At 42.5% G+C, this 101,698-nt stretch overlaps 1 protein-coding gene across 1 annotated transcript; it reads left to right on the forward strand.

Annotated features, from left to right (window-relative positions):
• Window positions 1-3,698: 3,698 nt before the first annotated feature.
• TAF4B (TATA-box binding protein associated factor 4b) lies at window positions 3,699-73,707 on the forward strand. Its single transcript, XM_054517527.1, has 15 exons — window positions 3,699-3,972; window positions 18,758-18,906; window positions 19,636-19,743; window positions 23,955-24,122; window positions 24,229-24,351; window positions 26,381-26,470; window positions 29,623-30,195; window positions 35,219-35,354; window positions 35,958-36,063; window positions 41,080-41,249; window positions 43,933-44,063; window positions 48,491-48,616; window positions 49,570-49,626; window positions 61,942-62,061; window positions 73,080-73,707. Exons 1-15 carry the CDS (start codon window positions 3,699-3,701, stop codon window positions 73,242-73,244), a joined length of 2,496 nt encoding a protein of 831 aa, XP_054373502.1. The 3' UTR covers window positions 73,245-73,707.
• Window positions 73,708-101,698: the final 27,991 nt, after the last annotated feature.

Here is a 101,698-nt window from a genome sequence, read left to right on the forward strand (position 1 = left end):
AGGCTGCCCAGGGAAATGGTATAATCCCTGGAGGTATTGAAATGATCTGTATGTGTGGTACTGAGGGACAAGGTTTAGTGATGGACTTGGCAGTGCAGGGTAATGGTTGGACTTGATGGTCTTGGTGGTCTTCTCCAACACATGTTTCTATGACTCTGTGATGTAGCTTGGGGTTCCACAAATCAGCTGGCACTGCAGGTGCACAGCCAGAGAGGAATTCCTCTGCTGGGACTTCACATGCCTCACTGTTAGCTCTTGCTATTAGTGACTCAGTATAGTCAACCAAGCTTTATGTTATGTAACAGTATAAAAGTATATGCCCAATTCTTTTATTATACCTTCCTGTTGTATTTTTAAATGTTTTATAAGGTTTTAAAGCTGCAGGGTATTGTACCTCATGGAACAAAGACTTTGACTTATGCAAATCTGTATATACATTGTGACCTGAATATCCAAAAGAAACACCTCCATAAAAAGATCATCAGTCAAGACAAAAAACAGGGCAGACTGTATCTCTGACTATAAACAAACAAACAAATCTAGTGAAATTGCAACCAAAATGCAGGTGTGTTTACTGCTGATATTAAATAGCTATCTGTGATTTCACTTTGTTTTCATTAGTAAATAGAAACATGTTTACATCTTTGATTCCCCTAACTTAGTATTTTTTGCTCATGTATTCTATTCCTGAATTTCTAACTAAGAGAATATAAAATTTTGTAAAAAGAATCATGGACAGATTAAAACTCTTGAAGCATACTAAATAGATTTTATAGGGTTATAGGAAGCTGAAACCATTGTTGTATGTGAAACTGGCTTAACACCTAAGGACCTAAAAATGTCGGTCTCTGGAAGAGTTAAGGCCGGCTGTGTGGACAGAAATTTTGGAGGGCGAGCAGCTTTATGGAGGGTGTTTTGTGTTTTAAATATGCTATTTGAAAGCCTCCAGAAACGTAGAACAGCACAGACTGATTCAATGTGCACTGTGAAGGTCTCAGCTGTTGGAAACAGGTCATGCAGAGCAAACTACGGGCAGTATCTATCTAACCTAATAGCTCCTGGAAAGGAAATTGGAGCTGCTGTTTGCTGTAATGCTTTCCTGTGCCTGGAAGGTAAAGAAGGGACTTCTATGAATGTCAGATGTGCCCATCATGGGTTATTGGAAGTAGCAGAGCAGGTCAGTTTGCCAAGGCTGGGTGTTCATGGAAGGAACAGTTCCATGCTTAGATGCATCTTTAGCTGACTTTGAAAAGCAATTACCATATTTAGCAGTATCCCTCAGACAAGGTCTTGGGGTAAAACAAGAGTGTAGATAAGAATGATGACTTAATTCAAAGTTTTTAACGTATGGGTTTTTGTTTGTTTTTTTTTGTTTGTTTGTTTTTGGTTTTTTTTGATGGTGGCACTTACCCAAGAGAATAGAGATTTTTAAACCCCAGAACTCCAGGTAATGACAAAAATAACTTCCTTACATGTGCTGTAACTTCTTCAGTTATGAAAATAGCTTTCAAGTTCCAGATTCTTTGTTCCCTTTTATTCTGAATAACTTTTGGTATTTGCCTTAACTTTGCTAATAAAGAGTGCATACTGGATCTATATGATAACATGTTTCCAGTGTGGGAAAAGGACTCTTCCTTTTATTTCCTGTGCAGTTTCATACAATGATGGGTGCCTCTGCTTCGTTTGGAGAAGATACTTATGGCACTTTAACTTTTAATTTATTTTAATATATGCATATTTCTACATCTTCTAGATATGGTGGGTTTTTTTCCTCTTGTTGTAATTGTGGTATGCCTTTTCTTGTAATGCATTTCATATTGCTTCCTTCACTCCTTGATTCATGTATTTCTTTCTCTCACTATGCTGTATTTTCTACTTCTCATTTCCACACACTGCTCTGCTTTGCAGCTTTGGTGCATACACTTCTGTTGTCTTTAGCTGTTTCTTTTTGCCTCTTTCAGATGCACTTTCACTCCTGAGCATCTGCATGGTGGTCTCAGAGATTGCCTCTGAAGTTCAACGGCTGCAAGAAGATAAAAACTTGGCTTTAAGCAAGAAGCCAACTCCATTCTTCCTGAAGTCCAAGAATAATAAACATGATGCCTTGCTTTGCATCCTCTTCCCTTCTGCCATCAGTCATTGCTGGTCTTTTTTGAAACTGAAGCATCCCTCTCTCCTGGTCTCTGTGCATCCTTTGACATGTAGGAGGTACTGTACCCTGGTTGTTACTTTATGTGTGTAACACAGCTTCATATGTGTAAGAAGTGATGTAATTTGGTCAGACTTGGCAGAGCTGTAAAAGGTACAGAGGATACCCTCTCTTGTGTTACCACCTCTTCTTTTTCACCGTCTTCTTAGCTTGCTCTGACACCTGGAAACTCTGACCATTGCTGCTGCCACCTCTTTGAGATTTTGGGCCGATTTGTTCTGGAATAGAGTAGGCATGGCAAGAGGTGAGCAATTTCTCTTCTCCGTTTCTGTTGCTGCTGACAGCAATATAAAGCACCAACGCTGTGGAACCAAGCAAAGTTGTTACTCAAAATGGCCAAAAAGAGGAGTGTTTCCTTTTCTTGTCTACATTTCTATCTGAAAAACATAGTTGCAAGGGAAGTTTAATACAAGAGTAATTATTTTTTTTTCTCCTAATATTTTTTGGACTTTGAGCTTTTTGTACCACTTTAATGAACCATACAATAGGCCCTGTATTTTGTAATTGCTTGTTGCTCTCACTTTAGGTAGTTATAAGCAATACCCCTTAAATTTTATGCATAAAATAAAGCATGGGCATCAACATGCTTCAGAATGAATTGGAATTTAATCTAGACTTATTTACGATACACAACAACCTCAAAGTAGAATTACTGAAGGTCATGCTGAGTTCCCTATCACACGTGCAAAAAATTTCCATTGTATTTTAAAATTTGTTTTTAGAGCTGTGTTGTGTGTATGCTGTCAGAATCACCCCCCTGCTTTACAAGGGTGACTGAGATCCACGTCCTCCCTCAGTGTTTCTTCAAGTCGAGCCCTGTGCATGAAGGTCAAACAGGACAGCATTGTCTCCTTCATCCGTACAGGTCCGTGCTCCTTTCGCCGTCTCGGCCTGTCAGCAGGCTCCCATCACGACAGGACGAACTCTCACACTTGCCGGAGCCGCTCTTGTTTTGAATGGAAGCCCAAGGACACCTGCAGCCCAGGTGCAGCCGGGGGAGGTCTGGCGCAGGTAGGCGGGCCAGAGGCTGGCACGGCGGGAGGAGCGGCTCCGCGGCTCTGCCGTGACCACCCACACCTCGCCCCCATCCCGGGGCTCCGGCCACGTCCCCTCCGGCCGCCCGGACTCTCTCCGCTGCCACCAACTTCAGCGCGGCACAGGCGCTGGAGTCCGCATGGCTCCATAAACACGGGCGGGCTCAAAGGGGCGGGGGGGGCCGGGCCGGGCGCCGCCGCAGTAGGACGCGCTGGCGGCATTGGACCGCCCTTCTTCCCTCCTCCCCTCCCTCCCGCCGCCGGCAGGGGAGGCCGGGCCGGCCGGGCCCACGTGCGCGGCGCCCGGGAGCCGGCGGAGCGGCGCTGCCATGTGTTTCCGCGGGCGAGCCGCCGGCCGGGGCACCGCCTGAGCGCCCCCCGCCCGCGATGCTGCGGGGCGCCGCGGGGCTCTGCGCGACGCGGCCGCCCCCCGTCCCCTCGCCGCCTCCTCCTCCATGAGCGCCTCGGCGGCCCCCGTCAGGCTCATGCCCGGCGGGCACCCGGAGCAGGCGGCCGCCTGCGCCCCAGCCGCGGGCTCGGCGCCCGAGCGAGGCAGCCCCGCCGCCGCTGTGCCCGCCGGCCCCGCCGCCGCCCCGGCCCGTCCCGCGGCCGCCCCCGCGGGCACCCCGGTGGTGCGGGGGGCCGCTCCCGGCGTCCCGCGGCCAGTGGCGCCCAAGGGGCCGCCCGCGGCCACCCTCCAGTTGCCGGCCAACTTGCAGCTGCCCCCAGGTGAGTGATCCCTCCCGGGCTGCCCCAGCTGCGGGCACGTCCCGTATCGCGACTTAGCCGGCTTGTCGCGGTTGTCGCTGGCGAGGGACCGGTGGGCAGGACGGAGCCCGGCGCGCTGCCCTTGCTGCTGGAGACGAGCCGTGGCGAAGGACGGGCAGGGCGGCGGGGGTGGCGGTGATGTAGTGGCCGTGTGTGTTTCGGGCTGCTTGTCTGCCCCAAACTCCTGGGAACCGGCGTGTGCGTCTACCTTGCGGGGCATGGGCAGTGTGCCTGGGCTCAGTCGGGTAGCAGCGCTGGGGATGCTTACAGCCTGTCTGCAGGATGGATCTGGAAGTCTCTGGATAAATGCAACTTCTTACTTTGCTGGATAGCACGAAGAGCAGGAGAAGTAACCAAAAATTCAGCGGCCAAGTTACTCTTATGTGTGACTTGGAAAAGACTGCTCGAGACTTTAGTGGAACTTGGATGAAGGAGTATCTCGGGGAGGGGGTGTGAGCGTGGGTTGGAGGCTGCAGAGCGGCTCCGTAAGTTACCGAGCGGGTCCGGCTGCCCGCACTCGCCTCCGACCGGGCGGTCCCGCGGGAATTCTTGTCACCGGCACAACCAGGCCGATGCGACTGCTCATGGAACAAAATACTGCCGTGCCTAAGGAGGACAGAGTTGAAAGTTCATTACGTGTTGCTCCTTGAAACCCTCTTTTTCTGTAAACCCTCTGTGGGAAACATAAGGGTTTGGAGAGATGTTGCTCTTACAGATGTATTTCCTATTGCAGCAGTGAAAATATTAGCGTAGGAGTTGCACAGTGCTGATATAGACATCTTAATACCTTGGATAGCAACAGAGGATTGCCAGGGCTTCCACCTGCACTTTCTCTTAAGGGGGAGAACGTGCTGTTGGTTCTGATCTTCTCATTTCTCCCTGTTGGGCTGTATCTAAGTGCTTTAAAAAAATAATAAAAAAAAAAAAGTTTCTTTGCTTCCACTGGTTTTGGTCTTGCTCTGCTGAGACCCCAAGATATGTAATGACTTCATTGCTATTTGATGCTATAATTATTTCCTGCCAGGACAGTTCTGTTGTTGGAGCATCTGTTGCAATTACTTTCAGGTTGCATATTGCTGAAAAGGATGACTGGCCTTACAGTAATTCCTGTGCTGGTAGTGCATATTTGCTTTTTCTTTCCTCTCCTCATTTTTTTAAATCCTAATGTCTTTATCAAAGACATGCACTTCCCAAAGAGATATATAATGCTAATTAAAAAAAATTAGTCTTTAGTCAGTCAGTTTCACTGTAGATTTCCCAGCACTCATGATGCTGTAATGTCTGGGTAGTCAGCAGTCAAGGATGAGTTTAAATCCTTGCCAACTTTCCTCTGAAATGAACCATAATGGAAATATATTAACTTCTTGTAGCAGGGCTTCCCAGGTTTACAAGTTTTGTATCTAATACTTTTGCTTTCTGGAATGTATTGACATTCACTTAAGCGCACCTTTGTGAAGGGGAAGATCATGTTGAGTTGCCTGTGGTTTGGGAACTACATGTTATTAAAACTTACAGGTTTTTTGTAGTGGCTTAAGTTCAACTGCATCCAGGTATACTGTTGAATGTCATCTGACTTGTGTTGTGGTAGGAAGCAGATGTCACGAAAGTGGTATTACCCCTCAGTTGCATCAGCTTGTTTTCCTTACTCCTGGGACAATGCAGTCTTTGTATCAGAAGTTCAGAGGTGCTGGTACTCTGTAGCATTGTAAATAAAAATAACTCTATGGACTTCAGTGCTTCAGAAGAAACTAGACGTTGTCAGATTTCAAATGGATCAATGTTTCAGGGGAACTTGTCTATGTAATTGTTGCAAGGTTATATAAAAATGCATTCTGTCTTGAAAAAGTCTTAGTATTTTACCTCTGTCTTCTAGGTGGATTCAATTTTTAATTAATAATAAAAAATGCAAGATGGATAGCATTAAAGCTACAAGAGTTAGCAGCATTAAGAAAAAGAAATGGAATAAACCACCAAATTCCTAGGCTTGAAAAGTTTTTATTTCAAATAAACTGCCAAATCTAGGCATACAGGATAAAATACAGAAGGGAGGATGCCCTTAGGTTTAAAATTATGGCATTCACCTTTTTGTGGCACCTGTTAAGAAAAATGCATACAGAAAACATCCTTCCCTTGAGTTTCAGAGGGAAGTATTTGAGTGGCTTGTTCTGGACAGCACTGCCCTGACTGGTCATGCTGAGTTTCTGATGAACTGCTTGTGACCCAGAGTGGGCATTGCTTCCACAGCACTGCAGTCTGGGGAAGGAAGGGCACCAGTGGAGCTGTGTTTGCCTCTGTGACCTGGAGGGCAGTGGAGGTTCATGGAAATCAGGGATTTATGCTGCTCCTTCTCTTCCATCTCTACCTCCCCCTTCCTCTTGCTCAGAATAAAGTCAGGAGGGAAAAGCAGATGACTAGCTAATGACTGACTCCTCATGCCCCTGAGCAGAGATTGCCCATATGCCAAGTGCCTCTTTTCATCTGATTGCCTAGGAAAGACCACTTGAGCTTTACAAGTTATCTTGGTCCTGAAGGACTCAGGCCTGCTGATGAGTAACAAGGGTTTTTCATCATCTTCCTATGATTTCCTCTACAAAGTGCTGGTTTTCAGTAGAGCAGCCAGCTGTCAGAGCAGTGCTGCAGATACCCAAGGCCATCCCTGGTTGACCACCACTGGAGGCTTTAGCACACAACAGGACTCCAGCTGGTCTGACTTCAGGGGTGGCTTTGGTCTTCTTATCATGCATACTATCAGCTCTTAGATTCAGTGGCTGGGCTATGTCCTCCCAAATAAAGGGAATTTGATCTACCAAAGGGACCTTTCCTCAGTTGCCCTCTTTGCTGACAAGAGCAGCAAGGCTAGCAGCATTTCAGAAGGCTTTGCACGTCGCAGTCTGGGTCTGCAGAGAACAGAGCGGCGTGGTGAGCGCAGTGCTGCCTCAGTCCTGAGCTACATGTGGCCTGTGCTGATGCTACAAACCTGCAAAAGTCTCATGTCATGGACCATCTGCTTAACAAGAAATTGTGTCCTTGGTTAACCTGAGCTTAATGAGGGGGAGAAATGGATAGGCTGTGCTATTAGACAGGAGGAAATAATTGGGAAGGGGAAGGAGAGACAAGGGCTGTGACAAATGTCTATAGTTCACCGTAGTGTCTTTGGGCCTCACACTGCTTTGGAGAAGTGGAGGGTAGAAAAACAACAAAAAGAATGTCGTTTCTCAGTTTTGTTTACTTTTCTTGATTTAGGTTTTTGTCACTTTTGTGTCTGTACTTTCAGTCTATCCCTGGACCTAGAATGCTCATTACAAGCAGGTGTTCAAAGGACAATTAGTAGATAAATCTGCTTTTCTGCTGATGCCATGAAAAAGGACAGAACTGAACCAGATGCCAGGATCCTCCATTGTTACCTTCAGTTTGCTTAGAGCAGGAAAATTCTTTGAAAACCTAGCCTCATGCCACACAGGGCTGTGGCAGCAGCTGCCATCACTTCCCACTGTAGCATTGGCTGCCTCTGGTGTGTGCATTTCTGTTTTATGCTTTCCATTTTACTGCTAACACCAGTGGGCCTGAGCAAGCACGATGTCAGCAAAGAAAAGGTGCCCTGAGTGTGCTGTAATTTCACTAGCAGTGTGGTGCAAGGCATGGTCTCCGTGTAAGGTTTCCTTTGCACCTGACTTAGAGAGGAACAGCAGCAAGTTCAGCTTCTTGGTTTCTGTTTGCAGCTCAGTTGTCTTTGCTTGGATGTTTTGCCTCATCTGTTGCAGGTTTTCCACTGCCTGCAGCTTATCTAGGCTGATAGTGGGTAACTTCAGAAAGCACAGCCACTGTTGTGTCAGGTGGCTGGGCTGCGTGGCGTGGAGCAGGCAGGCAGCGTGTGCACTCCTGTGGGTGGGAAGGAGACCCAGCGTGGGTATTCCAAAACTGCAGTGGGGTGGTATGGAGCCTGGTCTTGTTGAGTTTCTCTTAATTGTCTGAAGAGCCTAAGGTAGGTAACCTGAAGAGGTGTAAGGGCTGATAAACATCGGGATGCTGCTGCCTTCTGCTTTCTCCCTCGTCATGTTCTAGTTGTTGTTTTTTTTCAGTGGTAAAACCACGAGGAATTAGATTATATGAATATTTGGTGATATTTGTATCTGGTCCCTTGCTTTAGAATAGGGGAAATTACTGATTTTAAAATACTTCTTGATTTATATTATGTTTGAGTAGGTGTAGGCTACCTAAAGATTTCTTGTTTCAACAGGCAGAAAACCGTAGAAATTCCTTTAAAGTATGCAGTTCCTGGATGTTGGTAATCCCATGAAGTCTGAGCATACTACTTGTGCTTAGACCAGCAGGGGCTAAATAATCCATGCTTGTAACTTTTTGTATGCCAATAACATCTTCTGTTTAGCAGGCCTCTGGGGATGGATTCTCTTCAGACTTCTCTCTTCACGTTAGGTGACATTGATCAACTTTCTTTTTCCTGAGGAAGGGTGAGCAAAGCTTTGATGGGTTTGAAGAACTAAGTCAAACTTAGATAATAGCAAGGAAATGTGCTGTAACTAGTTGAAATTTCAGCTGCACTGTAGGACTTCATTTTGCTTTCAGGACTGAGTATGTCTAGCAAAATAATGCCTTCATATGATTAAATGCACAGCCATGTGGGAATTAAGATTTAAATCCTGGCAGAAAATGCAAAGCTAATGTCTAGATTTATGGTTTTCCAACACGCAGAAAAAAAATAGATGCAATCTGAATACTGAAGCATGGAAATATGACGCTCAGTAAAATTAATGTTTAATGCTGTTCAGATTTTACCATTGATTAGAGTGTATTGTAAAGAATTACAGCTACAGTTTAGTGAACAGTAAACTTTTTTTTAAATCCTTAGAAGAGAGAGAACATGAGCATGACTTGTGTTACTTTTGCAGTATTTAAAGGACCTTTCAGCTTGTAGCAGTAAAAATGGCATCACTCACACAGGTGACAGCTGGAGGAAAGACTAATTATGTTTCAGTATTCTTTTTCCCAAATATGCTGATAAAATTTAGGTAAGCTCATGTGTTGTTATTTTGAGTAGCAACCGTACCAGGTTTTTTAAGTCATTTTAGAGAATCAGGTATTTGTTATGCCATTTGACTGGAGTCTGTGCTGTGCCTAGTGGGTAGGATTGTAATTACAGATATATGTGTATGCAAGTTTTGATGTAAATTGCAACACTTTTGATAACTATCAAAGATAAATAATTAGTACTGCCTTAACCATTTAGACAAAAGCAAAAGGCAAATACATTTTTGAGAATTCTCTTGGCATTTTCTGAAAATTTATGATGTCAGAAGAAAACGAAGTGTAATTTACAAAATGGAAAAAATCACCATAGATGTTTTTAAGTGCCTTGCTATTCAGATTGTCAGGATTAAGGTCTGCTCTGCCATCTGGATCACCTTTAGAACAAAGTCCACTAACAGATCTTTTCCACCGGTGTCTTGAGGAAATAGTCTCTGATTGCAACTGAAGTGTGGTAAAAATAGCGATAGATGGAAGATCCTTGTTGCCAGTGAGGAAATCTAGGGTCTGTTAAGGCTGGAAAGCTGCTGAAGCTCAGTGATCTTACTGTGCTGTAAGAACAGTCCGATGATATGGTAACACTTAATTTTCACAGCTCATGTTTGCAGGCTTCTTCCAGAGCGTGCTTCCAGTTTGGTGGAGGCAGAGGTATGCTTTCATTAGTTCTGGCTGCTCCTAGGAGTTGCCTGAGAAATCAGAGTTCCTTGGGTGGATGTCCAGGCTAGAATAACAACTGGGTGAAACAGCATGCCCTGGTTGGCACAGCACCTGAAGACTTTCCCTGGCAGCTTTCCCAGTGGCAGTTGCCACCTGTTCCCAGTGGAGCCCTGGAAGCCCGGTCCAGTGAATGGTGGGTGGTGCATTACCAGGCAGTCTCAGTGGGGCAGCCAGTGTTCTCTGTTGAAGGGGGTGACTGCACTCAGAACACCTTTATACATAGCTGCCATACTAGGCACTTGACAAATATCACACAGTTGTGGTGACAGTTTCCACAATATCTGTGTAGACAGAAGTTAATGCTTCCCATGAAGGTTTTGCTGTCTTCTGCAATAACTTTTGTTTGCTCCATCACACTTAGAGCAAGGTGGTGATCAGTGTTAAAATTCAGTGTTGATCTCTTATTTGCAAGTGAAAAACCATCCAGCTGAGGAGTGAATTTGCACTTTCAGAAGTGGAATTCAACTTTCTTCTGGTCCCCAAGTGAGCAATGAGGAAACAAATATCCCATTGTAAAATTAATCTGAATTAACTGACCTCTTACTTAAAGGAGACAGAGATTTAAAGGGGACTGATCTTGTCCTTTGTTAAAACACTACCAAGATACTGATGATGTTTTCAGCAACTCTTGGTTTAAAGTTAAGATTTGTGGTTCAACATTTCAGCTTCAGATTTCTCAGTATCAGCTCAGTGGCTGTTCCAGAAATGGTAAGTGCAGGGTGTTGGCATACCTTCTGGTCCTTAGAAGGCTGTCTGCTGTATATGTATGGCTGCAGTGTGCCAAGCACATAACTTGCTATTTGAAGAATTTCACTCCAGTGAATACTAGGAGTACACAAGAGAATGTGGTGCAGAGACTCAATGCTTCTTTCAGTGCAGTAGGAGTTGTCTTGAGAGTAAGGAAGTGTCCCTTTGGTCCTTTGAGGTACTATTTCACTGCCATCAGCTGAGTTGCCAGCAAATATTTGAAGCTTCTGTATGAGGTAATTTGGGTCCCAGAGAATGCTCAAGTCAGATCATCTTAGCTGTAGACAGTCCTAGAACTGTCTGATTACTCAGATAGGAAAGGAACCAAGCCTCAAGGTACAAAGTTGCAAGCCACAAAGATGCGATGGGGAAATGCTGATGGGAGATGATCCCAGTTGCTGAAAGGCGTGGCCCAAGGACATGAGCGAAATGCTATCACAATATCAAATAAGGCTCTGCCTTATTTGCACAATGCACAGTGTTGGCTGAGAATCCCTGATGCCTATACACAATAAAAACAATACTTCTTGGGATTCAAGTGTAATAAATACGCTCTGAATCCAAATAGAAATGGTATTGCAATCTTGTAACTATGCCCAGAAAACCTATTGGTTGTTTGTTGTTGGTCGTACAGTTACACTTCTGCTTAAGAGTTCTACTATAACTGTAAAATTCTGTGGCTATAAATGTATTCTCAAGGAAAGAAGCTCAGCTGTATGTGCTGTCGAGGAGAACTCTTTTCATGCTGAAATGTGGGCCTGTATTCTGTGAAAAGGCATCAGAAAATGTGAAAACTAAGGGGATCCAGTTGCTAGATTGTTAAACAGATATCCATCTGGGCAGCAAAATACATTGATGAGCAGCTAGTCTTCAACAGCTTGGATAAGACTTGCTGGTGGAGCAGTGTGTGAAACTTGGCTTCAGATTTTTGCAGTTTTAGCACTTTGTGTCTAGTTCCTGGAGAAAGGGAGGGAGAGGGGACTTTGTTTACACTTTTGAGAAAGATGTGTGGTGTCCATTATTCCAGAATGTTTCAAACAATAGGATACCAGAGTCTGCTCCATCCTGCCTAGAAGAGATAGCATCATTCCTTTCCTGGTTTTCTATGCTTGGAAAGCCTGTGTCTGCACTGGCTATCTCAGGAGTTGGTGCCTACTGTTAGCACAGAAAGATGCTTAGCCAAGTTGGAGTTACTGGAGGCAGCAGCCTTTGCTGGGACTGTAAACCTCCCCAGCTGTTAGTGTGTACATGGTGGTTGTTTAAAACACTGCTCACAGCAGCCCAGACAGTCTGAGAAACGTTAATGCTGGTGGAACTGTGCTGTCAGCTGGACAGTGGTGTCTGCAATGAAAGCTGGTCACTGGCTTTGAAAAGGTGAGATGTCAGACATCAGCCTTGAAAGCTGTACTCCAGAGTCCATATGAGTCTGCAGTGCAGTTTGTGCAGTTGGCAGAGATGCCACCAACATCTTTAAAGAACTTACACGTATAACATTGTGTATAGACTGTGTTCTGTTGTAGCATGAAAGAATATGGGGATTATGCCCTTTGAATTTTTCTCCTAACATGGAAATTAATGATTTCCATATCCATGGGTAAAACAAGGTGTCTTTCATTGGCATTCAAAATGACATTTCATTGTGACTCTGCAATATCTACATGCTAGTCACTGATCCTAAGCCATTGCTATGAAGACCCATTAGTTTAGAAGCTTCTCTGGAACTAAGGGAAAGAGCACAGAGGGTAATTTCTGAGATATGTAATTACTTAGTTTTTGAAACAAAATGTGAATGGAATGAATTGTTTGAGGGCCTGGATGTGTGGTGAGTGATTCTGGTTGCTGCAATAGCAGTACTTGATTGTGGGTTGGACATTTCTGAATCCTTATATCAGCTAGAATTGACTTCCAAAGGTTGGAATGATTTGTTGTATGGAGTAAAATGTTTTGTGGGTGTAGTGTAGTTGCTGAACAACTTATCTTGACCCCATATAGTGTAGATGAGCCCTCTCCCCTGCTTATCTGGGAAACATGAGAACAAGCACAGGTGTTTTTCCCAAGAAAAGCCTGAATCAGACATTCTTTGTGGTTTCACAAAAGATCTGCTGTCTGAAGTCAATTGCAATGAAAAATAGAAGTTAGAGACCATTATTTGGAGCCTGTGATGAGGTAACTTGGTGTAGCCTCCAGATCACTGTTGTGGCTTCATTCCTAAAACAGTGAAGAGCACAGCTGGGTGTTTCCTCCAAATTGGGCTGTTGTCCTTGTTTCTTCATCTCCACTACAGAAATTTGCAGTAGATATCTAGGAAAACTTGAGTACTGAGTGAGGTTCATAGGGGGTAAGTAGTTCTCCTGCATGCACTACAGACCATACTTCATCTGAAAACATTACAGCCCCTTCATATTAGAAGGATTATGTCAATCATGTAGAAGTTAATTACTGTCTTTCCCAGTATTTCATTAACACTTTGTGCCTCTTTTGCACTCTTTTTCAGCTAACCTACTGACATAATGCACCTTGATACAATCACTGCTGGCACAGTCTGCATCTCTAATAATGCTTTTCTGGTCTGTCTTATTCACTCCTGTAATGTATTTCTTAAAATTTTTAGGTGACCTAGTCTGTGGGGCTCAATAAATGGAATTGAAGAGGAAAAAACAGGCTTTTATTTCCTAAGGGATGTCTTTAGAGAGAAAAACTGTATTCAAACCTGTTGCATGGATTAGTAGTGTCTGGTATCTTATTTTCCAATTTTTGAATGATTCTAAATAGTCAAAGAAACTTAAAACCACTATTCCTTTTTAATTGCCACTTAGTTACCTATGAAAACATCACCTCTAAAGCTTGGTTTTAGCTTGAAATAACTTCCTTAAAAGCTATTGCTTTGTTTTGAGTAGCTCAGTGAAAGAATGGGATTTGTTTAGGAACAGAGAGCTCTGACACATTACTGTTGTTTTAAAACATTTTTGTTGTTTAGCTTCTGATTTGAGGCCTGGAAGTCCCCATTTAGCCTTGTTTTTATAATTGGGTTTAAGTGTACTTTACTAAGATTGGCAGCATACCTGATGGAGGCACTCCTTCTTTTGAAATAAGCTAAATTTACCCTTCTTTGAATGCAGCTTTTGTGACTTATGTTCTCTTAAATGAGGTTGGTCTCATTGCGGTTGGTTCTTGCTTGTATTTTATTTTAGGAGCAAAAGACTGCTCTTCATTTCCTCACATTATTCCCTAAGCAGCAGTTCCCAAGAGCTGTTTGGTTGAGCAGTTGGGTTAGAAACCTTGTAATCAAAGTGGTGGCTTAACGTGACAACTTCAGCTTTACCTGTAATAACAGCATAAGGTGTATCTCCACTGGAGCACAAATGCCAGCTGGTTCATCTTGGGAAATTCCTGAGGGAAGTTCCCCATCAGAAATGTCTCAGGCTTGTCTTACGTGGTGGAAGTTGCCTGCCCTTGTGGTGGGATGCTTTTAGCATTCATTGGTGCTCAGTGCTGCTGGATGAAGCCCAGAGCTTCAGTTGGCAGCACAGGTTTGTGTTAACAGCATTGTGGTTTCCTTAACACTATTCCCTGAAATACAGTGAAGCCCATGCAGGTGGCATTATGTAGAGTGGCATAAACAGATCTCTGCCGTTATCCCACAGCTACTTGCCATAGTTCCAGTGAGGTTTTGGTGCTTTCTAGTTAAAATGCAGAGATATCTGGAAGCTTCCAGCCTGTGTTTCTTGGTTCCTGGGCTGGGTGCTAACCAAGTTCAGAATAAGCTGGGTTTCCTTCATCAGTGGTGTTGGGACAGTGAAAATTTGTAGCAGATGAATCTCAAGTTTGTGAAAGGAAATGAAATGAAATTTCATTAGAAGGCCTCTGATTTTCCATTGCTCACAGTGCTGGCATGTCTCAGTAGAGGCTGATCTGGGTAGTGGCTGCCAGAGCTTTGCAGGACTGTTGCCAGGAACCATACCTGCAGCCCTGGTTCCAGGAGAAGGCAGGGCACTGGGTGTAGATCTCAATGAGACCTCTTCAAGGTAAGCAGGTATAGCATGGCTCCTTCTGTGTAGCTTTGGAGGAAACTAAGGTGGCTTTTGGTTGTCAGGTACTTCCCCTCCAGCTCCCTTCACAGGGTTACAGATGAAGAAGGGTGTGCAGAGAACAAATGGCTGAAAGAGCTGATTGTGTTTTAACTGCCTTTTCAGCCACTGTAGGAAAACCAAATAACTTTCCAAAGTATGTTTTTGGCAGGACAGGCAGAATATCTGAGGACAGAAGTCTCAATTCATTGCAAAATGGCTTGTTTTTTGTTGTTTTTTTTTTAATCTGCTGGAGACACTTGAGTCCTTCAGTGAGGCATGTAAGAAATAATCTCTAATGGTAACTGGTCACTTTGGTATGAAAATAGGAACAGCTTTGTAGCCCTAAAGGGATTGTGCCTTGCTCTTCCTAGCAAAGTGCGTGAATAATGAGGAAGTCGTTCCCGTTCTCTGAAACAACTCCAGTAAAACTATCAAACAATGTTCTTGGAAGTGCAGCCCAGAAGAGGGCATCTCTAGTGTTATGAGGATGCTTCATTGCTCTTCATTTACTACCATTGATGCTGATACTTTGCCCAGGTTGCCAATACCTTTTCTGTTTTTAAATGCAGTGCTGAGAGGTGTTAGATGAAACTTAATGCTTCAGCTGTTCAGAGATCCTGTGTTGTTTCATGTATTCTCTTTCTTCCTCCCATTTTCTTGTAGAGTTGCAGTGACTGCAAGACATGAGAGGTGTTAGATGAAACTTCATGCTTCAGCTGTTCAGAGATCCTGTGTTGTTTCATGTATTCTCTTTCTTCCTCCCATTTTCTTGTGGAGTTGCAGTGACTGCAAGACATGATGTTTTTTCGCATTTATTTTGTTAGTGTTTGCTTTCTAGTGAATGTGAAAACAGCTCTTGATAAGAAGTACTGTCTTCCCCCCCTGCTAAGTGAAGAATGTGGATTCTTGCACTTACCTTCATGTCTGATAGTAGCGTCCTGGTAGCTGCACGAGTCTGTTTATGCGACCTTTTTATTGAGAACCTCAAGGTTACCATCACCTGCTGTTCCCTCATTTCACACTTGTGCAGCTGTATAAAGTGTATGAGAGTTCAGGCATTGGTTTTGAGAGCCATGGAACCTCTTCTTCTGGCATAAGAGACCTCCTGTGCTGCCTCTTGGAGTCTGTGCTATTGGCTGCAGTATGGGGTTATTGCTTTTGTTTCCAGGCAGAAGGGGAGTATCAAAGTTGTGAAAAACTGTAATTAAATTGTGGCGAGAGGTAAAAAATAAGTGCTGTTCTCAACAGCTTTCAAAGAGTTTCAGCCAATTCATGTGTCAGTTTACTGTCCCTTTGTGACATCAGGTTGTTGCTGCCCAGAACTGTCTCTCGTGCTTGGACAAGATGTGCCTCTTCAGTGTGTGGAGCTGTAGCTCTGACAGCTGTTTCAAATTTGCCTTCAGCTTTATCTGTGCATCAGGCATCAATAGCAATAAGCCTGCAGAAGCAGTAGTTAGTAGATTACCATAATACTGGCTTGGAGTTATAATTTTGCCAGTGTCACAAAGATCTGCTGCCATGAAAAGGTTATCAGGCTTAATTAAAAATTCTGCCAAATGGAACAAAGTTAGGGAAATGATTGTTTGTTACTCTAACTTATAGTCAAGTTACAGGCATTATCATAGTTGAATGTTCCAATCAAGACTATGATCAGTGGATTAGCCTTAGGTAACTTCTTCTGTGGATGCTTTCACCAAGTTATTTTAATTCAGTATGGATGTCCTTGTGTTGCCTTATCCTGTTGCAAGGGCTGGAAACCTGCTTTATGTTTTGGGTTACATCCTTTTCAGGATCACTGCTATCCTGCTCAAATGTAAAGGGGTTACTTGTTTACCTTTTCTTTTTTGGAGATGTTAATGAATTTACATATGAACTGTATTGTATTTGCATAAACTTTCTAGCTCACTCTTGAGGTAATTTCCTGTCAAGCAAGTAGATTGTGCTGGAAACTCACCCCATTCAGGTAACTGGAGGATGGGATACTTTTCCAGCAGGGTCTCCATCTCTGTTGAATGCCAATTGAAAATGCAGAACAGTAGTGCAAAACCAGTCCCAGCCCTGTAATCAAGTTGACTGGTATCAATGTCGTTTCTCAAATGCAGAAGTAGAAAATGCACTTCTGATGATTTGACTTAACAGACAAATGTAATGAGTAGTGACAAAATATCCAAGTACATTAAAACTTACTCTTAATGCATTCCAAACCTCTAAATGAATGAAATTATAAGTTTATATGTGGCTTCTCAAAGTAGTATAGCTGTCAGTGATGTTTTAAACCAGGCTTATAAAAGAAAAGCCTAAAATCTCCAGTAGCAACACTTTTGCCATTCTGAATGTAGACTTAGAGCGAAATGCTCTTGCTAGTAAATGTGGTCAGCTTTCTCTCTTTCAGTGAAATCTGCATAAGCATGTGGTCTGAACAAGGGAAACAATGCTCTTTTCCTGGCTGATGATAAATTGTTTGCCATGAATCACTGTCTAAATGAGATGGTGTGAAAAGAAAATGAGAAATCTAATATGTTTTCTATAATTCCGGTTATTCATTGATTAAATTAAATGATCCATCTGTACCTAAATATAATTATAGTCAAGTCATCAGTGGAGGAGGAGAAAGCTGAGCTGTCAGATGGAGTTAACAGTGTTTTTCTGAATATGCAACTTGCCTTGTGCATCTGGCCCATGTAGTAAAAGCTGCTTGAGGAAAGAGGGGATCATGTAGATGCTGCTCTTGCAGTTCTCAGCTTGTGTCTGCTATGTAAATGGCAATATGTTGATGCTACAGAATTTTATACCAGGTTTTGTGTCGTCTTGCAATATCCTCTTATGCTTTTAGATGTGGAGGATGAAAAGCTGTTTCTAAGCATGTGGTTATAGCTTGATTGTTAAAAAAAAAACCCAAAACATACTCAGCAAAACCCAACTCGTGGAGCTTGTGGCTTTTTCTGTTGTATGCATTTAAACTCAGACAGAAGCAGTGTTTTAGACTGTATTGTGTGGTCATATTTTGTCAGCTTTCAGACTAACCAAGTCATAAAAAGACTTTCATTACAGTCTTGTTTTACACTAGGAAAGATTATAAGTGTGCATAGAAGATCTGGGTTTCAGATATTGGATAACTTGCAAGAAAGTTTAATGCACTCCTCCAGAAACATTGAGGTAGTCCTACTTACTGGATTCTCCTGTACCTCCTCCTTCCTTTTATTTGAAAGATCAGTGTTAAGTGAGGTTGTTTGAGGATGGTGTTTTCAGTGTTGGACTTTGCAGCAGCTGCTGCCGGAGACAAAGGAGATGAGACACCACAAAGGTAGGGTCCTCTGTAGCTCCCTTGAAGGATCTGACATGGTACAGACCAAGCATCCAGCTGGGATTTTGTATTTGTGATTGTTTTGAATCCTCTGATTTTTTCAGAGATGAGCCATTAGGAGAGGAGGCTTTAGTAGCTGAATGGTTTTTGTTTTTTTTTTTTTTTTCACTTTCTTTTTTAATTCTTTCCCACTCGAATCTCCCTATTTGGCTTCAAACTGCTCCAATAAAACCCTGGGTTTTAATGGTTTTGGGCATGCCCTTGACAGAGGGAGAGCTTCAAATATCTCAGTGACTTTGATTTTCATGGGAGACCACTCCCTCTTGACTGGGGAGGATGATCTTGATACAGGTAGGTGAGCTGATACTAATCAGGCTTCAGTTCTCACTACAGTTTTCTCTAAGCTGTGTTTTCACCTCTAAGTATGTGCCTAAGTGTTCAGAAACTGAAGAGGCAGCCAAGTGTGATAGCGGTGATGATTTTTGCAGATGAAGAACTGCTTAAAATTAGTGCTAAAGTAATCCCAGAGTGTGTGTATATTTTGTGTGTCTGTCTTTTTAATGTTCAGAATATCTTTTTGACTCAAATGGTGAGCTGCTTTGCAATTTGCATCTTGTATGCACACCATGTTTCAGCGTGGCCAGTGGTTAAGTTTTTCTCTTGAATGTAGGAATTATTTTCTGTCATGAGATGCATAGTAAAGCTGACGTGTACTTTATTCTTATATTTCTTGGCAGCTGCTCCTTGGAGTAAAATTTGTAAATATTACATTATCTAGTGTGGTCTAGTTATTTCTTCCACAGAAATACAGGAAAGCTGTAATATAACTTAATTTCACAGCCTGAATGTGGTTTTTTTTCAACAGGAACTGTTCTTATCAGAAGCAGTAATGGGCACCTAATGCTGGTATCTCAACAGTCAATAGGACAAGCACAGAACCAGTCACAAAACAACACAAGTGTGAGACCGTCTGTGCCAACCAGCACACCTGCAATCAGAATATGTGCTGTGCAGGTAACTTCTCTCATAACTTTAGTTTGGCATAGCTGTATGTTATGTAGGTAGAACAGGGTTTGCAAATAAGTTGTGGAGGGTTAAATAAACGTTTGAACCCTTTCTGTGTGGGGTGATGGTGTTTGTTTTGCATCAATAAACATCACTATGTGCTTCGCTTTCTTGCTTGGGTAAAAACTTGTGAGCTGTTACATATGGTAAAGATCAAATTAGTGAACTCCTCTCTGATGATGGTGATGATGTAAACCATTTTAAGAAAAAAAATGCCAGCCAAAATTGCCTAAATGGTTACTGCTACTATCAAAAACCTTGTGATCCTCTGTTGGGATATTTCTCCAAAGCTGAGGACCTTTCCCATGTCCCTAGGATATTCCTCCTTCCCTGATCTCTGCTGGCTTTTTGCTTCCATCTCTTAGTGTGGTCAGCACGCAAGAGTAAGGAGCTACATAAAAGTAACAATTTATGTATTTCTTTAACTATTTTATTCTGATTATGCATTATCTATAAATGTCTTTGACTCTGTTATTGAATATTAAAGTGGTAGACAAAGAGCTTTGTTGAGCAGTGTTTAAATGATATGGACTGTGTGAATGATGCCTGTGTTGTTACTGTTAAGAGGATGTGCCTCAGTTTTTATCTGACCCCAACTGCAATGTCTGTTTTGTCATTGCTTATCTGACAACTGTTCTCTGCCCATGTGTAATTATTTTTAAATTTTTTTTTTCAAAGAATTCTGGCACACAGTTAGTAAAGAAAATAGCAGCTGCTCCTGTGAAAACATTATCTCAAACAACAAATGCTGTGGTTTCTACTGTTCAGACACCTGCTGTAATACAGGTACTTTGCAAGCTTTATAGTATGGTGGAATTAGTGACAGAAAGAACTGGAGAAAATATGGATGCATTCTTGTTATTTCTAACTGTAATCTGGTTTTCAGTAAGCTTAGTAACCTTTGTCCTCATAACAAATTATTTCTCAAATCTGTTTTTTTAAATGCATAATTTAATTAGGCTTCTGTCAGCGTGTGTCAGATAATCTTATCTCACTACAGTAGAAAGCACGTGAACAATGAATACAATAAATAGTTCAGAGAGCCATTTCCAGTGCTTTTGTATGCTGTGACAGAGCTCCTTCATTCTCTTGCTATATCTTTTCTGGGAGATGTGCTCCTGTTTGGGTTCCCTGATTCCTCAGTGCAGAAAAAGGTATACCTGAGATGATGTTGAGGGGAAAATGAGCTGCCTGCACCAATCAAGCTGTTTTTCATGTATATGATGTTTTTCCCCCTCATTATAAACTGAAGGAAGGTCATAGCTGAAGACCTGTTCTCTAATTGAGTGTGGCAGATGGGTTCCACAGGTACAGCTGTAAATAGGCAGTGGTTGAAAATGCCTCATTATTTTCAGGTAGTATTTTTGTCTTATTTCCTAGGTCTTATATGTTTTTTTCTGGAGAAAAAATGTTGTAGACCTCTTCTGAAGAGGGTTTTATCACCTGCAGAGTATGAGATTTTTCCTACGTATGGTTCATCTTCTGTTCTTGGGGACCAGGCTTCTGGATAAGCATGTGGAACGAAAAGAAACCTACATTTTTCTGCAGATAGTATGTTCGTTCATAATCTGGAGGAGAAATCATGAAGAAGTCTGGCTTGTACTTGTGTTTTGTGACAAGACTTCAAAGGAAACTTGAGCTGTAGCAGTTGACAAAACACTCCGTAAATGAGCAAGATCAGTCATTTAAAAAAACATGCTTGGATGTATGTTCTTGACCCTGAGGGTGTTTGAAGGGTTGGGGGATGTGTGTGCTGACAGTGGTAACAGTCTGACTAGCAAGTTCATCCTTCTGCTGTTCTTCTGCATCAGCAGCTGAACACTACTCACACTCTGTGCTTTTTTTTTCAGTTCCCTCTCACTACAGATGGATAATGTTGGGGCTAAAGTGGAAAACCCAGAGGCCTCTCTTAATTCAGTTCCGATTTTGCTCAGAATGGAAGCACTGTATGCTTTGTGTCTAAGTATAGTAATGGATATTCCTCATTTTTGTTTTGGAATACTAGCTTGCAAACCCTGTGTTTATGATCTCTGCATAGAGGTCTTTAGGAAATAAAAACAATAGTCATCTACTATACTACCCTTGCACTGGGGAAAAGAGATGAAGGTCATCCATCATCTGATGGATGAAGTTGCATGCATCCTCACACTCTCATGTGGGTAAACACTGAGATTCATCATGCTATTAACTTCTCTTTTTAAAACTTTTATCTGCCTTTGGCTTGGTTTTTCTGTACTTTAATTCCGTTTTGATATAGTCTGTTGAACTTGTGTTCTTCTAAAATATTTTAAGACATAGACTTGGAGTGTTTTTTGTAAGCTCTTTTTTTTTCCCCCCACTGTAGAAAGTGGAACACTTGGAATGAGCTGTAGGGCTAGATTTAGACAGCAGGAATGATGACTCTAGGAAAAATTAACAGAGCTGTTTTGTTTGGAGTGGCTTCCTTGAAGCCCCTCTGTTTTACAGAGGATTGCAAAGCCCTCTGTACGAGCTCCTTGTACAGTGAAGAGTAAACAGATGCAATGTGGATACATCTTGCCATCATGTGGGCACGTTGCTCCTCACCCTGGGGTGGACAAGAGAAGGGTGCTGCAAAGGGACCCAGTGCAAAAAGTTGATGGAACCATCTGGGGAAAGGATGGCAGAGTCCCTGAGTCTGATTTCCTTGGCAGCAATTCATTCATCAGTCTTAAAATACCTTCCTGATCTTAGTCTTGATAATTTTTGGAGGTCACAGGAGAGCAGTGTTGGTCTGGAAGTATGATGTCACCACAGAAAGTGGTGGAGAGTGGAGAGGAAATAATACTTGGCTTGGTTCTGCATCTTCAGTCTTGTGTGAAATCCAACTTGGAACACTCCCTGCTAAACTCTGTAGGTACTGACTGCAGGATTATTCTCCTCATCAACGAAAATATTTCCCTTTTCTGACATTCCTGAATGTTTAAGCTCTGAGGTTAGACAAAATTACCTGCACATTCTTATTTTTTACCTGTTTCCCAGATGGCATAACAAAGCTGCAAAGTGTCTAATTAGCATCATGCTGGGGCACTTTCATTTAGATGCAGAGCACTTCTTCTCTTGAAATGACTTCAAAATATGCAGGATTAATGCCATTTTTTGTGGTGACCGTTTCTCTGTTGCTCAAAGTGAGAATGAGAATTGTCAGTAGTGAAAAAGGTTGACGGGAGATGACAGAAATTAATTCCCATATATTCATTTTCCTGGGAAAAGGGTCCAGCAGACTTCCTGTTGTTTCCTCCCTCAGCTGATAAAATGCTGTTCTAGTCTTGATGTGTAAGCATGCTGGAATTTGCAAGAGATCAGCTCCTGTTTTCGACTTTTAAAGGCCCAGGGCATTGCAACTTGGCAGATCTGCGCTGTGTCCCCTTCCGTCTTCCTCCTGCCCATCTGTTTGTGGGATTCTTGTGCCCAGTTTGCCTCCCCGTGGTCTCAGAGCTGTTGAGCCTCATCCTTGGAAGAGGCAGTGGTGGTGGCAAAGATCCTGCAGAGAGCTATTAAAGTGTTACCAACAGTGGGAGCCTGAGCTAGAAAGCTTTCTGGTAGCTGCCTGCTGCTTTCATGTCAAGCTGGCAGCAGCTTGGGGAGGAGAGGACACCCACCCAGAAAAGAAAAAATTGTAAATGTATGACAAAAGCGTTATGATTTTGCTTTAGCTTTAAATGTTTGTTCATTAATTTCCCTTTCCTGAAAGACTGCTGTTCTGTGTGATGTCTGTCCCACTTTTGATTAGTTTTTGTTTTATCCATGGTAGGGTAAGTTAGCTTCCTCTCTAACTCTCTTATGATTCATGCAATTAGCCAGTATTAGTTGTGCCTGTTCAACTAAGCTGGGGTGCTTAAATGTGTTAGGAGTCAGTGAAAGCCACTACATTGTGCAGATCTGAACCTAAAATTTGAACTACGAAACCAGACTTTCCCTTCCTCTTCACAGGCTTGGAGGAAAGATGACAGCCAACTTTAGGTTTCAAATGTTAACCTGGAACTCTGCCTGCGGGTTCCCTCTGGCTTTTCAGATTTTAAGTTGAGAAATCAAAAGTTGTGGTTTTTTGCCTGGGCAGATTGTTTTAATTGTATTGTATTCTGTTGTATCAAATGAACTGTGTTGGTGTTTTGGGTATGGTTTGTTTGTTTGTTCTCTTTAATATCTGAAGTAGCAATACTTCGGTTTAGCGGGTTTTAGATTTAGCCTAGTTTGCAAAGAAGTGAGGTACTTTTCCTAAACCTTAATTACTCTCCTGTTGCTGGAGCTTCTGAATCTATTGGTAAATTATAATGAGCTTTTAAAAGGAGGTCTCAAAATAACTGGATTTTGTGAGAGTTTCTGTCAGGGCAGAGGAGAAGGAGATCCAAATTGCTGCCCACAAGGAAAAAGCAGGAAGAACTTGTTAGGTCCATTTGCTGAGCTGGCTGCTTCTGCTGGCACTTGCATCCTTCCAAAGTTGACATGATGTCTTTTTGTGTGATAGGAAAAGCAAGGGGTGTTGCAATTGGGAGAGGAGCTTCAGGGCAAGACTGGAAGATAAATAATGACTTACTATTCTGAAGACAAACAGAATCCTATCACCTGGCTTAGCATTGTCCAAAATCCATTAGTCTTAGACTGTAGGAGCCTGGCCAAGTTAATATATTGGTTTCTTCAAGACAAATTTTACCTTCCTCTCTTCCTTCAAAGTTGCAGGTAGTGCTTTGGTCTGGATATGTCTCTGTAATTTCTTCCCCCCCACCCTTGATTTATAAATAGAATTATGGCTGTGGCTGTCACTTACTATATTAAATAGAGCCTCCCAAAACAAATTAATCTAAACTCTAAAAACAAGGAGAAGAATTGTTTCTTTGTGCTTCAGATAGCAGTGTGGAGGGAAGCTGCTACCTTATATGCTAGCAGAATCCAGGGAAGTTGCTGCTTTGTATGCTAGCAGAATCCAGTATGTTTGTCACGTTGTTCCTTGGTTAAAAAGTGTTAATTTTTCTCTTCAGCCAGCAGCTGCAACAGCTAGTGTTACTACAGTTACTGCTGTAAAGCCTTTGAGTACTGGAACACCTGTAAAACTTCCAGTTACAGGACCACCTGCACAAGCTATCTCCCAAAAGGCAGTCTCTGTGAAAGCAGAGGGCACAACAGTAGCACAGACCAGCGCTTCTGCAGTAAGGAAAAAAAAAGTTTTTAATTAAAAATTAACATTCTGTATGTTCATCAGAGGTTGAAGAGACAGTGCAACATCTAACAGTCTTCTCTTTATTTCCACACTAGGAGATGCTAGAGAATGTGAAGAAATGCAAGAATTTTCTTGCTACACTAGTAAAATTGGCATCTAGTGGACCTCAAGCCCCTGAGATGGGGCAGAATGTGAAGAATCTGGTGCAAAACCTACTGGTGAGACTTTTTTCCAAACAAAGTCTGCGTCATTTGTCTATGAATTTTTGAAATTTACTTTATCATAGTTTTGTTCCTGTTATTTTGTAACTTTTTTTTTAACAGATCAGGAGTTGGATTTGTGGCAGAATGCATCTGACCCTTGTTAAGTCTTACGTTATAAATCTTACTTTTTTAAACTGAATCCCATGCTGTGTTATTTCCCCCCTCACATTTCTGTTTCACTTTATGCACACAGGTAACTGACAGCAGGAGGAGCTGGTAGTGTTAACACAGCTTCTGGGTATATTTTTTTTCATGTTAGTGTAGTTTTGAGTCCTCAGTAGCAACAATCTGGAGTTGCAGTGCAGCACTAAGTCCATACTACTGCTTTACTCCAAGACAGAACTGAGCAGAGGAACAGGAATGACATTATCAATAGTTTAAAACAGTAGGATGGAGCAAACAGTGTGGTGGCTGCCAAACTCTCTCTCTTTGCAGGTGGCTTCCGTATGGTGCTTCGTGCTGTATCCCAGCACAGCTGGGTTTTCCTGGTAACGATTTCTCCTGCCACTTCTTGTCATGGCATTTGACCGCTGCTGCTGTGTTGTTGTTCCACCCTAGCAGAAGGCTGTGTGCTGGTGGAGGGGGGTGGCTTTGCCAGTGGTACCAAAGGGCTTTTCAGTCTGGGAAGGTGTGATGTAGACAGGTGTAATTTCAGAGAGCAGATTGTTTGAAGAATGCAACCTTGCAAAAATTTGATTCCTTACCCTCTGTCCTGCGGGACTGTACACCTTCCTTCTGTGGGAAAAATTGAGTTGTTCTTTCTTGTGCTTACAGTACTTGTTGTTTTGTGGTTTTGTTTCTTTTTAAAGAGCAGTTATTAAGAGATGTTAATACATTGTTAACTGCACAGTTGTTTGCTTTTTGTAGTAGTTTGAAATTCTGCTATTCGGTATGTGTATGATTTAAATGCAAAATAAAGTTTTGTGTGTATGAGAGAAATGAGTAAATTGCAGCTGGGCAGCAGAATGATGCTTAAGGCAGCGTTTCATGAAGTGGGTGTCAAGCACCCTGTATGCACTGAGCCTTAGTGTGCCAAACCACTTGCATCTGTATCAGTGAGACCTCGGTGACCCATGTTTGCATCTCAGTGAGATCTAACAGGCAACAGATCAAGTGGCTAAATGGGAGAGCTGCTGGAAGCTCTGTTTGTCTGCAAAAACACAGTCTCTAAAATCCCTGTCCTATTTATCTAGCAACCTGGAACAGTTTCTCCAGAGGTGAATGTGGGTGAGAGGAGTAATTTCTCAGCAGAAATGGAGATTGGTGTTCCCTTTGTGTGTTTATACCTTTTTGGAGGAGGTAATGTTCTTGATGAGTCTGGGGCTTAACCCTGTGTGCAAGTGAGGGGTCTCAGAAGTTTACTCCAGCTTCCTAACCCTCCCAAGCCCTTGAGTCAGGTGTTTGTGTTGGGACAGGCTGGAAAGCATTAAGAAATGAAACAGTACTCTGCAATTCAGAGGACTGTTACCGTGGGGGTATGCAGAAATGTTTCGATCATTTTGGAAAGACTGTGTTAAATGTTCTAATATGCTGTGTAATGCAATAGTTTGGAATTGTCTTACCAAAACTGCTAAGTTGTCATAAGTCTTTGATGCCTCTAAGTTTATTTTTATGCAGATAAACTACCTTTACTGAAAGAAGTACTAGTAGTTGATTTAACAGTGAGATACTCAAAAAGATCAGTGCTGCTTATAAACTTTTTTCTGTCCCTTCACTTCAGTGACTGGGTGTGAACACCTATCCCTAAGTGTGTTAACTGCCTGTAGCTGAAGAAAGCATAAACAACTTGGGTAATACTATATGAACATTACAACATTATTCTATCCTGACTCCCCTTTTTTTTTCTTTTTAAATAAAGCAGGAAAAAAGCATTTGAGTACTGAAATTGAACAATGCCACGATAATATAAGTTTCCATGACCTTTTGGTACGTCTTGAGGTGAATTCACTTATAACTTAAAATTATAATTTTATTTTCCTCTTAGGAAGCAAAAATTGAACCAGAAGAATTTACAAAAAAGTTGTACACAGAGCTTAAGTCATCTCCACAACCATATTTAGTTCCTTTCCTCAAGGTAAGTGTCTGATTACGGATATGTAGTATTTAATGATGGAAGGGAGGAGGACCAGAAGAGAAGAGAGTTGGGGCATTCAAATTTGTTCAGGTCACTTGAAGAATGGTGCTTAGGATACCTCTGTGACTGTTGTGCTTGGAAAGACAATTCTTAAGGAGAGGAGGAGTTTTTGAGGAGTATTTTATGCTGTGTTCCTAATGTTGTAGAGTAATTGCCCTCTAGGTGTTAGGGGAGACTGGTGTGTTGGAAGCTGTGCATCTAGTCTACAGTAGAGCAGCTGTGGTAAGATAACCTCCTACTTTCTCATCAAAACTGTAGCAATTCTGAGTTCTAACTCAAAGGCTGACAGCAGTGGTGATGCACAAGCTTATGCCATGTTAAAGATCAAACAATCTGCATAAAGCTATTCATCTTCTGCTGGTTTATGTTTAGCTAGAGACAGGAAAAATCTCTGCCCCTTGCTCCAGAAAGGGTCTGATAAGACTACTGTAGCTTAGGAAAAGAATCCCAGGGACTCTACTTCTGTTCAAGCAAATAATCATATAAAGGAAAAAATGCTTCCTTGAGACTTTTAATCATATTATAGAATGGTATTAACAAAATAAAAAATAATTATACAGCAAGCATTAAATCTCAGTGAAAACATGGAAAACTATGTTAAGTTTACTAAATTCCAGTGTGCACCATACTCTTAGGTTTGTTGGACCTGTACGTTCATTATAGGCGTGATGGTGAATAAAGGAAGAATAGTTAAGTGGTAAAGCTGGGACAGAGTTTTTCTGGAGTTTGCCCTTTTCCTTGGTATTTGATGGGCCATATAACAATGCATGTGATAATGTTCATATTGCTCTAGATGGCTGATGCTCCTCTACTGAAATCTGGGATAAAAATTTTCCTTACAGTGGCAACTTTTAAATGCCTTGCTAGCAAGTTTGCCATGAATCTGAAAGAGTGCAGTCATCTCTGCAGCACCTTAAGCTGAGAGATTCAGATTTGATATTAGGAAAAAAAATTGTCACTTTTAGGATGGTCAGGCATTGGAATGGGTTGCCCAGGGTGGGGGTGGTGCAGTCACCATCCCTTAGGTGTTTAATAGGATCTGGATCTGGTGCTGGGTGGTGAGATTTAGTGGTTTAGGGGATACAGTAGTAGTGCTGGGCTGACAGTTGGACTTGATGATCTTAAAGGTATAAGGTCTCTTCCAACCTTGATGATTCTATGATACATAAAATTTTATGATTTATTAAACAGGTCATTTATTACCTGTTTAATTTCCTGGAGGCTTCTTAAATGGCCATGCAAAAGCCAGAAAAATAAACAGCTCTGAGAATGGGTTTTCTGCATGCAGTGTGGCTCTGGCTGCAGAAGGACCAGGCTGTGAGTACTTGGTCAGTGTGACTGGCACTCACAGAAGTGCTCAGCTCTTCCAAGAAGCCATCCAACGATGTGAAGAGCTGCTACACTTGATGCAGAGAACTCAAGGCATTTCTGCAGGGGTTAAGTTGGGTTCATCAGTGTGGGTCAGACCCTGACCTGTCACAGCAGAGCCCTTGTGTGTTTCTCCTGCAGTGCACTGCCAGGTACTGGCATCATCTAGGCTTCTCTGATTTGAGCAGTCTCCATACCACATAATCCTTGGCATGGTGCTCTCCCTGTTGTGTGCTACATTAACAAAGATATACTGTGACTTCAGAAGTGTTGTTCAGACATGGTCAGAGTTAGCTGACTTTGCAGTGTTGCCAATCCTTTAAAGCATCTTGCACCCAGATTGCCTTTTCCTGAAACACTGTAAGGATGTGTGGCTGATACACACAATTAGGTTGATCTGTAACTCTGAGCAGCTGTGACAGGACTGAGTGCCAAATGGAGGATGACTTCAGGAGCACTTCTCGAAGGTGCTAAGAGGATCAATGCTGGCCTTGTTTGTGGGGGAAATGTTTGCAGCTTCAGTCTGGAAAGAAATGTGATACGGCATTTTGCCAATCCACTTTTAGCTAGTGAAGTGGAATTTTAGGGAGGTCTCTCTGGAGCCAGCTCTTATCTTTGAGCTGCAGGTTTTTGATGAAGTTGTGCATGTGTTTCGTTTTGTCTGTTCCAATAGGTGGAAAAAGTACAGTGGCTTTGGCTGTGAAGCCTGCTTGATTTTCAAGTCTGCTGGATGCTTTTGGTACAAAAATTGCATCAGGAGCTAAGCAGCTTTTTAAAAGAAAAAGAAGTGAATGTTAAAAAACAGATGGGCTGCAAAAGGTCCAGTTGTGCAAACAATATGATTACTTGGTACGCTAGCATGTGAGACATGCACCTTTTGCATGAAGTCCAAAGTGGCAGCACTGTGTTAGGAGCTCTTAGAAACTTTAGCAACTATTAAGAGAGGAGGAAAAAATACAAGGGTTTTCAAGAATATACAGGTAGCTGCAGAACTGATTTCCCCTGGTTCAGAGCTATAGCAGATTATAAACAGTGAAGGAGAAAAATCTGTAGAGAGTTTGAAGATTATTCTGTCCATTAACCTTCTCAAACACAGCTGTAGTAAAAATGAGATGTTGCCAGATTCCTTTACTTTTGTTCTCCTTTTGCAGAGAAGTAGCTGGCTGAAGTTGTGTTGCTGCAGCTCTACAGACATTATTAAAGTGGTATCCCCCCCTAGTGTAGATACAGCTGTATTGGTATAGAAGTGTTCTTGTCTTCAGAGCTTGTTCCTGACTTTATTGGATAATTCGTAGCTCCCTGTCAGGCTCCATGAAATAAACACAGCTGTTCCAATATAGCAGGGGGTTTTGGCAAGACAAAATTCTTTGAGGTAATAAAGCAGTTAAAATCATCTTACTCTGAAACATAAATTCCAAATTGAAAAATCTAAACAGAAGAACAAAGTAATATGTGAGTTTCCCTATAGATGGGATTACTGTGTGTAGTGTAGCTGTGGTGATGGTTGACCTTTGCTCAGCTGGTGTTGGTGTTTCTTGTCATCTTCACTGAACAGGATTGTCCTCAATTAAAGCATGCCTGAAATTTAGCAAAACTTGTTTGCCATTTATTGTCTCATGAAAAATTTAATTGGGAAATTAGGGAGAGGATTCAGTTAAAAATATATTATTATTGTGGAAAACTCTGCTGCTACTACATCCAGTGTTTTTTCATTTTTCTTTTAGAAAAGTGTGCTTGCCTTACGGCAACTAATGCCTGATCCTCAGAGCTTTATCCAGCAGTGTATGGAGCAGCCAGCTCCAACCCAAGAAGAGGTTTCCATTTGTCCCTCTGCAGCATCAGCTCCTTCGACAGGAGCGGCGACCTCGGCTGTAGCAACAACTGCTCTTCCAGCTGTAAAACCCTCATCTGCAGCGGTCACAGCCCCTGTAGTTGTCACACCAGTCCTTGCCAGCACATCAGTAGCAGCTCCTCTGCAGGCTGTGAAGGCTGTTCCTTCCCCTGCCACAGGGACAGTGGCGCTGGGGCCCGCATCTTCCGTCCTCACCGCAGCCGTGGCATCGTCTGGGCTGACCGCTGTCCAGCCTGGCAAGCCAGTCCTCACCTCTGCGGTGCCAGCGCCCTCTCTGCAGGCTGCAAAGCCAGTGCTGGTCTCTACAGTGGCATCTTCAGCAACAACCCCTCTCCAGCCTCTGAAACCAGTCATTGGAACCCCAGTTGGCATTAAAATCTCGCAGCCCAGCTCCATCGTGGCACGGTCAACGGGTGCTCCGCAGGTGGTTAAAGTGAAGCAGCTGGTAAGATGGATTCTCTGCTTCTCTGTAATAACCCAGCTCCTTTACTTTGACTCTTGCCATTTAATAAAGAGGATAACAGTTTGGACCTCTGGTTCTTCTTTTGTTTTTTCTTTTAATGTATGAAGCTAGTCTGTCTTGAGTCCAGCAGTTATGTTTGTGATAGTTTAGAAATGCTGAGCCCTTGCTGGAAAGGTGAATCTAAAGCCAATCTGTCAGCTTGGTCTCTTGTAAGACACGTTGACCACCATTTCACCAGACTGAACACCCATTTTGAGAGGCGGAGAGATACAAGGTCTAGCCCCCACTACGCACACAGCCAGGCTAGGTTGGCACCTGGAAGAAAAGTTAGGAAATGCAAGTGTCAGAAACAGAAACTGCTCATGAGATACTTACACTGATTGCTCTTGGATGTCCTGTTAGGGCTGTGCCTCAGCTAGCCACCAGGGATGCCAGTCTCTCTCCCCTGGTAGTTCCTGCCCTGGCTACTTGACAGGCACAGGTGGCTTGATATTGTTCAGTGATATGTTATCTGAAATGCATGAACTACCTCAAAGAGCTTTTCTGAGCTGAGTTCTGACCTCCACATTTACTAAGACATGTTAATTATGAAGTCATCCAAAAGTGAGTTTTTTCTATCAGGCCTCATTAGCTAACAAATTCCAGGAGGAATAACTGTCTTATTAAAACAATACCCTCAAAAGCAATGTGTTAACGTTTTTTATTCTTGGCACAGGTTAACTTCTTGCTAATATTAATATTAAATACCAAGAAACTGTGGGTCACAGGTATACCCAAAAGAACAACTTTGTGAAATAAATTAGGTTTGGCTTATAGGTGTTTAAGATACCAAGTAGCATGGTGTCCAGCTGGTCTACATGTAAGTAATGCTTTCAAGTATTTTAGAGAATTAGTCTCCCTTTGGCAGATAAAGAACTCAATTCTTGCAAAGGAATTCCTTGTAAAAAAATTTTTCTTTAAAAAGTGGGAAAACCTTTAGACTTCCTGTGAAACTAGATTTACTTTTCACAGGTATGGTAGGACATCTGCTGTGTGAGTTTTCTTTTTAGCTTGGATATTGTGTATACTTGATTTAACAGTGTTCAGACCCCTAAAATGTTTTGTCTTTTTAGTTCCTTTCCTTTCAGAGGAATTAAGGTAGATATAATACAAGAATCCTGCCTTCTAAATAAAGAGTTCATGCTATGGTAGCATAAGCATGAGCTTTTCACCTTTCCAGACTTGCTTAAAACTGTATGGGGTGGATGGAGAGTCCTTTTTCTGAGTGGAGTGGTTAAAAAAAAAAAAAGAGGCAAAATATCCTCAACCCCAAAACTCCAAAGAAGAGTTATTAAGCATATGCACTGACATCTTGGCTAGTAGTAGCTAAAGTCAAATTGGAAAAGGAGTTGGTACTCATATTGTCTTCGAGGACTAAGTTTGAAATTCCAGCCAGAAGAAAAGGAGAATTTCTTAGGTAGTACAAGGGCAGGAGAGCAGTTTGTTGGCTACACAGCAAGCCTTGTAATCCAGGGGAAAGGTTGACCATCTGTACAAATAGGCAAGGAAGCTTAGCTCCACACAGGGGAGTCAAAACACTTCTTGAATTTGATATTGGGGAGCTCAAGAAATGGCTTCTACCTCTACACTGCTGCACTGTGGCAGTCTGCTGCAATTGCCTTTCTTTGCTGTGCCTTACATATATTGAATTGCATACAAAACATGGTTTCATCCTCATTTTGGGCAGACACAGTGACTAAAATGCTTTTCTCAGATACAGTTGAAGGACTGAGTTGATTGCTTCACAGTTTAGCCATATCAGGAGCTTGGTGTTTGTTCAGACAACTTACTAGCACAAAGGGCAAGTCAGTAGAAGTGGCTGTGTCTCCTATGGCCATCCTGGTGCCTTCTCTTGAAAGGGCAGAGGGTCTGTTTTCTCCCATAAGAAAACAAATCTGGACCTGCCTTCCCTAAACAGAAGGGTCCTACTGCCAGCTGAAAAAGGAAGCACACTGCCAGCTGTGCAAATCTGTCCATACAATGCTGCCAGCAATTCTTTCCCTTTTCAGCCCACAGGGATGTCTGATGCCATACACTCCCTCTGTATGACCCTTTCTAATTTTGGCCTCTTGTGCTTGAGAGGATTTGAACTTTCACGTGCCAGCTCCATTATAATATTGGTGGTGCTCAAGAGTGCAGCACTGCTGTAATTTAATATCAAATTTGTGACTGGAGTGATGCAACACAAAACTTTTCATTTCTGCAGCATTATTATCAAAACTCTGTGTGGACACTGAGGGGCCTGTTCTTCAGGAGTACTGTTGGGATTGATTGCATTCCTGTGCTGTGGCTGTTGCATATTTTGAAGGATTTTCTCAACACCATCTCATTTAAGGTTGTTGGCTTATAAAGACTTTTCATCTTGGAAATAACGTTTGTGTTGCTTTAGTATTGCTTTGTCTCTTGTTAAAGCACAATAAATGAAAATTTACAGTACCAGATGCTGGCATCCATTGGTGAGAAAGCTGCTGTGAGATCACAGCTTCATGTCAGGCATAACCAGCTAGGGGTTTATGGTGAGTCCCCACAGTTACCAGTGAGACACACTGCCTGGAGATTATTAATGATTGAACCAAGGAGTGAAGTGTTTATGCTGTTGCAACTGCTTGTTCTTAGTCAGTTATTAGTGTCGTGGCCCCTTGGAGCTGAGCTTTCGTAAACCACCTTCTCCATTATTTTTTTTTTGTCCTGGTTATTGCTCTTGCATTCAATTAATGAGGCTTCCTTCATGAAGCAATACTGCTTGTGTGTGATGATACTTCGGCATTCCTCTGCTGATCTCCAAACTTTGTTTTATGAATGTTAAACAGGTTCAGTGAGACTAATCAAAGTCTCTTTCAGGCAGCTGTCTCTTCATTGTCTGCTGAATGTTGTGTTGCATTTTTTTTTAATCTAAGAACATCAATAATTTTATTCTGATGTCTGTGTCAGCCTGCTTAACAGGGCACAAAGGAACAGTCCCTTTTCTTTATTATTTCTTACTGCTAACCTGAAGAAAGGATATTCTCACAGATATTACTGATGTTGGTAATGCTTCATTCTCACGTTGGATCCATATTGAAATTTCCAGTATTGTTGTTCTCTCCCATTGCAACTCTCAAGGACTTCCAGCTTTTGTTAGTCTAGAGCTAGAATGGCAAATAGAAAATGAGCTCTACTGCCAGCACATCCTCTCTGTTTCTTGGCAATGTAGGCTCCTTGGTTACTTGATTTACATCCCAGTCTTCACTTAGACTGTTGTTGTAACATTGCTATCTCTGTTCTTTTGTCTGCTGTACCTCAGTCTGGAATGCTTATGTTTCCTCCTGTGCTGCTCCAGTGTTTTGCATGCTGAAGATGAAGCACCATTCTTCCTGGTGGTAAGGAGGGTCTCTAGGTGTGTGTTAGTGCTAGTGGAGCCTGTGAGTAGTGTGTCCAAGCTGCTTGGCTCCTCATTAGTTACCTGAACTCACAAAAGATGCTGCTAACATTATTCACAACTTGCAGTTTTGCAAGCTGGATCTTTCTGAGAGATCAAACTGAGCTTTGGGAAAAACACATAGAAGTAAACCTTAGCATCCATTCTGCTCCATGAGGAAGTGCTGCACATGTGAGCCTCATCTCTGTCCACAGTCTGTCCCTATATTCCTGTAGTTCTTTCCTCCTCTAGATCTTAATGTTAGCTGTCTGTCAGGTTTTCAGATACCACTTTCAGATCAGTTATTCTATTACTGCTGCTATACCAAGCCTTAGTGCTACCAATTCAGAGATGGTTGAGGTTATCTTGACTCTGATACACAAAGTATCTTTTTGTGAATGTATGGTGCTTATGTTGATGATATTTATTAATAGCAGAGAAGTTAGGTGACCAGAGAGAGCCTAATTTCTGAAGTATTGTAAATGTCAATTCTTTAATTACACTTGTGCAAGCACTCTCTAGACTTTCTGAAGTAATGAAAGATGCAGAGGAGAAAAATGGTTTCTTGACCCTGACATTTTCTTTGTTAGTTTTCTGCTGCTGAAAAAATAGGATTCAGTCTGAAGATGTTGATTTTATGCTTTGGTGAATTAACATCTTTCTACTGCCTGTAATCAAGAACTTTTTTTAAGCATATATCAAAGCTCCAGCCCACATTCTGCTAGTTAGGAGGCTTAGAAGTGAGATTTTTAGGGATGCTGCAATTTTATTACTTTCTTGCATTTTAATAGTTGCCCCTGAAGAGGAAGGATTAGTATTTATGGGCTGTGCCTGTAGGTCTGTGTTGTGGTGACATCCTGCTGTCTGGTTTTGTTTCTTTGAAGAGTCTCTTTAAACAAAACTATGAACTGCCTTCCTTTTTACCCTTCAGCTGTGTACTGATGTCTTTGTGTAGAGGCTCTACTTGCTATAGGTGTTGCTATTTAGTACTTCATGTTCCTGGCAACTGTTTAGTGTATTTTAGTTAAACACCTTGAAACTCAGCGTCACAATTTACAATTGATGTTGCAATTCCAAAAACATATTGGTAATTTTATAGAGCATGTACTCTTTAATTCTTAGCAGGTACAGTATTTCGTGCAAGCCTTCAGTTGTTTTGGTGTTCTTCCTTTTTGACTAGGTGTTTGTGATACCTACCCTTTTGAAGTTACTGGCAGAGTCACTCTTTAATAGTTAGCCTGCTGAGTGAGGTAGAGGAAAGCCTCTCAGTGTAATGGCTTGTGTGATAATTAGTGACACTTGTCAAATAGAGTCATCAGTAAAGAACAGGAGTGAAGTGTCTGTTAGAGCTCACTGAATGAGCTTAAAGCTCACTACCACTTGTTAAGATTTCTTGACATGAAGTTTAAAAAAAAAAGGTCTTTTCTGAGCATGCTGTTTGCTTTAAACTGAAAACTAGACAAGCATACCTGCCCAGTGGCACTTCTGGCTAAATGGAAACATTGATGCTGTTTACTTCTCTGTATTTTTAGCTCTTCTCACTGTTGATGTTGGATATTCCACTTCCAGGTAGTCCAGCAACCATCAGGAGCCATTGTCAAGCAAGTATCCACGCTCCCACAGCCCTCAGTGCTCACCCTACAGACATCTGCTGAGAAGAAAATGCCACTGAATACCCTTGTTCAAACCAGCCAGTTTCCTGCAGGTAAAGTGCAGGAACCTCTTTCATGGAGAAGGGGGAGGACTGCTGAGGTATAGAAATAACTGCAGGCTGTTGGTAGATTGTAGGCGTGCAAGAAGGTGGCTGTCTGTCGGGAGCAAGCAGCTCTGTGCATTAAGTTGAACATCTTTGCTGTCTGGAGCTCTGATGAGAAAATCAATGTCACATCTACTTCTGGCACTTGTTAAGAGCACGTCAATCAAATATTTGTACTTGTTAAAATACCGTGACTGAGCTCCTTGCAGTGAACTTCCTCTAAGCTGATGATTTTGAGAGTTACTTCATGAGGCCTTGCTTTTTCCTTCAACAGGTTCAGGTTGATGCACAGTAAGAGTTTGTCTCAGCCAGTGAGTTTTCACTGAAACATTTCCCTGGTCAGCACAGAAGGGAGGGTGTTTGCTGGGAGTGTGTGAGGCTTTGGGCCATACAGAACTTGCAGAATGTAAGATTCTAGAGTGTCTGGTTTTTTCAGATGGACCCAATTAGTTGTTACTGAGTCTGAGTAACCTTACCTAGAATAATGAACTAACTAAACGGTTGTTTTAGCATTTTTCTTTGTACTACAGCATGTTCTTTGTTTTGTTTTAGGTTCCATTCTGAAGCAAATTACCTTGCCAAGAAATAAAATTCTGTCGCTTCAAGCATCTCCTGTTCAAAAAGTGAAAATGAAAGAGAATGGAGCAACATCCTTCAGGTAAAAATGAACAATATCAGAAGTTAAGTATAAAAAGGAACAAAAGGAAGAAGCAAGTATAGAGATGGGAATGGAGCCCAAATAATAGCAACTTTCTTCAGAAGCTTTTTTTCTGCTACATGTTTTTCACGTCACAATACTCATGGGCAATGGGTAACCTTAAAACTTCTATGCAGATGTTAATTATTCTTACTGTAAGAAAACTGTCCTGGTGAGGTTGGGTTTTGTGTCAGCTTTTCACTAACATGTTTTCCATCCTGTGAGTACAATTACTAATCTAGTTATCTTGTAGTAAAGTCTCTCAACAGGATTAAAGCAGACAGAACCTCTGGTTTTTGCATATAATCTGATAGCACTGAGCTGTTACTTGGACTGGCTTGTAACCTGTCTAAAGCTCTGTGCCGCATTTCAGAATCTTTAATTAGCTCCTTGTTTCTGTGTGTATGGTGAATGAAAGTCTTTGACTACATGATTTCTAACATGTTCTCTAGGCCTTTAGATTGCAAGAGTACTTAAAGCTTTTAGTTCTGGCAACTGATTAACTTTTCAAAGGCAGAAATTATTTTTGCAGCTATGAAGTGTGATGTTGGAATAGAGGTACAGACTGCCATAAGCATTATTAGTCGTACCACTTTAGGGCAAGTTTGGCATTGCTCTTCCAAGGGAAAAAAGCAGACATGATGACACCCCTATATTGTTGACCAGTTGACTTATCATCTGTTGAAAGCTGCAGCTTTGAATGCACGGGTCTAGACAGAAAGCTGCTGCTGTTTACAGTAGCATACAGTATACAATGAACACTTAAAAAGAGTGGTTGCCAGAAGCTGGAATGAAAAGCTCATATTGAAGCAACAGCTCTGTTCATCTGCCTCAAGGTCTTATGAAATATACTTTAGAATGTAATGTGGGATGTAATTTTGGGTGGTGATGTTTAAAAAAAACCACCCCTTCATAAATATAGTAATAAAAAAGAGCAACAATGAACAAACCCATACCCAAAAAAGAAAAAAAAAATTCTGTGATCTTCCAAATCGAATATATTAGCTGTCTTACATGAGAAATTTGAATTCTTGTAAGTTGTTCCCTGAATTGTTAAATTCATACTGTAGGGAAAAAACCTGCTTTTACAGTGTAATTCAGTAGAGATTTCTCTTGCTTTTGAATTGTGATCTTCAAAGTAGCATAAGTCCATGAGAATTTAGATAGGAAATCTCTAACTCACCCTAAATTTTCTTTGTAGAGTCTCTTGTCTCTGAAGAATTTGTCTTTGAATACACCCTTGGTGTTTCTTCTATTCACTGCTATAATCAAACTTTCTCACCTATGATCAATCAACTGCTGATCGTGTGTGAGGCAGAGAGAGGCACCATGGCCTGTTTTCAGATTTTGTGATGAAATTTGTTAAATGCAGAGAGTGTGTCTTGTAATTGATGTGATTATACATGTGGCACTAATGAGAGTGCCCTTACTGTGCCCTCTCACTGCAGTGTGTCATGGAGCCTGACTCCTCTGCCATTCTGTGACTAGGCTAGGTTAGGATTTGAGGACATTCTACTCACTGAGCTGTACTTAATTAGCTGCAGTTTGACCTTGTCTGTCTGCTCCTAAACACGCTGCTTTAGGTTGCCCGAGATAAGCAGTAGAAAGAGTGGTGATTTCCTGCCCCCCAAGCAAACAAACAGAAAAAAACCCAACAAAACATAAAGCATTCCAACCTTCTAGATGTTGTTTCAGCTAAGCATGGACATTGCCCCATGGCCTGTCAAGAAATAGCCTGGTTTTGAAAAATCAAGATTTTTGTAAACAGATCTACACGTTTCTGTAAAGTATATGCTAGAGCACTCTGGAAAAAAAGTAAATCACATATTTCATCTTCAAACATTGTTTTGAATTTATTCTGTTTAATAGAGTTGTTGTCCAAAGCACAGGCAACTTTCTGGCTTGGCTGCAATTGTTCTGGCCTGGGTAGTTGTCAGGGAGGGTGCACAGAGGTTTGGGCTCAGTGTGTCTTTCTAGTTTTCCCTTTGACTCTTGGATAAAATGGAGTAAATTAGGGGATTCAGGAGACAAGTGCGGTCGTCAGACACCAGAGGGTGCCACAGACTCACTTTTCAGGCAGCAGGCAAATTCATAGATGTGAGGTGCATCTGCATTGCCTGGGCTGCTTTTGCAGTGAATATCCAGTAGAAATGTCAAACCTGACTTTGTGTGGTGTATCTCTCAGAACTCATGAGTTCTGCTTTCCCCCTTATCCTAGTAAACTTAAATCACTGGAGGCTTTTAACAGCTGGATGAGTTTTTCCTGCTCATTCCTGAGTGTGACATGATCAAATGTAAAGAGCATTGAAGGAAGTGGTGCAGGAAAGGGGCTTTATGGAGGGATTTAAAAGTGAAAGCAAGTCAATATCCATCAGAAACACCTTCGTGTACACTCTACAATATTTTAAATTTATCACCTTAGTAGAATTATTTCTACAGCTTACTCAGAGTACATGATACCTTGCTTAAAATGATTGAAGTTTGTTTGAACAAAGAAAAAAGAGTAGTAAAAAGTATGAATTTACCATGGCTTCTGAAACTTCCATTAATCTTTAGTGAGCACTTTCCTAGGGAATATAGTGGTAATTTCTTTGGGGTAAGTGAAATAAGTGCAACAGTGTTTTCATATATTTCATCAAAGCTTGACTTAATGCAAACTTAGGTGTCACAGTGAAAAAGTTAGAATTGGTACTAACAGTACTAATTCTAACTAAAAGAACAGTACAGGTAGAGATGTCTGCTTGCATTTAAGTCTTGTATGCTTGTACCCACTGGAGAGACTGTGTGCATGGAAATAATCAAGAAAGTAGTACCTAGTAAAGGCAGGTTATAAAGAAATTAAACTTCTCTATGTAGAAAAATGGAAGATAGAAGTTTATCTGTTCTTTGCTTGAGTGTTTTGAGCATGTGGCCAGATTAAAAGTAAAAATTATTTCCTGAAACTGCATGCTATGCAGTTGTACCTGGGGTGTAAGCATCCTTCCTGGCATTCCATAAACAGTTCCACTGGAATAGTGTCAGATTCCAGCACTGGTAGCTTGTGATGTGTGTTCCTGGTGCTGGTTGTGCTGATTTTGTCAGCAGATATGTAGCAGTCGCTGTGCTTCAGTGGGATTCTTGTCTCTGCCATCAGCAAAGACTTCTCTGTAGTGGTCACTAAGAAGAGGAAACTGGAATGTACTTTCGAAGATCAGTTAGCACTCAATTATCATCCCATGAAGCTTCATTGACACGCTTGTTGGAAGTTCAGGGTCTCTGTTAGGCTGATAGAGCCTGAGTATACACTTGGAGCTGCTCATCTGCTGGTTGAGAAGGGGTGGGAGGAGGGAAGCTGTTCTGGCACTGTTGGCTTCAGCTTTAAATCCTAGCTGTGGACATCTAACTGTTCTGACAGTCCTGGGATATAACACTTTTTTTAGCATGATGGATTTGGGGCACAGGCCTGGTTGGAAAGCTATTGTGTCTAGTTAGACAAAGAACTGGAGCTGGTTTGAGAATCTGTTGGGTCTCCTTTTCCCTAAACACACTCACACATAGGAACTGCTAGCAGTGAGGGCACACGAATGGAAGGAGGGATAGAAGGTGGCTGGACTCAAGACTGGACTCCTTTTCTGTCTGGGTCTCTCACTGGAAGTTTGCAGAAGAATTGTGCCATAGAAATATACTGAAACCCAAAGGAGAAAATGCATCTGTAGTTTTAAGAAAAATATCCTAACATTTTCTTGTGTCTTTTGAGTATTGCTTAACCTCAACCCTAACTCATGTTCTAATAACTTTAGCTTCTGCCTCTAGTCAGTCAAAGGATAGCCTCCAAGAAATGTCATTTCACCTTAGAATGACAAATTCCTGGCTAACCCTTGTTCAAGAGTTATTGAGGCCACACAGTGTTTTCTGAAGGTGAACTTTATCAAACCTTGCCAGAGAATACTCTTCAAGAGGGGTGTGTGTGTGTTGGTTTTGTTTTCTGTGCTTTCCAAATAAAAAGATGTTCAGATTGAGTGATTTTACTTACCTGTCCTAATACTATGGATGTCTGTTTTGGATTGGTCCTAAATCCCTGAAGCCACTGTTAGGGCCTTTGTCACATTGTGAAGTAAAAATGCTTTCTCTTGGGTCTGAACTCATTTGATAAAAACTTGGATTGTTTCACTGCCAAAGTAGTGCAAGAACTTTTCCCTATAAAATTCATTCAGTATTTTAACTTAAATGATCTCTTAAAAAAAACATTAGGCTGAAGCACACAGGCTATTAAAGCTAGTCTCAGTTCACCCTAACTGAGTTTTTATTATTAACATATAGTCCAAAGCTGCTACATGAGAATCCAGCTAATGGTGTTACCAGCTAGAGCTCTGGCACGGTGCTTCAGAAGCAGTGGCATCTTCCCTGCTGTGTATACAAGTATGGTAGGACTGATCAAAAGTACCAGCTGGATTGGTTTTAGTAAGTAATCATGGAGCATTTGTGTCCTGTGTTTTAAGGGAACTTGCTAAAGAAAACTGAAGATCATGTCTGTGCTAATAAGCCTGTGCTTTAAGCCTCAGTTTGCAAGATATGCATCTTGGTTAGAAAATGGGCTTGTTTATAGTCCAGTGAGTCAGCATTCAACTTCATTCCATGCTTGGTTCTACCTGGTGAATTAGTTTTAGGACAAATTTCAGGCTGCAAGAGTGGTGGTGCAGGGTTAGGGGTTGTGGGAACTTTTAATCTGGGTTTAACTCAGTCCTAGGTTTCCAAGCTGGCTCAAAATTTCAGTTTCATATAGAGGATTTGCATGCCTAGCAACTGAGGCATTAGCCAAATTAGTGTTTCAGAGGCACCTTGCAGAAGTGTGGGAGCTTTTAGGAGCTCCCTGTCCACACCCACGCTGAACATCTGTTGTATACAGGGAATGTGAATGTGGCTGCTTGTTGATAGTTGAGACTTTTTCTTTGTGTCTGTTCTAAACAAAGCATAAAATGTTGGTCTCCTCTTTTGCAGAGATGAAGATGACCTAAATGATGTGACTTCTATGGCTGGGGTTAATCTCAGTGAGGAGAATGCCTGCATTTTGGCAGCAAACTCTGAGCTCATTGGCACAGTGATTCACTCTTGTGCAGATGAACCGTTTCTGTCTCTGGAAGCTCTTCAGAGTAAGATCTTGAACATAGGTGAGAACACAGCACACACAGCAGATATGTATGGATGTAGTGTTTCCTTGCCTCTTTCATCAGCCTGCCTCCAATCTTTGAAGCAGGACCTGGAACTATTATGATCTACCATCTCATATGTTTCTACCAAACAATACTGAGTTTTCACTTCCCCTTCTAGGAAACAGCTATCCTTTAAGGTTTTCTTTACCTGGAAACAGTATGAAGCACAACCAGAAAAAAGAAACTGATGCCACTTTAACATGTGAGAAGTGAGCACCTTTCTTACTCTTAAACCTAGTGCAACACTTAACAACCATAAAGGTGCTAGCATCAAAACACTTAAATGTGCTTTTTTGTCTCAGCAGCTTCTAACTTGCTGCATTACACTGACTTCCCTAACAGCTTTTGCATTTCTTTTCCTTCCTTCCTAACATTAGGAAGAAGTTTCAAACTTCCAGTACACACAGAGCAGAGCTTTGTTTATGACTCCCTTCATGGAAAAAACTTTTGTTAATTTTATATAAAAAGAGATGTTTAAGCTGTTTGTCTGTATAATGAGTAATACTGTGGAATATATGTTGAATGCCTGTGTTACAGGAAGTTTCTAATGCAGATATAATTTCTTTTGAGCAAAAATAATAAGTGTTGCTTAGTAATGTTGTGTTATGTCAGAGCAGGGAGCATGCAGTTGTGTTGCAGCGCACTGGCTGGTCCCAGTTTGCTGTTTGTCAGCAGCAAACTTTGTGCTCGTTGCTCAGCTCCTTGCTTGTGCCCTCTGCCCAGTACTTGCTGTACTGGAACACTGAGTTTTACAGCTGAGCATCCAGGAAAGCCTGAATGTACAGTCACAATTCTGTCACAGTGGCTTAACCACATGTTCACAAAGTCTTTCTGTTTCCACACACAACTGGTTCTTAGTCCAGAGTGAGCAGCCAGCCTGTGACAAGCACATAACCTGCAAATGCTACTTGTGACCTTGGTGCTCCTGCCCCAGTCGGCCAGATGTGTCATCTCGAGCTGTATGGGGCATAGCAAATGCTGTGTTACCAGTGGCAAAGGGAAAGTGCACATCAGACCTGGTGCCCAGAAGATGTTCTCAGAGTTCAGTAGAAGATGAATCAGTCATTTGTGGGAAGTGGATATTAGGAAAAATAAAGAGCTCTGCAAAAACAGACAGAGTATTTCTAGAATAATTTGCTGGTTGTGGGTGTAAAGACACTGTTGAAAGATGGAAAATAAAAGCCTGGCTGTTTCATAGCTAGAATGGTAGTTGTTCCAAATTAATAATGATAATAATAGCAATATCAATAATTCATGTTATAAATGATAAGTGCTTGTTTGCAAGGAAAGGAATGCTGCCAGAGAGTAGAGCAATTCAGAAAGTTAACATGTCTGCTTTTGAACCGAGCCATCTTTGGATTAAGAAATGTGTGTATAGGGAGGTCTTGAGGTTTGGGGGGATTTTATTTTGTCTTTAAGTTGGTGTTTGAGTAATCTGATAGTCTAGTGAGAGCTGCAGTATTTAAAGGTGCTTGAGCAAAAAAAGCTTTGCACTCAGTTAAGTTACAGGCCAGTGCTTACTGATCAAAAAGGGGAGTGCTTTGATTGTATCTGGGAAAACATTCTAGGTTCTCCCTGCCTTGTGAGATTGTCATTCATTTTCAGTTACAGCAGCAAAAGCAAATGAAATAGGTGATTAGTTTTTTTACAGCGCGCTGTTTATCCATTCTTAACACTTCACTTGGCAGTAAATACTGAAATGGGTTTTGAAGGCTTGCTGTATATTGCATCATAAAGTATTACAGCTGCTGTAAATGCAGTGCAGGGCAAGGGAAAGTGCTTCTGACAGGTACAGCGTATGAGGCATGTGGAACTGCTGCCTGCCGTGCCCACCAGGGAAAAGCCGCAGCCGCCCAGGTGTCTCGATGGCGCCGCGCTGAGTGATGGATAGTGTCAGCCGTGGGAAGGCTTCTCCTTGGCAGCCTGCAGCCGCGGGAAGGTCACAGAGGTGATGCCCAGCTCTGGGTGCAGGGCCAGCACAGCCTTGCCTGGAGCTGGCACCAGCCTCGGTCGCAGCTGCTGAGACGCGGAGATTCAGCAGCAGCCCGGGAGGAAAGGTTGAAGGTGGTGGCAGGAGGAGCCCGGCTGGACTGGAATGCGCGCTGTCCCAGCAGCTGCTGTGGCTCGGTTGGGTCTGGCTGCCCCTGTCGGTCGGCCAAGGCACTTTGGAGGGTCTCGTGTGCCTGGAGTGCGCTGCAAAACCCGTTCCTGCTCGTCAAATAAATGTCATGAGTTGTTAACAAGCACGGTGTCAAGCAGGGCAAAATGTAATTCTGTATTTTTTTAATTACTGGAATTAACAGAATATGGCACTAATTTCTACAGCTACCGCTTCTCCCCCTCCCTGAACATGAAGCTTGATTTGTGTTCTTATTAACTTTGTCCTATAAATGACCTTGCAAGGAGAGTGGTTCTGGAGGCTAAGTGAAACAATGTCTATATTTTCTGAAGCTCCAGGCTAAGTTTTATTAATGTAATGTCTAAGATCTTTGAAGTTGTGACTTTACCAGGAAAATCATAATCTCCAAACCTTTATTCATAATGGGTATGACTTCCAGGGGGAACAGAATACCTGCTGTGCTAATTATTTCAATTATCAGCTACTACTAAAACACGTAATGGATTTTCTCTGCTTCCACAGGTAAAAGGCATGACATTATGGAACTTAACTCTGATGTTGTGAACTTGATCTCCCACGCTACACAGGAAAGATTACGAGGGCTCCTGGAAAAACTAACTGTAATTGCTCGGCACAGAGTATCAACCCACAAGGTAAAGGAAATCATTAGCAAGTTTTGCTCAAAGTTTTCCTGCTTTGCAGCCTTGAAGGTAAACCTCTTCCAAGTGTGGGCACATCACAGGCAACATTTGCCTTCTCAGTATCTACCAAAGGCTGATTTTAGTTGTGTCTAGCCCAGCATATAACTGTTCCTTTTGATTTGTTGGGCAGGTGCTCTTAAAACCCAGCATAAGACTGAATGCATATTTTTCTTCTCTTCCATAGCAATGGTGGCTGTTGTACAAAGTCTCTTACATGGTACATGGAAAGCTGACTTTGAATGCTCTTGATGGTGGGTTGATTTAGGGACTTCTGTTTTCCTTATGCATTTACTGTTGTTGGAATTGCAGTCAGTATTGGCTCAGTAAAAAGCCTTGGGAAACTGAATTGATTATTTTACTTTTGGAAAGTGCTCCATGAAGGCAGAGGCCCTTTTCATCTTAAGATTTTTTTCATTTTAAGTCTTTTCTTAGCTTCATTCAATATAAAGTATATTGTGTCCCAGTGAGCTAGTATCCCTTAAGATGCTTGTATGGTGCAAATGGGAAGTGATAATTTACTGGCCAAACTAGCTTTCTTTTTTTCTTTTGTCATTCAATAGCAAGATACTAATCCTTACATCTTTCAATGTGAAGCTGTTTTAGAAAAAAAAAAGTGAGAAGCAAATGTATCTGTCAACTCTTAGTTTCCTGTTTGTTCAGGTTGAGTTTTTTTACAAGAACTTTATACTTAATGAAATTTAACAAGAGCAACCAACTGATGGAATAGGAATTACTTTTGTACTGCGCACTTTTTATTGGCTTTTCAGCACTGGAGCAGCAATAGTAAAGAGGAGCAACTATTTGGAAACTTCTGAGTATTTATGGTGTTTTCTGAAGCAGTAGGAGTACTCTGTTCCTTCCTGGAAGAAGATGTAAAAGAAAAGAAAATCAATACAGAACAAGTACAGAGTTCTGTATGAAAAGACTTTGGAAATCTGCACTTGTACGTTGTTTTCTCCAAAATGGGACGTACTATTGAGCTTGTGAGCAAAACTGAGGAGGAAGCTGAAGTCCAGAGTAACCAGTAGGACATAGTGTCTTGCAGACACCAAGAACAGAAGGAAATGGTTTTGGACAGTAGGCTGGATAGGGCTAGTTTCTTTCTCATTGAACTAAAGCAATAGAAAAACAGGTTTTTGTCTGATTGAATTGCCAGAAGCAGTGATAAGATTATAAGATTGCAATAAGCTGGCTTTCTTTTCCTCTTTTCTCAAAAGCAAAACAAACAAAAAATCAAAAGTAACGGGCACAGTAATCTTAGAGGCACAGATCCCCTCTTTTGTTAGGAAGATGGTATTACGTGACAGAGGAATGTCCTACAGGATTACCTTTGTGAGCAATGCTATTGTGAGAGATGCTGACAGGCTTTTAGGAATCTAAAGTTCAAGAAGAGAGCACTGCAGGGTGCTGGAGTCCCGTTATGTATTAATATAGATATTTATACAGCCCTGTATTCCATCTGCCCTGGTGCTTACCCCTGTTCTCTTTTCCCTCATGGCTTTTGATTGGTACCCCTGCATGATGTGGGCTACATCTATGTCAGATAAGTTCCCAGTGTCTTTCCAGGAGGGTTGGGTGGTTGCTCCATAAGGGGTTTTGTACTGGCCTATCTTCATTACAGAAAGACAGCACTAGGCGTAGTTGTGGTGAAACCAAAGTAGCTGTTGTTAGGGTGGGAGTTGGTATAAAAATACCAGTAATTCATGGAATCATAGTCAGGAAACTCTTCTTCCCAGTTACTCAGCTCATGCCTGGCAGCTTTCATCTGATAGATAGCCCTGCAGAGAGAGTGAATTGGCAGGGTAAAAGCTTCATGCTGTGCCATCATGCAGACTTGTCAACTTTAGTCCTTTTTTTTGTTAAATTTAAGAAAAGAAATTATAATTGGAAGTCATTGACTTAATTGGGATAAAACTATGATGGTGGTCTCTTTATGTGAAGTAGGAATGGTCTTTCAAATGGTTGGGAGCTGCTTTCTGTGATGCAGCTCTTGTTGCAGTGCTCTTTTAGAGCCTTTGGAAAACCATAAAGGGAAAGAGTTTTTATGTGGATTCATCCCAGCATGAAACAGCTGCCATGTTCCTGTGGTTGGAGGCCCTGAGTTCATGGCTCCGAGAGGCATGGTGTGGTGCTGAGCTATAAGTGATGCTCCATGGGAACATTTTCCCCTCATGCAGTAGTATTGAAACGCCACAACACTGAACTGCATATCTGTAGGGGCCGTGGGATGTGGGTGATAATGCTTCATCATAACAGCACTGGCTACAAGTCATGATACAATGGGGTACAATGTAATGTTTTCTGTCTCAGCAATTCCCTGCTAAATGGCCACAGAGAAGTTCATTGAGTAGGACAAAATATAACTGCAGGTGTTCCTCTTTTAAAAATTCCTGAAATAAGCTATCTTAAAACAGGTGATGAGCTGAAATACTGTTACAGATGCACCTATTTCTTGTCCCATATAAGCTCATGGTAGTGCATTGGGGAGCTTCTGCTTGAGGAGACTTACATTGCTGGTTGGTATAGGGTCATGGATTTGTCTTAAAATGTGTAAATATCTGGCTATTCCAAAGCGAAACACTTCTAAACTTTGGAAGAAAATAATCTTCTGGTACTACAGCTTTCTTCTTTGTCCTTTTAAAAGGATTGTGGCATGGTGGTGGATTATTATAAACTGCTGCTTCAAAACAAGTTGTACTGATGTACTGAGAGTGACTCAGAAATAGCTTATGCTTTGTGGAGAGCAGTTAAAAAAGACTTGAGCAGTGACAGACGTGGAGGGGAAAAGGTTTGTTGGACTTTTTTGCAGAGCCACAGACGCTGCTTGGGAAAGTCTCTGGTTGCAGTCTATGGTGTGTTTTGAGCCACAGTTGGTAATATGTGACAATGAGGTACCTCATTGAAAAGGACCAGATGTAATACCAGAAAAGGGATTGATTTCATGCTCTAACTCAGTTGTGAAAATTCAGATCAGGAGACAGCAGTGCTCCACAAGAAAACTTTTACTTTCCTTCCATCTTTTCATAGTGCACAACTGTGTGTGAGAAGAAGCAGTATAGTATAGTATCTTAGTATCCTTGAAAACTAAAAATTGAGTAACTGACGTCATGGATAGTCCATATACTTAACATATAACCTTGCCTAAAATACAGCTGTAAAATATCCTGTGCTTCTTTTAGAATAGTTGTATGTCAGAATTGTTTCATTACAATGTGAGACTGGTATAAGATAGAACGAAGAGACTCTGAAAGTACATGGTGGTTTTAGCTGATAAATGCCTCAGGATAAATTTCTCAGGGAAAAAAAAAAAACCCAAGTTCACAAAATAACAGAAAGAAGACAGCTGTAGGACGTGTAATAAAAAGTGGTACAAACAGGTGGCACAGACATGCCTCATCTAGAATGGGCTCCTTGACTTTTGTTGCCTAATTGCCATCTGGCCAACGCATGGCTCAAGAAGTCTGTCTTTGGAAAAGCAGAGTAGTAAAACCAAGCTTTTCAGTGCCAGTTCACCACGTTTTGGATCTTTCCTTTCTCTGCCTTTCTGAGCTAAAGTAAATGCCAACTCAGGCTTTCCAGTTGGGGCAAAAATAGAATGTAAAATAAACTACTGATTGCTATTCTTGAGACCAAAAGTACCTCAGTCCTGTGTGTTCAATGATTGTTGGACTAAAGCTAATCATCACTATTCACTGGCCCGGCTTTGTACAGGTGGCTGGACCCGATGACTTCCCTAGGTTACCTTTCAACATAAGCTATCCTGGGACTTGATTCACTGAGGCAAAAATACCTATTCTTAAAGCTATAACAAACCAGATATAATATATTTCACCTTCTTCACCCCTAAGATTCATTATAACTGGTTCGAGACCACCTTTCCAATACATACATACATTCCATCATCTTTTTGGAAATACCAGATGATGCTTGTTTCAACTTCTGCGTTAAATAGCTGAAACTAGAACACAAAGCACTAGAAATTTATAATGTCAAATTCTAATTTTTTTTTCTCTTCAAAGGAGAAAAGATATTTTGCCCTGCTGGTTTACAATTCCTTTTTCTTTCCTGACATGTTTACTGGATAATAAGTTGGTGGTTTAAAACAAAATTTCTTTAGTCTAAGGTTAGGGAAGACTTCTGCTATTATAGTCAGTATAGACTGGATGTTTTTAATGTCACTTGTTCAATAACCTCTTACTAGTCACAGACACTTGGAACATGCTTCAGTGGAGAGGAGACATGTAAATAACTACCTACTACCTGAAGTCTTTATAAAACAGCCCAGACATTTCAGCTTTGAAAAATAGTGTTGTTCTTCTTGGATTGTTCCCATTAGGTTTATGAGCTCCTGGTTGTCTATAACAAAGTTCTTTTTTCAGGGGAGTGATAAGTACATCGTATGTAGTGACACCAGAGCACAACTGAGATTTCTTGAGAAGCTTGATCACCTAGAAAAGCAGAGAAAAGATGAAGAGGAACGTGAAATGTTGCTTCGAGCAGCCAAGGTAAGACTCGTAAGTTTCCAGGGAAGTTGTCATGTCCTCTAGATTGGTGACCATCTTCTGGTTTCTCCTACTTCTGCTTTAAATATAGTAACCATTAATTCTGTCACTGAAAATCTATAATGTTCAGGACAATTGTGGCTATACAGAAAAGGATTTAACCTATTTACATTTTTTTTCAATAGTCCACAAGAGTTCTTTGAAATGTATGGTGAATTACTTTTATGAGATTATTTCTACTGGTCAAAATGAAGTAACAATCTATAAATGTCCTTCCTGTATCTCTTTTTGCCTCTGAAACAGAAGCCTGATGAGATCCACCACTGTTGCATGTGTATTTGTTTTCCCTTTTCAGAGGGCTAGCCTTGGAGCTGGTACCACAGCATCCATGAACTCCTGATGGAGCTGTTGCTAGTACAGAATTAAGTTTCTTCTCTCTTCCTTCCCCTCAGGAAGAGGAGGGAAAAAAAAGCTAGGACAGTAGATGTTGCTTCATCAGCTGTGACTTGACTATCTTCTGTTGATTCTTTTCTTTTGGTTTTGTTTCAAGCCGAATTCTGGAGCTGCTTGGGTGGAAGCCTAATCTAGAGTTGAACGAACAGTGTTGTGCTTGCATGAATAGAACTCCCTTTCTTTCCTATACTTCCTGTCCTTTTTAAGTGTCTGCTGCTGACATGAACAACATCATGCCTAGACTGGACCTGACTGACAGTGTTAGCATCATTTTCAGCTTAATCTTGCCTCTGGCTAGAGCAGAGGCAGCCGGCCCAGATGAGGAGGGGTGTGCACGTATATGCGTGGAGGGGGATGGAAGCCAGTCTGGATTGAGGCATTCAGCCCTGGAGCTAAATCTTTCAATCACCAGAGAAAACTGTCATTTATTAAATATTTAACAGATAGGATGGTGTTTGGACTCCAGTAATTTCTATTCAATCTTTTTCTTCTTCCTTTGGTAGAGCCGTTCCAATAAAGAAGATCCAGAGCAACTGCGGTTAAAGCAGAAAGCAAAAGAGGTAGGAGTTTCCAGTTACCATGCTTGCCTTTGTGTGTTGAGAGAAGGTTGGCAGCCCTGTCCTGGCAATTAGGTCAGGGTTTATTTTGCTGCTGCATACCATTTGCAGAGGCCTTGGGGAAGGACAGGAACTGCCACAGGCAAGGGCAGTGCTTCAAATGAGGTCAATGAATTATGAGCTCTCTTTTTTTAACATTTTATTTTTGCAGTTTCAGTCCTGTCTCGAAACAGTCCTTTGTAAACTGCAGCAGTACACTTGGTAGGAATATAATGTGGGATTAGAAAAAAAAAAAAAAAGAAACTTTGAGATTTAGCATCTGGGACTGTACAATAGGCTACATTTTTCCAGGGTAATTGTTCGTTTTGTAAATCTGATACTGCTTATAATTCTTTGGCTGGGAGGCGGTACTGGGATTTAGTTTTAAATGGAAAACGCCTCTGGCTTTTAATTTTCTGGGCCCAGCAGTTTTCTGTTCTGGAATGGAGCCCTTGTTTCACACAGTTCATGTTTAGCTGCAGGGGTTTTAGTTTATAGCTTAGACTGGTTAAGCTTTTACTCCCAGAGGCCTCTGCATAGCAACTGTAGAAATCAACAAATAAGTTCATTTATGTCTGCAGCCTCCTCTCAGTAGCTGACTTTTTACATTTCCCAATATCCATTTCCTGACTTTTCTAGCCTGAGAGAAAAAAGCTCCACTAATTGGAGCTTATTTTAATTGAGCCTTAATATTGGATCTCACTGGAGTTGCCCCCAGAGCTACTGGGAACAGAATGAAATGAAAGTACCTAAGGTTGAAGATGTGTGTGCGTGTGTATGTGTGTGTGAAATTTTTCACTTGACCTACAGATTCTTGTCCCTGCTGAATAAATCATCAAGCCTGTTCACATTTCTGATTAAGGATCTGACAGCAGACGATAATAAAGACAATTGAGGTGTGAGACGTGTGATACAGAGCTGAAGAAATTGGTTTCTATAGTTACTTGACTGATTTCATGCAATTTTTAAAGATCTTTGTGCTAAATGAGAGTGATTTTCTGAGCAACCTTTTTCCTTAACTGTGCCTCTTGAACTATGAAATTTGTTGTTGCTTAACATTGCTGCACTTGGCTCCTAGGTGCCAGCAGCAGCAGGTTATTTATGAATGCTTTAAAGGCCCTTATTGTTTGGATTAATGTAGGAGCCCAGGCAAAACAAATGGAAATCCAGTAAAATAGTATTTGAATCAATGCTCTGGATTTGCACCACAGTAGATGAAATTTGTAAAATGAGAAAGAAGGAACTTGCTTTACTATCTATCTTTTAATTCTTTGTTTCTGCTTACAATTCTTTCTTCATTGCTACAGTCTGTGAGTACAAAGTTGCCCTAAAGCCCTTCCCAGTTTGCCTCTAGTGCCACCAGGATCAACAATCAGTGGGTGATGCTAATCTGTCTTGTTTTGTAGGTGACTTTACCTCTGCATCATCTGATTGTTTCTAGATGTACTTTCTTTTAATAAAGACTGCAAAGTAATTCATTTATGCAGCTTCTTTTCTCTTGTTTTCTGAACAATAATCTGTAAAATCATTAAAAGTATTCTGTGGTTTGCATATTTAGAGCACAAAGAAGGTTAGATTAGATTCAGTGATATTTTTCATGAGATCTCTTTTAAAAAGTGGCATAGTGGTGTACAAAAAAATGAGCCAACAGAGCAGGGAAGGCATATAAGTTTCGTGCTTGGTGTTCTAATATGTCTTGAGTTCCCCTCCTTCAGTGCATCTCATCTTGTGCCAGACTAACACAACCTGCATCACTCTTTGTCCTGTGTGTTTCTCCATGCTGTGCTGCTCCCAGAATGACAGTCTCCAACTGCTCCACCAAAAGAAGAGGAGGCAGATGTGCCTCTTGGGGCAGCACAGATCTTTGTGTTGATATTCACTTAAAGAACTCTGTCCTGCTGCTTTGTTCTCCAGAGAATGAGGCAGCCAGAAGCTTCTCCAAGCTTCACACGGAGAATGGGGACACCCACCTTCTGTGCCAGTGGTGCTTTTTCATCTGGGACCATCTCAAGATGGAGAGTGGAAATGAGAACACATGCAGCTGGAAAAAATTAGCACTTTATTGACAGTTTGGAAAAAACTGGTCAGCACACATTTGCATTAAAAAAATGCAAGCATGCATAGGACTGGAATAAGAGCAAAATAAAAATCAACAAATGTCCTAAGACTAAAACTGGTAGTACAGAAGCATGGTGTACAGTGGGATGGAGGCTTGAAATGGCTTACTCTTGTCTGTCTGTCTTGTCATGTTGTGGTTATAGTCCGGTCCTAAGGAACCAGACTTGGAAACTTTGATGCCTCTGTCAGCTGGAATCAGATCCTTTCCAGGTCACTCCAGTCGAGTATCTGCTGGAAAGCTTGATCTGATTGTCTGCTTATAGTTCTTTAAGAATTAATATGGACCTGCCTTCCTCAAAGCTGTCTTTTGTATGTTGATGGTGACCCCCTGGGAGAAGGAAGAGGGTGTGGAGTAATGGCACTGTAACATTCTAAGCAAAGTTTCCCAAAATGCAGGGTGTACATCCTGACAATGAATACTTATAAATCCAGGATGTGCTGTCATCCAGTAGCTGGAAGCAACATCTTAACATTGCTGGAAGTACATCCAGAGACTCTGCAGTGGATTCTTTTATCCAAAGGGCTATACATAATTGCTGTGACCTTTTCATCCCTTTTTGCATGACCTATTGCCTCAAACTTCCCCTATGCTAAGTCATTTACTTTCCTATATTCTTAGCCTATGTAGCTTGCCATGAATTAAGTCTGTATTTATTTCCCTCTTTCACCTGTTTCAGCAGATTTTAATACCTATGGAAAGTGCACATTCCTTCTGAGACAGCTGCAAGGCTTGCCCCAAGCTGCTGCTTTGTGCACTCAAGAATTTTGTCCTTGCTCTCCTCACGGACCAGCTCTTTGTGCCGTGGCATTCCTACAGTCTGGGTAAATTACCCCTGTTTTTCATTCTGCTTTATCTGCCTCTTCAGGCTGAGAGGATGCAGCCCTCTCATTGTCCATGATGTTTGCACTATTAAACCCTGACTTTTTTTAGGTGGTTTCTGCTATTTCCTGTTCTACTTTCCACAATGCTTCCAGTTACAAAGAAAATGTTCAGTCAATGTGATTCTTGTTGCTGTATTTATAGTTTATCTGTGCCTTCTTCTCCTTTCCTGAAATGAGCTTTCCTAAATTGAGTAGGTATAGGATACTGTCAAATGTGCTAGCCAGCCATATGAACAGTTCATTGCAGAAGACCTGTAAAAATGTCAGTATTAAACGGTGTATTATAATTCTAAATAAAAACTCTGATCCCTTAGAATTGTTTAGTTTGGAAAAGACCTCTAAGATCACTGAGCCCAACTATTAACCCAGCACTGCCAAGTCTTGGGCCATCACTAAACCATGTTCCTAAGTGCCCCATTTAAATATTTTTTAGACCCCTCCAAGGATGGTGACTCAACGACTTCCTAGGACAGCCTGTTCAAATGCTTGACAACCCTTTTGGTGAAGGAATTTTTCTCAGTTTCCCTGTACTCCTGTCCCTCCTATTCAAAAGTGAGTGCTTTTGTAGTACAGCTTCAGGAAGCTTAAGGCTGAACCTGGGCAAACCTTTCAGAATGTATCTGGGCAAGATACCTGCTGGTGTTGAGCAGGTGAAGAGGTATTTCACTGAGAGCATCTTTGCTTATTTCCATAGTAGCCACCTTTATCCCTGCTCTTACCTTGTGTCACCTTGTCAGCGCATAAAGGGGAGCAGCTGCATCTTGAGCTAGGGGAGGAGTGTGTGGAGCAAGCACCTGAGGGACAGCAGATCTGCCTGCCCCATTCTTTGCTCTCTCAGCAGCTCTGTTCACTTGGGATTGCACAGATCTTTCCACTCCTTGTTCCTGCCTGCTTGATGCACTCGTGCATTTTTTGACACAGATACAAGATGGCAGTAGATGAGATGCTGAGAAAATTCAATATCTTTAGTATCAACTGACGAAGAAAATGGGAAACCTTAGGGTTTTTGTAGAGACAAAACAACCCCTATAGAAAACATCAAACAAAGAGCCAGCATGATTCCAGTGCGTTCTTGGTCTTACATAGTAATGACTGAATTTTAGTTGTTCTGTAGTACCTTCTCAACAGTTACCATCTTTTTTTTTCCTGTTTCATATAACCTACTAACTCCCTTATTTCCTCTAACACTCTCAGGTAATAAGTTAGTGTAACTTGATTCTTTGCTGCTTGCCCTACCACCTCCAACTCACATTTTCAAGCTTTTGTTTTCTTTTTCCTTTTGTGCTGCTTCTCTATCTAGTCTTCTGGACCCAATGGTTCAAATTATTTAAGACCACTCTTGTGGCAGGGCAGAAGTTAACTATAACTTCTCAAAAAAGCAAGTACAAGTTGCTGCAAACAAAACAAGACCTCATTGTTATCAATTGGCTTTTTTATGAGCCTTCAGTGGCAGCCTAAGAGCTTCTGCCTAATTACCTGATTTATATTATCTTTATTGTTCTGTAGTGTTTCTTACCTGCTTCTACATGTTTTGAAAAACAAGAAAACCAAACCATGATAATCAAAGAGACATAAATTTCATTAGCTGCAATGTAGCCTTACAAATTACAAAGGGCAATCATTAGAGATTTGGTATGTTACAAGTCTTGTAGAAATTCAGGAATAGAAATTTGATGACGTGTTAGATTATTGGGCGAGCTACAAAGCAAACCAAATGCCTGTTTGTGACAGTCATATTGGTGTTTTGAAGCAATGTAAAAAAAGAGCAGCTGAGACACTGCCTCTGATACCCTAAAACCATCTGCCTGAAAGATGGCAACAACTGTCTTTAGTGTAAAACAGCCCCCCCACAAAACTCCATTAAAAGAGTTCTTGGATTTGCAAATAGCCTTTTCTCAGTTTGTCTGAGAGACAGAGAATGAACATAAAACTGGTATGGCCTTGGATCAGAAATTTGCTAATAGAAGAAACTTTAGGGCTGAAAGTACAAAAAGAAAATTATAATGAAGATCCAGAGAGTTGTCTGCCAAGAAGAGTTGGGTGGATGCATGATGAGATGGACAGGCCTGCCTGCTGATGGTCATTGAACAGTCTTCTCCTAAGTGATAGCATCTGAAACAAAACCTGTGGAATATGTTGCATTTGTGTGGGGTGCTGTAGTCTGTTTCTTGTCCTTGCAGCAAAATTAGCCTAAACAGGGTCTGAAAGCACATAGAGAGCTTGATGGTGGATGCTGGACACCCAAAAACTTCCCCGGACCTCAAAATAAGGCAAACTGATGGGACTGCACAGGGGAAATCACGTTCCAAATGTCCTAGAAAACACACAAATGTATCAATAATGGGTAAGCAAACAAAAAAAAACAGGTAAAAGGAAATACGCCCTCCAACACATTGGAAATTCTTACCAAGAGTGGGCAAAATAAGGAGTTAGGAAGTCACTGTGCCCTGGATTTTTTTCTTGTGTGGAGTTAATTATATATTAGGAAATACCAACTCAAAATACCTTTTTTTTTTTCCCCTCCTCCTACGGGTAGATTACTTTGTGGATGTCCTGGAAAAATGTTCTGTTGTTCTCCAGAACATTTAATTGCAACCTTTTAGAGAGGCAAAGCACCTGGTCTTGGGGCACACAGCCACGGTAGGGCTTGTCTTGCCACTGAAGCAGGTATCTTGGATATTAACCTGAAAGAAATCTACAGTACTAAATACAGCTCTGTTATAAGTCAGGGCTGCATTTCAAACCAGTGCATGCTATTCTGCCTTTCTGCTGTTAAATCTAAATTACAACAGAGGGAAAAGTCAGTGGAAACTAATTGTATGGCTAATTAAAACAGTTTGAAAGGAAGCAATTGCAAGAAGAGAAATTGCATTATAGGCAAGAGGAGAGGATGGTAAATGTTTAAATATGCAGCCTCCAAGTGTCAGTTTTCCTCAGAGAATGTCCCCCATATGAGAAGTCTGCTATTCAGCCACATTCAACCTGTAGGGCAGAAAATTTTGTGTAGGAAAGGTAGAGGCTGGAGGCAGTAATACTCATTGAGCTTTATGACAGCCAGTGTGAGAGGCTTGGGATTGAAAGCAGATTTTAAGGTTTATTTTTCATTTTCTTCTCAAGTTCCTTAAAATGCTTAAAGGGAATGTGAAAAAAATTGCAGTTCTTTCTTCCAAAGACAATGAAGAGAGAAGTGACTGAGAGCAGTAGACAACTTTCAAAGCACTAAACAGAGGACATAATGAAACCCAGTGAAACCTTGCTTGAAAAAGCTGGTCAAAAAGAGAGAATGGATACAAAAAAGAGAAAAGTCATTTCAGTGGGATAAGCGGACCCATTAAAAAGGTACCTCAGTATTTAGTTCTTTAAAAATACACAGTAAAGGGCAGTAAAAGGCTCAGAGAGGTCCTGAGGTTTCTCTTTCACACATGCAAGCTAGAAAAGGCAGACATTGAAATTTGGTCACAGTTTCTTTGACTTTTACTATTTGTTAATTTATTGTTTAGTTTCTTTATTGAGGGAGCTGATAGGATTGGGAGTTTCTGTCTCTTTTGTATGCTTATATTCCTTTCTTTCCCCCCCCTCACCCCCCGCAAGTCTTATAAAAATTCTTGTTCATCTACTTTAGTGCTTTTATTACTCCTGATGTACTTATTGCTGGATAGCACACATAACCCTTAGGCATACATTAAGTTGTCTTCAGCCTTCCCTGGTTTCCTTTCCTGCCAGTTCTTCTGTTAGTTTAAATATTTATTTAATCTCTCCTGTACTCCATCTGCCTGTAATGTCATATGTGGAGACATCCTCACTTTTACTTAATATTAAACCTTGTACATGTACGTTTAAGTATTTCTCTTATATTAATTATAACCAAGTCCAGAATTGTGGTGTTTAGCCACATCTGTTTTGCCAGCATTTTTTCTGAGCTCATTTACATCCATGGGGCTGTATTTATTTGTTATTGCATTGCCAAGACAATTTTTCGGCTTTTTTTTTCTTCCCCAGGCATAAGTTCCTAGCGTTCAAATGAAGAGAGATTTCTTTTCTCTGCTCCTCAGATTTGTTTCCTAGTACTTTGTATATTGAAGTGCCTGCAGAAGCAGACAGTGGTATGAATTTCTCATGCCAGCACGAGGCTGGCGTGTCATCTGTTGGACAAGGGCTGCCTGTCTGGCTTTTCTTTAACCTCAGTCCTGTTACTGCTCTGTGAGCCCTGGCTAAGACAGGTGATCTCATCTCTACCTGTAGAAACACCTTCCCTGGTAAAACTGTTTTTTGAGGATCTTCAAGAGCAAATGTTTCATGTACTTTGTCCTCTATGAAAGCTTATATCAAATATCTGAATCCTGTCCTGGGGACTTTGTGACCAGACACAAAGACTTTAATCTACTCTTTTTCCAAGGTGAACTTGTATTCAGCTAGATAACACTCTTTTTTTTTTCCCCACCTTTGATAATACAGCCACCCTCTGCTGTACACATCATGGATTAACTGCTGTGAATTAGTTGACTTCATTTATAGCAGTGTATACTTTTCATCAGTTGTGTTTAAGGGATTCTTTCTCTTTAGGGAAAGCCTCGAGATTTGCATAACTTGCATTATTGAGGCTCTGATAAGGCAGGCAACCACATTATCATGTCCTTCATAATCAAAAGGGTTTAAAACCAATCTGCAGTATTGCTTTAAGTAAAAGTTTCAGCATCTCATAGCTGAAGTACTTCTTGTCTTCTTATACAACTTAAAATTTATTTTTTAATATTGAAGTGCCTCAAAAATGTCGTTGTATAACAGTAAAAATAGATTTTGCGTATTTTCTGAAATGTGGTGTGTGAGACATGAGAGTTTCTGTGAGCAGGAAAAAAAATACTTTTCTCAGAGGATTGAGTGAAGAACAGAGAGGTCAATTTTAAAACCTTTCATTCTGTGTGATTACAGCCATGCTGCAAATGCCATTTCACTATAAGGAAGGACTTTGAAACGTACCTTATTTCCTGATTTCTGCTGCAGGTCAGATTAACTAAAATGGTTATTGTGTCACCCTAGAGATTCCTGCTTGCTGCAAGACCAGACTTTAAACCCTATTTTTATTATTAAAAAGGCCAGCAGCAACAAAGACTATTTTACAAGTTCTGAGACATTTTCATAGCAATTTGATCTTTATACACAGGTTTTTAGAACTCTTTGTACTGCAATTCTTAGCATATGTGAAATTGGAAAGGGCAGGAAGGAAGCATGAACATTCATTTGCCACTTGCCTGGAACCCACCCCCTCTTATTGCCCTTCTTGGGGAATGAATTCTGAATAGAGCATGTGTTGGGTTCTTGTGTTGTGATGGAAGAGCAGCATCTTTTAGCAGAGAAAGTAGGTCGGGTTGAGGGGCAGCCTGCTAGTTTGGGGGTCCAACATATGGGGCAGCTCCCTCCTGCTCCTCTGGAATTGCCATCACATGCTTTGGTCTTTAAAGAAGATCAATCTGTTGTCAAGATGAGGATAATGGTATGATTTCACCTGGGTGTGACAGTTCTCTTTGTATCCTATCATACTCAAAGACACCAATGTTAATAAAACTGACCTCTAGAAGGGAAACCATGCAGCTTCTCTATGTTATATTTTAATAAAGTGTATCTACTACTTTTACTGCCCCTTATGCAGTGATCTTTCTTCCCTAACTTACATGCTACAAAACTAACCATTGAAGAAAGATTTGACTCCACACAGTCACCTCTTGCTCTTTCCTAATCTTGTTTAGGAAAATCTGGCAGTAGTTAGCCAGCCAGTATCCTCGGGTATCCCTTGACATTATCTGCTTGTCTTCTCCTTATCCTGTGCTTTTAACTGCTCACACAATGTTTAGACATTTAATCTGCAATTTTTAATGGAACAAAACTTGATGAAAAGATGATTTTGCTGGCTTCAGCAGGGTAATTTGGATGCCTGCCCATATCGCTTAACGGGGATCTGTTGAGTCCATTATAGAAATTGAGTGTTTAAATTCATTTGTCTTAATTATGTTCTCAGAAAAATCCCTGAGATGTGTAGAATGCAACAAGACTATGATTTTTTTTTTCTTCTTTTGCTTCAAACCCTGGTGAGATTCTTCATGATTTGAAAAATCCTTTGATTAGCTAGGAGGTGGAAAATGTATTGGAGAGAGCAGATGTTGATAAGGACATGTGATTCCAGCATTGTCTTGGAAACTGCCTGGTCGAAGATGCATCAGTTCTGTTTCTAGAAAGCACATCTTTTTTTATACAGTCTCCCAAGTGTCATTCTCTCCTTTGTTATCTCTGCCAGCACTGCCCTCCAGCAGTATTGCTCCCTCCTACAGTGTGTCTGTGCCAGCAGCACGCTTGGTCCACTAGAATTCCATGGTGTAATTGGTGATGGTGCCAAGGCACTGCCCAGTCCTCAACCAGAGCAGCATCCTGATGCTCCACCAAGAGAGCCTCAACTTGCCCAGTCCCCTCCACCCCATGCTGATGCCAACCCAAAGCCCTCTTGGTATTTAATTCATAGCTCCGCCTTTTGTTGTCACACTTGGCCATGGCTGCCCATCAACAGCAGCTGTGAAAAGGAGAGAGGGGCTTATTTCAATGCTGCTTCAAGCCAGAGGTGTTCAGCAGCCACACGTTTTTGACAAGTCTAACTGCAGTAATGCTGGTTGGTGTGTGTTTTGTAGGGTTGAGAGGGAAGGGGGATGTGTTTTCTGGTGCTTCCCAGGGATGCCAGCACACAGACTAATAAAGTCTTTTGGTTTGTTTTGCATTGTCTTAAGTTTAATGGTTTTAAAAGTTGTTTTACGTTGAGTGTAATGGTTCCTAAATTAAAGCAAATCATCTTTCCCCTTCTGGTTTTCTTTTTCACTGGAGCCTTAAGGAGTTTAATCTTTCCCCAGAGGAGTGCTGTGTGCATGGCATGTTGCAATGCCCCTTCTCATGGCAAGAAGACTGTGATGTACCTGTGACCATTGTGACGACAGAACTACACTGCTGGCAGGAAGGAGTGCTTTACTTCTGCAGGGATGCTCCATTAGCTGCCTGTAAAGGAGGAGTGGCTCCAGGTCTTGGAGGCCTGGGCAGCTGGAAGTCAGCACGTGCCTCTGCCAAAAACCTCAGCATTTTGTTGCTGAGATTTAACGCTTCTTCTAAGCATTTTATTGCTCCTGCCTCAATCTTTCACAGTTTGCGAAGTTTCAAATTTTTCTTTTAATTTATTTTCACTTTCCCCCATCTCTTATTGGCTGGAGTGTGTTACTGAATATAAAGATATGAGATTTAATCTATATATGAGATAAGAGGAAAATTTATCCTAAACATTTTATGCTAGTAAGCTGGCTGGAGTTAACCTCAGACAATTGCAAAATATTAGTAGTTTGAAAGTTCATAGTGTGTCAAGTATTCCTGAAAGCAGTCCTGTGTATTTGGATAAAAACAAGCTGACTGAATGGAGTAAATTTTGATAAATAAGGTTTTAATTGTGTACACTGCACACAAAAGCAAGACTAGTGTGTATGGTAAGTGAATGGTGTCTAGCTTTGAAGAAATACTACTGTGTGAAGAAGTACTACTACAATTGTACAAAAAACGTACATTGGATGATCAAAGATGACTTGCAAATAGTGCTGTTTTCAAAACTGAAACATACAAACCCCCCCAAAAACTTTATTCTCAACATATTTGTTAAAATTTTGCTTTCCCTGATTTCTGCTGAAAAACCTTGAGCAGTTTGTCTCTTCCAGGGAACATTGTCCTTTTAGGAATCTTGCCCTGAAATATTGTTTTCATTTAAATAGCCTAGTTGCTGCAGTACCTGATGTGAAGCTGCCACCATCACTAAAGTCTACTTATATGATGTAAAATAAGGCTTGTAACAGCACCCACCCAGAAACCACCCAGCCAAAAGCTCTCTTCCCCAAAACACTCCCCATGAGCCCCAAAGTATTTTGTTGTTGTGGATTCTTCTTTATTTAAGTAGTAGCAAGTAGGGGACTTAACACCATGTAGGGGCTGCAAGCTCAGTTGTTATCAGCTGCTCTTTTCCTCTCCAAGTGGGATTTCTGAGAGCTGAAAAGCAAGCAAAATCATAGTGTTGCAAGCTTGGTAAGCAGGATATCTGTATTGACTGGGTTAGGAAATCCAGGTAATTCATTGGGTTTATGACAGGAGATGGGAGGAGATTTGGATGCTTTCCTACCCATGGTATGGTTGTACTTCAGTTTTTTTAAGACATGCACACACATCCATGCAGAGAATCCCCATCTGAGCAATCTTCTAAGTCCTGGGAATGGGGAGGATGTGGGCTACAGAGCTATCTTCACTAGTTGCAGGTCAGACCATCCCAGGCTTGACATCACCTAGAGGTTTATGTTTGGAAAACCTTCCTTCTCCACCCATGCTCCAAGTTGGACAGCTGGTGGATCTGGAAGCAGTGTGTTTGTATTAGCAAGGTGGCTGATCTAAGACAGTAAGTCTGTCAGCAGACTTGACTGAGTTGAGCTCCAGAGCAGCTGGTGTCAATAATTATTGAATAGAATGTATCTCAAAATACAAGAATAAATTTTATTTTAAACAATGTTTTTAAAACTTTTTAAAATGCTCTTTACTGTGGGTTTCTATCCCATCCCAAGTTTACCTAACCCAGGTGAAGGTTGTTTCTAATGAGTCCTTAGTGTTCAACAGTTTTGGAGGTGAGCGAAAATAAAAATGCAGTGTATCACTACCATGCTTCAGATGTTCCTGAACATTCAAATATGTACTGGGAAAAGAAAGACTAGCAGTCAGCTAGCAGCATCCTGTTAAATTGGGTAGTACAATGTTTCACAAAAGCAATATTAAGTGCTGAGTTCAGGTGATAGAGGAAATTGGGTATCTTCCTTGTGCAGTCAGGAATTGAGATTTTGAAATAAGAATAAAACCAGGTCACATAGCCTGGTAACTTCAATTTTTAATACTAATCCAGCTTCATAAACCAGTTCAGACCAAGATTTTCCATTAAGCAGAAACAACAAACCTTCTGAGGTAAGGAAGCAGCTACGAGGTTCGTGTTAAGGCCGTATTGATACCACAGTGTGGTCTCCATAAAAGGTGTTAGTTCAACAGTGCTGTCCATAGGGCTCCAGGCATGACTGAGTACTGGAATTGGTCAGAAGTGACCAGAAAGAGGGGAAAGATGCTGTGAAACACATTGTTTCTGTAGGAGCTACAGAGCCGTCTGAAACAGCTCTAAAAAGAACCTTGAACATAATGTGTATAATAATTAATATAGGTGTTTTCTTTTTAAATTAGATGCAACAGCTGGAATTAGCACAGATGCAACAAAGAGAAGCCAACCTCACAGCTTTGGCAGCCATTGGACCAAGGAAGAAAAGACCACTGGATTCATTGAACATTGGATCTGGGCTCGAGGTACAGACGTGGCTTGCAATGACTTGCCTTGTGTTACATCTTCATACTGAATTACATTTATCTTTCCCTGTAGGAAGAAGTGTGAATTCTCTCACACAGAATGGTTTGTTGCATTCTGTAAGAAACCTAGTTTGTGTGTTTGGTGCTTGAAAGGATTGTTTCTGGTAAATTTGATGGGAGTGTGTAATTGTGTGTTAAAGGAAAGACTATGCATAAGAGCACTGTGTGTAAAGGATTAAATGAAATGATGACTCAGAGAAATTCCCAACTATAGTGGAGGGTAACCAAGCTGTGGTGGCCTTCCACAATGGCTAATTGTCATGGCCTCTCAGGTGAACTCACAGTTTCTGGGTTGGATGGCTTTTGGAATGGTTCTTGATTTGACATTTGACTGTGGACATTAATCTATGCACAATGCATAGGGACTCTTCTCAAATATTCTGAGTTCACCTTGGCTAGGTTCTCCTAAAAAGTAGTAAATAAGTCAGTAAAGCTAGACCATTCAAGATGGTCTTCTATGGCTCATGTTGGATACTGAAAGTGCTTTTAACAAACCCTATCTGAGCAAATCTCTCAATGTGCTGAAGAGTAACTGTTCCTGGTGCCTGGGAAGCTTTTGTGGCTGCACAAATCCTGAGGAGACTTCTGTTAGAGGTCATCATCTTTGCTGGAGATGGGAGAAATTGGTGTTACTGACAGTTTTGCCCCTCTATCATGAAGCCTCAATATTGCTCAGGTGAAAGGCTGGTTGCCCTGACATAATCACAATGATCAGGAACCTGGAAAGCAACTCTTGTGTGGAGGCAGTGATGGTAAAGCTGTCCTTTCTGATGAACCTTCAGTCTTTTTCATTCTTGTTGTCTGGGAAGCTTAAATAGATGGTAGGATTGAAAATACTCTGTCATTTTAGCATAGCAGAGTCTGGGAGGACCTTGTCCTCAGTTATTTGCATTGTAACTGAGATAGTGGTGACAACTGTCCTGTCGTTTTTTCTTCATCTGGACTGTGACAAGAGGCCTCGCTAAGCAGGTGAGATAGACTTGTTTCAGTGAATTTTTAACTTATTTTTTTCCCTGACATGGATACAGAATTAGGTCTTTGAATACTCCCTGTTAACCACAAGTGAAGGGAAGCAATCTTTCTCTAAACAAGCTGCAGAAAGCAGTGTTCACAGCTTCTGAGCAGCTTTTCTTCTCTTCTTTGAAGTTTTTTAATGCACTTTCACATGAAGCTAAATGTATGGTTATTTTTTTTTAATACCACTGGAAAAACTTGAAAAAATCAGTCTAGCACAAGAACAGTTTCCCCCATGCTTTTCTCATCTTCCCCCAAGCTTCTATCAGGTAACTATTCCTGTTCTTCATAGTGGTTTTCTGTAATTATTGTCGGATTTGTTTCTGAATATTTAACAAGTCTGCCTGTTAAGTACTTTTCAGTTATTTCTCATCATCTGTGGTATGTCTGCTTTATTAAAAGCTTCACGAGATTATGCCAAAGCGAGACAGATAACAGTGATGTTGTTGAAAGCTGGTTATCCATTATTTACTATGCCACTTCAAAAGAATGTGGACACAACACGCCTAAAACTGACCAGAAATCTTGATAACATTCCATTGTCACAAATTTACCTGCTGTACTGTAAGCAGCTTCTCATATGGTTGCCATACTGGACTGATTTGTAAGGGCAGTAGGTGAAAGTAATTCTGGCAGTGAAACCCTTTTTGTTTCTTGCATGCAAGCTCACATTCCAGTGCCTAGTTCTTAGGCTTCATGCTACTGGAAAGCATTTCTCTGCAGACCTTTTTTTTTTTCTATTTTGTGAAATTATGCAGGATAACAATCCTTGAGAAGGATGTTTAGATTTAAATGTTTTTAAGTGTCCCAATATATCTGAGCAGGATTTATAAAAGGCTTAAGACTTCTCATGTAGAATAAAGAATGGTTTTGACAAACACTCTCTAGTTCAAGAAGCAGAACATTTGTAATACATTCATGATAACATGGCAAAACATCCTGAGCAGTAAACAACATTCCATTCTTCAGAGATGAAAGGAGGTCTTTGAAACTGAAAGCAAGTACAATATGGCCTTAGGCTGATACACATTTGGGCATCTTTAAAATCATCTTTTTGGGCAACCTGTCTGAGAATAATTTAAACAGGCAGGATATGCTTTTTCATTTCAAATTGCAAATACAGACAAAATACAGAGAGCTTTACTCTCAAATAATCTTAAATGTCAGAACTTCTAGACTGTGCAATGGCAAGTAAATCTGTGCACAATACTCCTGTGACATTTTTTATTTTTTTTTTTTTTTAGTTTTAAAGACTGATAACTTGGTAGATATGTACAATGGAAGAAGTTATTCCTAAATACGAATGATATTTAACATTATTGAGTGAAATCACTGATGCTAACTGGATTAAGATTTTTAACTACGACTTCAACTTTCTTTGGATAATGTTCTTTGTACAATGTTTTTGTCTCCTATGGCTGTGTCAGCTCTGTACAGCTTCTTTTTATGGTTACCTACTGCAATAATTAAAGGAAAGGAATTTTTTCAAGCAATTATTGATGCAAACCAAAGCCCTAATGTATTTGGGCAGACAGGGAAGAAATAATCAGTTACATATGTATGAAAAAACTGAAACTCTGTAAGTAAATTTGTCGTCTATTTGCCTTTCTTTATTCAGTACCAAAACGGAATGGGGACTGGGAAATTTCAGTTCAGCAGACTGGGTTGGTTGGATCTGCTGCCTATTGTTGCAGTAAATGTGAAGGGCTCAAACCAGCATTTTAGGGAGCATGGTATGCTAACTTATCCACAAATAAGTATCTGTGTTTAACTGGGATGATTTTTCAGCCCAAGGTTTTCTATTTCTCCACACACCAGCACTGGGCTTTGCTCCTCTTCTGAGAAGTCTTTTTCCCAAGATGGTTGAGCACACGATTCCTGCCTGTTCATCTTATTTTGATGTCTGAAATTGTGCTTTACTTGGTCTTTCCAGGAGACCAATTATGGGTCATTTTAATGTGGTAACTAGAACATGTGGTGACACAAGCATGTGCTTTCCAGCTAGAAGCCTGCTTGCCAGCAGCCTCATCACCTCATAATGTAACAAGTACAGAAAGAGGCTCTTGTCCAGAGGAGTGCCTGTCAACTGATTTGGACCTAAAAGCAATATAAAAAGAATAATCTATATGTTGCCATAATTGCTTATGTATCTCTAAAGTTGAAATAGCAGTAGGGACAAATCCATGATGATCATGGAATGAAAAAATAAGGCTAATGCTCTAGGCCTAATTAAAAAAAAATAAAGAAAAGGCAGCAATATAATGGGAATTCTTTTTCCTTTCTTGTTGGAAACACTAGTTTGGGTAGTTTTGCATGTTCTCTTCACTGCAACTTAACATTTGAATGGTATTGTTCAAAAAGAGCAATTTGAGAAAGCCTTGGTAAGAAAATCCCTCTGTTGTGAAAATGTGTTAATTGGTGCTACTTGTAATCCAGAGGTGGCAATATCTTCATCTCTCTCATTCTTATCCCTCTGGACACTTTTGGATACAATGAATAGGAGAGGCCTTTAGATTTCATTTATATGTGTCTTGGGGTTTGTGCATTTGTTACCCACCTCTCCTCCTCCCCTAGTTTGAGGGCATGTGGTAAACAGTAATGAATTAAAGGGTAGGAAGAATTGAAAACTAACTCATCTTGGGAAGGGAGGACGCTTCTAAAACAAATAAGAAAAAAGTAAACTTGAAACCACAGACTCATTTTTCCAGTTCTTTGTTCTGTTTCATAGCTTTTATTGGTTGGTTAAAGCTATGAAACGCCCCATAATGTTTTCAATGCTGATAAATAGTCAAGGATTTTTTATATTTTTTATTAAGTTTTACTGCTTTACTGTTGACAAAGCCATTTTGGAAACAGCTTTTTCTCATTTCCACTGTAATTGGAATCTTAGAAGTTTGAAGACTGCAGTTCTGTGTCCTTAAACTTTGTTTCCTTCTATTCAGAGGTGTCTTGGGTGCAAGTCAGCTTTGGCCTTGGACCAAGAGCTGTGTATTTGTGCAGAATCATGCACCAGGGAGGAAAAAAAGTCTGCAGATGTTTCTGAGAGAAGACTCAGAAGACTGGCTGTTACACTTATGGTCCTCATCTGAATAGTGTGGTCAGGCCCTTCATCTACTTTGTATAGGAAAACTTAGTTGAATACCAGTACTTCTGTGTAATTTTTTGGGGTAGAACACTTGCTTTGCATTATTTTTCTGGCTCCATGATAACACATTAAGTACTTAAAAGTGATGCAGTCTCTCCTGCTGTTGGTGTCGAGTTCTTCACTTGCTTTCTCCCAGGTTGGTTCCACTGACTGACTCAGGGTTGTACATCTTGTGTCTTTTCTTTCTTTATGCCAGATCCAATGGCAAAGGAAATTCCTCTTTCCAAATACTGCTTGTGTCTGTTCTGTCCCCTGCCAAGACTGGCTGCTCTGTTAGTAAGTGTGGGTCTTGCTCGTCACAGGCAGTCTGGCTTTGCTGTGGAAACATAAGCTACTGCAAGTAGTTGCTACATTAGTAAATCATGCAGCTGATATGCTGTGGTCAGTGCAGAGCCATTCAAATATTCCTTTTCTGTCAAACTCCTAGCCCTGGCCAACATACTTAAAAGAATGTGATAACTTCCAGGGTTGTGCACATCTAATACAGCAGTCCACACTTGAATTCTCCTTCTGCAAAGAAGTTTGGCAAGCAAAAATGGAAGAAATGCCTTGTTTACCACAGTGGTCATTTTTCCATTTTTAGTATTGACTGTGGGTGGAGGAAATGAGCTTGTCATCTTCTCTTGTGTCTGCCACATCTGATCATTGTTAGCAGAACTTAAACTTACCCTTCTTGCTTTACAACTTTGGGATGCTGGTATGCACATTGATTAAACATATTCTGTACATGGTGCTTGTTTGAGCTTTGGAAATGTTCTTTAGGTTGACTGAGGAAGAACTAAGCCTTGAGCAACAAGTCCTTTCTGCAGAATGGAAGTAAACCCAACTCTTCCAAATGGCTGGGGAAGAGACATGATTTGTTTTTTTCTGGTGTGTGACAATCCAATGACTTATTTTATTTTTTTTTTTTTCAGAAGGGGTTTATGCTCTTGTAATTGGTAACTGTAGAAGCTAGTGCCACTCTTTTTGGCCATAAGCTCTTCTGATGAGGGAACACACTAGCACAATTCATCAGCTTCAGTATTGGTGTTAAGGACATGACTAAGTATGAATTTAAGTGTGTCTAAGTGTGAATTTAAAGGCATGAATTGGCTCTGTAGCAAATGATAGCTCCCTGTGCAGTGAGGCCACTGTCTGGTCTTTGGCATGGGTACATGATAGTCTGCTAAAGTATTTTCTTAGAAGCCGCATAAAATTAATTTAAAAGCAATCACTTCAAATTGGGCCGCTTATATACAAGTAGGTGTTCATAACAAGGCTACAAAATCTGTTTCTACACTTCAGTGGTTTCCCTCACTTTCTCTGTGTCTCTTTCTGTCTTTGTCACCCCTTCCCCCAGCCCACAGGTATTAAGTGATACTGGAGTGTGAGGTTTTCTCTACTTTGCATATGCTTAATGTATGTAGACTCTTGATTTAAATTTCCGGTTCTTATTTAAGCTCTTGGACAACTGAAGTGTCTATGACATGGTCATACCTTTGGGGAAGAAGGGAGCTAAAAGTTACTGCAATAATAAAATGTCCTCAGCATCTTAGTTACCTGTTTCAAGACCTAACAAAGCACAGCTCTGTCAGCTAAAGAGTTTCAGTTTCTGTGCTGAATTTCCTGGTGCCTGTCAGTCTAGGCTATACACTTGATCTGAATTTTTTTCCCCGTGTAAATACGCAAAAATATTCTCAACTGCCATTCACACACTTCAGAAATACAGTTCATTGGCTCATATCGTGCCTTCTCTGTGCTAGAGATGAACTTAATTCTTCTTATATGTGAAAGAGATCTGCAATTTAAATGACTAATTGCATTGTAGCTTTAGGCTGAACATATTGGTAATGCACAAATGTTGATGACATGTGAAGGGTCAAGAGATTTATAATTTAGTTGACAATGCATTGCTTAAAATGATGTGGCAAAGAGCCAGAAAATTTTAGCTTAATAATTGTCTGTTAACTAACATGACATATTTGTATAGGATTCATTACCTCCAGGTACAGATTAAGCATCTGATGTACCCATAAGAAGTGACATGCGTACATGAATCTTGGGCATAATAGTGAATAAACTGACACAGCATTCACAGTAATTTGTTTCAATATGTAAAACATGTTGTTGCCTACATTTGAAAAGACTTGTAGGAATGTTGCAATGAAATCTGAAGAAAAATGTGTAATTGAATGGAGTTTTCTATTATATAGATCTGACAGCTCTGTGAGGCTTTTTTGTAGGCTGCAGATAGCATCACAAATACACATTTGCTTTCAGCTGCACAAGATGCAGTCTGGATATAGAAATCTGAGTCTTTCAGCCATTGGCTTGAGCTACCCGAATGGTCTATAAGGTTAAAAAAATAAAAAATCCCCAGACCCCAACCTAAAACAACCAACTTTATTCTTTTTTAAAAAAGAATCCTATAAATATTGAGTCATCTAATACTTTAGTGTTGTGAATGTGGGAGTATTTCTGTCAGACCGAGGTTTGTTAGAATAGGCAGCATCAGTAGGCTGGCTTGCCACCAGACTGCTATCAACTTCCTTCACTTTGTTTTCTCTGGCCTGCATTAGGCACTTGTGTGTACGAGCAAAAAGGTCACAATTTTGCCAGGGTCTGTTCCTTTCCCCCTGGCTGCTGGAGGAGACTCAGGTAAGTGCTTGAACACAATGTGTTAGTGGTTTTTTAACCTTTGTTTCCTATGAGACAGGAATGTGTTCTGTGTTTTACAGCTGAGAGACCAAGTAGAGCATACAGTAGATATCCCTGATCTCAGTGTGACCACACGTGACAGAGATGGGGGTTGAACCTGGAAGCTTTTGCTTCAATTCACTAGGTGCTCTTACCACCTTTCAGCAACACCTCTGCTGCACACAGCTGTCATTTTTCAGTGTTTGGGGGTGTCATTGAAAAGTGTCTCATGACTTTGCTTCCTTCTGCTGGTGGTATTTTTATAATGTGCAGCAGAGCTGCAACAACAGTCTGCTCTCTTGGGATCTTGGCTCTGGGCCTGTGATATGTTTATGCCACACCAAAAATTGAAATGAGAACTCTTGGCTTGACTTTTAAACATTTGACTGAGTACTTTTCTCCCTTAAAGTGTCTCCCTCCCAAGAGCTTTAAAATTTTGGATTTTGGTTGGTGTGAAGTCATTGAACTTGGGAAGGGAGTGTGTATTTCACCAGGAACAGCTCACTGAACCTGACTGGAACTTGGTGGGGAGGGAGATACCTGCAGACCTCTATGAGCTTTGTGTCAGGACCTGTAGAATAGCTCTGAGCAGTTTTGAAATCCTTGTTGGTATCCATGATCCAAACTTGCAGATGCCAAGCTCCAGATACCTTGCAGACTAGAAGTAAGGTGGGAATGGTGGCTCTGTATTAACTTCACTCTTACCTTTTCAGAGAATTGGTATTTCATTCTCCATCCAGCCACTGGAGAGAGCTCTAGAGATCTTTAAACAGGTTTCCAGAGCAGCCTCTGAATGAAACTGGCTGTTCAACAGCTTGGGACTACAGCAGGAGCACCACAATGGCTTGTGCTGCCAAGTGAGTGCAATTGATCTCTGTCAGGTGTTTATAAAAGGCTCTAAGGGTGACAGTGTGGTGCTGTGGAAAAGGTGCTGATTTGGGCTCAGTTCTGAGGACAGATCAAAAGCAGGACTCCTGCTGCTGTGACCTCCTGGGGCTGATTTTAAGCCAGTTGTGGTCTCAGTACTGGGATGGATGTTTACAGTGGTGCAGTTACATTGCTGTAGTGCCTCACCTGGCTTACAAACAGGGTCTGTCAGCTGTGATACCCAGGCTGACTGGTAGAATCTACACTGGTAGTTGTCCCTCCTGGGCTGCATGTCTCTGTCATTTCCCTTCTGGAAGGAAGGCAGGGTGGTGAGGGTTTAACTGAAAGGCAGGAACTTCAAGGTAACAAAAAACCCCAACCAAACAAACAAAAAAAAAAAGAGCAAGAAAAAAAGAAGTTGCTAGTTAGAGCACTAATAATCAGATGTTGCAGAAGGAGGATGCAGGCTGATTGCAGTAGCCTTAGTTAGAACTGATTCTACAGGGATGCATTTTCTATTTGTTTATGTTTGTACTTGTCTGTGACCTCGTTGAAAAGCAGCACTTTTCCCCTAGAAACAGACAAAGCTGTCTTGGGGCATGCTGAAGACTAGCAGTGAAGAATCCCCCAAAACAGCAAGGCACAAGTGGTTGCTGCCCAAATGGGAGGAGCATAATGGAGATGTCAGGGAGCAAGGAGTGAGCTAGTGTTTTTCAGGTCTCGAAAGTTTTGTGCTTTTGAGGAAGGGGTATGTGAGATCTAAAGGAGAGGATTATTGACTGTTGCCTAGGGCCAGACAAGGTCGACCTCCTGCCCAACAGGAATTTGCTGAAGTGGAGCAGCAGAGGACCCTCCCTAAAGTGTCCCTTGTGTCAGCTTGAGAGCTCAGAGCTGGGCATTTCATAAGTAAAGTCTTGGACATTAACAGAGGGGTCTGTGATGGTGCTTTGGGATGTGCAGATCTTGGACCAGTGCTTGGTCCAAGTTCCAAAACAAAACCAGGAAAAAAGTGTTTCAATACAAACTGTGGAAGACAGTAGCTAACAGGAAATAGTGCTCAGCACTGCATAAATTCACTTAAAAGTGGGTTCCCCAGCATGGCCCCTGTCTGGACTGGAATGACCTAGGTTGTCTGTTGGCTTTAATTTTAAACCATCATGTACTTTGAGAGAAGGACATTTTCTTTTAAAGCGGTAGGAGCTGTTGGTTATGGTAGGAGCTGTTGGTTGTCAAAGAGCTCCCTGTGGTAGGAGCTGTTGGTTGTCAAAGAGCTCCCTGGCCCCTGAAATGCTGTGCTCGGTAGCTTTGATAAGCCAGAGTGATGCTGTGGGAAACTTAGAACTGTGAATGGCTGTCTTAGTAAACAGGGGCCCAGGACAAGCTTTGACTTTGGATGTGGTATTACAGCATAATATCGCTTTATGTCTCTGCACTGAGCATGATGGGTAGGAATTTAAGAATAAACAAATCCTTAACTCTGTCTCAAACTCAGGCAGCTTGGTGCTTCTGCCCTGTTGTAGCATCTTGCAGCTACAGCAGCTTCCAAAGCAGGCTGGGTGATTTGTGCTGTCTGTCTCCCTTTTTGTAAGAGTGAACAGGATTGAGGTGGCTTTGTTTAGTGTCTTTTTAAAGGTAAGACTTCCAGTCTAATGACTTATTTAGAGAGAAAATACTTTCACCTCAATAAAGTTCTTTGAATTATAAAGGACATTGCTGTTGGGTTACTGAAAACCCTTGGGGTTTGTTTCATTTATAACATTGCCTCGGGCCTTCTGCTGCATCCTGTTGGACTGACCTCCTTTTCAACCCGTGCTGGCAGCTGCATTGCAGAGCTATCTTTTCCTTGGATCCTTCAGGGTTGCCATATGACAAACTTGAACTGTGACCCTTTTGTGTCTTACCAGGACAGCAGTGCCCTCTGTGCAATGTGGCCAGCAGTCTTCCCCACGCATGCATTTGTTCCGAGCCATTTAACAAACTGAAAGTTTCAAATGATGGCATTTCATAGTGTTTAATAGTATTGACTGTAAAGCAAATGAAATGGTGCTGAATACCCTGCGTGCTGCTTGTAAAAAAATACAGCTTCCATTTCTGCAATGTGCCCTGGGTTTTCTGTGGCTAGCATGTGCTCTCTGGTGAATCTCTTTATATTTTTATAAATTTCAATGCTTCCACCCTAACAACAGTAGCATTTGCTGCTATATGTAGTCCAGCACTGGTAGTCATTTCTAATAAATGGGGGGTTTAAACAGATTTCTCTAAGCAAAGTGGGCAAAGTCATTTTGTTGAAGTCTTGCAGAGGGTGTTAGGGTAAGAATTGATATAGTTAACACTGCATCCAAGCAACACCATCTCCAAGTGGTGTTGATGCTGGCAGGCATTGCCCTGCTGAAGTTACAGAGACTGAGCACTCGTATTTGTACAAATTACATTCATTACCAAGAACCCTCCAGTAGTGATAAGAGACTGGCTGTGCAGCACAGATTGGCTCCAAGATAAGTAGCCAGTCTATTGTGCAGCTCATGGTAATCTTCCTCTTCTCCACCCCTAATAATAAATCTTGGGGCATTTTGGAAAGCGTGGGGGTTGCTCATTCCAGTAGCTTGAATATAAAACTACTCAATGTCATCATCTCCTACCAATTGTATTTTCATAACCAAGCAAGGCAGCTGACTGAGGTGGATAGGCTCAAATACAGTGTTCTGAATATCTGGATGCTTTCACTGAGTATTTGTTGCCCTCTTAAAGGACAGAGCACATATGATGGCTGGGATGAGTTTCACCTGGCCACGTTCCAAAGCTAGGGTGCACCACAGTGACAGTTCCTCATGAAGAGATGGAAACCTCTGGAGCAAGCGGTAGTAAGAGCTGTGCACGACCTGGGGCTCTGCATAGGTACTGTGTTAGTACCTTCTTCATAGTTGGCTGATGTTTTCTCAGTGCAAGTCTGTTTAGCAGACTTCAGTGGAATGGCAGTTATTTATCTTACCATCTTAGTATAATTTTAAAGGAAGAAAGAACTTTGTGGTTGCTTTGACTGAAATAAACCATCACCTGGCAAGCACTTGCTTTGTCTTTTTCAGTATCTAATGTGCAAGGTTTTTTGGATTGCTGGTTTTCAACGCGGAAAGCTGAACATCAGTGGGCTAGTTTTATACAAATAGGCATTATAATCCAACCAGTTTAGTTAAAACTTCTATTTACATGAAATTCTAATGTTTCTGATGGGTTTTTTCTTCCTCTCTCCCCCATTTAGGGTTTGAAAAGCAATGGAATTGCTGGATCATCAGGTTTTAGCCTTACGAAGCAGATGCTCTGTCCACGAGTAACCCGTGTCTGTCTCAGGGACTTGATATTCTGCATGGAACAAGAGAGGGAGATGAAGCATTCTCTACGCTTGTACCGTGCCCTTCTGAAGTGATTTGAATCTTGCATTTCACCATGCTGTCTACTGCCAAAGATAACACTGAAGCATTGTTGCACTGTCTTGAAATTCCAGTTTCTGGAAAATGATCCGTTGTAAGGATAACTTTTGTTTACAGATAAACATTTTTATTAAATACCTAACTTAGCACCTGTAAGGTTTTAATAATACTTGGCTTAAATCTGTCTGTAAACCAATGAAAACACTGAGCTGCACACATAAGCACCTATCTGCTTGCATTGAACTGTCTTACAAGCTCTGAGGGCTTGATAAGTGTCCCTAGTTAATGTATGCCACTTGCTTCAGTACTCCAGAGTCTGCAACATCTGTTCTATGTGTAGTGCCACCTTCCAAACCCATCTTATTTAGGGGAGCAAATATAATGGCACAGCATAGCATGGCAACTGTATTTAATCATGAACTAGCAGTCAGTAAACATGCTAATGTATTGCTTCTGTGACTCAACATCTTCTTAAATTTTCTGGGTTTAGAATTACTACTGGATGCCCACTTGTGGAGACCAAATAGCAAGTAAAAGGAATGAGGGGTCCTTTGTATCCCACACTTTGCCTCAATTGCCCTCAGCCTTTCCTCTGAGAAGGTGACTGAGGGAAGGAGGACAAATCAGTCATTGTGATTGAAGTACATCACACAATGTAGTTAGGGCATACTTGGATGGTCATGGAAAATTTGGGAGTTACTAAAAATAAAAGGAATAAAAAATCCTAAAAAGGGAGGGTAAACAGAAAAAACAGTTTCTCTTTCTGTGAATAAAAGAAATAGCATTGAACTTGAGCATAGATGTGGAAAGATATTAACAAAACCTGTTCTGACTACAAAAAAGAGAAAAGTTGAGATTCATTGAAACTCTGGAGCTGAAGACTCTCCTTGGAGAGGAGCAGTGTTTGCAAAGCACAGGATTCACTGCTTTAGAATATTGTTTTAATACTTTAATGTGGTGTAACAGGGAAGCTTCTCAAATTTAGACAGTTGCTTTGTTCCCATTCAGTGAGAAGGAGGACTCTGGATTATAAAGACTGTTAGAACAGGTTCAAAGATTGTCTGCTTGCTGTTAAAGACTGCCTTGTGGTGGAAGGAAAGCCCTTTGGGTCACCCTTCTTCCCAGGCTCCAAACATGTTGCCTTTCATGACACAGCACTGTATAGCATGGCTGTTTCCCAGGACTGGTGGGAAAGACACTGACTGCATTCAGAGAATCACAGAATATCCTGAGTTAGAAGGAACCTACCCCAAGGATCATAGAGTCCAACTCTAAAGTGAACGGCCTGCACAGGAATTGAACACAGAACATTATCAGCACCATGCTCTGACCAACTATTGAATGGCTTCCTGCTGAATTTTCTTTTCTTTGACAAAAAACAAGCTTCCTAGGGTTACTTGGCATGCTGCTTCAAAACTTGAAGCAACTGTTCACACAACTGTTCTGCACTGTCAGAACCACTGTAGATGGTTACCAAAGTCATGAAGCTGTGAATCGGTTATGTTGGTTTTTGTTGGAACAGTAGTAAACAAATCTAGTAAATGAATGCTGTAAATTATTTATATATGTATATATAGCATATATATATATAAGAAAAGCAGTACTTTGACTATAGTTTGCAAGATATTGATGGCATCGGGCAAAATTGTTTTGTATTATTAAATGCTTAGCTTTACTTTTTATGTAAAGTGCAGCATTTTCCATATTTGTGTACTGTTATCTTATTGATCAGATGTTAAAAATTATTTTAAATACTGCATTAAAGCAATTATTTTATTAAAAATAATAAATTGGTAACTTTGTTTGCTGACATGAGAAGTTCAGCATCTGAAGCTGTCAGCACCATGACTAATGGTGTGACTTGGAGAGCCAGTCCCAGCTGTCTGCCCATCGCAGGAGCTGGCACAGTTTCCTCATGTAACATATTAACTATGAACATCTCTATTTGAAGGGGTTTTAAAACAGGTAGGTGACAGAGAAAAGGATTGTTGGAAAGGGGAGGGGTGGGCAGGGAGAAAAAGAAATGTCTCTGATTTTCTCCTCTCAGCACAGAGACTGGGTTGTGGGGTTTTTGGTAACAGCTGGGCAGAGGTGAGAGCTTTGCACATGTTCTGGGAAGCAAAAGCATGAACTGTGTCAGACTTCAGCAATGTGCTGTGGAAGCACTGTCCTAAATTATTTTTAGAGCAACTCACAATTAATTAAATGCAGGCTGGAGAACCACACAGAGAATCTGTAAATTGGCCTGCCTCTTTCTCTTGAAACCAGTGCAATACTGAAGTGAAATATGTTGGAGAAAATAATTGATAAATAGATATATCCAAAGGATTATGGATGATTCAGGTGTTTTTATGGCCTGCCTCTGATGCAGATCACAAGCTTTTATTGCTGCCGGCACAAGTTGTCTCTCACCAGTAGATTCTCCCTGTGTGTTCCCTCTTCCCCCATGTGTCATGTCCACACCCACCCCAAAAGACCTCTCAAATCCAAAATTTTATACTGTAAGGAGTAGCAGATGTTTCAAAAAGGTTTTTCAGCAAGTTTATAGGCCTAATTTCAGACAGGGATGCCTTTGTCTTTGGTGCAAAAACTGAAAATACTTGTCTCTTTGCCAAGGGTTCATCCTGCCCCCAGATGAGCTCAACTTTGCTTCTGAGAAAAGTGTCCTCTAAAGTGGCATTTATTTAGGAGATACCTGGGCTTTGCTCAGCTACACCAGGAGTTAAAGGAGAGATCACCAGGGGTTCATTTCCATGCTTTTCCCTGCTCTTTCTGCCCTTTATGGGAATACTGAAATCCCAGTCATAAGGACAAAACCTGCTATCATGCTCCCTTGCCTTTCAGTTCTCAGTGTGCTCATGTTCAAGCTTGGGAACCTGGAGGAACTGTCTGTGCCACCGGTGCTGGGAGGGCTCTAAAGCTTGCTCCAGGCACCTCCTGCTTTCCAGCTGGCCTGCTAGCCTAGTGGCTGTTTCTGATGCACTGAGCTGGCTGGGCAACTATCCCTGCTCAACCTTCAGAGAAAAGGGTGTATAGTTGGGGGGAAAGCTGTTGTTGCTTGCTCTTTACTACTATCTCAGCAGCATTCTATGCCAAATTTTGTGTGTTACTTGCTGACAAAAGGGGGCCTGTACTGCTTCTCTAACTGCTGCTTTTTCGTTTTATTGCCATTTTCAAGTTTTAGCACTGAATCTAGCCCTTTGCACTGTCTTTGACTCCAGCTTTTCCCTTCTCCCCATGGGAAAGCCTAGCTGGAGTGCACTAACACACCCTGCAGCTTTGTTTGAGGTTTAATGAGGAAGGTAGCAGGGGATTGTGAGACATTGCTGGATGATTCCTCAAAGCCATTGCACTCTCTTGGACACTTTGACACGAGTAGCTTAAGGCTACTGTTTGCATCAAGTTGTTCTAGGCCCCCTCTCTTTGTAGGCACCTGTGTCCTGCCATGTGAGTCCACTGTGCTGAGCAAAAGTGCTGTCAGCTGTTCTCCAGGTTCATTTCTTTGCTCTGTTCTTTGCTTTCCTCTTCATTTGTAATCACTGGGGTGAAGAGAGAAAGACTAAAGCAAGTGAGGATGTCCTGAAGGGGCAGACAGTCCAAGTGATTGGACTTGGTGAAACAGGCTTGTTCCCAGCAGCTTTTCAAATGAGGGCTGCTGGGTTTCTGAGGCCAAGTGCTTCACACTCTTCCCTGTGCATGTACCACACGATGTCTGTGCATACTCTGAAAGCTGGATGCCATTGTTATCCCAGGTCCCATGGCTGTAGCTCTGGAAATAACTACAACCTGTAGTGAAGGCTTTACTCCTTTGAGGGGTGCAAAGCTGAGTGCCAAGACTGAACAGCACACCGGACCTGTCTGTTTTGACACTTTGGGTTCTGAGTTCATTACGTGTCGGTGCCTTGTCCCTCCCTCACTGGATACAAAGGCTGCTTGTGTGCAGGCCACAATGCCAGTGTTTCACTTGGTGCAGGCCTTCAGTAACCTAGATAAGCACCCCATTTGTAACACTGAAGGAATAAGCAATAAACTTCATCTTTTCCTTTCAGATATATCCTATCTAGGCCTCTTCTTTCTACTTCTCTTGCAGGCATGAGATGGTCACTCACTGCCTGCTCTCTGTAGCTATTCTGGCATGTTAGCTGATAGCTTTGCTACCCAGTCTCTCCTCATGAGCCCCTGCTTCACAGTTCCCCTTGTGAGGAACCTGGTTTTGAAAGTTTTTTGCTCTGAAGGGAGGAAAAGGAAGATTTTCATCCTGGACTTGAATGGTTATTTTGGAGTGGAAGGAGATGGTGGTACAGGTCAGCCCACAGCCCTGAGGCTGCTACTTTGTGCACCAGGAAGATCCTTGCAGGAAGCTGGTGTTTCATGGTGGCAAAGACTTCCATCATTAACTCCTACTTCAGTCAGAGGTTTTCTACAAGGTCCTTATAGCAGTACGTGCCTCCCATCTTCCAAGGGATGTTTTCCTGGCAGAGCCACCTGAAGTTCCACTGGACGCCCTATCAGAGATGGTCATCCATTCTCTTCCCCAGCCCCATCCCACAGTCCCACAGCTCTTCCATGTCTCTCATTATCTGCTGTGTGTCTCAGAACTAGCAAAGGGTACAGAGCCTATTTTGTGTGATTCAGGTGGACACTGAGGGGTGTCAGGACCCACATTGAGGCCCCAGAGGGTGACCAATATGTGCTTCAACAGAGTTCTGCCCCTTTGCAGTGTCACTAAAAGACCACCTCCCCTGGGGCTGCACCCTGGTGGGAGGGAGCAAAGGTGGGGGTCTTCTGCATAGGTACTGCTAAGGCATAAAGTGCCTCTTTTAGCAGCTTGGCATGCCAGGCTCCTGCTCCACATGTTTTGTTTGATAACTGCTCTGCAGTTATCAGTAAGCAGTTACTGTCTCTACCAGATCACAGGGAATAGTATTTTTAAATCTATTTGAAATGAAAACATTATCTGACAGATCAGATCATCTGTATCTGTTTTTGAGCGCTAATTCATAATTATGTGTAGTTCCCCAAGCTTCTTGAGATATTTGCTCTTCCACTTTGAAGTGTTTAGCATGACGGGGTTTATTATTTACAGTTATTTTAAGGTGTTTCTTATTTCTGCTCTTAGAAGCTGGAAGGGAGGATGGAAGTATTTTTTTCAAGGAATTATGTGTGAATATACATGTACTCTGTGTGTATAAGGATGGCTGAGTAACTTTTAAAAAGAAATACTCTATGTAAAGACTGAGTTATAACAGCTCCCAGGTGTGAAACTCCAGCAACAAGGAGAGAGGGAGGAAGGAGATAAATTATCTTCTTTCTTTAAGAGGTTTCAAGTTTTAATGTGTTAAAATCCTTTGATACCTTTGTGCAAAATTGGGCAGAGAATAAAGACTCCCTTGAAGAGCTGATCAGTGGGAAGCCTCAAGAAGGAAGAGTAGGAAAAGGAGAATGCATACAGAGAATGGAAAACAGCTTGCTCCTCTCTTCAGGAGCTTCAGTGATACATTTACAAGCATTCTGGCAGAGGCTTTCTTTTAGAGAAAAGACAGAAAAGGACCTTCCTAGAAACAAAGTAGGTGACTACATGTAGGCAGGATGTGTATCTAATGAAACAGACCTGGTGAGGAAGAAATCCTTATATTGTTGCTTCCTGCTCAATGCCATTTTCATTTTTAACTTCATGTTTCTTAAAATTTGGAAAACCCCGCCGTTATCACCTTATGTCTCTTTGAAGGAGTAGCAAGTACTATCACCAGCACAGAACTGAGCTACTGTGGGTTGTGGGCCACATGCTGTCCATGGGAGTCAGTGGCCCGATGCTGAAAGAAGATGCTGGAGTAAGGAGAAGAAGTGTAGCTACATTAGACAGACCAGGAGCTGTGTAAATACAGCGTGGGCTACTCAACATCTTGTAGCTGAAGCACTTTTCCTCTGCTGATGTGAATAAACCACAGTCGGAGGCTAATAGTCCGTGTGAGCATCCACCTTGTGTCAAGCTGAGGTGGTAATCAGGCTTGTGCTACCTCTTGTCAGGGCCAGGTCTGTAATTTTCTGCACCCTGCCTTTCACCAGCCCATTCCTTAGCCCTTTGCAGACTGGCTGGTGGGTGGTGCAAGCTCAAAGAGGCCTCATCTCACACAGCGCTCAGTCTTTGCTTCTAATTTGAAAGCTTTAGCCTTCTTTATTACAGGGGAAAAAAAACCTGAAAGTGACCTAAACATCAGGTACAGAGGGCAAATATTAAAAGTAAGCTTGTTTTTGCCTTTGAAATTCCACACTTCTTAGAAGCTGTTGGTGAGTGATGCCCCAGAGCTGGGGAGGATGGCTCCAGAAAAAGATCCCCTCGAGTGTGCAATCAGCCCTTTACAGCAGTCTGCTGGGGATGCTGGAACAGAAATCAGCGTTTCGAGTTTTTTTTTTTTCCCATGCGGTAAAGAAGAACCTGTGGGAAGGTCCTGCCTATGTCCTTACACAAAACCAGGATATCCAGTTGCTAGTGAGAGATACCTCCAGGGCAAGCTCAAATTTTGCAACACTTCCCAAGGCAGGGAAAATGCCCTGGGCCAGGGCAGTCTTGGGAAGAGAATGAGTCAGAAGCCCTTTCTTTTCTTTCTTTCTTTCTTTCGTTTCTTTCTTTTCTTCCTTTCTTTCTTTATTCCTTTCTTTCCTCTCTTTCTTTCCTTCTCTCTTTCTCTCTCCCCCCCCCCCCTTTTTTTTTTTCTTCTCTGTAGTCCTGCTCAAATAAAAACTTTGTTGGGACGAACGCCTTGCAGAGACCCGACTGTTCCAGACCTCCCTGTACCTGGGTGAGGCTCCTCCACCTCCTGAGCTAGACGTCTGCCTTTTCAGGCTTTTTCTCCTTAACAGGCTCAAATTTCTGCAGTTCTGAGCCATGTCTGGGAGCGGGGCTGACCCCAGGTGCAGCATCCCCCAAGGAAGAAAGCCCGGGAGGTGCCACCCAGCCCTGGAAGAGTGGAAGGGCGCTGCCTCTTTGGTGACTCTTTCCCCTCTCCTAGAAACACACGGATGATTTAAAGAAGGGATCAAGAAGAGATTTAAAATTCCTGTTTAGCTGTCACCCGCCGTGGGCGGCAGCTGACACACGGGGGCAGCCGAATCAGCACAGGGCTGGGGCAGGGTGTGTGGCACAGGGCCGATGGATGGCGGGCGCTGCCGTTCGACCCTCCGGCAGCTCCTGCGCCCCGGGAAGGGCGGAGAGGCTGCGCTGGCGGAGGCACCCTTGAGAAAGCTCCGCCTTGGCTCGGGGCCCAGAGGAGCCAGCACCGCCCTGCTGCCCCAGGGCCGCCGGGCCTGCCCGGCCCGGCCCAGCCCCAGGGAAAGGCCCTGCCCTGGGGAAGGCGCTTCCCCTCGGCGCGCCGGCGGCTCTCGGCCAGAGGGAGGGTGGGAGGCCTGGCTGAGCCATTGCCATGATTCCCTGGGTGCTCCGTGATGTGACGTGGCACCAGCCTTCTCAAGCATTGAGAAGGTCTCCTTGAGAAGCCAGTCTGCATCGCAGGCAGCTTGAGTTTCTCACGTTGGGATGCAGCACAAGCACTCCCTGGCTCTTGGAACAAACATTCCCAGGCACATCTGACCAACATGTAGTGGCCCTGCTCCCACCCTTGTCCCCTCCACCTGTTTTCTATGGTGTTGGATCTCCTTCCCACCAGTTCTTTAGCCCTACAGCTGCCTTGGTTTTGCACCTTTCCCCCCTGCTCGTGCCTTGCACAAACCTGCTGTAGCACTGCCTGCCTTCCCTTAATGTTCTCCCCAGCCTTCCCTGTCTCAGTGTTTTAACCACTGGAACGATATTTTGAAAGTATAAGGTGTACCCCCAGTAAGAAACAATGCTGGGATAGTGGTGGCAGCAGAGGACAAGGCTGAGGTACTCAACAATTTTTTGGCTTAATGGCAACCTCTCTTCCACATCACTCAATTAGATGGACAGCAGGATGGGGGCTTGGGGAACAAAGTGTTTTCCGCTGTGTAAGCATGACCACCTGAGGAACCTGAATGTACATAAGTCTCCCAGAATCCTGAGGGACTTGGCTGATGTCAAGCCGCTCTCCATGATATTTGAAAAGTCATGCCACTCAACTGAAAACCCAGGTGACTGGAAAAAGGGAAACATTGTACTCATCTCTGGAAAGAGTAGAATGGGGGACCTTGGGAACTACATCAGCCTCAGCTTTGTGCCTGGGAAGATCATGGAACAGGTCCTCCCAGTAGCTGTGGTAAGGCACATGAAGGACAGGGACATGATTCGGGACAGCCATCACAGCTTCCCCAAGGGCAAGTCCTGCCTGACCAAGCCAGTGGCCTTCTTTGATGGAGTGACTACATCAGTCGACAAGGGAAAGGCTACAGATGTCATCTGAGAATCTATAAAGCCTTTGACACAAAATCCTACAACATGCTTCTCTCTAAATTAGAGAGAGAACAGTCCATCCAATTTGGTGGATGAACTGTTAGATAGATAAGAAATTGGTTGGATGATCATATCTGGAGGATAGTGGTCAATGGCTCAGAGCCCTGAAGGACATCAGTGACCCACAGGGGTCTGTATTAGGACTGGTGTTATTTAATATCTTCATTAATGACATAGACCGAAGATCAAGTGCACCTTCAGCAAGTTTGGAGATGACACCAAACTGAGTGGTGCAGTTGACACACCGGAAGGATGCTATCCAGAGGGACCTGGACAAGCTCAAAAAGTAGGCCCATGAAAACCTCATGAGATTTAACAAGACCAAGTGCAAGTGCTGCACCTGGGTTGAGGCAACCCCAGGCATGAGTGCAGACAGGGGAAGAAGTCACTGAGAGCAGCACTGATGAGGACTTGGTGGTGCTGGTGGATGAGAGGCTGGATATGAGCAGGCAACATGTACTTGCAGCCTGGAAAACTATCTGTGTCCTGGGCTGCATCAAATGCAGCATGGTCAGAAGATCGAGGAAGGTGATTCAGCCCCTCTGCTCCGCTATGATGATTCTATGAATTCTGAACTGGGAGGGAACTGTCTGCTTCATCCAGACACCCTCCAGCCTGACTTGAACTTCTGTGCTTAGGCAAAACCCAGGTGAAATGCTCATGGACCCAGACCAGGTGCTTCCACCTTCATCTTTCACAGCTGTTGGGCACTTCTGCTCTGCCAGAAGGCCTGCCTGCCTCTTCAGCTTCCATGGTTGCTCTGATTCTCTTCCCCATCCCTCAAATAATTTGTTTCCCTTGGATGACTGCCATCGCTTCTCAGCCTTCTTCAGGTTTGCTGCTTTGATTGCCTTCCACAGGAGATGTCTCCTGCACAAGCAAGTCCTCAGCTGCCCCTTGTCTGAACTGAGAGCTCACAAAGCTTTATCGCAAACCTGTTGTCCAGGCAGGAGTTGTGAGCACTTGGGGGTCCCTGTGGGCACGTCGAGACATTAAATCAATTTGAACAGGGCTGAAATAGGGCTGTTACTTTCTCTTCCATTATCTTTGTTAATGAGTAGGCAGTGTCAGTCCTGTGGTATTTGCGATCTCGAGAGCTTCCAAACCTTGAACGTAACTTCTCAAGAGCCTTGAGGAGTGCTGGCTGCAAAAGTCTCTGCTGTCATTTCTGCCTTTCCAAGGTGTCAGAAGCAGATTCCCTTTTCCCCAGGGAAGGACAGCCAGGGTGGAGCAGTTTTCCTTCCCTAGATTCCTGTGTGCACCTCCTGCAGAAAGAAGGCACGCTGTCCCAGGCAGCTGCAGTGCTTCTAGGCTATTAAGCTCTTTCAGATGTCTCGTTCAAGTTGGGCTTTGCTGTGATGCCAATAAAAACTTGCTGGTGTTAGGCTTCTGCGGCATCACGGAGAATGCCATGAGAAGGAAGTGTTCACTTCTCAGCAGCTGAAACCCTGCACTGGGGATTTCCCTCCATCTAGTTTTTGGTAGTTCCCTTTCCCAATGTGCCATCCTCTTTGGATGTCCATGGCCCATTGCTTGAGGCAGTGTAGACCAAGGACAGCACTATATTATACCTTTCTAAGATTTACCACAACAAAACCTTTTCCTGAAATTGCCTGTGAATCCCAAACTGACTGAAAGGTCACATCTTGTGATACCTCTGAGCATGTGGGGCCACTTTGGGGTGGCACTTTGCAAACCCTCTCCCTCATCCTTTTGCTTCCTGATTCTGCTCTGTGTTCAAATGGGCAGGGAGCTCTCAGAGAAAATGGAAAACAGTCTCCACTCCCATGGGTTCGTGGTTTTGCCTTCTGTTGTGCCAAGAGCAGGCTGTCTGAGGGAATACAAATGGTGCTCAGCACAGGGCTTGGATAATTAATACTGTTTCTTTCAGCTACAGTATTACTTATGCCTCTGGTTGATATCTACAGTGATAAAGATACAGTCATTTCTGTGACTGAACAAAAGAAATATATGGGAGGAAAAAATTGAATTTTTGCTGGTCGAAATTAATATGGGCCCAAAACTCTCACATTAAATGTCCCAGAACAAAACCATCCTATTTTCATTACCCCAGGAAAGGCCCTTAGATGGTCTCCTAGGAGCTTATGTGCCTCCATGTACCTAGACCTCGCTCCCCAGAGCAGCTGGGGAGGACAGGGGCTCACCTTTCCCACAAAAACACGTGGGGACAGATAGGTCACATCCACCACAATGGTACAGGGCTTGTCTGCCACCCCAGCATGGCTGCAGTTGGGGGACGGCATTTTCCTGCTGCTCCTCGGGGAGAAAAACCCTTGCTCAGTGTATCCTGCCCCAAGGCAAAGCAAAAGCTGTGAGGAGTCGCTCCAACCTGCTGTGGTTGGTTTAGACTATAAAATTGTGGGGGATTTTTTTTGCTGTTATTTAGTGAGCAACTCACTGTGAATTTAATAGATGAGTTTTGCTATCAGTAACAACCCCCCTAACCCCCAAGCAGTTTATTTCATGTGTACAAGAGTAAAAAGAGGGAAAAGTAAGAACACCTCTGGGGAAAATAAGGGGTTGGGAAATGGCTGTAAGTGTAAGCACAGGATTGCCAAACCCACACGTTCAAAAAGTATGAATCAGATCTCCAGGAATCACAAGACTGGTGGTCTGAATTCCAAGTATGAAATCTGGGCAGTTCCTGAAGGGTATTTCCCTTCATGTTTTCAATGCTCTAGGAGAAGCTGTATGCTCTCCCTTGGGGAGAGAGTGTTGGTGGGCTGGAGTTGAGGCTTACACATGCTTATAAATCCATCCTCCCTTTGCTGGAGCCTGAGATGGTTGTGATGCCCTCCAAATCCCCCAAGCCTGCCTTGTTGCAGTGCTCTCCCCACTGTGGGGCATTGCTGCTGCTCCCTCTTATCCCTGATGCGCTGCCTGGAAGCACAGCCAAGCCCCAGTGCCCACCTTGCCACAGTGGGGAACGCCAGCTGCTTGTACCAGGATTATTCTCCTCCCTGGGAATAGGTGGTGAGGAAGAGGCATCTTTATTTAGTCCTCAGACTTTAATAGGAGAGAGATACAGCTTTGAATAGTCCAAAGATGTACTTAGCCAGGGCCATAAAGCCAGCTCAGCACTGCCTGAGGCAGGGAGAGCTGCCTGCAACCCCTGTTCTGGAGGGGCATCAATTGTTTTTCCGTACTATGCAGGAGCTTGCTTTAGGACAAAGCTGAAACTTTTTTATCTGGGGGTACAAATTAATACCTCCTCCCACAAAGTTACTCAAAACCCCCAAAAACTTGAGGAAGTTTGCTGTGGCAAACTTCCTCTGTACTAGACCAAGTGGCCCAATTTGTTGGTGCCTGAGCCCCCAGGGAGCAGGGAGCAGCCTTCACCCACACCTCCAAATATGGATGTGCTGGCAGGAGAGAGAGGCTTCCTCTGTCTCCTGCCTCACTTGAGGGCCTCTAGATCTATAACTGATCTAAACTGCAGTTGCCCAACTCGGCCTTGCAGAGTCAGCTTTGCTGCAAGTCCTTTCTTGTTTCCCTCTGGAGTCCCTCAGTTACCATCTGCGCCACAATGTCGGTCCTTGCAAGCTCTTTGGTCATGCTACAGCTGTTCAGCTACAGCTGTCCCCACCAAAGGAGCAGCATGACCTCCATGGGAGAGGACTCCCTTCCTAAGTGATTTGCTACACAGCACCATGAGATGGTCTACCCAAGCCCAGCATGGTAGTGTTGCTTCCCTGCGCTGGACCAATGTCTCTTCTGTTTCAGCAGAAGCCACTCTCATCTTTGTGTGTTGCCTCCTTGTTGCTCTTACATCTCAACTCGTACCAGTCAGGACTCATTGGTGTGAAATGTGGGGAAATACCAGGCTGCGTGGCTCTTCCTGAGCTCCTGTTGGGTAGGCAAATCACCTGTCACAGGGAGAGGATTCAGGAGTTAGAGGGAATTGCATGCAAATGGGAAGAGCAACCAAAGAGCCCCAATTCTCCCAGATCTGCTGAGGCTAAAGACTGCAGTTGGCAGTGCACCTGCTTTGGTGAGGGGTGGAGCTGTGGCTGTGGAATGGGTAAACCTCACAGCCTTTCTCCTTCAAAGCCAAGCATCATATTTTGCTCCAAAGCACTTGTACCACCCACCTGTGAAAGAGGAGTACCGGTGACTTCCAACTGGATGGACAGCAACCAGCAGGCAGCGAAACCACTCACATATAACAGGAGCTGCAGCTCTTGTAATGGTAGCTGATGAGCAGAAGCTGGTCGGTTTCCAGGGCAGGAATGACTCACAGCCCATCTATGATTACCTGTGAGTCCTCATGCCCAGCTCCCAGCTCCCTAGGGCCTGGTGCAGCAATGTCTGCTTCCTGAGTTCAGTGAAAGGGAAAAGGTGCCTTGCTCCCTGTTGATGAGTGTGGATTAATCCATGCTTGCCTAGGTTGGCGGTAATACCAATAGCACAAAGCACACTCCCTCCTGCTGCATATCAAGTTTGGGAGTATCCTGGCCTGAAAGACCAGACCTGACCCATAAGTGAAGCATCTGCATCAAAGAGGACGGAGGATTAACATGTACATGGACAGCTTGTGGCAGTGACCTTTTGTAACTATGCCTGCTTGCCTTGTTACAGGCCCTTTATCTGGTAGATGGACTCATTTGCCAATATAAATACACACTTGCCAGCAGGGGTTGAACACAGTGCATAAAGTGCTGGAGAAACTGGAAGAGCAAAATGTTTCCAGCATACACAGCAATGCCAGGAGAAGGGCACCGTTGGAGCCCAGGAGAGCAGACCCAGCCATATCACAGCGTAGTTGGATTGCTTTGATTGCTCTTCCCCAAGTCTCTCTATAGCCACAGCTGCCTGAAGGGGAGAAAAAAAGAACAGAAGTCCTCTCAGTGCTCACTGCAATTACACAGTGATGTGCAATCACAACAGCCCACACTGTTGGTTGGAGCAAGGTGGTGGGACCTTTAGCTGCTCTCAGTCCAGTTCTCTGCATTGTGGTGTCTCCAGAGCAGGAAAGTTCACACACTCTCTCTCTTTCACTCTCAATGTACAGCTGGCCCTCACAATCCTCTCTTGTTTGCAACAACAGAGCAACCTATACGGGCCCTGCTTCCTAGGGCATCTGCCAACACAAGACTTGAGCCTCCTGCTCTCCCACAGTGCTGGCTCCAGGGACAAAGCATGTGGACATGACAAAGATGTCTCTGCCTGTTCCCTCCCAGCAGGAGCTCCGCTACAGCTGGATCTTCATCTGAGTGCTGCTCTAGGTCTGCACAGTGGGCACCCTCCAGATCTCTGTGGAGTTCCCACTCTTCCTTGGGACCAGGAGTGCACAGTGCAGGGTGCTGGGCTTAGTGTACCAAGCTCTTATCCACATTGCAAGCCTGGTGAGTGATCCCTACTTGCTACGTTTCCTCATATGTTTTTCCATGTCCAGATGCTGCCCACAACCTATCTGGAGAGCCATTCCCCACAGCCACCTTGTACACTTCTCTCAGTTGTCTCTCTCTTGGGAGTCGCATGCAGAGTGGATATTTTGAGATTTGGAATATCAGTCCACAAGCAGCAAGTGAGCACTTTTACCAGTTCCAAGCTCCCCATTAGGTTCTTGAGTGTATGCAGACTCTAAAGAGCTATCAGGTTGTTTCTATGACAGAGTACCTGTCTGGTTGTAGCTACATGTGCCATCACTCTGCTGAATTCTCCTCTCCTTTGAGCAGGGAGGGATTTCCCATCCTTGCTGTGAACTTTCCCTCATGAAAGAGCACTTCAATGTGGACAAGATGGCCTCACAAGTGATGGCTTCATTCTGGAGTTCTGAATACTGCTGACTCTTCAAAAGACTGGATTTGCTGCTCAGCCTTTCCCTCAGAGTAGCAGCCCTTATCCAGCTAAATTCAGCTGGGGGAATTCCACCTGTAAGATGTGCAAGTAAGGGCAAAGACATCCTTTGCCTTGTCCCTGTCAAGTTTCTGCTCCCCAAGGCCTTGCTTTCTCTGTTGGTAGTTCCTGCATGCAGCAGCAAGTCTGCTCCCCGCGTGTTTCGCTAAAGCCAAGATGCCCACACATTTTTTCCATTGTGAACCTGGCTTCATCCCTGCCAGCTCATGCAAGCAGCTATTGTTAAGTAATTGTTTGAGTCATCCACTGAGCCCACACCCAAGCAGGCTTTTCAGATTTAGAACATGGGAGATTCACTGCTGTTGGCATGGCTTTGGGGTACCCTACCTCCTGCCTCTGCCCAGGAGGATGGCAGCAATGAACACACTCCAGATGTGCCATTTCATGCCCATCCTTGCTTTCCCAGCCTCCAGCCACCAGTAACAGAAACTTAATGCAATACAGAAGAGCCACCATCTTGCATCCAAGCTGGAGCAAGGGGTTTTTCTCGTGATGCTGCTGGATTTCAGAGGTATCCCTTTCTTCCCCTTTTCTCCCTATCCCCACTGTCATTACCAGAACAAATGTCAGAGCTGCTTCCCTCACCAGTGATGATGCTTCGCCCTCAACTCTACTTGATGAGTGGGGTTTATACTTGAATTTTAGTTTGGCACAGTTGCTACTCCCCAACCCTGGCAATTAGAGTATTTGAGAAGTTCATTATGGAGCCCTAAGTTTTCATATGGTCATTCTGGCTGACACCACACTTTTTACCACCTTTTTACATACACAGCCAAAATACTCGGCACATTTTCAGAAGAGGGAAGATTAAAAACCCAACTGAAAAAAAAAAACCCAATCGAAAAAAAAAACCCAAAAAACAAACCACCAAAAAAAAAAAAAAAACCCTAGGAAAAAACCCAAAGTGAATTACTAAAGTTTATAAGGCTAATACTTTATAGGGCTAGTATGCACAGGCCTGGGGCCTTCAAGATAATATAATCTAATACTTGGAGATCCCCTGATGAAAGGCACTATATATGCAAAGTGCTTTATAAACATTAATTAGTTAATGTTGAAAATTTTGCCCAGGGCAAAAAAAAAAAAAAATTCTACCAAAAATCCCCCTTCCCTCCCTCTTTCTAGTCCCTAACTATACAAAGTTAATGATTCTGTGTGTGCAAACTTAGAGTACATTTTAATTTCTGTTTACTTCTGGGGAGATGGAAGCACTGGAAGTACTTTCATATACATTATGCTTCTGCAAGCATTAGTAATATGGTGGCTTCTCCTATTGAGTGCTTTAATCTCCATGAATGAGGACACCCCAACATCTACAGCATAACTTTGGACCACAGTGTTTGCAGCAAAACTGCCCAGGCTCTACTCACTCATCCCTTTGTAGTCTGAAATCACCAACCAACCAACCAACCAACCAACCCACCAACCAACCCATGTGTGAAGGTCTTTGTGACAATAATTTCCATTCCAGGCCACCTTTTCAAACCTTGGGCAATCAACAGTTGGTTTCAGTGTCATCACCACATCATATGTCACCACATAATGTATGCAGAGGGAGCAATGGACAAAGTAATACATATGTTGCTTATCACAAATGGAGGGAGTCTGAAGGGCAGAACAGACTTTGCAGGATGAAGATGTGTTTCAAAGTAGGTAGGCAAAGGCAGCAAGTTCTGCATTCAATGATATTTCCGTCAATGATATTCCAGGTATATTTCATCTCTCCTTCACTATCTTTCCCCAGGGAAACATTCAGCTTTTAGATAACACTAGGGGTTGTTTTCCCTGGAAGCCCACATCTGCTCTGGCATAGTAGACCACCACAGTCCATCCTACTCCTTTCCAGGCTTTGCAAAGCACAGGAACCTTCATAGGCAACACTTTTCTCCTGGAAAAACCCTTTCCACCCCTGACAAGGCCTTTACATAGTCCACTCAGTTCAAGCAAGTCTGCACCATGCACGCTCCTAGTATGCCACAAACTACCAAATCAGCTGCCTCACTTGGACTTTTCTTTACCATATCCACCAGCAAAGGACCAGCAGGTCCCATGCCCTATGGCCAGGATGGGTGACTGCTTCCCACCACCCTTCTCCCAGGTGCAAGGGCAGCAAAGACCCCATGTGAAGAAGATGTGTAGTCAAAACCCCTTCCCTGAAAAGCTGGAGGTATCTTCTGGAGTCCTTCTTCCCCATCTGTCATGTTGGAAGCCCAAACTCATGCTTGTCAGCCCAGACACTGGGATAAAAGTGCTTGATGGAGCAGGAGAAACTTTATTGACTGAGAGGCAGAATGCAATCTGCTTGCAGAAGCAGGGTCTGGCCCAGCAGGGCTTTTCAGGGCTGGGTCAACCAGGTCCCCATGGCAGTGGCTGGATGCAGAGAAACCTTTTATTCTGCATCTGATGCCTTCCCTGCCAGCTGAGTTTTTGCAGGCATCTAACCTTTTCCCAGCACCCACAGCAGCTAGTGCTGCCTCCCTGACAATGGATCTTTGGTGGGGGATGCTTTCCCTTTCCTGGGTCCTGGGGGTCTCAAGGGCTGCTCTTAGGATTTTGGCCCCCCACAGTGCCACCCTGTGAGATGTTGCTGTGCACTAGCAGCAGGACACTAAGCCAGACATTTTCTGTCTGCCTGGACTGCCTCTGGGAGAGGCAGCATCCAGGGATGAGACCATGGCAAGGTACAACCATTTCCCTTAGCCTCAGACTTGGTAACTGGTATGAGCAAAGTATTCAAGTGAAGTGGAGTCAGCCCAAGTGACCAGAGGGGTGGCTGTCTTGTGCCTCCAGTGCTTGGCAGCCAGGCAGCTGCATGGCTTGGGAATGCATCTCCTCTCCAGCAGCTCGTGAAGAGGTGACTTATTGAGCTTCACTGCATGTGGGTGTAGCACTGTGCTTGGCAAATGAAATGATGGGGCCGAGTAATTGATGCATTCTCAAGGATCTCAGCTTTCATCACACCCCCCCCTTAGTATCAATGGCAGCTATTGATGGAGTCTTTGGAGAATCAAAGGGTGTAAAGGTTTGCTCTGGTCTGTTCCAATCACTGCCACCTCTGGGCACAGTCAGGGTTCAGCTGAACATCCGACTCAGGCGAGTCATCTTGGGGGAGTTTTGCCTGTACACAGAAGCAGGATGAAGCTAGTGGAGAGCAGCCACTTACACACATGTCTAATGCGGACGTACCTGAATGAGCTAAGCTATACTTTCATCTAGTGTAGTTAGGAATGTTTAATTTTAATCCTATGTCAATGGGGAAAAAAATTGTATGAAGTCCTAATAAATAAGTTATGCTGCCAAGTGCTCAGATCAGCACATCCTAGCTAGAAGCAGTACAGAAAAAGCCGCCTTCCAGCACTGCAGACTGCTTTAAAACATCCCTTCAAATAGATGTTGTTGCAAGCCAGTGATACCACTGCTGTTGTGTTGGCTTCAGATCATGAAGCATTTGCCATTCTGAGGGTGTGCAACTCTGAGGAAGAAAAAAAATGAGAAATATTTAGTAGTATTTGATGATCAACTTGAGAACTGTTGAAGAACCCTGATTTTTCAAAATCATTGTGCATTTGCTCTCAGACAGCCTGGCTGCTTTCAGGCGTATCACGCTGGGCACATGCCAAGGCAACCACTGAAATTGCAAGTCTGCTCTGAAAATCTAGATGGGAGATTGTGATGGAGGAAACTGTCTGTGCTGCTATTGCTGAAGTTACTGATTTTTACCTCCTCTCTTTTTAAATTACTTTGCGGCATTATTTGCTCTCAAAGAGACAGCTAGGAATGCAAGGAGAAACTGGAGACTGGAAGCATGTTTTATATTGCTACGGGCAAAAGACTTGATTTTCCTGGGATTTCTTGGATGCTCAGACCCTAGTTAAGTTCCAGGGACAACAACTAGCACAGGGAACTGTTGTGTGTAGGTCAGATACCACCAGTTTCACCAAAGGTGTAGGTCTGTGCTGCAGCAGAATATTTGCAATTGTATTAGGACAGAAGCTGTTTACCATCCACTGATGAACTTTTATGTGTAAAACGTCTCTTTCAATTTGGGCTGAAGCAGACACTTGCTTTGATAGTTATATGAAAAAACCCTTAACTTTGCTTTTGGATATTTATAACCAAAACACACAGAATTATTGCAGCAGAAAATCTGCTTCACTGGGTCTTGGTGATACAAAAAAGGCAAAAAAAAAAAAAAAAAGGAAGCAAAAGAAGAGTAATATAATAAAGAAAAAAAGACAGATGAGTACACAGAACACACTTCAGATCTACAGCACTATATTGTCCCAGCAATGCCACCAATTCAATTTAAATCCTAAGGAAAAAGCTAATGCTATTGAAGCACTGCAAATTAACAACAGCCCTGGCCTTGTACATCACCCCTTCACAACAACCAGCCCATCAAACACCTTTGTGGCTCCACACGAAGACAGAGTGGAGGAAAAGTGAAATGGTTTCTCATCCTCTGCCCTGCCAGAGGCAAGTGCCAGCTCTCACTGTTGTAAACTGTAAGGCAAGGCAATCTGCAGTGCTATGGAAAGAAAACAAATACCACAGTAGCAGGCAGGCAGGCAGGCAGAATGAGACAGAGATATTTTTAATTGATGCTGGAGGAACATAAATAGATGAAGCTGGCATTAAGCAGCACAGCCCTTTTTCTCTCTCTGCCAGGTACGCATTTACCCGGGCTCATAACCAAAGGCCAACATGACATCAGAAGCCCTGTGGTGTTTTGCCTTTGGGCAACAGCCGGTAAAACTGGTTTCATCTGGCAGATGAGCATGTGAGCTGAGGTAATTGATGTGTTCTTTTCTGCCTCAGATTCCTTATCTCATCCTGAATATTCCCATAACCTCCCTTTTTCCAGCCCCTTTTGTTTCTCAACAAAAAAAATATTTACATTGAAATAAACAGTGGGAGCCTCTAGATCACATCCGAGACATGGGTGCTGGTAACTTCACAAACAAAGAGCAGTGCAGTGACAGCTGCAGAAAGGATAAGCTGGAAAGGGGGGCTTTTTCTACTGGGGCTGTTCCTGAACAGAAGGGGTTGGAACTGATGCCATTTGATAAAGGAGCCTCACTCAAAACCAGCTGCCCTTCCATTTTTCTTTCATTCCTGAGGTCAGTTTGGATTCTTTTTCTGAGGTGTTTTGCAGCTACAGAATAAAACCCACCTGAATGTGATCAGAGCACAATGTGGGAATCTTTCTACACACCAAGGCAGAAAACAACCAGGGCTGCCCATTCCTAGGGCTGTATTAGCAGTGCTTTGGCAGCACAGCCATCCCAGGCTATGCAGAAGTTGGGCAGGCTTCCTGTGGGCATCCCTCACATCTCTGACTGCTTTGCTCACTTGAAGAGAGCAGGGTCATGGAATAAATCCTGCCAGCAAAACTGTATTTTCTAGCCTATCACTGAATGTACATTACTGGTGGTTTTGTTGGATTATCTATGTGGATGAGTGACTTCACCCAAGCAGTTGTCATTTAGGGATGGCCACAGCATGTCTGCAGGATACATGTGCTGAGAACACAAGTGTGGGGCAGCACCACAGCCAGGTAATGTGTGACTGGGTAATCTGGGGGATTGGACAGAGATTTCTGGCTTGTTTGGAACATGTGAACCTCTACAAGCTTCCCCTGGAAAGAAGTTGGAAGGCAAAAAAAGGTTTTCTCCTTCCTTCCCTTTAAATATACTACTGATACGTATAAATGTGGCTGAGGGACTGGGCACCATGCCTAGCAGGGACATGCTGGGGATAAGGTTCCAGGTAGGATGCTGCCTCCATCGCTGTAACTTAAGGAAATGTGGCCTGCTTTTCAGAAACATTGTTCTTTCTACTTATAGATCCCTTTGGAGCTAGGAGATGATGGAAGCATGGAGAAGCTTGGGAAATCTAGCAATAGACAAACCCAGACACTTGGGCTTAGCCTCTCACATTTTGAATGTTCTCCCTCTTCTCCTATGGAAATCACTGGTGAAACTTCCCACTGAAGTGAAGCTGGATCCCAGTCTGTTAATGCTGACATATTAAGAGGGAGAAAAAAATGCAGAATATAAGATAGAAAAAAGAGCCTCCAACCTGCTAAACAAGGCTAAAACACAAATCCGGTGGTTATGTTAAATAGTCCAAATGAAAATTATCCAAATGTACAGGATTATAGAAGAAAGAAAACAGACAACTGGAAGGAGATGATGGAAAATGGGCTAAGGGAGGAGGAAGATGTAAAAGGTGGGAAATTAATTGGAAAATCCACTTGGGGATAAGAGAGAGGCTGAAGAAGATATAGAAGGAGGACACAAGTGTAGGAAGGTTAGTGTGAAATACAGCTAGTTCTGGGTACAGGCACTGATAAGGGGGCTTTGACATCTGGCTCTGTCTCACAGGTGACAGGAAGAAACACCTGGAGGAGTGTGGACACCTCCAGAGAAGCTGGAAAATGTCTGAGCTCTTTGTGGTCTCTATGGAAAAAGACATAGGGGAAAATAGAGCAGGGAAGGAATGGAGGGGGGTCCCTTGTCGGACATGCCCCAGAGATCAAGCCTGGACAGGTGCTGCAGGAGTTCCTGCTTTTTCCTGAGGGGCTTCAGGGTTTCTGGCAGGACTGAGAAGCCCAGGTCAGGGATGTGGTTCAAGCAGTGAGCAGGGCAAACTCAGGTGGCTCCTCAGAACATCCCCCTGCCCAGACACACACCCCCCCCACATCCCTCTTTGCACCACCCTGCTGCTCTCAGCCCATGATCCAGCACTGCAGGGCTACCCAAGACCTGAGCAGGAAGCCAAAGGGCTGCAGCCTGTGCTGCTCTGCACCCCTACATGGCACACAGATATTTGGGAGCCAGAGGACTGAGGAGACTTCTGAGCTTGTCCAGAAGATCAGAAGGGTGGCTGTTCCCTCAGATCCAGCCCCACAGTGACAGCACGTGATGCTCCCTGTCTACCAGGTTTTAAACCAGATCCACACAGACAAAACTGGGAGCACTGTTTTGACCTCTCCTCCTATCCCTGTCCTCTCTCCTGCACTGAGAATATTTTGGCCAGGGTCTTAGCAGCAGAAGGACATGTCCCCCACTGCTTCTCCCTTTGCTGAAATACTAACCAGCACACCACTTCGGCAAGGAGACAAATGCCTCAGGTTCAGAAAACACATTTTGGACTTTTAAGAAGAGTGAAATGAGGCAGCTGCCCATTGTGGGCAATTTAGCTTAATGTGATATTGAATTCAGCTGTTTAATACACCCAGATGCTCCAGCAGTGAGTGTATAAACAACCCTCAACTTCAATAAGTAATGAAGATATGAAGAATTTTTTTTCTGTTTGTTTCCTTTTTTAATGAAAATGGCAAACTATTTGCTACTGTATATCTGCATCAGTTATTTAACATGACATCTTGCTGTAGTAATAATCCATCAACATCCAGTATTACATATGGATTCATAAAAGGGTTTATGCTTGTGTTGGTGCTTTTGCTATCTGCCATACTAATTATATACATTTTACAATAAATTATACATATTGAGCTGAGAACCTGCTGTGCTAATTGCTCACAGTTTTGTAGGGGAAAAATGTGGTCATGGAGTGCTTTTTTCATTTTAAGCATATTGAGAACATGGCAGAAGAAGATGCTATGTCTTCAGTTTTTCAGAGCTGAAAAATCAATATTTAGCCCTACAATAAGTAAAACAAACAAAAAAATCAGGAAGAGAGAACTTGGGGGAAGCTTTCTCTGGTGTGTTCTTGCCCCTCTGTGTCTTCAGTTGGTGAGGTATGGAAATACAAACACAATTTCACTACTGTGGGTGTTCCATGAAATGAAGACCAAACTTCTACTGTACCAAAAGCTAAGGGCGCCTGAAATTCCTCCCCAAATCAGGACCCCACAAAGAAGATGTGAAGGAGCTCTGCATCTGCCTTTCTTGAAGTTCTTTGTTTGCTCTTCAGCAACAGTGATGTGTAGTTATGAAAAACAGCTTCACTGTTCACAGAATTTCTGTGAGTAATACTTTAAATATTATTTTACAGTTTATTACATTAAGTCCAGCACTTGCACCAATGTCTTTCAAGTCCTCTTAGGACAGAATCCGCATTCTGCTCCCTACTGAAAAAAATGTAAAAGATCTCTCTTGATTGTAAAGAAAGAGAGGACAGAATTAAAACTCCAGAAAATCTGAACAATGGCACCAAGTAAAGAGGTAGAGCCACATTTCACACTCCCTGAGGAACCTTTCACATCTCAGTCAGTCCAGTCTTCTTGGAAATGACAGAAAACATAGAATGGTTGAGGTTGGAAGTGTTCTCTAGAGATCATCTTGTTCACCTGGCACAAGCAGGGCCACCTTGAGCCCATTGCTCAGGACTGTGTCCAGATGCCTTTTGGTCTCCAGGGGACCCAGAGGATTTGCCTGATGGTGGAACAGGGAGCTGGGCACCCAGAACCCCTCGCTGGCAGCAGCACCTCTCCCAGCCCCAGCAGTGAGTACAGGCGCTGCCCTGGGCTGCCCCCGCTCTGGCTGCTGCACAGTTACAGCTGTAACACTTTTTGGGTGGTTTCCCATCAGTGGTGCTGCTCCTGCAGCTCTCACTCATGCAGCAGGGCCCCGTGAGATGGGCAGAACACCATCACAAAGGCTCTGTGGTCACTGGTGCCAAGCAGTCACCACACCTGGTGTGTGGAGCACCAGCTGAGGCTGGACCAGAGCAGGCTGCTGAGACAAAAATAAAGCCAAACACTGAGGACAAGTAAAGGCCCTAATTTTTTAAGACATGCATTGAAAGGGGTGGTTCATCTTGTATTGCAGCTGTTACCAGGCCAATAAGAAAAGCGAGGAATAAAAGCAAAAACCAAAGACATGTCTAAATCTCTCAAGTTGAAAAAAAAAAAAGAGTACTTTTTAAATGAAGGCATATCAGCTAAAAGAATCCCCAAAGATTAAGAGTAACATTTCTTACAAATGTGGAGAATATCCTGGTCCTCAAAACACTATGAGCCCATATCATGTCTTTGATGGAAGAGATTAGAAAAAGACCCATAGCATATACAACAGGGAACAGGAAAGAAGCATTTCCTAAACACTTTAAAAATGTGCACTTTTTTACCCTAGAAAAACAAACTATATGCTGTTCTGATTGATTTATTATCTCAGCATTGTCCTTCAGGCTCAGTGGATATATTAACATTAAGCAGGTAAAGACTTAGGAATAATTTAAAATAGAGTTTACAGCAGCTGCAGATCTGACTGAATTCTGCTGTGAGATGGTGAAAAAGACAGAAATGCTCTGTTAAATTTAGAGAAAAAGACAGTTGTGTTTAAGTGTGTTAGTGAGAAGAGGCTGAGGCTCACTGTGGCTGTGAATTCTCTGCCAAGCTGGCACATGAACATCATGGTACATTCGGTTTGGTCTCACAGAGAAGGTCCTTCCTCAGAGCCTGACATTCCTTCCCTCTCCAAAGAGCAATGGAGGATTTTTCCCTTTCACCTTCCCTTTCACCAAGGAGCAGATCAATCAGGAATGAACTTAAATGCATGACATATGTTAAACCCACCAAGTTACATGCGCTGTATTTGGTTTTCCTTAAACATTGTTTCTCTGTACTTCCTTGCTAGCCTTCAAAGTATGCCAAGTACTCTGCTCATGCAATATCTGGTTTCAGGCAAAGCAGCATGGCAGTTTGCCTGAGCTGAGAAAATATGCTTGAAGTCGGCATTCACAGGCGGCTTCAACATCCTAAGGAAAATGTTTTGTTTTTGTAGCCTGAAAGTATGTCACAAACATGAATAGAATTATACACTCGCTCTCCCTCACCCTCAATCCTCTTTACCTGAGGAAAAAATTATACACTTCCAATTACAGGGCCAGTTAAAATCAATACAAAGGTGGGAGAAAACAGATCATTTTTCTTATGGAAGTAACTGTTTTCATTAATTTTTCATTAGTCCTGCTTTTGTGGTGCTATCCATCACTGAAGAAGCTGGTATGCAGTAGATTACATTTAGGTTATCTTACATGCTTCCAGGATTTAGTAGATATTGCCCGATAAAGCTGTGAGCTTTATGGCTTTAACTTACATCTATCAATAATGCATCAGAAGAGAATTTTTCTGCAGAACAGCCGTCCCTGATCCAAGCAGCTTTCTCTGGAATAGCTGCACTGGTTACAGCAGAGATGATAGCACAGCTTTTACTAATCTAAAGGCTTCAACTGTGAGAAAGATGAGTGGATGCTTAAGGAGGAAGATAATCCATGAGGGTTTGAGCCCTAGTTTCCCACTGTTGTAATTTTTATTGTGGAGCATTTGAAGCTGGGAGCCAGCTGTGCCTTGCCCCATCTCAACAACCACACCTGAAAAACATTCCTGCCATCCTGGCATGCAGCAGGATTTTGTTGTGACCACTGTATGAATAAACAAGGCTCTTTCACAAGCTGCACTGGTTCCTTCTCCCATTTTAATGCCTGAGTTCTGTATTAAGGAATATAAACATAAACAGAAAATGATAGTCCCTGTTGAAGAGCTGAGGCAGAGAAAGGAAATTAAATATGCCATCAGTTGACTTCACTTAAAACATGTAAGGGAAAGGAAATTTTATTTCATTTTATTTATTTTTCTCTCACTTTGGAAAGAATTAGAAAAAGAAATCAGAAGGTGTGTCAAGCCTAAACTGGTTGTAATGCTAACATTTTAAGCTCATTCAAACATCCCAGCAATGCCTTCTATGTGCTTGTATAGCTTCAAACTCTCAGCTTAAAAAAATAAATGTGTCACAGTTCCTCCTTGATTTCCAACTCTTTCTGTACTGCAAGAGGGCTTGTGGAAAAGAGGGATTCCAGATGTGCAGTTTGGGACCCAAGTGAGTGGCAGTCAAGCTTCTTCAGCCTCCCCAGGTGCAAGGTGAGTTTATTGCTGTCTTCTTCCCTTAGAAGTAGAGAGATGCTTAATTGAAGCTCTGTACAATGCTTTGAAGAGACCAAGAGCTGCATTAGGGCCAAAGTTATTACACTTGAGCTGCCCAGGCACAGCCCCCAGCAGAAGAAAAACAAGCCTCCTGAGCTGCAGAAAGTGAGGGAAAGAAATGCACAGCTGCTTTTGGTTTTAATGTAAGCCACCCAGAACTGAAGTATTTATTCAGAAGCAGCAGGGATTAGTGAAATTATGGCTCCAGATCTTCAGAACAAGCATCCGTGCTCTGCTTGTTTTGCCTTTTGTTTTTGCAATTTCTTGGCAGTTAATCAAATGAAGTATCAAACATCCACTGCTGAGCCTCACTGAGCCCTCTGGTTTGACCTGCAGTCAGAAAGAATGCAGTACATTAATTTAGGGGACTTCACCATATGCAGTTTTTGCTTTAAGTCAATGTCACCCTGTCTTTTAGACTGCATCCTAATAGTAAGGAGGCAAGGCCAGCCATCCCATGCTTCACATTTTCCTCAGGAAAATTAATAACAACACTGACAAGCTACATAACAGAAGCCACAAGACCATTTAGGGTTGTAGATGAGATCATTTATCAGTCCAAACTCAGAGCACAGAGACAAATGTCCCTCTCTCCATCTCTCCTCAGACCAGCAAGCCAGAGCTGTGCTCTGAGGACCACAGGACAGGGATCAATGGGCTGGGCCGTGGCACCAGCACTCCATGCTCCCCAAGAAGCACAAATCCAGCCTGCTCATTCTAGCAACAGCCTCTCCAGAGAGAACTCATGTATATGGGGCTTTAACGAGGCTGAGAGAGAAGAGTCTCATCAACCCATACTTCCTCTGACCTGCAGAGGAAAATACTGTATTTTTAGAAGCAACAGAGATGACACACTACTGCTGTGGCTGCAATGGCACTGACAGCCCATGGCCACACTGCACCCCTTGGGCTTCTGACTGGGGTGTGAGGCAAGTTCACCAGGAGTATGGAGGGTAGAAGATGAGATCTGGCCCATAATCTCCAGCATCACCTGAAAAATATTACACCCTATTATTTTAGGGACACAGGACTCCTATTGGATCCCTAGTCAAAAAAAGTGAAACAAACAAACAAACAAAAACCAAAGCAGAGAAACACTCCTCCCAAAAACACAACAACAAAAAACCAAACGAAACCAAAACAAAACCCCAAAACAGATTCAAGGAGAAGTGGGCTTTTCTCCGTTTGTCAGATGACATTTCCATTTCTGGAGCCCTTACTTGTGCAAACAGAAGATGCTTCAGCAGGCTAGCACTAGGGTTTCCCCACTGCATCAGTGTTAACATCCTGGTTACCAGATAGCTGAGCTAGCTCAGCTTACAGGAGGATGAACTTGTGTACTATGTGCCTGCATTTTTTCTTTTTAAGAGGAGTTAGGGCTATGATTTTAGCAGTTTCAGCCTCAAATAGAGGACCCCTTTGCTAAGTCAGTTTTGGGGTCTTCAAAAAAATGGATCAATGGGGCAGCAGCCAAAGCCAACACTGGGACCTGGTGCAACATATTGATTTTTGGTGGTGGCGATCCCTCCAGACCCTCAAGAAATAATAAACCATTCAAACCAAAATCTGAGAAAAAGCAACTGGTCTACAGACCCTAAGGATATCTTGGTTTCACTTCCACTGTAAATAAACCTCAGGCAGCTTGAATGCCGACGTACAAATACCAGTTGTCCATAGAAATAATTCATAATATAGAATTCTGCAGTGAAGTAATGACAGATGGAAATAAATGTTTTTATTTCTCTGAAAAACTGACCACTGGTAAATAAAAATGCTTTTCTCACCCCCTAAAATCCAACCCTTCCCCCCCCAACTCATGCAATGGAAACATTAAAGAAAAATTCATTTGACAAGTCATTTGGATGTCAGTAAAAACCCTGTAATTAGTATAGAAATCAATTTTTAAAGCTTGCTGCAAAAAATTATGCTTATGAACAAAATGTTTGACTTCAAATTGAATTCAGTGCCTGTTCAGCATAAAGGAAAATAATTGAATGGGTGGCTGAACTTTCATGTTTTTGGAGTTTACTAAGTTTCCCCCATTGGTTTTCGTTATGCATTTTGGTGGGCATCATAAAACAATGTGTCAACTTGACTTGCTGTGCCAGTCAATCACTGAGATGATCAGCTTCCTTCTGTAGACGTATGGCAACAGAGAGGAGAATCCTTCATTGGGTCAGACTGCTTGGCTAGTACCTACCTGAAGACAGAATAAATTAGCAGCACCTATTTATCTGTACTGCTTCTGGAAAGAGAGATTAACCCAGTGACAAAGCAGGACTTCACTTTCTCCAGCACAGAGTAAATTGGCTCAGTCTCCAATGGGACACCCAGTTTTAAGGTTCACCCAAGCATGCCAGGATCCATACTTACATTATGCAGCTGTTTGGTACATTCAGGGGAGAACTAAACCCTGGATCAATGGCTGTTGCAGAAATCCAACATTCTCATTACCCAAAGAAAATGTGAGGACTAAATTCCTCTGCCTGTGTCTCACTGTGGGAAGGGGAGTTGGTGCCATCTGCAATCTCTGCACGTCTGCAGGAGTTCTCCTGGCAGCTGCTTAACCAACTTGCTGAAGTACCACGTTGGCAGCTACCACTCACTGCAGTTCTGCCTCTTGTTATTAAATACACCAATGGCATAAAATGGACTCAACACTTTCTAATAAAAAATTAGATCAATTTAGATGTCAAAATTACTAACCTCCAGAGACAAGCTGACAGTAAGCTGGTCCTTCTTGGTTCCCCCCCACTCCCCCCACATTCCTGGAGAAATTGCTCATTTGTTTGTTGATCAGTTTTTCTAAAGAACATTTTAAAAACACATGATTATAAACCTCATTTGCAAACAGGACTAATCTCATTGGCTCTCTAAAAATCTACAGCCAGTTTATTCCTGCATACATTTTTCATCAGCCATTACTTTGAATAATCATGACCTCTTACTCCATGACCACATTGTAACTGCAGAGACATTTACATTCAGGGTCTCAGAGTGATTTTTGACTCCATCAACAGCAAAAGCAGGCTTGGTGAAAGGATACCCAGCCAGCTGAGGATTTGGAAGGAGCACAGTGGTATCTTTAAGGTCATTGACTTGGACAGGTACACGCTGAGCGAGCAAAACCACCAGCAGAGCACAACTTGTTGGCGTTGGGAACCACATGTTGGAGAGCATCAGAGGCAAAGCTCCTG

This window comes from Molothrus ater, chromosome 1 (genome assembly GCF_012460135.2).
Source record: "Molothrus ater isolate BHLD 08-10-18 breed brown headed cowbird chromosome 1, BPBGC_Mater_1.1, whole genome shotgun sequence".
Lineage (NCBI taxonomy): Eukaryota > Metazoa > Chordata > Aves > Passeriformes > Icteridae > Molothrus > Molothrus ater.

Bases quoted from the DNA above. Each gene is read 5' to 3' on its own strand.
- TAF4B (XM_054517527.1), top strand. From the start codon at position 3,699: ATGAGCGCCTCGGCGGCCCCCGTCAGGCTCATGCCCGGCGGGCACCCG. The intron at 18,907-19,635 runs GTAACTTCTCTC...TTTTTTTCAAAG, and splicing joins TCAGAATATGTGCTGTGCAG to AATTCTGGCACACAGTTAGT. The intron at 49,627-61,941 runs GTAGGAGTTTCC...TTTTTAAATTAG, and splicing joins TAAAGCAGAAAGCAAAAGAG to ATGCAACAGCTGGAATTAGC.